This window comes from Embiotoca jacksoni, unplaced genomic scaffold (genome assembly GCF_022577435.1).
Source record: "Embiotoca jacksoni isolate LCO1_2020_lvr unplaced genomic scaffold, fEmbJac1.0.p SCAF_15, whole genome shotgun sequence".
NCBI classification, from domain to species: domain Eukaryota; kingdom Metazoa; phylum Chordata; class Actinopteri; family Embiotocidae; genus Embiotoca; species Embiotoca jacksoni.
This window is the reverse complement of record NW_027185285.1, coordinates 9574407-9716614: the sequence shown is the minus strand read 5'-3', so window position 1 is coordinate 9716614 and position 142208 is coordinate 9574407. Positions and strand designations below refer to the sequence as shown.

The 142208-nt window shown below is 42.0% G+C and overlaps 7 protein-coding genes and 1 non-coding gene across 21 annotated transcripts; 1 reads left to right on the top strand and 7 right to left on the bottom strand.

Annotated features, from left to right (window-relative positions):
• The first annotated feature begins 34410 nt into the window (after positions 1-34410).
• Positions 34411-37850, top strand: s1pr5a (sphingosine-1-phosphate receptor 5a). Its single transcript, XM_069149425.1, has 2 exons — positions 34411-34542; positions 35156-37850. Exon 2 carries the CDS (start codon positions 35427-35429, stop codon positions 36627-36629), a length of 1203 nt encoding a protein of 400 aa, XP_069005526.1. The 5' UTR covers positions 34411-34542; positions 35156-35426; the 3' UTR covers positions 36630-37850.
• Positions 37851-38256: 406 nt separating this feature from the next.
• Positions 38257-43600, bottom strand: spc24 (SPC24 component of NDC80 kinetochore complex). Its single transcript, XM_069148533.1, has 6 exons — positions 43575-43600; positions 42783-42965; positions 42407-42551; positions 42208-42312; positions 41825-41901; positions 38257-40645 (listed from the first exon to the last, which is right to left on the bottom strand). The coding sequence occupies exons 2-6, from the start codon at positions 42946-42948 to the stop codon at positions 40539-40541; spliced, it is 600 nt and encodes a 199-aa protein (XP_069004634.1). The 5' UTR covers positions 42949-42965; positions 43575-43600; the 3' UTR covers positions 38257-40538.
• Positions 43601-44735: 1135 nt separating this feature from the next.
• Positions 44736-51480, bottom strand: kri1 (KRI1 homolog). Its single transcript, XM_069149424.1, has 18 exons — positions 51296-51480; positions 51090-51166; positions 50901-51003; positions 50698-50797; positions 50202-50256; positions 50067-50116; positions 49900-49990; positions 49740-49817; positions 49516-49625; positions 49195-49423; positions 48907-49077; positions 48104-48182; positions 46951-47060; positions 46670-46832; positions 46435-46565; positions 45772-45836; positions 45603-45698; positions 44736-45502 (listed from the first exon to the last, which is right to left on the bottom strand). Exons 1-18 carry the CDS (start codon positions 51378-51380, stop codon positions 45022-45024), a joined length of 2274 nt encoding a protein of 757 aa, XP_069005525.1. The 5' UTR covers positions 51381-51480; the 3' UTR covers positions 44736-45021.
• On the bottom strand, positions 45934-46032 carry LOC138198433 (Z30 small nucleolar RNA). Its single transcript, XR_011178267.1, has one exon. It is a non-coding gene; the product is annotated as a Z30 small nucleolar RNA (small nucleolar RNA).
• Positions 51481-55589: 4109 nt separating the features above from the next.
• ldlra (low density lipoprotein receptor a) lies at positions 55590-66822 on the bottom strand. The gene is made up of 18 exons (XM_069149423.1): positions 66594-66822; positions 63154-63279; positions 62934-63056; positions 62004-62384; positions 61784-61906; positions 61563-61685; positions 61320-61439; positions 60969-61094; positions 60308-60479; positions 59999-60226; positions 59758-59876; positions 59490-59629; positions 59254-59395; positions 58647-58790; positions 58204-58500; positions 57970-58050; positions 57701-57864; positions 55590-57565 (listed from the first exon to the last, which is right to left on the bottom strand). Exons 1-18 carry the CDS (start codon positions 66649-66651, stop codon positions 57509-57511), a joined length of 2724 nt encoding a protein of 907 aa, XP_069005524.1. The 5' UTR covers positions 66652-66822; the 3' UTR covers positions 55590-57508.
• A 4062-nt stretch (positions 66823-70884) lies between these two features.
• Positions 70885-86289, bottom strand: smarca4a (SWI/SNF related BAF chromatin remodeling complex subunit ATPase 4a). Of its 6 annotated transcripts, none has more exons than XM_069149417.1 (34): positions 86069-86289; positions 84002-84265; positions 83577-83709; positions 82546-83004; positions 82273-82371; positions 81919-82174; positions 81410-81536; positions 81129-81302; positions 80768-80941; positions 80453-80620; positions 80309-80356; positions 80037-80167; positions 79483-79543; positions 79276-79388; positions 78945-79092; positions 78666-78829; positions 78476-78542; positions 78232-78342; positions 77850-78092; positions 77612-77725; positions 76925-77032; positions 76676-76762; positions 76537-76583; positions 76257-76423; positions 75840-76003; positions 75147-75413; positions 74482-74559; positions 74178-74396; positions 73814-74076; positions 73559-73664; positions 73342-73443; positions 73071-73203; positions 72839-72978; positions 70885-72019 (listed from the first exon to the last, which is right to left on the bottom strand). In XM_069149417.1, the coding sequence occupies exons 2-34, from the start codon at positions 84221-84223 to the stop codon at positions 71987-71989; spliced, it is 4926 nt and encodes a 1641-aa protein (XP_069005518.1). In that variant the 5' UTR covers positions 84224-84265; positions 86069-86289; the 3' UTR covers positions 70885-71986. The 6 variants fall into 6 exon arrangements, with proteins under 6 accessions (XP_069005518.1, XP_069005519.1, XP_069005520.1 ...); XM_069149418.1 differs by lacking the exon at positions 86069-86289 and adding an exon at positions 85763-85996; XM_069149419.1 differs by lacking the exon at positions 86069-86289 and adding an exon at positions 85822-85996.
• Positions 86290-87429: 1140 nt separating this feature from the next.
• On the bottom strand, positions 87430-94825 carry LOC138198170 (cysteine protease atg4da-like). 3 transcript variants are annotated; one of them, XM_069149414.1, is made up of 11 exons: positions 94662-94825; positions 93333-93566; positions 93148-93231; positions 92835-93008; positions 91885-92182; positions 91737-91801; positions 91186-91313; positions 90809-90887; positions 90639-90715; positions 88607-88726; positions 87430-88367 (listed from the first exon to the last, which is right to left on the bottom strand). In XM_069149414.1, exons 2-11 carry the CDS (start codon positions 93523-93525, stop codon positions 88191-88193), a joined length of 1395 nt encoding a protein of 464 aa, XP_069005515.1. In that variant the 5' UTR covers positions 93526-93566; positions 94662-94825; the 3' UTR covers positions 87430-88190. The 3 variants fall into 3 exon arrangements, with proteins under 3 accessions (XP_069005515.1, XP_069005514.1, XP_069005513.1); XM_069149413.1 differs by having other exon boundaries at positions 93333-93562; XM_069149412.1 differs by having other exon boundaries at positions 93333-94825.
• A 188-nt stretch (positions 94826-95013) lies between these two features.
• Positions 95014-140137, bottom strand: LOC138198168 (microtubule-associated serine/threonine-protein kinase 1-like). Of its 7 annotated transcripts, none has more exons than XM_069149404.1 (27): positions 138955-140137; positions 130126-130157; positions 119602-119696; positions 117961-118036; positions 116099-116171; positions 113037-113197; positions 111760-111835; positions 110781-110990; positions 109276-109377; positions 107845-107977; positions 107685-107752; positions 107103-107179; positions 106725-106933; positions 105817-105955; positions 104964-105096; positions 104048-104213; positions 103777-103878; positions 102495-102617; positions 102045-102154; positions 101747-101907; positions 101383-101642; positions 101060-101290; positions 100738-100967; positions 99867-99989; positions 99633-99766; positions 99341-99528; positions 95014-98623 (listed from the first exon to the last, which is right to left on the bottom strand). In XM_069149404.1, exons 1-27 carry the CDS (start codon positions 138991-138993, stop codon positions 97008-97010), a joined length of 5067 nt encoding a protein of 1688 aa, XP_069005505.1. In that variant the 5' UTR covers positions 138994-140137; the 3' UTR covers positions 95014-97007. The 7 variants fall into 7 exon arrangements, with proteins under 7 accessions (XP_069005505.1, XP_069005509.1, XP_069005507.1 ...); XM_069149408.1 differs by having other exon boundaries at positions 101060-101248; XM_069149406.1 differs by having other exon boundaries at positions 101066-101290; positions 138955-140136.
• Positions 140138-142208: the final 2071 nt, after the last annotated feature.

The window sequence follows — 142208 nt, the reverse complement described above, 5'->3', positions numbered from 1 at the left end:
TGAAACACACCGTTCAGGGGAGGGTACGTGTGTAAATTTCACGAGCTGAACTGGTCATTAACACACTATTTATGGGCTGACAAACGGCAACATAACGCGCAACATAATGCAACCTGTTCTCCGCATCTCCTCATCTCACGGTGCCTATGTTTCTTACTACTTCACTCAGTCATTATTATGTTGCCTGTGTCTATTTATGAGGAATGAAGTTCTATCAATCACAGGACAGGGGCACGCTGACGTGGCGCCACCTTGTGGTGTAAAAAGGAAACGCGTCTGTTATATTTCAACACATTAAGGAATTATAGAAAGAACTGTTTGCAAGTTAACTTTGTGTAAATATGCAAGTTTTTCGAATAAAACTTTTCAGACCACTTTAGAACTTATGAACATGAGTAGTTTTGACCTGAATTAATGACATTCTGGGATTCAATCAATTAAATTTTAAAGAGAAATAAATTGTATATTAATAGATGTTATTGTTGTATCATTGTTTGAGAGGTGACCAAACTCAAGACAAGAGGAGTCGTTTTTTTGTCGTTTAAAGAAAATATCCATGAGGGGCATTTGCTGCATGTCAAACATAACATGCATGTTAAATGATGTCGTGGTTACTTATCTTCATTAACAATGAAAAGATTAGTATTGATATCAATCTTTATCCATGTACATTAATAATTTAAAGCTATGTAAAAGTCTGAGACTGACTTTTACATTTAAATGAACAGCTATTACATTCAAGCCCAGCCAGGTAAATCTCTTTGTATTTTACAGTATACAGAGTTTTTAAATCAGGTGTCTGGTGAGACATTTCTTCTCTGGCCAGATGAAGATAAACTGAATGAGACTAAGCTGTCTAACTTCTGGTCAAGCTTGATGCTAACTTAAATGGGGATCAAATAATTCAATAGTGCGGCTCTTCTAGACTTTCCAAAAGTCATCGGACCTAATGGAACAAATTCTGATAGTGAGGTCACTTCTGTCGCTCAAAATAATTCATCCACAGCTGCTCTAAAGGACTGAGTGAGCTTCAGCGGAGCCCCAAAGGTGTTTGTAATTAATCTCACTGACAGAAGGGGGAGACAAATGTTAAACACTGCTGGTGTAATATACTGGGACCGGCCTCACATTACATTATTACATTACATTTCATTTAGCTGACGCTTTTATCCAAAGCGACTTACAATAAGTGCATTTCAACCATGAGGGTACAAAACCCAGAACAACAGGAATCAAGAAAATACAATTTCTTCAAGAAAGCCAAACATTGAAGACTTAAAATGAGTAAAAATGCAATTTACAACATATATGTGATTATAATATACTTTTCTCCTTGTAGTATTTTGTCTAGGGACTATGGGTAAAAAAAATAGCCTTTTACAGCTTGTTTTTTTTTTAGACGCACAGATTATATTTGAAAAAACTTTAAACCAAAGTGGACTTTAAGGATGACTATGAGAGTTTATTGTAGCATTAATAACTGAATAGTGGTGATTAGTTGACTGACTGCTTATGAATGTAATCAATAACCTATACACAGTCTTTTATTGTTGAGGTGGGTCCATTCCATTTAGATGCGCAAATTTCATTGTCCAGGTATTGAGCACATGGGCTCACAGTCATGGCTGTGCCAAAATGACTGCTGTTATAAGTAAACCTGATGAAGACACACCAGGATCCAGGTTTGCCTCTAACCAACAAACATATTCTATATTTTGTTGTCTGTAACTTCACAGTTAGGATCTGTAAAGCAGAAGTACACGGTCCTGCAGCACTTTGTGATATTTGCAACACATCAGGAAAACACGGGGCAAGATCAAATCATATTATATGATACATGAGTCCAGTTCAACACGTAAACATCTTGATATGCTGAATAATGAGCTGATAAATCTGGCTAAAAGAAGTGACATTAAATTGTTGGAGATTTTATAAAGAAAGAGAAACGTATTTCCTATGTAAAGCTACAAAATAATGACAGTAGGATGATGATTACACAATTATGTTTGGCCAGTTGAGGATGCAAGTGGAACATGATGAATAATTATGATGATGATTGTCTGATAAGAGCTAAACTAAACACTGTCCGGCCTCTGGGGAATGTTGGGTATCAGTGACAGTTCCAGTAGGGGGCGCTCTTGCACCAGTAATGCTTCTCAGGTTTCCAAAGAAACTTTCAATATATATTTCAAAGCTTTTGAAACTGGGTTGACACACACACACACACACACACACACACACACACACACACACACACACACACTTCTTTACCTGGTGTGTGATCTCTCCCAGACATCACAGTGCTGTCAAATGAAGTGGATGCCATGTAAGACATGCTGCACTTTGGTTAAAGTGTCGGAATGCATCAGCGCTCTGCTGACTTAACTGAACATTTTTCTGTTCGCCTTCACTCAGAAAACTCTTCGTGAGGCCAAATGCCTGTGGAACGCAGGGCTGAAATTTCCAGCATTCTTTTTTTTATTGGGAGTGACAGCAGCGGTTTGTCTGCAGTGTCGTGTTCGCCCGGAGCTGCTGTGAGAAGAGAGCTGAGGATGGAAGGAATGCAGATGTTGCGTTTGGAGCTCAGCATGCACCATGTTGACTGATCGTCAGGGGTCAGAGCGCCGGCTGGAGTAACTAGCAAGCTATTAGGTTGTAATGAGAATTCGCAGGGGGGCGTTCGCTGGGTGTCTCCTGCCTGCCTGGCTGCCCTCACGGCCCCTAGTGGCTGATGGAGAGAGATAAACTGGCACAGTTTTACACCGACGACAGATGTATGTACGACACATTAGGGCTCTGGTCCAACTTTTTCTCTTCCTGGTTTCTGCCTCTTGCAGCCTCACAGGGGATACTAATCTTCCACTGTCATCATGCTGACTGGCATTGCTTTGACAGCATGTTACAGCTTGTGTGAAAGGGACAGAGTAGCATTTCACAGAAAAATGCATGTGGTATGAGGAGAGTTTGTTTGGACAAAAACCTCCCGAGAAAGGGAACAAAAAAGATGAGATCAGAGCTGCAGGGGTCGCTGACGTAAGAGGACAGATGGTGGTGAGTTTGGGCAACGAAACGCCAGAATGGAGTGTATAAAAACACCAAACAGTGCTGCAGCCACACACTTTCTTTCATGAGGCTTTCAAAAGTTATGATGTATGAAATGTAAGAGGTCAGTGGGAACGGACCACCTGGTTTTGGTAATCCATGGAAAAACATAAGCATGAGATGGTTTGCTTGGAGTCCAACAAACTTCTCCATTTACTCACTGGGCACAACTTTCCAAACAGCTGCGAGAAAGAAAAGAAAATAGAAACCTACGAATGCTTTCATCGGTGCTCTGAATTCTGTCTCGTCATAGGGAAGTACAACATTTGTCAGAGCTGTTGCTGTGACATTAAAGCAAGTGGTTCAGTCACATGCACCGACCCCGCTGCTCTGTCGTGAGGGGAGAGGGCCTGCACGGCAACTGGTCCCTGGGCACCCCGGGGTCACGACCTCTGGGGGCCCGGGTGTGTATTTACAGGTCAGGCTGCTACATTGAGGGCCTCGTGTGCCTCCCAACAGAGGCCACTTCACAGTCCAATAATAGCAACAAGCTGTTTTATATCAACCAAAAGGAGACATTGTAATCATAATCATGTCTCTAACTACTTAGTGTACATGTACACCGACTAATGTGTGGGCAGCAGGTTTATGTTGCAGGATAAACCGTGCAGGCACACTATCAGACAAAAACCAAAGAGGCCGACTGATCCCTACACCCTCAGCTGTGACGCCAACACATTCCAGGGGTGATTCCCAGAGGACAAGTACAACGCTGATGGATACATTCCTCCTCTGGCATCCCATCAGCAAACCCTCCTCGTCTCTGTCAGCTTCCACATGTTTAGCTGGCCCGTGACCTTTCTGACATCTTTGGATGGCAGCCGTACAGCCACGAAAACACAGGTGCCAAGTGGATGGATGGACACACAGGATAGTTTACATTTGTTTCATCTGTGGTTCAAGTTGTGTCCACTCTACTGGTTTTTCACAGCTAATGTCTTGAGCATGTATTTTTGTTGGAATGAGACTTGTTTGCTCTGGAAATGCGTCAGAGGCACATAGTGATGGATTACAGTTTTTCACCCCACTCTCTGGTAAATTCATGCAAATCTACAAGTACAGTTGTGCACCGAAGCATCTTCCATGGCAGGAGCTGCGCATTACATGCACGATGTAAAATGTACGTCATGCAGACTGGCCCACATTGCTCGGGGTCTGCTGTTGAGCCTAATGGCAGCTTGCTGAAAGACTAATGTAAGTATAACTGTAGTGAGTTCTCACAGAGGGGAAACAGCTCCTTCGGAAGATTTCCTCACTGTGATTCAAAAGCAGAGGCTTCAGATTACTGTAAAGTCACATTGGTTTAAACATAAAACACATAATAGCAGCGTCGCAAAGCTCTGCTGTAATTAATGTATAATTTGTATGTATGTGTAATTTGTCACTAAGCTGCTACTTTGCCTGTCAAACTTAATATTCTTACACAGCACATGTGTATTCATGTTAACGGGCAGATTTTGGTTCTTTAGTAAATATATTTTAGCAGCTTGTGCTTTGGTTTTAGTTGTGAATGTTCAAAGTTTGTGTCTCCTATTGGTTGTGTTGTCTGTAGATGCCATGTCAAAGTAATTTCCTGTAAGGATCATTAAAACAAGTAAGTAATAAAGAAAGTAATCTAAGTAAATTAGTAAATAAGTAAATGAATAAGCAAATAAGTTAGTAAAAAGGTAAATAAAGTATTTATCTCTGTCTGGATTAACCATAAAAAAAAACTGAGCAATGGGTCCTCGTGTTCAGCGAGTAAGTTAGTCCTATTATTAGTATGATAGGCAAAAATGTATGATCAGACTGTCGACCCTGTGTTGCTGTTAAGCTCACAGCCTACTTACGTAAGTGACACAGAGTAATGCTGAGGAAGGCTGTACTACAGTACTGTTCTCTTTCATAAATACATGTAGATACTAACTTACAAAAATATCAATAATTGGGATGTAAATCTATTTAGCTGGACATGCTAACGTTTGCAGGTCATTTTAGTGTTTTAGATAAACACTTTAATACATTCCTTACTCTTTGGCTCTTGTATTTTAGGGATTTGGAGAATCTGACTTATTATCTACTTATTTTGTTTTTCCAGCCCCACTAACACCAAAGCATGCAGTGCTCTTTAAATAGCGTGTGAACTTTTACCACAGGTGTCCCGAGCAGTGTTTGCCAACAAATCATTTAATGGGAGCCTACAGGGTGTCACAGTGCAGATGATCAGTGATGGTGGGTATGTGTGCTGACGGATCCACAGGATGAGTGTGCAGTGATGGGAAATCCAGGTCACCTGCCCACTCATCCCCCTACACACACCCGATGTGTTCACCCATTGCAACACACACATGCATTTTGCACAGATTGCTGCCATGGGAATTGTAGGATCTCTCAACTTGATCCAAAAAAAAAAGCTACAAAATAAATCTTTTCCTTGATGTCTATTCAGCAAATATGACTGAAGCCAGTGGGTGTGTCCACCCGTCATTCTGACTGTTCTCAAGAAGTAACCGTAACAAAGGACAAACCGGTTGTGACAAGCCCTGCATGTTATATCATTTACAGGATACTGCAAAAACATTTCCAACTGTCTTCAGCTGGAGAGAAAACTATTTTTGATCAGCCGTGACAGCTTATTGACTGAAGGCTTTAGAGTTGGAATGCCTTTCATTTTGTGTGTGTGTGGGAAAAATGGTGAACTTGGTTATAAAAAAAAAACAACAACAAAAAAAAAACATATGACAATTATGAAGAATGCATTTCCAAAGGCTCAGATGTCCAAACTTTTTGTTACATGTCCAAGAAGATGATGAGCCAAGAAAAACAGAAATGAAACACAGGAATATTTATCTTTCGTGTCTCTGCCTTCAGAGCTGTGGAACAGTCAAACCGATTTCTGCTTTTTTAAGGATAAAATCCTTATTGCTGTTGGCTTTACTGGACAGCTTCACTCTAGAGTAGGGACGAATTCTCATTTTGGGGACATGTAAAGACAGACAAAGTCAAACCTATGCTATCAATGGACATATTGGTTTGGTGAAAAGGTAATGTTTATAATAATTGATTTGTTCAGTTTAAAAAAAAAATCCTGCTAGTCATCAGGTTATTTATGGCGTTATTAATGCCAGCTAAATTACAAAGTTGACATGAACCTGAAAATATAGAAACATTTATATATGAAGAGTTTCCAGCCACGCGAGCAGCACAGCAGTGCTTTGTGCTAGACGTTAACATCCAGATGCTAACATGCTTACAATGACAATGCTAACACAGGTAAGAGTTGTTGTTTTTTTGTTTTTGTTTTTTTACCATATTAATCATCTTATTTCTAAGGAGGGCAAAGAAGATCAATCTGTCAGGCCGCCACTTTGATCCAGATGGAAAAATATAAACAAATATTAGATTGATCACTATGAAATTCTGTACACGTTCATGATCACGAAAGGATAAATGCTACGGGCTGTTGACCCCTTGACTTCTCTTGTGCTACTAGCTGTTCAAAGTTTTCACAGTGAAATATCTCAACGTCCATCATCGTGGATGGATTAGCAAAAAAATGTGATCAAAAATATTCCTGACTACCCGATAAATCATTCTTCTGCCAGTTGTGACTCTTAATGGCTGATCTGGTTCTTATTGTGAGAACATCATTTGAATCTTTCCCTGACTTTGATTTACAACTAAATACCTGCAGCCAGTTTCCCCAGCCAGTATTTATTTATTTATTGCAGCGCTGTGCTGTTTGTTTTAGATCGCATTACATGTACTCGGCTGCCATCATGTTCACCTGTGTATCAGATTCTATTTTTATGATGATGAAAGTGTAGTTGCAATGACACAAAAACTATTTGGTCCTTGAAAACAGATTTTAAATCACGTAATCCTATTTTAACACTTCTGTGGAGATTAGGTCCTCAATAAAGAGACTGAATTTTGAATGTATATTTTGTAAAAGAAAACCAAAACTATCTCTCAATAGCTGCTGAAATCTTCGAAGCTTGATGCTGCATACTAACCTGGAAGGAGATGGAAGCTTTTAATTCAGATGAGTGAAGGTATTTTATCGTCCTTTCTGGTTTTACTTACGTGTGCATGTGTCTGGTTTGCCCCTTTAATCCCTTTAGTGAGGGGATTGAGTGTCGGCCCGAACACCTCCTTCACCCAGTACCACAGCACGTGTTCACAGCACAATGAAGACATTGAGCAGAGGGATCATCCCCCTGAACCCCTGGTACCCATAAATGCTCCCTGTGGTTCACCGGAGAATTCCTGCCAACAGTCTGGCCTTCACTCCGGTCTGATCTGATCATTTTTTAAATACTGTCACACTCATGTACACACAGCCGCTCACCAACACTGGACTCATTTTACCGCTGACTTCATGAAATGAACATGTTAACAGTCAAACCAAATGTTGACAATAAAGATGTCAGACAGGACCCGAGCTGAAATAAATCATCTTAAAGGAGATGATGAATCGCACAATGTGTGAAGCTGTTCAAGAGGTCATGAACTCAAGTGGATTTCACCAAGCAGCTATCAGCTGTGACTGCAGAGAGTCGCACATCAATCCAAGCTATGCTGTTCAAACAGAACCAGCACAGTTTTTTTCTGTTCTCGGGATACACACCGTCTTAAAACCACACACCAACACATGTGGCCGCACACTCATTCACCACTCAAGTAAATTTGAGCTTTTAGCTTCTTGCCCTTTTTGTGCTTGGCAGCAAAGCCTCAATCACACGATACCAAAATCCCTCACACGTCGCATCAGCTATATGGGATCTACATCTTTTCTACCGAATTCTTTCTTTTGTGCAACTCGAGCTTTGTGAAAAGCCGGGTCTTTTTTTCCATCTTTTTAAGCTCCTGACTTTATGAAAAGAGTCATGTGAAATGGAAGTAAAACAGACTACAAGTTCAAATAAAACAAATCTGTTTGATGTCTAAGTGGCTATAAATCACTCCTGTCAATGCAAAATATTTTTTTAACCACAGTTCAGTGACATGGAAGAGATGTTTTCAAACTCAGTGGTCTATTTAAAGGTCCGTGCTCTGTCTTTCCTCACGTTCAAGGATGTGTTGTTAAAACGGTATAAATTCAGCCACTGAGGTTTTCAAGAATGTTTGTGTCTGTGCGTCTATGAAGGGCGATCAAAACCTTCTGAGACTGCTCCCGTCGTGCAGCACAATGACATGTATGGAACCCAGCAAACACGCAACATCAGGGAGACGTTCAGATCAAGTCTGTATAACGTCGGTCGGTCCAGACCCACTTTTGTACATCGGAGGGTACAAGACAAGACGGGTTTAGTATCTGAACGTCTGAGTAGGACCATGTTTGGACGTCCACCAGATGTCCAAGATGGGTTCACTATAAAGGCTGTATATAAAAGTGGACGTAGCTTCGGGGTCTGAACAATGAGGCCAATGCGGAAATGCCTTAAACTGCAATACAACCGAGTGCCACTAGAGGTTGCCTCCAAAACAAAAACCTCATAGACTCCCATTCAACTTGTCTCATTATATACATAGTCAATCTTTTTTTTTTTTTTTCACCAGTCATTTTGGTGTCGCTAGCGAAAGTCACTTCTTAGTTTTCTGGCAGTCCACTGCTCGCTCCTCCGTCGGCTCAATTGCAGCCATAAAGTTAACGTAAGCGCAACGTTACCTCTGCTGACCTCGAGTTTGTGTGTTACTGTATATGTTGTAAAAGTATGTTGAATGCCAAATGTATTGTTTGAAATTGTGAAAGTGTTTTAAAGTTTTTAAAGTTTTGTGTAAATCTAATGCGATGGAAGGGAAAAAAAAAAAAAAAAGAGGAAACTCAGACTGTATAATGTCTGTTCTGCACACTTGCGTGTGCAGGCTGGTTTGTTTTTAGAGATTCATCCAGTGACAACGAGCTGGTTCGTCTGCTATCTCGTCTGGATCGTCACCGCTGCTCGGAGAAACAACCGTGTCAAGGGGTGGTAGGAACAAAATCGGAGAAACTGAAAGGATAACATTTTATTGACATTTTGTTTTTCTGAGATCTGAGTTTTTTTGGATTCAAACAAACAAACAAACAAACAAACAAAAATCCGTTGGAAGAGACTAATGGTGAACTGTTGAAATTTAAGGAACTTCCGAAGATATAAATACGAAACCTACTTTGACTGACTAAAGGACTAAACAGACTATTACGGACTAACCACTGAATTATTTTGGGTTTAACAGAGTTCAGAGGTTTATCCCTGATTTGATAGTGACTTTGTCACGATATGCGATTCCATGGTTTTATATCCAATTTAGTTACAATCCAATTTTGTTACATGGTAATTTGAGTTAAGTGGAATTACTTTTTTTTTGTTAAGAGCTGAAGTTTGAGTTAATGCGAGATTTAAAGGTGCTGTTCGAGTGAGATGATTTAAATAATTTTGTAAATATATTCCTTCATTAACACTTCTTAAATCATTGGTTGTGTGTGCTTTGTGGGCTGGAGGTGTCATTGCTCTTATATAGAGTTGCTACCACCAATCTCCTTACCGAACCTAGTAATTGAAATTAAGTGAACTGTAACCAAACTAACCTGCAAAATCATGGCCTAACTGTTGAAGAACCTCAGATACTGATATTACCCAGATAGCTAGATAGCTTGGGTTAGTAAAAGGTAACGTGCTACAACAGTAAGGGTTACAACTACATCAGCACCTGAGTTACACAGACACAAGTGGTGTCAAAGTCGGAAATCGGCCTTAAGAAAATCAATGAGCCTGGAAAGGTCTTTTGAGTGACATTTGTGTTTCAAAAGAGGCAGAACGTCACTGTCCAAGACCGAAAAAGGCGCTTTCAGGTGAGGAGCGCAACCATCTTTTACAGTCATGGGGATGTGCACTGTATATTCATTCCAGAGGCTCAAAACCAAATTCTACTTTGACAATGATGGAAACATTCAGTGCAAACGACATGAGCTATGACTTTGGTTCTCCAACATGACAACACACCCGCTCATAGCCTGTTGAAAATGTTTTGATTACCCTTTGCATACATGCACGCATCAAACATTAAGCTACCTCACACAGACAGAAGCACAGCAGAATTCATATTTGGCAAATGATGTATTTGGTAACAAAGTGGGGGTTATTTGGTGAACTGCTGTAACTGCTGAGCTGAACACTAACATGCGAGCCAGCCATTTGCACTTTGTAACAATAACTTTCTGAGCTTCTTTCTAGTTTTGTTCACTTCGTTTGTTAGCTCGGTGCTCGGCTTCCTGCATTTTGGCAACTGGCCTTCTGTCCTCTTTGAGGTCAGCACTGACAAGACACCTGGCTATTGGTCAATGTGTGCCAAAGTTCATCAAAGTCAAACTGTAGTTGAACCGCTGGTGTTTTAACACTACTCTATGAGTGTGTTTGTGTACGTGTAGATCTTTAACGTGTCTTTACTACAAGAATGTGTCCTGGACAGCCTGCGTAATGGATCCTTTTTTTTTTCTACCATATGTGAGTGAGGCGGCTGTGATTAGAGGGTGGCACTGCACTGTTACCCTCGGGCCAGCTCACCCTGTTATTTTCCCCTCGTCAGCTCGTGCTCTCTACAGGGAGGGTGGGTCCGTGACCTCCCTCCCACGCACAACCACGCAACCCCCTCTTAAGTCACTGGAGTGAAGTGGCTGATTTCACAGGCCCCCTCAGGCCTCCACATCCCCTGGCAGAACTCCATATTTCTCACAAAGCAGAGCTTATCGAGAACCCCGGGTCCCCATCCTGAATCCTCCACTCTCTCCTCCGCACTGTGACACAGACAGCTCACATCACTGTCTTCCATCTGGACTCATGGAAGTCATCAAACACGATGAATCGGTGACACTGTCGCAAGGTCAAGACAAACTTTTAAGGACCTGGGCCCATTTCCTTTTAACTTTCCGAACTGCAGCAGATAAATTAAAAAGACAATGAGAGGCCAAGTGGTGACACAAGCAATATGTCTTGCGAGCTTTCTTTGGCATCCTGCTACTTTTTTTTTTTTTTTAACTCCTTTTTGTCTCGTCTTCTTGTTGCTCTTTTTCCCCGCTGTCTCCACCTCCGTGTTTCCCACCCACAGCATTCAGAAAAGAAAGACTCCTCCGTGAAGTAAACAGCCCGGGGCTTTGCTTAGTCGGGGCACACTGTGAAGGCAGGGAACCAATGGAAGGAGAGAGAAGAGACAATACAATGGTAAAATCACCATTGGGATGCAGTGGACTCTGTTGGGCTGAGAGCAGCACAATGACTGGCAAACTACTCGGCCCTGCTGTCTGCAGTTGGAGGTCTGATGTTTTTTGCCAAACAAACGACTCAGACGACCGAAGTTTCAGAGTCTTACTGATTCGAAGATTGTCTTTTGGTAGGCAGGAACTGGAAACCGCATAGTCAGGACTGCCAGTACACCAAATGACTTACAAACAGAACAAAATGACGCATGTAGTAGAGCTGACAATGCCAATCACAACTGCCAATGCTTTACACTATGAATCCCCCTCATGATAAACAAACTGCAGGAGTAGTTGCTAGTTAATTGTGGTAGTTTTAGGTTATTTGTTACATTCATAGATTAAAGGGGGGAGCGACATCAAAGCACACAAGTATCTATTACGGTGCATGATAAAACATATACTTTAATAGATATAAAGTTGGCTCAGGGACGCACCATTTCTCTCCATGGGAACTAACCTACACTTCAAACATCAGATCGGGGTGACTGATTCACCGCCTGCAGTCAGAGTAAATTACCATAGTAAATGCAGGGTTTTTACCTTCAGGCATGATGGCATCACCACAGGTCACCAAGTCTGTACTCTTATCTGATGCTTTTAGGCAGATAAATATCACAATGAAAGGAGTATTCTAGGCTGCATGAATTAATCCTTTACTTTAACAATGGATGACATGGTTATGAATAATGAGAGAAGAGTTACTTATCATATTTATCCCCCAGCTTTGCATTCGCCTTGGCACTACGGAGTGTTTTTGCATCTTTCAGTTTATTGTTTTGCTTCTACTGACTGCAACATTTGTCGTTTCAAGTTATTGACAATTTTTATTAGTTAAAAAAAAAAAAGGATAAACTGACTGTATGCCACCTGCCCAACAACAAACTGCAGACAGACAAAGTGAACACGGTGGAGCATTTAGCTGCTAAAAAAAGGCTTGTATTTAACTCTGGAGATGGTGGAGAACAAAGCAGGGCTAAAAGAAGGGTGAATATCGGGCTTACATTCGTGAGGTGGTCAGAAATATGAATCAAAATGACTGCAAATGTTGCTCTCTATCTGATTGATATGTAAACAGACAACTGTTTGGTAATAGGTTAGCCACAAAAAGAAACGACTGTATTAGAAAATGTCCCAGAGACAGAAAAAGGATTTTTGGAAGATGCTGAGTTAATTAGCTACCTAAACTAATCTTTTAATAGATTTGCAATGTCATCATAAATTACTGTTGATTAATAATAGTTATATGCAGAACATTTGAAACACATCTGCTTTTGAAATTTTCTTCAAAATTATTGTGACCTTTACTATCATATTGATCTTGTCTTTGGCCATCTGGTCTGTTAAGAAAATAGAGTTGCATTGTTAAACACTTGAGTGGATTTGGTATGTTTTCCCACTTTTATTTCTAAAAGTTTAAATATTATTTTAAGAAAAAACCATTTGCCATTTCCCTCACTTTTGAAACGGGATGAAAACCAAGTCATCGCTGGTAAACACAGCCTGGGTCAGTCCAAACATTGCTGTCGCAGCAGTTCCCAGACTGCTGCCAAACTGTAAAACATCATAGGAAACACTAAAATACTCTCCAGAAACACCACTAAAAAGACTCTGAAAACACTCCTCCCACTTCACTGTCTGATGGAGATGTTAAACAAGCAGATGAAGGAAATGGGGACAACACATAACAGTGTGAGAATATTTTGTCCTTTCAGAGAGATATTCTAATGAGTTCTGCACTTAAGCATTTCTGGTAGATCTCAAGCACACACAAGAGCTGTCCTGGACAAACTGGGTTTGTTAATTCAGCCTTTTGTTCAGTCATACAAACACATAAAAGCAAAATGTTGGGAAGGTGACTTTTATAATGTATTATGTTATGTTGATTTAAGGTTCTTTAAACTATTATTACAAATTAGTTACCCCGTTAAACATGTAATCAGTAATGTAACTATTTTTAATGACTTCATCAAAGTAATGTAATTTTATGTTCGATTACTTTTTGATTAGTTTTCTAACAATATTTTAAACTGGGTAAAAAAACTGAAAATTCTCATTCAGGTTGACTCCATGCTGAGGGATGACACAGTTATCAACAGGGTTGTTCGTTTTCACGCTGGCTCCTCACTGATTCTTTTGAAATATCTCTTCATCTTATCCAACGACATGGCCAACAACGTTGGTGTGGTTGCTTAGAGCGATGCACATTCCCTTGATTGACAGACGCAAACGCAGACGGCGCAAATTCAAATAAGAGAACCAAACAAAAACGAGCCTCAAAATTTAAAGGCATACTGACAAATGAATGGAGCCTGACTGGAAGTGGACAGAAGATAGTCCTGCACAGTAAAATATTATATATTAGCTTTTTATTGAAAAGAATGTATTCAGATGTAACTCCTTTGTAGTCGCCAAAAGTTTGAAGAGTAACTGCAATTTATATTTTTGTTCTCACTAACTGTAGCTAATTACAATTGCGTTGTAATTTCATTAAGTGACTCTCTTACATGCAACTAGTTCCTCCCCAACACTGCAAACACACACATAGCAGTCACACAGCAGGAGATGCCAGTGCACACAAGGACAACAAGAAGACCAAAGCAAAACAGAAAACGATTTACCACAGATTTACTGAGAGAAAAACAAGAGTAGGCATTGACTTGCCCCTTCAGATGAAAACCACAGCGCAACGCAAACTGGCATGCTGTCTGTCTGCTGATGATGTGAACTGTGGCTGAAAGTTGATATATGACTGAAGCTGAAACATAAATCTGGGTCAAACCCCACCTCGTGCTGCTCGTGCCCCCACAGTGTCTGCAAACCTGCTCAGCATACAATACAGATGTTTTCACTCTCACATTTATGAAGCAGATTGTGAGCTGAGTAGTTCTTACAGGAATTCTTCCATGTTTCTGAAATCCTGCCTTAGCCAGTTCTGGATGTCTAAAGTCATTAAACTGTAATTTCTGCACACAGGGCTTCCCACAATATGTTGTAATAACATCTCCTAATGTAGTTTGTTAGAAGGAATTGGAGGTATTTATGGGAAGTTTTACGGAGGAAACATGGGCCCCGTTAACATAGCAGAGATGATGGGAATCCAAATACAGTGAGGCAAGGTGTTACATCATCTCAAGAAAAATAACAACAGAGAGCCAGTGAGAGCACAGACTTCATGTTTTGACTCTATTCAGACCAACCGATATCTCATTGTTTCCCTGTGGACAGAGGCCCCAGTAATCTCTCAGGTTTTGACTGAGCATTAATCAAGGAGAGTTTATTTAAGAACGTAATCCCCATATTTAGCAAACCGAGGGTCCTGTCATGTTATATGAGCTGTGGGTAACTGACATAAGACAGGAGAAGTGATAGTGAGGAGGCAGAGGCCCTGTCCTTGAGCAGAAACATGACTTGTTTGCAGGCATCTGACTTATCTTATCAGGAATCACATGTCCTGTGTAGTATCTGCAGCAAGAAATGCAGAGAACAGGTTTAGAGTCGATCGGGGGACTCTTCAGTCTCTCGTGCTCACAACTGTCAGCTGTAACTGTAATGTGATTGTAATGTCCTAACACTGATTACCTGTTGTTATACATATATTTGTATGTATAATGTATGCATGTTCAACTGAACTTTTGTGTACACTTAAAAAAAATAAAAATAATAAAAATAAAATACTATAGCTTTAGTGTGGTCCTCACAGTATGCTGCATTCGTATTTCTCCTGACATTTCACAACACATTTTTAATTAACTACTAAGAATTAGACACCACCTGTTGTGACTCAGTGGAAACTAAGTGGACAGAGAAGTCCGAACAGTATAATAGCTAAAAGTAATCAACTGATAAAGTTAAACTGTTGAAATAGCCAGAAATGAAGAAAGTAATTTGAAACATCTTTTGTCACTCCTGGTAGTAGTGGTAAAACTAGACCGAACCAACAGTAGTAATGACAATCCAGAAAATTATGTCCATTCTTTTATAGTTATAGAGTTGAATATCATTCAAATTAAAGCCACATTCAAATCAGTTACAATGAACGCGGGACAATTTGCAATCAGTGGGGATACATCTAAAGGAAAAAAAATATGGGAACCATTGTCTGAACAGCCTGTTTGTTCAATAGAATTTTTTTCAACATCTATTAACCACAAACTAAATTTTGTAGGTTTCATTAAAGGGACTGTGGTTGTCAGGTTGGGAGATTATTGTCTGTAAGCAATAAAAAGTCAAATTTAGTCAAAATATAAGCCTCTTCTAAGTTCATTTTTTAGCTGTACAGCTTCAACATTTGTATGCGCATCATGATATGACATAAAATATCTCGGGACTCAGGGGAGCCTTGTCTTTGGCTGACATCATATTACAAAATCAGCAAATCGTGGAGTTAATGAGAGTTTTCATATGATAACAGAAGTATGAGATACGTGCTGTTAGCAAGAAATGACCTCATTATGTCCCTCAGTTTCCAGCAGAAGAGGTTTGTGTGATACCCACAGCTTACCCTCAGCAGAGGGCGTGGTGTGTGTATCTGTGCTCCATATATCATTAAACAGGACGACTAAATGTCCTCACAAGGATAGACAGGTAAACACAGAGTGTGTGCAGTGGAAATTTTCTTCCCAGAGTCATCCACTAAAGGGTTGGGGAATCATATCAGTAATACAACACAGCCCCTCCAAACACACTAACACGCACACACACTTCCTTTAAGACTCAACCATCAGGAATGTGAGTGGCTACAGGCACCTCAGCCACAGCAATAAAAAGGTACCCTTAAGTAACACATGCTGCAGTGATGTTATGTTACTGAATTTAAGGTAATTAAATGTGACTTTTGAAATCTTACCTCTTCACACAAAGTTTATATCAAAGAAAAAAAAAAAAAGACAGTGAGCATGAGTGAACGCTAACGAGCGTCAAGAAGAGCAGTGACGATGGATTACTGAGGGATCACTTAGAGAAAAATCACTAACGCCAGACGGAGCAAGACACTCTTAGAGAAAGAGAAGACAGAGATGAGTGTCACGTTCCATCTCCATGGTGCTGAGGAGTGTTTTCTCCAGATCTGGCCTTGTGCCTATCCAAACACCCCCCCCCCCCCCCCCCCCCCCCGCCCTCCCCTCCGTCGGTGCCTTCTCCTGACCTCACAACCCTTCCGCTGACCTCGAAGACGTCACACAAGACTCCAGCTGCATCCCTAAGTCTATAGGAAAATAGTGCGCTGGAAGTGGGGAATGCAATCCCCACTTTTAGATACTTGGAAAGTCCACTTGTTACGGGCCAAAAAAAAAAAAAAATTTTGGCTCCGGGAGCAGTGTTTGTGCCCTGTCACCCCACGGCCCTTCTTTATTAGAGGGAGGAGGGGGAGCATGAGGGTTTGGTAGTCTATATCTACAGCTGGGAGGTCAGCTTTCCTCTGGGACAATGTGAGGATATGAGTGTTTGATGACAAGTTACGATAAGGGACTTACTGTGTGTGTGTGTGTGTGTGTGTGGGAGTAGCAGCGTAATGGCTACAAGGTCAGCCAATCTAGTCTTTCTTTCACTCCCCTTTTCGAAGGAGTTTTGCCACCGGCCTTTTTGTTTTATTTAAGTTGCAAAAGTGTGGAGGAGCTCACTTTCTTCTGCTAACCAGTCCATCCATATCTATTTAAGGATCATCTGATAGAGTGATGATATAAATCAGTGCCTCCTGGATAAGGAAGATTAGGCTGCTATCTTTATTTTTCTCTGGACTTTAACTCTTTTGTCATGCAACTAATATTTGTTCTTGTTTAACCCTGAAAATAACAACCTCTTTCTCTTTGTGATGACAATGATTAAGCTTTTCTGATTTTGTCAAAGTTCACTTGTCAGAGCAGAGCAGCGTCATACGAATGAGCAATCAAATTCAGTCTCCCAGTCGCATTGTCGTTTGTTGTTTGGACATAAGATAAACTAGTATACTGCCTGTTGATGAGCTTTTTGTGGACTCTCGTTGGTCCTGGTTGACCGCAGGCCTCAGATTTACAAACTGTTTACACTAACCGGCTACGCTGGCATCTGCATGTAGAACCAAACCCTGTGAGATAAAAGCACCGAAAGCTCCTCTGAATTCTGAATCTGCGGGTCTTACAGTATGTACCTGCCCCTGTTTCCTGTTCAATCAGTAGGATATGAAGAGGATTCATCAGTGGTCAGAGAAGCAATGTGCTTCCTGAGCTGCTTTCAATAATGAGCAAACACATCCTTCTGCAGGCATTTTATCTGCTCCCAGAGCCCACATCAAGGCCTCTGACAGTCCTCCAAACAATGGGCTCAGGAATCCTACTCTCTTCTCCACCATAAATCAGGCAGTAATTTAGATAGCTGTATCTCTCTGTCTAGACACATGAGGCATGTCAGTGGTATCACCTGTTGAAACAATTGCAGTGTTAATTGCAGTTCGAGTGACTCTGGGCAACAAACACTGCACAGGGACGAGGAATTTTAACATTGTTCAAAGGGATTTGGCTGGTGTTTGCGCTCTATTATGTCCGAGGTCTGAAACCAGTCGTCTCTGCCGAATGTGTTAAAAAGAACAGAACACACTACACAGAGAGATAAAGAGAGAAACAGAAAGAACCGCTCCATTGTGGAAGCCAGCTTCCATCATGAGGGGATTTTTGGGATCAAATGTATCAGCACTAAAATCTCGTGGGTCAAGAGACACCCACGCCATTCCAGCGCCTCACAGACAGAACCAAACTAGTAAATAATGACTTCCTGTGAAAATGCATTGCAAGATGTGTTAACTTCCTTTCATTTCCCTTCTCATCTTTCATCTGGACTTGTAAAAATCCCTGTAGACATCAGCCAAGATCCCAAGGCGAGCAGCGTTTTTGGTCATAATTAGTTGGACACTTTGGACCAGTCCCAGACAGCAAAGTTAAAGGAGAGGAGGAGGACGAAGCGTGGGGGGGGGGGGGGGGGGGTTAAAACTGGGCAGTCTGACTGGTTATTTTTGAGTCATGTTGAGCAGGGTGGATATTTTAAGGTGCCTCTACCTCACTGTAATCTTCTGCGAAGTGAGAATGCTTGTGTGGTTAACATTAATGTCTGCTGCTGCTGCTGTTCCTGTGGCTCGTCCAACCTTCAGTAAATGACCGTGGTGGTAGAGAAATGCGAAGATATTCACAGAAAAGCAAATCGATGAGGTCAATGTGTTCATGTACAAAAATAGACCGGTGTAAACCAAATCAGCTGGGCTGATGCACATTTGCACACAAAAAAAGGAAGTTGCTTCAAGCACACAGTAACAGCCTCATAAATTCAGCAACATGCCTGTACAGTACAAACCTATTCTTCATTTAGTTGCATGGCTGCATAGTGAATCTTTTACAAATTAACAATACAGTGAACCCTCGTTTTTCGCGGGGGTTACGTTCCAAATAGAAACCGTGATAGGCGAAATCCGTGAAGTAGTAACCTTTATGTTTTTTACAATTATTATACAATGAAATACTCCATAATACATTGAAACCAAAGAACAAAACCTTTTTACAGGCCCAAGCATTTGTTTAACAAATAAAAGTACTGTATAAATGTTTCTTTATGGAACGAACGGAAGATTCATTAATTCCGTAATGGCGACCTACAGCCGCATAGCTTCTACCTTCATTTAACATGTCCAGAAGTTTAACTTTTTCTGCGATAGTTAGCATCTTCCTCTGCCTTTTGGGCCCGACCGCAAGTGCCTTTGTCGGTGCAGAACGTTTTGTCGACATTATGGGTTTTAGAGAAACTTGAAATTGCAAGAGAATTTGCAAACTTAAATTTGGCAAGCTGTTTTACGTACATGTACATATTAAACCGCAACGTTATTGACAAACAGGTAGAGAAGAAGCGGAGAGACTGTTTAGCCAATCAGAATGCAGAACACAATGCACGATGCAAATCCGTGAAGCAGCGAGACCGTGAAAGGTGAACCGCGTTATAGCGAGGGTTCACTGTACATGCTATGTATAGACTTGGAGTATGGCCAGATTTCCTACTTTGATGTAACTTGTTGTCCACATGTGGACAGACCTTCAAAACAGTACAATGATAAAACAACCGTGGCGTCATGGGAAAATTAAACAGACACACCCACCTCAGAGTGGAGAGCAGCGATGGCACAAGTGACGCTATTGACGTCTCCAGTTCTTCCTGAGGAAGGCCAGCGGAGCCAGGAGAAGCTCAGTCGGGGACTCAACGCTGGAATTGTCCCAGACGATGAAAACAGTCGTGGAGGATCCCAGCTGTGAAAATAACAGAGAACGTGAGAAGAAGCAAAGTGTTTGGAGGTTTTTAAATTTATATCGTAATTACAGTGTTTAGAGAGAGGTGTCATGTGAAAACAACAACAACAAACATGTGGCTGTAGAAAATGTCCTGTTGTTTCACTGGAAAAAGTAAAAGTTGATCACTTCTTTTCAGTCACACTGTGAGTGAAAGTGAGAGTAAAGTCAAAAGTGAAAGGCTGTGACCTATATCAGTCAAAGAAAGAAAGAAATATACAAACAAACAAACTGCTGCTTTTTTTAATGAAATACTCACACCCAATTCAAAATCTACAGTTGTGTGTAGAAATGAGAGTTGTTAAAACATCTCTGAACAGATATTGATGTGCTTAGCAACATTATGCAAGCCTGTCAACCTTTGGATTTCTTTGTGTATATATATATATATATAAGACATATAAAGAGCATTATCTCTTTTTTTGCTTTTCCAAAATAAAAAAAACAAATAAGCAAAATTGAGGAAGTGGAATAATTATAAAATCTGCAAACATTAGCATGCTCAGCTCACTTAAATGAGTTTTTCTTCCAAGGCCAAGATGTCAAATATTAATTTATTTTCTAAACAAGATACTTGTTTTAAAACGAGTCAACAATAAGTCAACTGGGGACAGCATGAGATAATGTTAACTTTACTAGCTGGTTAGCTGCAGTTGTTATTCCAGAAATTAGTTTTTGTGTATCTTTTTATGACAACAAAGACCCATTGTTTTAAACAATTACAAACCGTTTTGAGAGATAAATCTGCCAGGTTATCGTTATAAACAGGAGAGACACAGATTTTAGGGAATGTTTGACTTTCACAACTTCAGATAATGTAAGTGCACTTGCATGTAAAACCATATTAAGGACTGAGTCCCTGCTTTGAGACAAAACAGCTCGAATAAGAATGTGCGGCACATTTACTATTGCCTTCAGGAAATGGGTTTTCATGGGAAATAGCCCAAACATGATGGGCACAGAGGAAATACATGGAGAGGGAGAAAAAACAGGAAACTGACTCGATAACATGTTTGTTGACCCCGATACATTACGATTCCCAGGTCAGGAAAGACGTGTCCTTATCTTCTGGTCATATTACATGCTGATACGAGTTATCTGAAAATATTCTCACAGTTCTATGTTCACATAAATTTGTCTGTGCTCAGAGTTCATTATTTTAGGGGGGGAAAGTACCTCAGAATGTAAACTGCACGATCTGGAAACAGGTCTGGTGTTTCGTTCTTTAATCTATTATATGGCTGCAGGCCCAATGCATCACACGTATATGTATAATCACACACGAGAGCACAAGTGTGATAACGAAGTGTGAAGTTTCATATTGTGAAAAACTAAACACCTGCTCCACCCAAAACACCTCAGGAGGAATCAGTCGAGTTCGCTATTGCACCATTGGCCTCTTCAACTTGCAAAAGCATTTATACCCATAAGTTCTGAAATACGGTGCACTCCGTTATACCCTGCTTTGTTTAAATGTTGATGGGAACGATAGATAACACAATCCACCGCAAATGACTCCGTTGCTGTTTCAAGCCACGCTGTTTGCTTAAAGTTGAGAGGATATGCAAGAAACAAAGCATCCGATGTGCATGAATGTATTGCTGTAGATGTTGGCTTAAAAACACCTCCTGATCTGTTCAATCGGCCTGACTCATTCACTCAGGACTCGTCCAAACTAAGTCCCTGCATCAGTGATACTGTTGACTTTCATTGTCTCTCTAGTTCCGCATGGCAAAAGTGAAAGCATTAGTGCTTCATTGGCTCCGTGTCCTACATCACAGGGAGGATGCCGGATGATAGAAATGTGCGGCTGGGGAGGCAATCAGAGCATGAAGGGTTGTCTGTGGCCAGGGTCCGGTCTGCACGGCCCGGCTGCTGCAGAGTGTAAATATTTCACTCTTCATTGAAATGCTAGAAGTCTGAAAACACAAATCCTCCCATTGTTTTCTGTCAGTGGCCTGGTTCACATTACTCCCTGCCTTTTCATTTCACAGGTGCGCCTGTCATTACACATTTCAGTCCACTATTTGTCGCTGTGCTATTGTCTGTGCTCACTGTGACACCAGTTTGTAACTCAGCGGCAATTAATGGCGTCTGTCTGGTAGTAAAAAGTATGTGCATGAATGCAAGAGTGCACTTTTGTTGTGTGTGTGTGTGTGTGTGTGTGTGTGTGTGTGTGTGTGTGTGTGTGTGTGTGTGTGAGTGTGTGTGTGTGTGTGTGTGTGTGTGTGTGTGTGTGTGTGTGTGTGTGTGTGTGTGTGTGTGTCCCTTCTCTATGAGACCCCCTTTCCCATTTATAGAGCAGACCGATTGTGTCTAATGGTGAAGAAAGAGAAGAGGCAGGACATAAGAAGCTCATTTCACTTAGCAGCTGTCTGAAACAGGATATATTGAATAACGGGATGTGTCTGTGTGACAGAGCGAAAAATGCTTGTCTGCATTCTTTCAAAGGTAAAATTTAGAAGACATTTCATAAGAGGATTTAAAATGTGTGAAAATAACATAAAATGTATTCCAAAAAGGAGAGTCTCCTCCCTGAAAACCTTCTACTAACCTGTGTTTTCTGCATTTCCTACCCTTTACAAAATCACCGAAGTGTGTATGGTGTAAAACCACAAATAACTACAGCGGGCCACCCTCGGACTCTCTCTGCCTCAGTTTCCTGAGGAAATACCAAGGCCACAGCCAGCTAACCTCCCAAAATGTTTGGCAGACCAGAGGGTTCACTGCTTCCTCGCAGCATTTCTCACCAGCAGGGTTTATGGCTTTCTATAGCTGAAGAGGAAGGTAGGCGGGTGTTTTTCTTCAGCAACCGCATCACTTCTATACCCACAAATGTTTTTGGCCTACACTGGGGGATCTACAGTCCAAATGACTCAGCAGACCTCGAATTACACACTTTCTTTATCTGCACTTGCTGAAAAAGAGAAAAGCTGAAAAGTAATTTCATGTGATGTGCAAAAAAAAAAAATGCATTGACTTTGTATTTTTTGAAAGCAGTCCAATAGGAGTATTTGGAGCCAGAAGCTTTTTGGAGCCAGCCTCTAGTGGTCGTCAGTGGTATTGCATATTAAGACAAACCACTTTGGCCTCACTTTTCAGACCTAGAATCTCTGTCCATTTTTATTCACCTACTATGCACTAATTTGCTTGCTAATGATTAGACGAGGAGGGCAATATTACTCTCATATCTGTAACAATAATTATGAAGCAACAGCCAACAGTTTTATCCTAACATAAAGACAAGAAACAGGTATCTGATGGTTCTATGGGCTATTGTGTGATTTTGCTCTGTAACTTCCAGTTTTTGCTCGTGCCAGTGATTACACAGTGACAACAGACTCCAGAAAGTAGTCCTACACAAGCTGGTGCGAAACCATAACTAATTAAAAAAACAAGATATGTTGTGTTATTTAGTAAAACTATGTTTGAGATTACAACAAGTCCATAACCCAAGAATTCAAATACAAACTTATCCTGTAAACAGGCTGACCTTGCTGTTAGCACAAAGCTAGCCCTCTTCAAATACTGAAGGATGTCAGCTAATATAAATACATTGACCTGATATCCAGATATGTAGCAGTGAAATATAACTTAAAACCACCTCTTACCTACAGTATCTTCTCTCACTCAGTCGCACTGATTTATTGATGTAGCGACTCCTATGACAAGCCACAGTGTACAACATTAATTATGAAGCTGCTCATCTCTGACCACAGACACCAAGTAATGTGACAGGGATATATAGTCATAGGACCATGAAAAGTAAGTGGGTCAAATATTTATATCTCACTGGGGTAGCAAGTTTGTGTGTGGGATAGAGGCTAAGGAGAATCATGACTGATGACCTGCGTACTTTCATTTCCTATCACGCCTCAGTTTGTACTGCTTGGTTCTCTCCAGGAAAAGCTACATGTGCCGACCAGACGCTGCTGCTTTTTATGTTGTTCGACCAGAATACTTAATTCCCAACAACACACACATGGCGGCAGAGGCTCTGACTGAGTGAGCTGGCTGGAGGCAGGATCATCCCATTAAAACCGCTGGTATCCAAACAGAACTAAAACCCAGCTCCCCATCCTTCCTGCTCTGCTCAATCATCTTCCGCATGAGCTCTCCAATGAAACCTTGTATTTAAACAAACCCATCCCATCTGATCTTCAAACCTCCTTCAGCTTGAACACCGCAATGATCTGTTTATAGTGATTAAGGACCGCATCTGCATGAAACTGTAGATAGAATCATGCATAAACATGTGACTCACAGCGAGGACAGTGGGAAAGGGATTGGGGGGGATAATTGACTTGAATTGATACAAGACGAGGACACTGGAGCCGCTTCCAAAGAGCAGACGAAAGAACACTAAATCTCGAAGGCTAATCGTGATAATAGTAACAGCAACCATGTGTTCAAATAAATTACCTTCTTCGGCAATGACACAGCTCTGCGTTCAAATTGGACAGCTCATAATAAACAGTAAAGTCGTATGAGACTACTCAGGAACTTCCAAGGAATATCAACAAAAAATGTAAAACAATATGGCTGCTTGGACCTGGGACTATTATCCGTGAACGTGTCCAGATGAGGTACGTTTTTGGAGAATTTTGCCCCTCTGGGAAACAAGACAGGAGGCTGAGGTGTGTATAGCTGCCAACTTCTCATGTGAGGCTCCTCAGCCCCAAAGGTCACAAATCAGGCCGGGAAGAATATACTCCTTGTCTCCTGGTTTGGTTTTACAGTGGAATACCTCACATAACTTCACAGCTCACAGTAACACAGCCACTACTCAAGCCAGCGGGGTGTTGGGGTCCTCTGGTCGCCATGTGCCGGGCCCTGTCACCGTTATACTGTCCAGAGTCACAGAACATGCATCACTGACAGCAACTGCGCTGCCACAACTGTTTCATGTCTCTGTTTCACACATCACCAGAGACTGAAAGGCCAGCAGGCTGACAAGGTGCACTGCCAATTAGTTCCAAAAGTACATTTAATATAACATCTTACTTAAGGTAATTTTATTCATTTAAAAAATTCAACTAGACGGGCAGTTGGCGAGTGCAGATCTCCACCATGGCCAATAGTCCGATCTGCAACCTCAACCACTCTATATGTCAATATACACCTATGCCTCGCCAAAACCTCGCATTTCAGCTGTTGTACAGGCTCCAGTTCTCCCCTATGAAACCTCGGTCCCTGATTGCTCCATAATGACTGCTTACTATACCAACAGCAAGTACATCCCAGAGGGTTACTGGTACCCGTAAATGTGAATCATAATCTGGAGTCATCGTATTTCTCAAAATGTTTTTGTCACCATTGAACCTCACCACCATTGAATGGATCTGCCCCGTGATTCAGATCCATTCCAAAATTTAAAGCGTTTTCTTTGGCCCATGCTACGACTTGCCACCCAGTTTACGAGCGTGATCAGACAGTTTGCGAGCCAAGTTTTTCAGTTAAATTAATGTTCACCCAGCAGTGCGTGTTCTGCTAGAGGTGGTGGAGCTAATGCAACAGGCTTCAACTGTCAACTGACTGACGTCACACATGCAACACTGTTTGGAAGTCTAAAAGTACAGCTGCAACTACTGCTTATTGCCATAGAGAAGAAAGAGAAGGAAGTCAAAATTTTGAGATTGTAACTTTAAGTAAAAAGGAGACGCACTGGAAGAACATGCAATGGAGAGTATACTGCTGAGAAAGAGAACAAACATGTTTGTTGTGTTAGTGGTTAGCTCACTACCAAACTACAGCAGTCAGGGAAAATTGTCAGTCACTTTATCACTGCATGTGCAACACGGGACATCCTGCACAACACTGTTAACAAGCCAAGCTACAATAGTGGCTGCAATTGTTTGTATACACTGGACTACTTGATTAATGGCAACCTGCAAAGCCACGGCGTGCTCAATCGAGGAGGACTCTGGTTGCCGAGAGAAGGATTCAGCAAGTGCCGCATTGAAGATGACATCATGGCAGTTGCTATGGTAACAACGCTGAATTGAGGAGTGAAAACCGAAATCCCAAAAACTAACTAGTAACAAAAGTGAGTAGAGCGAGAGACAGTAAGCTTAATTAATATAAAAATTCATTGTTGGTTCTTTGTTTAAGAGAAGAAGAACTGTGTGCCCTACCATAGAGGTTCCAATAAGATTACATGAAACGATTTTGGTTTTGGTGCAATGTTTAGTGGAGTGTTTTGAGTTTTACTTATAGCTCGGTTCAATTTACGCAGCCTTTTCCCTTTTGCACAAATTAGTAGCCACTGGCCGTGGCATCAGTCTATTTGTGTGTGTGTGTGTGAGGATGTGAGATTGTGAGTGTGTGGGTATGTGATTTGAGTTGAGAAGTGAAGTTTAAACTGCAGCAGCGAACGTTTTGCTATGACTGGTGTACAAATCAATAACTCAACTTTCACATTGTGACACATGGTGTGTTTCAGTACCTCTATACAGTATGTGTGATCGTGCGAGCATGCACACTTTATGATTAGGTGTGTGTGTGTGTGTGCGTGTGTGTGTATGTGAGCTAGGCTGAGCTGGTTTTAATAGGTTCCAGAGGTTGCATGTGTCAGCCAATAAAAACACAAGAACCTACAAAACGTTGAGCAATTCAGTTCCTGTATTAATGAGTTTATCAAGTGTGCCAGTGCCAAAGTTGGACGACCTGTTCTTCTGGTTGTGTGTGTATGTACAAGGTTTCTTGTGTAAGCCACAAGAAATATCATGCTAAAAATGACCTCTGACCCAAAATCCTACAACCAGAGTAAAAGAAGCCTGGTTTCAACCCAGTAATTTGCAAAAAATCATCCCTTTTTTTGTCCTTACTACAGTTATTAGACTGATGAAACACAACTCGAATGCTTCAAAGAAAAACTGAAGCACAAAGAAATTCTAAATCCATCCAAAGTGCCTCCCGATGGCCCAGCGTTCCTTTTCTTTTCCTGCTTTTTATGACAGACACATGAAACCAGAGAGGGAATAACAATACTTTTGGTTTCTGTTAACTACAGGATCAGTGAAATATACCCGGCCGCTGGTCTGGCTGAGCCAAGCAGCCCGATGGTTTCCCCTGCACGGACCCACACCACACTCGCAGAGCTCGCTCGTAATGAAGGGTTTCTGCATGGCTTTTTTTGGAACTACTACGGAACAATATACAGATTATATTGACAAGAAAATCTGTCTCAGATATAAACAGAGAGATACAGACGAAGGGGGGAAGTCAGACTTTATGGTTTAGGGATATCTTCTTCTTTATTATGTTCAGCGAGTCATCTATTTTACAAAGAACTGTCGTGTAGTAATAAAAAAAATTGTATCTGCCTGCGCTGTTACAGCATGTGAAGAGGCCCGTAATAATCCTGTCATAAAAACAGCAATAAATAATAATTTGACGAGATTTCACTGCAGCGTTAGTCAACAGGAGCCAAGTGAACAGATAACCAAGAAATATTAAAGTATCTGTATCTGTATTCATTTACATGGCATACCGCTCTGAGGACTCTGAAACTACATTATAAATGGCCAAGGGAACATATTTCGCAACAGTATAAAGTAAAAAGAACCTGACTTTAATACAAACTAATGCAAGAAACTCCACAAACAATTCAATTCAATTCAACTTTATTTATATAGCGCCAAGTCACAACATAGGTTATTTCATGGCACTTAACACATTAAAGTCCTTACAGCAAGACGTCACAACAATTCAACAATTCCCACATAAGCTAGGAGGGAAAAAAACAAAACTCCTCTTTAAGGGAGAAAACCTCCAACAGAGGGAAGGAAAAACTCCCTCTTAACAGGAAGAAACCTCCGACAGAACCAGGCTCAGGGGTGCCTGTCCCCTCAAACAAGCCAGTAGTCTGGCAGAAGACCAGCCTGTACATAAACTCTCACTGCAAGATTACAAAGCCACCCTAGTCAAACTACAGCTTCCCATTCTTGCATGGCACAAATCTAGTCTATTGTGATAATGGTGGCAGATTTACCACTTGAAACAATGAATCCTTAATTTCAGACATGAATGGGTAGAATCTACCCAATTGGCCACACCTCTCACCTTATCAGCTTCCCTATGTTTTGTTGCTTTTTTCATAGAAAAGACTTCCTCATAGGAAGTTGGCTTTTTGAGAAATCCACTGCCTTATTTTCATTGGAGGTGCACTACTTATTCAATAGTTGGGTTAAGAGAAATGCGTGTGTGGTTATTGGCCGGTAGCCTATGCTGAAAGGTAGGAACTATTGAATGTAGACAATGGAGTGTTGTAATGGGGTATTTTTAACTATCGCGCCAAGTACCCTAAAATCACCTTTACATCATTTGCTATGACAGTGATAGTCTCCATTTATGCACTCCGTCTGGCTCATATCTGTGACATTTCCTGAGTATATATTACATTGGCTATTGTATTACTAATCTGCCCATACCTGTTTGCTGCCTGGCTTCCTTTATAAACAGCTATGCAGGCTTTCATTCACTGTCTAACACCCCGGTGGAAGTAATTCATTGCTTTGTGCTGGGAAAAGCCGGAAATAAAACCCAAGACATGTGGTTTTGGTGTTCACAGGAAAACTCAAACGTAAAGAATGTCTACAGCAGAGTAAATCTTTTCTAACTCGTATCAGTAGCTACTTGTAACCCAGACAGAGAGTGATGATCGCATCCCACGAAAGAAGCAGAATTTTCCCAAACATCGTCATGATACAAAAGAAGCTGTTCATGACTTTCTCCCTCGTGTAGCATGCCCACGCTCCCCATGTGTGGAAGTAAAGGGAGCGCTTTCCAGAATCTGACCCCTGACAGAGAGAGCTGGTGGGCTGCTGGCACATCTGCAATTGAAGAAGTTTGAATAAATCTCAGAGAGCTATTACTAATTCTCATGACTCACACCCCCCCCCCCCCCTCACCACCACCACCACCACCGTGAAGCCCGTCACATACACCGCCCACGCCCCCACCCACCCCCCTCCACCCCCGATGTGGGAATGCTCTTTTGCTCTTTCTTCCATTCTGTCCTCCAAGATGAACTCATCCCGAACCGCTGCAGTATGAACAAAACTAGCTTTCATAAAACTGCCCCTCCAAATCTCTGCCCCCTAACAGCTAATGTGGAAAAAAAATACATCTGTGTTAAAGCATGTGCGAGCCAGTCAGTGACCATTGTAGGAGAGCCAGTGACTTATAAATGACACTTTGTGGAGGACATTGTCAATATGGAAACTTTTCAGGAAATAGGAAACGTTTTCCGACTGACCTTCATACATGTCATCCTTCGATGCGGGTTCAAAAATAAAAACGATCAAAACTAGAGTGAGAAGGCCTCGACTCTCACAGAGGAACCCTATATAGAAAGACTGCCTCCCTATCGAAGACGACCCGGTGACTTTTTGAGGCTTATCAGGGCAGCGAATGGGTAAAGGCTGGAAGGTTAAATGTTCAAATGTGGGAATGTGAAGATCGAGACATGGTAAAGTCTGAAAAACGCAACAAGAGGCGAAACAAAGCTTTCAGGGTTTGTGGGAGAAAAGCCGACCATAGCTATCATCGGTGATAAAGTCAGTTGTTTGTTTGAGAATATGCAGTGCAAAACACAGAAAAACATGAAAATAGCTGACTTTAAACCAATAGTTCCACAATATGACAAAACTTTTTTTGCTTTCTGCTGGAGAGTTAGATTATGAGACTATTACAGGGTAATCTGTTCAAAGCTACAACTGGAACAAGAAAGCATATAGCTTAACACAAAAATAAGAAACAGGGAAAAACAGACCCATTTAAGAACAACACTGGTTTTATGGGCAGTTATGTGACATTATTTCTTGATCAGGGTTAATATCTTCCTGGAGTCTGTTACCTCACTGAGACTGCAGGAAATAGTCTGACAAATGATACTTTGTGATTTTACACCTCAATATCTGTAGGTCTCAAACAAATAAAAATACTTGTTATTTCATTGGTTTTAGAGGTGTTGGACAGTCAATTTGTTCGCTTTAAACAGACCCTGTTTCTAATCTTTGTGCCAAGCTAAGATATCTAGCGGCAGGCTGTAGCCTTACACTAGGATATAGTATATACGTTTTGTCTAACTCTGACCAAGAGTGCGGCTAAATTTTCCAGCATATTAAACAATTTTTTGAAAAAGACAAATAGGAGGGTGGTTTTGACCTTCTCGTGTTGTCCAGACTAATTCATCAAAACAGAAATGCTCAAAAAGGCCTGAAAGACACAACAAATGGAACAAAAGACTGGTCCTCAAGCCATTCATTGAATGTGACTCCAGCTGATGAAATTCAAATGGGAGAGAGCAGAGGCTTTTTGAGTAATGAGGTAGAGCACTTCATTTTAACAATGCTGCCTGAGCCTGTCCTCCTTTAATAATAAATACAAAGCTGATTCTCAATGAAAGCCAAGAAAGCTTAGTCATCAGCCTGAGACCCAGCTCTGCATAGCTCGTGGGAATCAGTATCACTAATGCCATTGTGGATTTTAAGCTGAGACAAAGTCAAAAATAAGCAGAAAGTGACTATACAATATTTTTTTTGCAGTGTGAGGACGGAGAGCTCAAACGGAGAAAAGTGCCAGCTTAAAGGGTGAGAACTGGCAAAGGTTTACATAGGAAATGAGGATGTTTGTGTTTGCATATAGGCACAACTGACATCCACATATGCCCCATTTATGTCTAATTAAAATGGTCCCAAATCGCAGCCTCTTCCTGTGTTTATTATTACCAGAAAATCCCCACTGACTGCAGCAGCTTCAACCAACAAAGTCTTTTCCACCTCCTGACTCCGAGGACAAATATCTACTTGGGAATAAAAAAAATTATTTAAAAAAAAAAAGCAACTTTGTCCAAATCAAGGAAATAAATGATGTGAATATATGACAGTGTGTCCTGTGCAGAGGCTCTTCATAAGGACAGTCTGGCCTTCACGCGAAAGAAAAACTTTCAAGTGTAAAAACATGGGGCCTGGATCAGAAACATAAGATGGTCAGCACTGGTGAAAGAATTTATACATTCCACAAAGCACACTGTATGTAAATGTCACTTTTTACAACAACTGGAGGCCGGTTTTAAATAACTGCATCTATTTGCATGACAGAAAACACAATTAAATAAAATTACAAGCAGAAGAAAGGGCCAAGCATGCAGCGCTCTGCCAAGTCTGCTCTGAATACTTTGACTTCGAGGCATGAGGAAGAAGGAGCCGAAGAGCGAGCAGACGGAGCAGCTGATGACTGCAAACGGTGAGGTAGCTGGCCTGACACAAATACACCGGACGGCATGCAACCAGTGGAAAAGAAACATGTCCAACATTTACATATGCTCTTCCCATTTCCCCTTATTAGGAGCTCAGTGAGGTCGCTGCCCAGAACAGCTGCACATGAAACAGAGAGGCAGTAAAGATGGACTTTGACAAAGGCAGGCTATTCCTAGGATTCCCATAAATCTCTGGCAGAAACAACAGTACTAGACACTAGATTTGAGTTTATGTAGTTCCTGTGTTTTTCTCTTCTTTTTTTTTCCTGGGCTCACCCTCTCACTACCACACAAACAGACAAGAGGACACGCCCGCAATTCAACCTTTACTGCCGAGACATCTATTGTCTCCAAGTGTTCTGTGACAAACTTTGACCATCTTCTTCCTATTCGAGAACGAGACGAGAACTAGCAAACAAAGCAGCTAGCATAGAGTCTGACTTAAAGCAGACCCCGACTCTCCATACAACCCAAAAAATCAAAACTGATTGTGTTCTGTCGAAAAGGTGTGAATTCTTTCTGTTGTGTTTGCAGCTGCGTGGGTTTTAGCATGTGACAATTGAATTTTTAAGTGTGATCTTGTACCTTATGGGCCACTAGTGAAAGCAGAGAAATGCAAAAGTGCATTATATAGACTTTTAAAAGACGTGTTTTAGAAAGGTGTTGACTGAACCCAAGCTGGGTCTTATGCATTTTAATAAAGCAGCCAAATAATAATAATAATAAGTACTATGCGTGGACTGTCACTCCTATCCCAGAGATAAAAACAGTCAGCCAGACTCTTATTAAAGATTATTTACCCACACATTTCACAAGTGACTAACAAATAGCAGCCCGCAAACAGCAGTAAATCTAAAGCGGGCTATCATAACAAAAGCAGGACTGACTGACTTCCTTTCTGCAAGAGCATTCACGTCACAGGAAAAAAAAAATCACCCAGAGCCCGACGTGCTGGACAGAGCACACTGAATACAAAGCTGCCCGAGGCAGTGAGATGACTGGATGGGTCCAGACTGGTCACTGTGTGCTAACAGCTTGCTTGTGACCTGAGGGAATGAAGCAGTGACGGAGCAGCACCCTACTGTGGGAAAGAAAAAGAAGACAGAGCAGAGAGTCCTGCTGTCATGTCTTTGTGTGTTAACTAATCAGAGGCAGCACACTGAGAGGTTGTCATAGTGTCACTGCGGGGGGGTTAACTGCCACTTGGCTGACAAGGCTCGGGCAGAGGAGAGCCTGGGTCCAGCTTGGTTATCACTTGGGTGGGCTTTAGGAAGCAGGGGAAAACAAATTCAGAGTTGGGGGGGGGCACCCGTCCTCTACAGTTGGACAGACACCAACTGGAAATCACTTTAAGTGGTCAAATCTGTGACCCAAGACAAGCAGGTGTGGTGAGATGAGCTGCAGAGGCTAAAATAAGAACAATTCTGTTTAAAAAAAAAACAACTATTTATAGAAACTAAAATCGGGACCGGCAGGCCATAAAGTTAGGACCACGAGGCCGGAAGACAGTATGTGGATAAAATGGCATTTATAAACATGTAAAATCTCTCGGTAATACTGGCTGTGGAAATGAGTAAGTTGCCAATTATGTGCGCTGAGTGTTGTTTGCACGTCACTCTAGTAATAGCCTGGCCACTCTGTGTCAGTTCCGACCAGTGACTTCATCTGTGTTTTTCTCAAGGATATCCCACTCCTTTCGAGGCACAATGAGGCAGCTTCCTGTTTAGAGAAGTCCCAGTCCTGTCCTTCGCTCTCCCGCCCTGACCTTACGCAATTTCCCCGTCTTTCCGCTGCTGCTCCTGCATTTTCGTTTTAAAGAAAACGATCAGTTTATTGAAATAGCTTGGAAAATTCCATACTATAGTAAACAGTGGATTAATAAAACAGAATAAGGGTGATGGAGTCATTTATCTATTGAAATATTCAGTAAATACTGATTACTCTACTGAAAGTAGCCACACACTCTGGTGACTGTTCAAATTGAAAATTAAGAACTTTCAGGAGTCCTTGACAACAAGACAATGGTTAAAGTTATCAGAATAATTTCCCCTGTTTAACTGTTTATTCTACAAAATGTCAAAACTAGTAAAAAAAAAAAATCAAAAAAAATCCTCATCTTGTTTGGTCCGACTAACAACCACATTAGAATTATTTGAAACATGTGAATTTTCATTTCATTTTTTTTAAGCAAATATTCAATTCGCTTCAAAAAAGGAAAAAAATAAAATAAATCCTCAGTGGAAAGAAAAACACAAATTAATTTGCTTTTTCTCCCCCTTATCAGTTTTCTAGAAATGTATTTAAAATTTTCACTAAATTTGAAAGGAAACATGAGAAAAGCTTGAATAAGAGCATGTTTATTGTTTTCTTGCTTAAGAAAAAAATCCCTTATTTATCAAAAACAGTTTCTGTCAACTGTAATTGACAAATCATTTAAGGAAATGTCCACAAAAATAAGTTATATTTAATAAAGGCAGAATGTTTTTCTCTGGGATCAAATCTCTCCTGCTGCGTTTGCTATAGTGAATTTAATGAGATACAGACGGTGAAAACAGTCAATTCATGTCAGTCTGGAAACACATCAGCATCTTTCATTTCTTTGGTACGTCTCACAACATTAATAAGAAGCAAATAAGAGGGAGTATAGAGCTTTAAAGTTATTGTTATTGATGTTTATGATGTATATTTGACAGTAAAAGGCCTGTACACTGAAAACGTACTTTTCAGTAAAGGACTTGTGTCCAGTGCAATTTGTTAAATGAAAAATATTTGTTTTACTTTCAGTGATTGTGGCTTTTCAATGACACTAAAAGGAAAATATGTAATTTTAAGGACTTTAACTTTTTTTTTTTTTTTTTAAAAACATATCAGAGAGAAATTATTATCCAAAGCAGAAACATGTTTGCATCTCAAAACATGCCTGGAAGGGATCTTTAAAAAGCCCTACAAATGGCATGTTTGCCACAAAAAAAGTGAGTTTTGATGTGTGAGCTCAAAGATAATTACAGATGAAGCCTATCTGAGTGAGTTATTTTCTGAAATCTGGGGTTTTTGGACTGCGAAACAGAACCAGCTGCAGCACTCTCACAAATGACGGTATTTCCACTGACAAATTAACTTGCGGGTTTTGAGTTTTGAGAGTACTCCTCAGTTTGATGTTTCTCTTTTATCAACTGTGGGAAAGACGCAGAGATATTTCAACAAACCTGAAGAGCAGCATAGAGCTATAATTACACCTCAATAGCGTGTTTAATACAAACGGACTAGAAGGAAAAATGCACTTCGTAGAGCAGCTTCGCCCCCAAGGGCAAACTGATTAGGTGAAAATATCACTTTCTTCCGCTTGTGTTGCAATAACAAATAGATACCCATAATCTGTCATCAAGCTCCAATTTATCCTGAGGGCAAATCAGTGGGAGAAAAAAGAAAAAAGCTGAAGGGGTCAGAGTGAAGGAGGGAGAAAAATCGTTGAAGGGCAAAAACCCTGTAGACCCAGCCCACTGCATGTTGAGTCCTGCCCTCCTCTATTCCCACATCACAATCGCGTGTGGCTGTGGTGCGCGGTGATCGACAGACAGAGCCTGCGTTCTCTCCTCCGGCCGGCCGTGGGGATCACTTCTGTCGCGACCAAAATTTGAGTGGATATTTACAAGTTTTCTCAGGTGCGTTGTAACTTTTTTTTGTATTTTGTTTTTACCACGCTGGTTCGTAAAACGCGTCTGTACACGGTCACATGTTTCTGTTTGGTAATTGTAACTCGTGTTGTTTCTGTACAATATGAATATTATTGACTCTATATTGAACGACAGATCCTACTGCATGCATGACAATTAAATCTGGATATCTTTGTAAAGAATGAATCATGGAAATATCGATCAGACAATCAGTAGGAAATACCCGTTTGGATAATTGATGCGTATTTACGCATATAAGCGCCTGTTAACGTACAACTGGTGCATAAATGAATGAGCTGCGAGTCAGTTAACAGTTTTTTCTGTAACGTAATATAGTAGTGTAATAAAACGCTGGTTTAAATCATAATGGCTGAGTTTTCCTGCAAGTTAAGGCCAACAGCTTAATGGAAAAGTTTAATTAAAACTTTGATTTAGACTTTGTTTGCCTGTTGATTGGATCGCTATAAATAATTTATTTATTCATTTTTAATATTGGAAAAGTTTTTATATTTTATTTAATTTTCTCTGCTTTGCTCTGTTGTTAATTGTCTTATATTTCTGGTTATCAGTACTAACTTTCTCCCTCCCTTCTTTTATGCAGGCTGGCTCTCATCGCCTCCTAGTGCATATCTGCGGCATTGAAAACAATTTGTTTGGGAGAAACATTCTTAAACCGCAGGAGATCCTTATTTGAAAACATCAGAAGAAAAACGTTCCTCTCCTGCATACGCAAGTTTCCACAGACAAAAGATGAAAGCACAACCAGAGGACTATATGACAACTTGGCTGTGGATCTAATTTTAAAATCAGAAAAGGTGAAGGAAAAAAAAAAAAAAAAAAAAAAAAAAATCTACCTTTGGGAAATACCAACAATGACCACTGAGTCTTTCCATGCTGCCTATGCTGCTGTATCTCCATCTGCCATCCCCATGTCTCCCTCTACAGGAATGCTTCGGATGTTTCGAGAGTACCAGAGCAACGCAGTCATCATCGCACACTACAACTACACTGGCAAACTGAAGGAGAACAAGTACAAGGAAGGACTCAAACCGGAGACCATCGTGTTCCTGCTGGTCTGCCTGCTTATTGTTGTGGAAAATGCGGTGGTGCTTCTGGCCATCTGGAAGAACAAGAAATTCCATATGCCCATGTACTATTTACTGGGCAACTTGACTCTCTCTGACCTGCTCGCTGGTTTCACCTACATGGTAAACCTCATGACGTCCGGTGCCAACACATTAAACATGACCCCGGTGCTGTATTTCCTGAGGGAGGGGGGTGTGTTCATCATGCTGGCTGCTTCTGTCATCAGTCTGCTGGCCATCGCCATAGAGCGCCATGTCACCATGGTGAGGATGAAGCCGTACCAAGGGGACAAACAGGGGCGGATGTTTGCTCTGATTGGAGCGAGCTGGGTGCTGTCTGTGTTCCTGGGCGTCCTGCCTGTCTTGGGTTGGAACTGTATGGGTCGGTTGGAGCACTGCTCCACGGTCCTGCCGCTCTATGCCAAGAGTTACATCCTCTTCTGCGTCACCATCTTCAGCGCCATCCTCCTGTCCATCGTGGTGCTGTACGTTCGCATCTTCCGCATCGTCAAGTCCAACACCCAGCACCTCGCCTCATCCCCGCAGCGAAAAGGTCTTTACCGCAAGTCCCAGAAGTACATGGCCCTGCTGAAGACCGTCACCATAGTCCTGGGAGTCTTCATCGCATGTTGGTTGCCCCTCTTCATCTTCCTCCTGCTGGACTTCTTCTGTCCGGCCAAAAGCTGCGAGGTGCTCTTCAAGGCAGACTATTTCCTGGGCATCGCCATGTTCAACTCTCTTCTTAACCCCATCATCTACACCCTGACCAGCAAGGACATGAGGCGGGCCATCCTCAGGCTGCTGTGCCGACACTGCCTCCTGACAAAAGACGGACAGGTGAAGAAGATCGGGATGCCCTTCCTGGAGTGCAGCACCAGCAAGATGGATGCCGCCTCTCACAGACTGGAGGGCCTGGAGACGACGGTTTCCTCCGGCAACTTCACACCCTCGACCATTAAAGCCATTTACCCCAGGATGTCTAAGACATGACACGGCAGCTCACTCGGACTTGGCACTGAGAGCAAGCCTTCAGACTTAAGAGCTGGACCCCTGGTATGGCCCAGCCGCTTCGCTCTACACTGAGACGCATAATCAAACGAACACGCTACGGGAGCTGAAGTTCTATGTTGCACTCTGAGATGGTTTCAGTCTTGATGAACAGAAAAAGCTCAATGTTTGTGACAGATGTCCAAAATGGGAGAAAAACTTTGTTTGGTTAAGCATTCACTTGTCTCTTTTTTTTTTTTTTTTACTTTGTGTATATTTTCTATAACTGTGTGATAATTAGAAACAGAAATATGCATGCCTTCATAGTAGCGGAAAGTTTCTGGTGAAAGACGAGCATTACGATAGTCTTTTAGCCTCTTAAACAAGGCCAGTATTTATCAGGGGGCGTTCCCTCTGGGGAAAAAATAGACATTTCATCTTGTCAGTGTTTGCACATAAAGAGGAACCAAAGACTGTGTGCATCAGATTTGACATCTATCTGTGTATATACATCAGATAGAGAGAGACTAAAGCCCAAACATGAGATTTATCCTTATCTCCTCTGCTGTGAAGCATTTAATGATATGTTGTTAGAAACACGGAGCATCCACACCCAAACTCTGCTGCCAAGACCATGTAATTTCTGCCATGTGAGTTTTGGTCAGCAGCGATGCCGAGTAAAGGTCCCCGCCACCGACATCACAGGCTCCGTGGGCCCCGGAGACGCACCTAAGACGTCATACGGAGGGCTGAGCTGTGTGGTTTGCAGCTTTGGAGGTCGCCTCAACATATGTAGCAACACATGATGAATGTCTAAATGCAATAAAAGCTGACAAGGGAGGCTTGTTGACGCCTTCTTAGTTTAACAGACTAGAATGAGGCAGTGAAATATTATACAACAATGACAGCCTTCAGAGATTTCTCTTAGGAGAGAGCTCATCTTGATCCAGTGACATTAATCTATCTTTTTCTTTTGTGAACAGATATAAAACCTTGTCCAACATGACAACAGTCAGTGTGAGCTGGGGGGACTTTTATGGTTAGTAGTGAGAGAACCACGGTCCTAATTGTAATATTGTACAGAAATGTAAAAGAGAAAAAAATATATGAACTAATTTTTAGTACACTTTGTAAATATCTATAACCTTTACGAGCTGCATTTTGTTTTAAGTTATGATGCCAGTTTTATACGTGCACTGAATAAAGATATGTGAATGATTTTTACATGGAGGTTTTGTGTATTATTTTTTACTCGCATGACGCACTTTCCGATGGTTAATGTCTCTCACTGATTGACATCCTTCCTGTTTTCCAATATAAAAATGTTGTATAGAGCGCTTGCCATGTGCAGTTAATTATACATACAAAACACAGCATGATGAGCTGTTACATAAAAAAAAATAAAACTATATTAAAATGTACTAAAAACCTTTATACTTGAATTTGGACCTGAATTAAAATATGTTTTTGAAGCTTAAAATTGTTTCTTTTCTTCCAACACAAGGGGAATGTAGTGAATTAAATACAAATCCATCGCTTACTAGTTTAAGTTAACATTTTATGAGTGAAGTGCTATAAAAAAAAAAAATACATAAATTGTTATCAAGCAAAGCAATAAGACAAAGTCAAATCCAAGCGCTAGCGAAGCGACACTTTAATAATATTGTAGAGTATGAACACAAACAGAAAGCCTCAAATGGCAACTCAAACATAAAAGAGCGATTAAAGGAACTGGCTCAAAGTAAACCGAGAACCCCCACCTCCATGAAAACCACTTGCTAAAAACCATGTGGTGGGATGAGTGCCTGCGGCCGAAGTAGCGATGAAGCTACAAAAACTAGGCGGTGGGGAGAAGGCTGTTTACCGTAAGGAAACCGCACATTGGTACGTGTGAACGCGAGCCTCGCTATCGCTGCGTGTCATCCAGCCCCCTCACCATGATGCTGCGCTACACAAACAAGGGCTCCGCTCGCTCCAAGCAGGCCTGTGGGCAAACGACATCAAACACAGAAAGCTACGTGGGCACCGTCAGTGGTGAGCTGCTCTCCATACCGAAAGCATTCTGCTGCTTTTTGCCAATTCGACACCATCACGTCTGAATTCTGACAAAAGTACAGAGATGACTTAAATTGTTTGATATTTCATGTTACACTTTTAGGAAACTCAGGAAGTTATGAGCTGCAATACAAATTTACTTTTCTATACATTGTCAACAGACAAAAAAATAATAATAATAAAAAATAAAATAAAACAAAGTAGATCAAATGAAACAGAAGTAAATTATTTATAAGTGTCATTACAATGTCCTCATGTGGGCTCCTAAAAGCAATCACTGAGATGAACTTGTACAGTTTGGATTTTTTTTTTTTTTTTTTTTGTAACAGATTCCAGTCATGAGCAGCAGACTGGAAAAAAAAATTTAAATTTAAAAGTTGGATTTAGCAGCCTTTACTCTGATGTAGATAGAAGTACATGTGTACATGTGTACTTGACACGTGCACTTCTATCTACATCAGAGTAAAGCCACAATTGCCTGACCACAGGTAGTGGCTGCAACAAGTACAGAGATAAGTATACATACATGTGGGTGTTGAGAATACAGGAGGCAGTGGTGTGTTTTGCAGGGGGGCCTTCGTAGCAAATAAAATAAGTGATCACTGTGTCAGGCTTTTGAAGGGTTCCTTTGTAAGCTGATTAAATTGTATCCCGATAAACAAACAAGGCAGGTAGGGTCAATCCAGCAATCATGTTTTGTTAAAGAGGAACAAGTTTTAAGTTGAAACGCATGTTTTCCCTTCACATCTGACTGCAACATGGTGACACAGTGAGAGAAGGATAGAGTGCCATCTTTCCAGATTCCTGGGTATTTATTAAGCACAACCAGGGGACACAAAGGGGACACAGTGCCCATCTGACTGAAGCCCGATCGATGTTTCAAGCAGCCAGCTTTATGGGATGATTTCAGCCTATCACAAATATATCAGCGTATATGTCGGCCGATACGAAACCTTTAATTAAGACTTTATAGCAGAAAAAGATGTTTGAGGTAAATAAGAAATAGTTCTACTTTTGCTTTTTTTTTTTAAAAACACATTTATTTTTATTTTCTATTAAATTCTCAATGAAGTTTACTGTTTTACTGCACTGATGTCAGCATGGACAATAAATTGTAAAATATCCTGCTTCTATTACATATCTTTGTCTCAACTGTCAAAAGTGTTTGTTGAGCACATTTGAGGGATCACTGCAAAAATTGTTTGTCTATATATTGCATATACAAAATCTATTGGCTAACAAATAGATATCAGAATTTTTACACTCCCTAATATCAGTATTGGCCCCAAAAATCCTGAATAAAAGCGTGCTGCATTTGGAGAAAACTATGCTGAAGTGATTTTAGCACCAGTGGCACACAAGATTAAACACTGAAAGTACAACTGTATTTAAAACGGTAGATACAGATACCTACATTTGTATATGTAGAAGTGTTAAACACTTTGTTTGCAATCAGCTAATTAGAGCCAGTTTGCAACATGACTGGTGGTCTTGATGAAAGCTCAATTGATAGGGCAGACAAAAAAATACCCAGGAACCACCGACGTAAATTTCAGACAACTAATTTCGCCTACGAGCCTCTTTTATGTCTTTCAGCAGAATCTGACTTTCATCTTCTGCAGAAACTATAAGAAAACTGCATGCAGCTTCCTCTCACCTCGGTTTGTGCGGCTCCGATGACACCATGTTTGTGAATACTTGAAACAGATCTCCAGCGACATCTGGTGGCCGACACACCACTCAGTCTCGTCTGACACCAGAGTCCTTAATTTTGGAAGTGGTACAAATGTCTAACGCAAGGAAAAACCAACACATCCCCAGGGGGACAACCTCCGTGACTCCACGTCCGTCCTTCATCTACCATTCGGTTCTGACGAAGCCCCACAGCTGGTCACTTATGTCCCTTCGCGATCGCGTGGACTTGTCAATGTTGATGAGAGTTGCCAGTTCTGCACCGTAGTGCACTGCAAGGGAAGAAAACAAACGGAGAGTCTCAAGCTATGTTCACGCACACATAGCTTGAAAACAAATGGAATTCCTCAATTTTTGAAACCAAATTTGATATTTAAAAAAAAAAATCAATCAAATAAATGTATTTCAACAGAAAGTCCTTTTTATTTTATTTTTTTCCTAGAATTACTGGCCAACAGTTGTTTGCTTTCACCAACCAGTAAATTTAAAGCTGACTCATAACATATGTAGTGAAGTCTTTAAAACAATTTATAAAAGGTAATAAAAGTAAAATTATTAAAGTAACTTTTAAGGGATGTAAGAATAAAATTGACCTTAGGCTTTGTTGATCTTGTACTGTTGCATATCTACTGTATTAGTGTGTAAACTAATTGAGAGAAATTTTGGATATGAAACGTCCTCACGTCCTCATTTTATCCTATTAAGCATTTGTGTGAAATTTTGAGTGAATGAATTCTTGAGTTATGGAGGTTTTGTAAGGTCATGGTGCCCTTTCACCTTTGCCCCTCCAAATCCCGAGATATCACATTCACAAGAAGCGGACAGCCGGACAACCCGACCACATAACGCCCGAGGCAACGAGGCAAAATAAGTGCTGCCCACACAATAATACACGCATGCACAACGTTCATATTTCCACAGACTGAACGGTGATGAGTGTAACCTGCTGATGTTATGAGCCGTTTCTACATTCTCTAAACGAGGTAACGTTCGTCTTTGAGAATGTTGTGCGGAGCCTAATTTTGACGACATGAAGCGAATAACCGAGATGGTTTCACGTTGAATTCTGTGAACAAATCAGGGTTTCTGTCATTGAGCTGCTGAGATAAATTTGAGGATTCTCCTCCCTTTGTTCAAAATGCTCTCTGACACGGCTCGCTGGCTTTCGGTTGTCTTTCTAATCTGTCCCTGAACATCCTAAAACATTTCCATACACGACTCTTGATGCTTTCAATGACGTCACAGCAGACCTGTTGCTGAAACTCCACTTTTAAAGGAGTATCTCCAGTGTCACCGATGGTGCTCTCTTGTACCACAAAAAAAAAAAAAAAAAAAAAAAAAAAAACAGTACTGTCACGCTTTCAGCATATTGGCAACAACTAGGTGCCCAAGCGTCGTTTGTTGTTACATCTCTACAAGATACACAAACAAAACCGAAAACAGAACTGTACCTCCTTTTAGGATGTTGGGCTGTGTGTCGTACTCCCACTTGATCTTGGTTATTAGGTGGTACACCTGAGCCACATACCTGTCGAGGGAAGATTTTCATTAATAAAAAAAACAAAAAATAAAACATTATGTCAGGAAACACTACTTATTACTTCAAAGTGTCAGTGCTGTCACCTGAAAACAGGAAAATGGAGTGAAATCAATTCACAGTAATTTGCTTTTTCAGACTGAAGGGTGCTTATCAATTTGTTGACCCGAGTCACCTTCTATCAGCGGATAGCCGTCAGAAGCCTTCAGACCATTAATCCATTACAGCACAATGTTGAAGTCATACACACGGCATTATTAAGTGCTGCCGTTTTATCAGTGATCATCTGACACTCACACTGCTGAAGGGATGACCTCGGTGGTGTCTTCATCCACCTCATTCTGAAGAGACTCAAGACTGTGCTCGGCGTTTATCAGACTCTCCAACTCTCGCTGCAGAAACCTGAAGGAGGGTTAAGGATGCGAACAAAAGAAGAGGGTAAATGCAGCCCCGCTGGAATCATTTCATTGCCTTTACACAGACCTATAAAAGATACTGTAGTTCTGAGTCGGTAATCTGGCTCTTGGCAGCGCACTGCCTCAGATGTTCCTCCGCGCTCCCCTTCTCCGTCTCCCTCTGCTTCATCTCCTCCTCCATGTCCAACAGCCTCTGACCTGTACTCTCCTCACTCTGAGCGACAGCTGAGGATGAAGAACAGCGACAGACCAGAAAGGGTGAAGATTAGAGTGACCGGACAACACGGCAATCTTGAAAATTAAAATGGACGTAATCCAACCGAATGACAGATTAAAGGATTCACACCAAATTTACATACAGGATACACTACATACTGTCCACTGCCTCTTTATGTGGCAGTGATAATGCACCGTGTCAGAAAGCACGGTCAGCTACGGAGAAACAAGATGGCTTGCCTTTTAAAATCTGAGTCACAACCTCCCTCATTTCTGCGTGGTGATCAAAAAGGGTCTGAAGTTCAGCCTTCACTTGTCTCAGTTTCTCGGGCTGACTGCTGTTGATGAAGTCCACCAAAGCCTCCCCAGTCTCCTCCAAGTCGTGAAATTTATGACCTTGAGCCATCGTGGTGACACTGGCAGCTAGAAAACACACAAGAGACGTGATAAAAAGAAATAAACAATAATAAACTATGGTTTGAATGAGGGCATCAAGGCCCCTTCAGCTTCAACAATAAACGACTAAAACAGTACGAGCCTCCTTCTCAAGCGGTGAAACATGCAAATGAGTAACTTTAAACGGTACTACAGTGACGAAATACTCCGTAACAAGTCAAATTGATGTGATCTATTTAAATGTATGCGTCGTAATATTTTAGTGTCGTAACATCAAGTGGAAAAAGTAGTTTATTTAGCTCTCGAAGGAACACGTGTAGGAAAAACTACCTAAAACTTGTGGCGCTTATTTTAGAAAACACACATTACTTGTCGACACTGACAACTGTTGTGGAGTTTTAAATTTAACAAACAATAAGACAGACTTTGTCTTAAACACAGGGAACCTCGCGGTTTTGTTTACGAGTCACAGCTGCGAGGAAACGTTACGTAGCCGGCTAATTATGATAAAAACGATACTGACACGCGAGTCAATATTTAAGCAAGATTTTCGAGTCTATATTTGTCTTATAAGAACCAAGTTAACAAAAGAAAGGTGTTTTTTTTTGGGTCAAATTCAAGCAAGATACAACATACCAGACGTTTCTCTTCCGTAATTCAAATCCAAATCCTGAGCGCGCGCTGCTTCTTTTCTTCTTCTGTGGTAACGTTGCTTCTCCCGCGCATACCGCCACCTGCTGTTGCGGATGCCGTTTAACATCCTGTTCTGTTGCCCTCATGTTCACACGAGTGCACAACCTGTCCACATCAGTTTATAATTACTGAACCACCGCTACCATATGTTCTCACCACTGTATGCACATGGACAACATTTTTTTATTGTTTAGGAAAACATGAATGACCTAATAAACTAAAAGATATTATGAGCTACACAGACCAATTTAAACTGATTAAGATGATTGATTTATTACTTCTTTTTTTTTTATTAGTTTCTGTTAGTCATGGGACCTCAGACAAACTTTTTTCCCTTTAAATAAACACCAACATCTTTTCTGCTGGTGTAAACACAGCCTGTAAAGAAACAAAACAAGAAACATTGGGTGACAGACAAAAACGTCAACCTTAATGGAGGCATGAGATGTAACATCAGGGGATCAACATCTAGGAGGCATAAATACTTTTAAGGTACATGTAAATCTGAACATTTGTTCAGGAGTCATAGTGAGGAGATCGAAGTCTTTAAGATTCATCCTAAAGGCAACACAAATGTTTGTAGGGTAGTACAGATGTCGCTGTTGCACCCGTCAGGACTGGTCTCACCTTTTTTCCGTTTTCGAAAGTACGAGTTCGACTGCCTCCTAAATTTTCCAGCTCCAAACAACGTGCACCTGATCAGTGTTTGGGGCAGTAAAAATACAAAAAACCTCATGTGAAATCAGTCTGGTTTCATTCAGTGTCCCTATTAACAGTAGCGGTGATAAGACCTGCTGCAGTGAAGCAATGAGCGGAGGGAGGTGCTTTGAGTGACATTTGCATTTCAAGAAGGGCAAAACAGCCCTATCCAAGACCTGAAGGCCCGTCAGGTCAGGACCAACCAGGTGGGTTTTAAAAATATTTGATTGGCAGTAAGAGCTCCTCTCCCATTGGTAAAACAAAAATAGTCATATTCCACAGAGGACTTTATCTGAAGAGTAAAAAAATTAGTTTTACAAATACTTCAGAGCTCCATATCATTACACAAACATGATCCCTCATGGCCCCGATATAAAAAAAAGATGAGCATCTTTGAGACAAAAGAAATATTTAACATTTTAATACATTTTTTAACAGCAGCTTAACAGCTCAAATCAATCGTAGGAGGAAAAATAACATCCAACTTGCACACAGCTGTGTTTCATATGAAGGATATATTTGAGAGAAGAAAATATTCATCAAGTATGTTTTTACAAAAACTTAACTGTTAGAAATGGGACTAGGTCTAAAAATCGGATTAATGACTCCAACCTTATTGATCCCACAGTTAAACATCTGAGGATTGCACTGTTTATGGTCATCGGAGACGGTGGTTCAGAGGAAGCCAATTTCAAGCTTTGTTTTTCTGCTTCTCTTTCTTCTCCTGTGCTTTCCGTTTCTGTCTGCCGAGCTGTCTGAAGTAAAGTCTCTTGGGGTTCAGACCATAAGCCTTCAGTCTCTGTCTACTGAACTCCCGGCCGCCTATTCTCACCCCGATGGTTCCTGATCGGATGCGACCACCTGAATGTTTGTGGTTCTTTTTGGACCACTTTGGTCTCTCAGTCCTGTTTTGCACGACGGATTCATCTGCCGTCTCCTTGGAAGTAATCTGGGGCTCCTCTTCAAGCCTCATTTTCTTGGGAATCAGGACCTCCTCTTCCTCCTCCTCCTCCACTCCTTCGCTGTCCCCTGCCTTCGTTTCTTCTGTCGAGTCCATGACGGAGACTTCATTACCATCCTCTGCTCCTTTGCCTTGCGCCTCAGCATTCTTCAGACGATCTCTTCGCTTCTTCCCGACCTTGGTTTGAGCCTCTGTCACGTCTTTATCAGCTCTGTAGAGTAAATGCAGATAAACATTCACATATTGAATGCGCCGTGATCGAACAATTATCAGGGTACAGATAATAAGCAAGTGCAGTGTGTTATACTCACTCAGAATACATGGAGCTCAGGATTTCTTTCTTCTTCCTCTCGTTCTGGGCCTTGATTTTATAGTTCTTCAGATCACTCATCTCCTCCTTGTCAGACCTGAGTAACACAGTAAATGATGAGTGGAGTGTGGTAAACCGAGATAACACTTTAGCCACTTCAGAGTCAGTACCTGAACATGCACGTCTTCTTCAGGGAGCACCAGCGGTTCAGTTCCAGGTCGTTAGCATTTAAAATCTGAGGAAAGAGGCAGTCCTCCGTTAGTTCAAATCATTTTTTTGAGATCTGTTTGACATGCATTACATTCACCGCTGCTTCATGTAAACACTGTGATCTGCTCAGAGAGAAGATTAAAGTGAGATCATTCCCTGGTCAGAGCTCTCCCCGGGGGGAAGCAATACCAGATCAGTCACCTCAAGGCTCATCACTGCAGCGTTATTAACCAACATCGAGTGGGATGCATTACCTCAGTTGTTTGGTTTAGGTGTACTACAATTTACAGTTTGAGAAAACTTTCCCGGCACATCGACTGTCAAATTAACTCGACGCAGCAGGTCTGCCAAGCTTTCAATGTCTCAACATTGTAAAGTGACGTGTGGACTGTGGTACGAGAAATACTCTGCATTTAAAGAGTTTGAAAGCTGCATCAGCTGCTTTCATTACAGCTTCTATTAAAAAAGGGCTACTTGTGACACACGAGTCGGTGATGTAGTATTTCTCCACTGTGGGACACCAACATCTGCAGCTCTGGCTTTTGGGAGAAAATGTTATGAACAAAGCAGCAAATAAATGCTGAAATGTAGTTATTTAGAGCTCCACGTGACGCTGTTCTCACCTCATCTGCGGTCAGACCGAAGTCGTTGGCCAGAACCGGCCTGTAGCGAAACCTGCACGGAAGGTCGTCGATGATGTCCTCGTAGTCCAGCTTGTAGTACTCATCAAAGTACTGCTCAAAGCTCTTCTCCTCTGAAACACCAACAGCCCTCAGTTAGACAGTAACTACAGCACACATACCCGGATGAAGACCCGGGACACACATGTCCCACTCACAGGATTTTACCCACACTTACGAGGATCAAATACAGGCTTGTTTTTGGTGATGACCTCCGCAAAGTGAGACTTCTTTCTCTTTTTGCCCATTTGTGGCAAATCGTCTTTCATCATCTTCTTCCTCTCCTTTTTCTTCTTCTTCTTGGACAGAGTCTGCTGGCTGGGGTCGAAGTCTGCATCCATCTACAGAAACGGGAGTTATTAAAACGGCGCTTTCCAAAAGACGTGCGGCTGATCTCTGAGCCGTACGGGGAACCAGCCGACTGGAGGAAATCATGCTGTTAAAAATGACTTGGCTCACAATGAAACCTTCGTCCTCGCAGTGGGGTCCAGAGGCATCGTACTCTTCTTCCTCTTCAGCGTGGTCAGCCTCTCGCTCCTCTCCTGTCCAAGTGTCCCAGTTCCAGTGCTCTGTTGCAAAGACAAGTCATGAGTCGCACGTTCAGCCATTCATACAAAAAAAAAAAAAAAACTGAACTTCCCAATCACACTAGCCCACCTGTACAATTAGTGAAATCAAAGTCCCATGAATTTTATCTGCACTATTCCATACAAACTCCATGAAAAATCTTAAAATGTTGAAAGACATGTTGGCTGTAATTTGAGTTGTAAACCTACGCCATCTGCTTGCAACGTGCCAATAACTATAACGAGCCTGAAGGCCTTTACACACTGGGGGGGAGGTTTTTTTCTCCAGTATAATTAAATCGCATGTTTTTCAAACTGTTGTTTTGGTTCGGAGTATTTTCACACACAGCGTGCATATTGCAGTGTTTTGTTTGTTTGGAAGGAGGTTGATTTTTTTTTTTCCCTGAGTGTTCGCAGCACCAATAAAAGGCATCAAACAATCAGATTATGGATTTCAGGTGACATCCCGAGTTTTCGCTGAGGAGAGTTTCCGTTCAGATGCTGCACTTGAAGCGCACATGCAGAGGGATGTGCAGGCCACCCTCACAACAGAGCACATAGCCGAATGGTTAGCCCTCCAGCACCATGACCTCTGACCCCCCCCCCCCCCCCATCTTCCCAAACCAAACTCCCTCTTTCTCAGGTCGGCTACCCGTCTGTTTGTCTCGCCTTCTGTATTGTGACTGACTGATGTGCACTACGATACATCACGTTAAACCATCTCTGTGTCAGTTGATAAGAAAAGGTAGAATATGTTCGACGGCATTCAAGTTTTCCTCCTACCCCGATATGCCTGGCACCGCCCGTGCAAATATCAAAAGATATTTTTGCTATTTTGACGGCATTATTTTTATTTGAATTTTGGAAAAACGAATTTGCATTGCTGCCGGTACGAATGGTTTTGACGCAAAATATTACGCCGGAGTATTTAGCATTTTTGTGCCGTGTGTATACGTCACACGCTTGGAGTGGAAAGACCGTAAGACTCGTGAATTTCTGCTGTATTCAAACAAAACACGCACAGTTCTGAAGCTGCTTCAATTTACCTTCTAGTTCATCATCGTCATCCTCAAACTGAGGCTTCTCCCCGTCCTCTTCTCCGTAGTATTCATCTCCAAAGAATTTCTGCAGGCAGAGGGGGGAAAAAAAACAAACAAACGTGACTGCTGGTGAATTGAAACGTAACAAGAATTTGCTTTCAGCCCTTTAAATGCCGGACTTCTCAACGGGGAGGCAGCTGCACACGAAGCAATTAGCCAAAGGCAGCACAGCTGGGTGAGCTGGACAAGGCCAGCCCTTTAACATTATAACACACAGCTTGTCAGCTCCGCCCCGCCCTTAGTTACTGTTGCTATGCCTGTCCAGCTCTTGCAGTTTACAGCTGGGATGGTGGCAGATTTCTCCCTGAAAGTCTTAATAACTCGTAAAACAAAACAAAAAAATCTCAACAAACACTCATTCTCCTCCAATCTCATTTCTAGTTGTTTTTCTTGGGGCCAGATGGATGTTATGAGAAACAAAGACTTGCACGTTTTGGAAGAGTTTAAGCAGAATCACAGAACAGTGTGTAGTTGTAGGTCTAGCTGCAATAATTAATTAATTCATTAAGTAATGGATTAGTTCATCAGCAAAATGAATCATCTGTGACTGTTATTTGATTAAACGTTTTGAGTCTTTTTCTAAGAAAAACATGCTACAATTCTCTGATTCCAGCTTCATAAATGTGAGTGTTTTCTGGTTCCTTTCGTCTTCCATGATAATAAACTGAGAACTTTTGGTCGGCACGTAAGACATTTTAGGCAGCAGAGTTTGTGTGTTTGTGTGTGTGTGTGTGTGTGTACACACTGACCTGCATTAGCTGGTCGTGTTGGCTTGGATTGAAGTCTCCGTCGAGGTCAGCCTGACTGAAAGCGAGCTGCTCGTTGCCGGTCAGCTCCTGGAGCTTCTTCAGTTTCTCCATAATCTCATTTCGCTTCAGGTTCTTTAACTGCTTCAGCTGCTCCCGCTTCTGCTCTTTCTCCTGAAATAGTTGTCGGGAAAGAGGTCTACATTAGCTCACGAATGCAGGAATGTTATGATTTAAAAGCGAAGGGTTCAAATTTAGGGATCCAGAACTCGCTTTGAGAGTTTTTCACACCTTTTCCTTCCTTTCCTTCACTTCCTCTCTTTTGAGTTTTCTGCGGTCGTCCTTGGAGCGAACAGAGGTGGCGATGTTGCGGGGGTAGGTCTTGATTTGCTGAGCATCGGGCTCTTCGAAGCGGAAGTTGTAGCTTCTCTCAAAGTTCTCCTGGCGCACCAGGAAAGTCTCCCCCTCTTCCTCAGAGTCCTCGACTTCATCCTGGACCACCTCCTCGTAGGTTGGGATCCTGAAAGCGTCCAGAGACTTTATTGTAAAGGCATGTTGCATTTGATTCCTTCCCCTCAGAAAGGAGAGAAATAAATCTCATCAGCAACATACCGTTCATCGTCCTCCACCTCATCGAGGTAGCCTTTGTTTAGCACATAATCTCTCAAGAAGCGCTCCTTCTCGTCCAGCTCTGGGTCGTTCCAGTAGTCTCGTAAGTATTTCTGTCTCAGCACAAATCAATCTCATTACAAGGCCAGTTGAACACGAGCTTCTTTTTCTGTCAAATTTAATTTCCTTCAATACCCCCCCCCAAAATCAAATTTACACCCACTCACCATGTCCTTCACCTCCTCCGGACCCTCGAGCTCTGTCTGGCCCTTCAGCCAGTTCACGTAGTCTGCCTCTTCTTTATCCTGCAAACAGATACAAACAAGTTGATCCCGAACTGCGCAGCTTTTGTTTCACTCTGAGAAGCAGCAGGAAGCAGCTTCTCACCTTCTCCTCCTGTGTTTTCATCCTTCTGGTCAGCAGCTTTGATGTTCCTTCTCCCTCATCATCGTCACTGTCCTGGACAAACTTCCGGAAGCTGCAGAGAGATTTTGATTACCATAAATTGTTTTGCGAGTATTACGCCGGGACACATGCAGATTGTCCTGCCTTACCTTTCCTTCAGTTCCTGCTGCTCCTGCATGTAGCTGGGAGAGGCTGCTCTCTTTAAAAGAAAACGAAGGTGATTAATAAAGCATCTGTTATTGGTAATTCCTGAGGGGAACAAATTGTTTTGATTCTTTACCTACCTCTCTTCTCTTGGCGGCTTCCTCATCATCGCTGTCATCATCATCTTCATATTTGCTGCAAAATAAAATATTTCCTTTAATTCTCACCTCTCAACTACTCCACCTGTTATCTGATGTGCTCCTACAGGAGTGGGGGGAGTTTTATAGTGAAATAAAAATGTATAATATCAACGCATGTCTAAAATCCAGCGCAGACATCTGCAATTTTAAATCAATGACTGAATGATTAAACAAATACACCTGATATTTGCTTAAAAACAGTACGTTTTCATCATTCAACAGGATGGTGCTTTCTTTAGCATCTCACACAAGAATAGACAAGTAAGTTATCAAGAAGATTGCTCATCGAAACGAGAATCATTGCATCTCTGCCTGAAGTGGAATCACTTCCTCACATTGTCCAACAAGGACACTTCTGGAACTGTCTGGAAACAGATCAGTACAGATAGAGGTGATTTCCTAAGTTAAAGAAAGGAGCTAAAAGGTGCTCACTTACCCTTCCTTTTCCAGGATGACTTTACGCTCATAGTCCTTGAGATACATGGGCTTCACTTCTTTCTTTGAGGTTGAAGGCTTCGCATCACTGGTGGATGCATCTGAAAGCGAGAGAGAAAGAAAGAAAAAAAGAAATCACTTGATTATAAAACATTAAATATCTTTAAGAGAGCATAACTAATCATTATATTTCACAAAAATCACCCTCCGAGTAGAACCTGGCGTCCGTCTCGTAGATCTTCGGGTCTTTCTTCTTCAGCAGTGACAGTGTCCTGTAAAAATCCCTCTCGACTTCGGGGTCCAGTTCCTGAGGGGATCCACAGAAACAACCTGTTAATCCCAACACGGTGATCCTGAAGGTATTAGTGAGTAAACAAGAGGAGCCACGCTGACCACTTCGCTGTCATCGGAGCTGGACTCGGACCACTCGGAGTCACTCTCATCGGCTCGGTCTCCGTATCGGTCCTTCACTGCATAAACACACAGATATTAAACTCACGAATAACAACGCGCCGGTAGGAAATCACAACTTTGAAGCTGGCTACACTTTTCCACGTTTCGCTGTTAGCATGAGAGCTAGCGAGCGGCGGCACACTTACGCCTCTGCAGCTCTTCTTTTTGACGGTATTTTTCATATCTCTGCGCGAACTGCGAGTTGATTTTCAGCTCTGACTTTCCGGACATAATTTTTTTTATTATTATTATTATTTTTTATTGAAAGGAGTCCCTATAGGTTATAAATTTTCCAAACACACACTAGTGAAGAGAGGACATCCCAGCCGCTAGCTTGAGACGCGTGTGAAAAGGGGAATCACGTGGTTTCCGGTGAACGGGTCATGAATTACGTCACTTGTCCTGCAGGTGGCGCACGAGCGTCAGTTGTTTTTCTCCAAATAAATTATGAGCTGTTGTAAATTCTCTTCTTTTTTTTGACTCACTATGTTGGTCAGGACATGAACCTTCCTAATCCTCTGACTTTATTATTTAAAAAAAAAAATACTCTTCCTTTATTATTAAAACGAGTGCAAAAATACAATTTTAATAAAAAATGACAGACTTTTGCACACTTCTGATTTTTTGCTCTTTCAAACTGGAAAAAAAACAACTGTTTTTTGATATAAAGCATAAGACAAATCTTCCCTGAGAACAAATGACCTTCGATCTCTTGTTATCAGCATTGTTTTTATTTATTTTGAACTTATTGAAAAATGTTTGTCTTCATTTAATTATTTAAGGGTAATGTTTTTATCGAACAAATACTTATACATCGTATTATCATCTATAATGAGCACTTCTGTATGGCTGTACCTTGTGTTGTGTATTCATTTAAACTCCCCATGTAGACTTTCACATTTCTGCAATTTTGGATAGTTTCCTATTTCAAACAGGGTTTTTAATCCAACTATATGTTGGTTGTGTTATTAAATGTTGAGACACCTTCCTGTTTTATTTGTGACCTTTTAAAAATCTCACACAGTAGGAACAGTAGGTGTGTAGCCTAAATAACATATTGTGTCCCGTAAAAGGTAAATAACAGATGATGAGCGTGTGAGCAAAGTGTGTCTGCATCACTAATCAGTGAGGTTACTGTAGTGAATGTTTACTCGATGTTGGAGGGCCGGAGGGGGCGAGACTGAGTGACGTATGACACCGTATGACGTCATGCCTCTTCTTTGGAGGGCATGATGTACAACATCTGTTGAAGCAGCTTTTACATTTTGTTTTTGTTTTTTTGTTTTCACTTTCCAAGCAGATCTCTGAAGGAAGCACTTATGGGTTATGGAGGTGTTCAGTTTTCAGAAAACACACCGTGTTTTTAAATCTGGACCACCTCCGAAAGCATAATGAGCAAGCTACATGCTGTTTCAAAAGTTACAGAGAAGAGTGAGTAATTGGCCATTGATCTTAACTTTCCAAATTTATGTTTTTAACCAATGCAGTCTGTTTTTTTAGAGAAAACCGGGTTGCAACAACTGTAGCTCAAATGCAAATATAATCAAAGCTTGCTAAGTAGAAGTTGGCGCTGTATTTTTTTTTTTTGTACTATTATATATGTAAATCATTAAATGAAGTCTATTAAACTCAATTTTTCAACCAAAGCCGTCTGCAAAAAGCTTTAGTTTTTTGTTAAAGCTAACGATGCACTTTTTAGCGACAGCAGCTGTACAATGGTTGTACTTGTACCTCAAGCATAGATGTTGGGTCCCCTAACATTTGTTCTTTATATTAATAATCACAACAGTGTCACAGGATAGAAAAGCAAATGTATGATGGCACTGTTATAAAAACACAGGCAAAAGCAACGTAACTAGCAGCTGTAAAGCAAATAGATGTAAAGCTAAGAACAATGTCTTGAATATTGTTTGGTCAAAATCAGTATACAGCTCCATAATGATGGTATATTTATCAAACTTTAAAACACAATTACCAAAATTATATATTTTGATTAAAAAAATGGGATCCAGGTTCTGTGTAAGAGAAAAACAGCATTAGATACATTAAAAACAAGAAAGTTGTGGTCACATTTGTTACTATGGGTGCAGCCATATGATATGGTCTTTCCTAATGTGTCATATGCTGGGACAGTAGGCTGGAGAGACAGCCCAAAAACCTGAACATATAATAATAATAATCTTCTGACCCTTGAGAATATTTGAATGAAGTTTACATTTTTTGTATGTCAATCCCCATTTGCCTGGTGACGCGGGGAAAAAAGGCCCCCAAATCATGGAGAAATACAAATAAACAACAGATTGCAAGAGGACATAACATCACAATAATAAAGTGTGAATTCTTAGACTTAAAATTAAAGTCCATGCACTTCTTATTCTCTGTGAACAACTTTGAACAAATATTGTTAGCCGCACGATTGATCAAGCTGTTTCTGGTAAGCAGAGCGTGCCGTTCAAATAAGGCTGATCTTTCTCCAACAAAACATCGTCTGATCAAAGGTCGGTGATGGTCCACAGTCTGGTCGTCCAGCTGACTGGTGATGTTTATTCAGGATCAGGTAATGTCACATCTTCGCGTGTCGGGAGATTACATGCCTTCAACATCAGGTGACATTTACTGGAACCTGCTCAGAAATTTCATCAGAATGTGTAATGTACTGGATATGTCCATAACTAATGAGGCTGTGTAACGGTAACCGGGATATCCTGTTTTACCAAGTCTATTCATGCCAAATTTAAAATGTGATCACACAGAAGAAACAGCAAATTGGATGTTATTAAGAGGCTGTTTATAAAACGTGCTGAGTCAAACACCAAGAAGGCACCTGAACTTGAAACTGGATATGTGGGCATTCTTCCAAACAGAAAGACACGTGTAGTAGCCAGAACCCACCGCCTCCCACCCGTTGTCCCAGTCGGATATACATGACCTAAGTTAATAATTAATGATGTCAAAGGATTCCGATAAAAACTTTTGAAAAACATACAATTTCTGCTGTCTGTGCAAACAAGAACACATTTTACCTCTGGGCCGGAAGTGTCTGGCAACGTGCGTCCAGTCAAATCCGGATAGTTTCACATAGGATTGGTAATGCCGTGCATTAATATATGCACACACAGTGTTTGGCTTTTCCTCTGAGAGATCTGAAAGTCCGCTTGTTTTCTTATCTGTGGATTTACCTACATATTTATAGATTATCAGATCAACACTTCTGCTCTTCCTCAGCCTTGAACTTTGCACATGACATGTCTATATGTTGGTTTGACCACACATTGGCAGCGTCACAGAGCCTGTGTTTGATAGCTGCTGTTGTCATGACTTACTCTTAATGCTTCCACAAAGCTTGGATTCGAAGGACTGAAAAATAAGTGATAACGGCTGTGTGATTGTAGATGGGTTGTAATTTGAGCTGATCTTCAGAGATGGCAATGTGCAACTTTGCTTTTGTGGGAATTTGTGATTTAAAGGTGAAAATGAAGAAGCACAAACTGCTAAACAGCTTGTGAGTATATCCACCAAGGAGTCATGGGAATCTTTTATTAAAAGCATCACATTTTTGTGTATTACTCGGTTGGACAATGCAATGTACAATCATATATTTATGAACGTGTAAGCAAAAAAAAATAAGATAATAGATCAAATAAGAGGTATTTATTAATGTGTTTACCTTTCTATAAGTCTTTCCAGCTCTCATGCATGGTCTATTATCCTATAGTGTCATGTGTTGATAAACAAACATTTAGTACAAATCAACTGCAGACTCATTGTTTGGATCATTTTCCTGTTTGTGATCTCACTGTTGGAGAATTTCTAAGAAAAGAAAGCAGTTTTGCTTTTCACCGGGGACGTCTGAACTTTCCAGGAAAAAGGTTGTGTTTTCAATGGAAGACCTAAAGCAGCCCCCTCCTCCTCCCCCTCCCCCTCCCCCTCCCCCCAACAAAAACCTGCTTCAGGTTACCAGCCAAATGCAAAAACATTAGGTAGGTAGGTAGGTATATACTTTATTAATCCCCGAGGGGAAATTTTTTAATTACCATTATGGTCATGACAGCAACTCACGCTTTGCACCATTGGGGGAAAAAACATGCAGTTTCTGAGAAATTGACGAGCAAAACAAAGTACCGTTTTACTTTTCTTGAGCTCAGCTACATTTCAGTGGAAAAAGTGAGTCAAAACAATAATTCACAAGTGACCCATGAACCCTAGTACATTAAAAAGAGAAATCGCGGAGGTCTCATAGTGGACAACCAGTTGAAATTGTTTGCAAGAGATAATGAAACGTCTGCGTCTTCAAGTATATAATCAAAAGTAACAAAATTTACCGATAAACTGACAGATCAATAATATGAAAACATACTGTAACAATGTCTGTCATTGTGTTAAAAATGTATGCTATGAAACATGTTAAAGCTTTCAAAAAAGTGAATGCAGAGTCATTGATTCTATAATAAATAGAAGTATTTATTTATGCACAAAAGTTGAAAGTTTACAACAACGGTTAAAACATCGTTACCAAAAACAGTTAAGAACAAATATGTACATTTATGAACATCATATTTACATGCTTAATCTGCACTGTTAGTCTGTGAATGTAGAATGACTTCATGTACCTCACATCCTTCTTTGTAAACAGGCAGACACATTGATTTTTTTTTTTTTACAAATTCACTGAGTTGAATAGCACCAACATGAACATGTGAACAAAATATGTCAGAAAAAAGGCACACAATTGTCAGCAATACAAATACATGATCTCAAACAGCCACTGAAGTCTGTGCTTTAAAATCCCTGACACATTTGTGCATATGGCATCCTTTTTTCGCGAATGCTATAAGGTAAGCAGCTCCTAAGGGAGCACATAAACATTCACCTGCCACGGTACATAAATTTAGGAATGGCCCTACTGCTCGCACAATGGCTGCATCAAAGCTTTTCAGGCTTCGAGGAATGTACTGCTCCTCCTGAGGGGGGGCACAGGGAAGGGAAATTTAAAGATGGCTGTCCAGTGCACAAGCAGCCAATCACAAATCAGGCTGATCACAAATTAGGAGACTGCAGCTGAAAAGCTTCTGGAGAGGCTCTGAAATACAGTCGCTGAAGGACCTTATGACCATATAATATGTGACATCTGAAGACCGTCAATAAGGATCGTTGAATCAAGGCACGAACACATTGGGTGCTCTGGTTTCTTGGACGTTAACTACAGCAGTGACTTTAGGTCCCTTTGGATGATGTACAACTACGGAGGCAATCACCGGTGTAAAACTCTAAATTGTACACACATTATGGTGTATAGAGGTCACACTGGTTAAACTGGCCCCTCTCTACGCTTAATTTGCATATTGTCTGCTTAACTGTAATGGAAAGGTTTGACATTTTGGAAAATACACTAATTTATTGAATTTAATTTGTTTATTATGTACAAAAATGAAAAGGCTACTGGTTACTTTCTTAAGTAACTGTTAAGGCACTGTTTGCCCAGCAACTAGTGCGGTACAAGAAATAGTTCTTATCCCCCGTAAAATGCAGATTAGTGGTTTTATTCTGCAGTTTTTATGAATTAAACAAAGTAATGAGTTAGCCGAAGAGGTTCTCGGCACATTTTCTTCACTTTGGACCGGGCTCGGTGAGCTGTTTCCCCCGATTCCAATCTTTGTGCTAAGCTAAGTTAGCAGGCTAGCAGGTGGTAGCTTAGCATAAGGCATCTCTACCTCTCTGTGGTAAGGCAGCAACTTAGCGAGAGACTTTCCCATAAGTGTTGGGTTCATCTAACTATAGTGTAAAAAAGTAAATATGCATATGTCCCAAAATGCCAAACTATTATTTTAAATTATAAATAGTGCAAGATATAATAATGTTTCAACAGCTTTGTCACTTTCTACTAAACTGTGATACTTACAGTCTCTATTTATGAAGTTTATCAGACTTGAGTTACAAGAATTGACCATTTAGCAGTTGCAGTTAATGTATCATGTTAAAATGATACATGAAAATCTAAACTTTATGTGGCTTTAACAATGACACAGTTCTCTAGTTATCCTCATCACAGTTGTCTCAAGTAAAAAAAAAAAAAAAATAGATTGAGCAATCAAACATCTGATGATTTGGTTTGTTTTAGTGAGGAATTAAATGTTGACTGATCACTTTACGGAAATAAAATGTGAACCCCGAATAAAAAAGTGTTTCACCCTGGTGTTTCCGCTGTAGAGCGCTTGTTCATCTCTGAGGATATAGTGGTTTAGGCTTGTCAGATACAGGCTTTGACTTCCATATCTTTGTGCTGTGTGAGGTAATGATGCTAAAGGACTTGAGGGGTAGCTTATCATCGTGGCTCCGGTCTCCACTCTGACCAACACTTTTCAGTTTTCTGTGAAGACTAGATTGTCTTCCTCTTCATCCAAGCTCACAACTTGTCTCTAATGGGACAGCAAATAAAAAGGATCTTAGTACCGTAAGCCTGTATGTGCTTCAACAAAATGTTTTCTATTTTTAAAACTATTTCACATTTAGAGTTGTATTGATATTGTAGAAGTAACTCCTCTTAGACTTACTTTTGGGTAGGAATAACCATCAGGGCTGTGGCTCCTCCAAATGTGCACTTGGTCCTCGGTGGTTTTCTGATAGACGGGGTTATCAAAGTGGATGGTGTTGGTGTTCTTCAGCCTGTAGTTCCTCCACAGTAGGACACCAACAACGGACACCAGACAAATGATCGCTATTTGACAGAGAGATCCAGAGAGATACGACACGTGATGACTGGCTGCTATCATTTCAAAAAGTTCCTATTTTCTGAGAAGCATCAGCCGCCAAGTCAACTCACCCAGAGGTAAGACTATGTAAACGGCTATCGGGGTGGTGGATGCAGACTTGGATACAGCTGGAGCAAATTCACGTCGGACATCTGAGGGAAAAGGTAAACACGACGATTTAAGTTAATATACACTGAGCTGACCTGCACTCGGGCAGCCGGTCACGGCTGAGAGCAATGCGCTCAGCAAAACAGAAAATATCTAAAACGTGTAAAACCGCCACCGTGGCCCTTTTGGCAACTTGCCTGTAGACGTGACTGGAACTTCTGTGGTGGTCTGGGAGAGCGTAGGATTCACCAGCTGGGACAAGGGTGTGCTTGGTACAGGTGTGGTGGTCCTGACTGGAGGCTTGGTGGTGTGTCGCACTGGCTTGGCGACGGTGCCGGTGATTATGACGGGCACTGTGGTGGTGGTGTGGACCTGAGGGTTCAGTGCGGTCCTGGGTGTGGTTCTAGGTGTGGTCCTAAAGGGCGGTGATGGCAGACGAGGGGGGCGGGTGGATGGGTCTTGAGGCCGCACTGAAGCTGCAGGAGTTGGCACAGCTGGTGAAGTACAGAAACAGAGGGCGACGGGTGAGAGCCAGCAAAAGGACTGCTTGAGCTAATGAAATTAATCCATTTAAAAGACAGCAATTATTTTGTGATTTTGTAAGTTTTACACAACATTTTCTCTTTGATCATTTACACACCAGGAACACATGTCCTCATATCCCTGGCTAGCATCATGTTATCGGGACAGACGCAGGTATATTTGGGGGGGTGTCTGCCCACTTGAGGAGCTGCCAGGCACAAGAATTCACAGCTGCCATTGGACAACTGACACCAGTCTCTGCCTGCAATGGAAAAAAAATACAGTTGTAGTTGCACTGCTTTACATTTTTTGAATCAAAATGGTCATATTTAAGCTGTCGTTAGTATTTTGGTGAATGCACTTATTTCATGCTGTGTTGCATGAAAAGATAGATATCACGCTAAGCTAAAAAACTAGATGTTAATTAGCCAGTTAGCTTAGATTGACACAAAGACTGGAGGTAAGGGGGAACAGCTAGCCTGACTCAGTTCCCAAAGAAAAAAATAATCATCTACCTATACCTATAAAGCTCAGTGAAAAGACCCCCCCCCTGGCCTGTTCAATGGCCACATCTGACATGAGTATTTAAAACACAAGAACATTAGATTTAGCTTCTTTTTTTAAAATTCTTATTCAGCTCTTATTTCAAGGTCTGTTCCATGGACTAAGCTTCAAACACCACGGGAATGTCCAGCATTGTTGCCTTATTGGTGTAACTGTCTTACCAGCAGGTTGCTTGAGGTTATGGAAGAGAATGATGTCTTCTGGTGATGACAGGTGCTCTGCCACTAGTGTGATGCCATCGCCAGTGAGCCTGTTTGCACTGAGGATGGCATTGTTGCTGACATCTGTCCAGAACACTTTTTCCTAGAAGCACAGAAACAGCCAAGTTTGAACACTGGAGAAGTGGTGAGATGTCGCACTTGACAGGCTCGGGGTCCATCGGGTGGGAAATATCTACCTCGAATACAGCGAGTCCCAGTGGGTGAGCCAACTTGTGTTCGTCAATGATGAGGGTGCGTCGACTGCCGCCCTGCACGTCAATACTGGAGAGGGTGTGAAGCTTAGAGTCCACCCAGTAGAGCCGCTGGTTCAACAAGTCTGGGGAAGGAGCAAGTGGGTGTGGTTGAACGGTGGATGGCGGTTTTAACAAGTCCAACCAGAGTGCCCACTGATGTCTACAGATAGGTGGAAACTTAAAACCAGAACGACATGAATGCTGAGTTTACCGAGTGTGATGCCATTCGGCCACACGATGTTGTCGGTGACCAGAGCTGTGCGATCTCCTCCGTTGAGGCCTCCTTTCTCAATCTTTGCTGCATTCCCCCAGTCAGTCCAGTAAATGAAGCTGGGAGGTGAAAATATCATAAACGGAGCTCTCAAATGCACTGATTCCTGCGAAGTGTCCACACGTAAAGAAAACAGAGTCTAGGAAAGGTTACTGCGCTTTCACTCGCGCTATTGGCTTACTTGCTGTGGGGGTCGACGACAATAGCGCGTGGTTTCGATAAGTTTTGGTGGAACAGAGTCTTGCGGCGGCTACCGTCAGCAGTGACCACGGAGATAGTGCTGCGAATGCTGTCAGTCCAGTAGAGGTTGCGGTGAATCCAGTCGAAAGCAATTCCTTCAGGAGCGTCGATGCCACTACCGATCACTATGTGGTGATGAGTGGAGTCGTCAGCCGAGTCCATTGGAGTTCTGGATTGAAAGTAAAAACATTCGTCAAACAGGAGCAAAGAAAAGCAAAATAATCTTCATTCTGATTTCATTCTTGTTCACCTGTAGATCTTCTTCTGGGACATGTCGGACCAGTAGATCTCTCGGGAGGCCATGTTAACGTCGATAGCCACGACATTCTTTAGACGGGGGATTACTCTTGTGTATTCACTTTTGTCCAAAGTCATCTTTCTGACTTCATGACGGTTGGTGAAGAAAAGGTAGGCTATTGTACCTACAAAATAAGAGTGGACAGGTACTATTTTACTATTTAGTTACTTGGTTGTTTTAAATCAAACCAAAATCAAACTTTTCAAAAGAAATTAAGAGTATCCTCGCAGCGGCTTGGATGACAGAGTGCTGAGGTTAGAGAACTATTCGTTGTAGTCGCGGCAACTGGATCCACGAAAGAGAGACAGCTGAGTGCTATTTTGTATAACGTGGGACAAACACAGCACATAGTATCAGAGTTGCTGCTGACCTCATAAGGTGTTGAAACTAAAAGTAACACCTGGTGAGAATCAATTCTAACAATGGCAAACTCAACAAAGTAGCTTCCACTTGGCAAGCTGAATGAACATACCAGAAAATGTCATTTATTATCTTTACAGATGTAGCAGGACAAATAACATTTGTAAAGTCTATTCAGCATCATTCGACATCGAGCCGTTAAATAATAATGAAAGATAATAGTGTGGGCAGAAGGTAGGACGATCATATTTACCGATGACCTTGCAGGCCTTGGTGGCTGGGTCAACCTGGTAACCCTCCTCACACTCGCATTTGTAGCTGCCTATCTGGTTGATGCAGATTTGACTGCAGGTGTCTGGGTTGGCACACTCATCAATATCTGAGTCAAAGAAAAAAAGAAATAAATGATTAAATGAAACAGGAGCAATGCTGGGTCACTGTGTCCACCAGAACGACGAGATCTCTCTTTATCTGAGGGGGTTTGCATCAGAATAAACACATTGTTGGCATCATTTGTTAATCTGAGGGAAGTTCACGTTAGAAAAAAATGGGAGCGAGAGAATGAAACAGCACAAGGATGTTTCACAGTTTCGTAACTGCTTACCGTGGCAGCGTTTTGTGTCAACTAGGCTGAATCCAGAAGGACACAAGCACTCATAGCCGATCTTCAGGTCTTTACAAATGTGAGAGCAGCCGCCTTTGTTGTACAGGCACTCGTTGGAGCCTGCAGTGGGAGGAAGAAGAGGTCATATTTTTAAAGGATATAACTAGTATTATAGCTAGTAAGCTGCAGACACCCTCGTTAAATGCATAAAAGTAGTAATGAATGAGGGGCCTCTATACTCACCACATTCCCTTAGAGGCTCATCTGACCAGTCCCTGCAATCACGGTGCTTGTCGCACACCTTGTCCATGCTAATACACTCCCCGCTGCGGCATTTAAACCTGGTCGGGCCCTCACAATGGGTCGCTACGTATGAGTCATGGAAATAAAACGTGGGATTAGATAACAGAAAAATGCTGGAGATTCTGCAGGTCATTTGGAGGGCTGAGGGGAAGAGATTGTACCATTGACGCAGCCAATTTCATCGCTCATGTCCATGCAGTCATACTGATGGTTGCACTGGCGGCTGCCATGGATGCAAGTGCCATCACCGCATTCAAACTCATCGGGACGGCAGGTGGTACGAACTAAAGGGACGCAGAGTGAATTAGTACGAGAGATAATGACTCGAAACTAATTTCAGCACGTCATGAGCAGGTCAAATTCGGAATTTGAATTACTCACCACAGTTTGCTTCATCCGATTGATCGGGGCAGTCGCCTTCTCCGTCACACCTCCAGCTGCCGTGGATGCACTCTCCGCCGCCACAGCGGAACTCCAGGCCGGAGCACTGGTGAGCGGGAGGAGAGGTGGGAGTCTTTGCACCGCAGCTCTGGGGCCACTCGTCCGAGCCGTCGGGGCAGTCGGCGTCGCCGTCGCAGGCCCACAGGCGAGGAACGCAAACAGAGTTGTTGCACTGGAAGGAAGCAGCACTGCAGGTGAAGGGTGGGCAGGCGGCCTCGTCGCTGCCGTCGTCACAGTCCGCCTCCTCGTCGCACACGAACGAGGAAGACACGCACTGACCGTTCCTGCAGCGGTACTCCGAGCCCGTGCACTGCTTGGCAACTGAGAGAGCGCAGACATGACAGCTCGGTCAGAGCAACGACGGACTAGGCAAACCAGAGCGTGAAAGGCCGATGAAAATGAGGAAAGTGAGCTGCAAATTCTGACAGTAACGTAACAAAACAAATTTGCATATGATTGACAGAAAGGTAAGACGGATGCATTTTTCAATCTGGACGTTATTTATTTTTTTTTTTTGTCGTTGTGGGTGAGAAGAGCGTACTATTATCTGAAAGGTGAAAAAACTGCGGTTTGTGTTTACACAGTTTCAAATTGTGCCAACAAAGCGTCACGCCACATATCGTGCAGCTTTCACAGACGAGCTTTGTCGCTTAGGGAGTCTGCGGCTAGCTTTGCCATTGTTGGATGCAAACGCTCGCATCCACACCCTGCACCTTGCAGACCATCGGGTCTGCAGGGATTATTTTCACGAGACAAAGACAAGGTCAAAAATTAGTTTGTAAGCGTTAGTCACTTAGACTAAGAACGATAAGAAAAAAGAATCCGGGTTGAAAAAGTAAAAAAAAAAATGTCCCCCCAACTCCAACTCACCACAGTCCTGCTCATCAGCTCCATTCCCACAGTCAGCTTTTCCATCGCAGCGCCAGCTGTTCGGCACACACTGGTTCAGGCGGTCTGCACAGCTGAACTCTGTCGGTTTACATGTTTTAGCAGCTGGAAGTGAAAATACAGAGAAAATTATGATTAGGTCTGTACATTCGTCAGACTTAACGACTGTGAGATCTACACGGTCACGTCACACTGTACTCACAGCAGGTACCAGGAAGTTCATCTGTGCCGTCTCCACAGTCGTCTGTGCCGTCACACATCCATCTCCACGTGATGCATTTCCCATTCCCACACGGGAACTGGCTGGTTCCACATGTCGTAAATGCATCTGCGGTAGACAAGAAATAAAATTGCAGAACAGGAAAAAAATGTTTTTAGTTCTCATCTATCATGGGCCAATACATAAACACTGGCTGAAAGTGAGTCAATAGAAAGTCACAAATCTATTACACAAGTCTCAGAGCCTACAGTCAAGCGAACAGCTCTGAGGCTGCACTTGCACAGCAGTGGTTTCAGACAAATGCTGATGCTCGCTGGCAGCATGCCGGTGACATGCTAATATTTAACAGTTGTACTGTTTATCACGTCTCCCACTAAAGTTTAGCTTGTTAGCATGGTAGCGTTTACTAATTAGCACCAAACACATATCACATCTGAAGATGAGGTCCTTTAGCCTGATGTTTGCAGACCCAAACTCATTGCAGGACAGGATTGGTCTGCCCTTCAAAGTTGCTGAGCAAACCTTAATGCAAACGGGGTTTCCGGACTATAATCACAGTGAAGAAAACATGTGCTGGGAGCAATAGCCTGGTAACACCAGGTTAGAAGTCATTAGGCATTTGGTTATAAAGCAAAATATGAATTAAATTGAATTTCCCAGAAGGGAAAGTTAAACGATTGTAAATGTTATCACAACTCGTTCGTACCAAAATTCATAGAAATCCATGAAATCGTTGTCGAGACATTTCACTCAAAAACACAAATATCATTCTTATGGTGACGCTACAGGGATCAACAACGTCTTCTGGGTTCATCCCCATGGCGATTAAGAATATCTGTACGAAATTTGTTGTCATTCCACCCGGAAGAGGCAAAGATATTTTTCTTGTTGGCACCAGAGGGATAATCAGGGAAACAATAAAGCCCGTACGCTTTATGAAGAGGAGTGTGCGGGTGGGAGGTGTAAACTCAGGCATGACACACACATGAAGACACATGGACAGACACACACGTGCATGTTCCTACTTGTCTGAGTAGCGGAGACAAACGGTTCAACTACAAGTCAAACAGAGATAGGCACCAGTGAAAGCGGTCCAGCCTGCTGGAGCCTTATCAGCCTCTATCAGTGAGTCACAGATATGGCAAGCTCACAATCACAGCAAGAATCCTGTTTTCCAGCAATTCACGGCAAGCAAAAGTACTGAAGACACAGTCTCCCCTCACAGCCTCCATCTTTAATGGACCCAACGAAGCCACTGAACTGGAAGAGCCAATTAGACTCTACATCAAAGAAGAGCACTTCATTAAAGGTACCGGAGGCCATTGTGGCCCTGGGGGCTCAAAACCCCCAGATGGCCACCTGTTTCTGACGGGGACCAGAGGGAGGTATTTAACAGTAACACCAGCCGCAGCTTGGCATGTAGCATCTTTATTTAGCAAGTGAAAATTGTGACTTTTTACAATGTATTTCAAATTAAATATTTATGGGTTTAAGGATTAACGTTTTCAGAGTGTGCCCCATAAGAATGGATGGGTGACAGACAAATCATAAATTATGCATCCTTTCAAGTCTCATAGCATCCTAAATCATAATGGCTTTCCAGTGAAGACAAACATGTGATGCCATCCGTCATGGTTAATGTTTTAGCTTTGGTTAAATAAGGAGCGGCTTTATTTCTTTGAGCTTCTGAAGGTTAAGGGAAATCGTTTTGCCACCGTTGTAGTATTTTCTGACTGCAGTCACAATGGGGAACGTTTAATTGTTCGTTTCTTTATGACCCCACATAAAAGGCTGTGCATTATTGCCCTTGCTGTAAAGATAATGATCAGTTTCATATTGACGGCGTCACTGTTAACATAAGCATTTCCTTCTGGATCACAGGAAAGAAAAAAAAATAGGAAAACACTGAGGTGGTTTAACTTTAAAGTTAATTTTCCACTGTCCTTGTCCCTGAATGTGATGAACATGAGGTGGAATTTTCTTATTACTCTCATTCCCTGTAACCGATGACACGTTACCCAAACTCAAAATCATGCTGGTTATTTACTTAATGGGCTCAAAGTTCAGACCTTGAAAGACAAACTGGACCGAATGGCAGCGTTATCGATTTAATGCAAATCAGTGCAGATAACAAAATGAGCCCATGCTCGTGTTTGTTGCCAATTTTTTGACATTGGATGTGTTCGACTGCTGGATCTCACATGTAAAATCTCCACTCAGGTGCCTCTTGCCAGTCGATAGGTCACAGGTAAGAGATAGATGAACACACCATTAAAAACGTTCTCTCTCTGTCGAGGTGACACAAAGAAAGATTGTCTATCCAAATCTGAGTGAGGGACAACCATTTCACATGGTGGGAAGAGACATTTGAAAACAAAGTACATCTTTGTGCCTGGTGTGGAAATGTGGAGGGCTGACAACCAGTTCCAACATGTTTCACCACCACACACTATTTCCCAGAACCAACATACTGGGAACAGGTCTGACGGTCCGACTCAGTGTTCGACCAAAACTGAAGGAATGCTGCTCAAAGACAATGTCTGTATTTGTATTGTTGGACCAGTCGGATGGCTTCAACTCTTTCTCCACAACACTGAGCGTCACAGCCTCCTGCAAACACGCCGGGTGTTGCATCACAAAGGAGGAACGTGTGCACCTGTGATAGCGACAGAAGTTGCCGTGTTTGATTTTCCGCAGTGATTTTAATGCTAAACGGGCGTCCCTTCCCGCATCATGAATGGCAACAGCTCCCCCCCCCCCCCAAAAAAAAGCCGGCTTTTCAGAAACCCCGCTTGACATCTTTTACACACAGACAGCACTCGCACTGCTCAAACCCCATTGGCTGCCGGGACCTGCTGCAAGCTGAGCGCCAGTAAATAAAAGGCACACACACAAAAAAAAAAAATGCAGCTTCAACCGAGGGCCGGCAACAAAAAGAAAAAAAAAGAAAGTAAAGTTACAAGTAAAAGCTGCAACCATAAAAAAAAAAAAAAAAAAAAAAAAAAGTTTTTTTTTTTTAAATGAATGAATGAGACGCAATAATTAATAGAACTAATCAATAAAGGGGTTTGGCTGTTAATCTATGGCAAAATATGGGTCGCTGAGGCCAATTTTCTTTCTGGATATTTCACAGAAAGAAAGGGCGATTAGGAGAGAGGACAGATTTGACCTACATTGTGGGAAGAATTGCGCTTTCCCCCCCCCATCACCTTGCATCAGAGTATAGTGGGCAATTTAAGCCCACCTACCTCAATAAAAGTATATTATTCAGAAACATAGGCTATTTCTATGAAGCTTTGTCAAGCTGAAGCACGGCACTATTTTTGCACGTGTTTAACGCAGATGGCAAGTCAAAATAAGGTCAATTCATATTGAAATGACTAATAAAAAAAAAAGTTATAAAAGCAGGAGTTTGAACTTACTGGTCTGAACAAGGGAGCAGATGAGAAACAGCAGTGAGGTGCAACACGGCAGTCCCATGTTTTTCAGCTGCACTTGGAGGATGCGTCTACAGCGCAGCCTGTGAGGTTCTCTGATTTAGTTAATCGGACACTGTCAGCAATGAGGCTGCTCACTGACTCTTTCCCTGCACCGGCAGTACCCGTCGCTGCCTCCTTGCGCTCTGGTTGTAGTAAAGATGCTCCTGCTGGAAGATCTGAGGAGAGAGCTCCCGCAACACTGTAGTGTTTGACAACAACGTCAGACCCATTTCAATGTGGTCCAGGGGTGGGGCGGGGCCAAGAGGGGCCCGGGAGGGGGGGGAAGGCGGGATCCGGAGTGGTGTGATTTCTGAGGCACTCGGCTACAACAATTGTGAGGCGGGGCACTGCACTGCGGGGATGCGTTTTACTATGAGTTTAACCCTTTCAGAGAGACGCCCACACCCGCGCTGCAGTATGTGGAAACGGGAGTTTAGTTTCATTTCTCGGAACCCTTTTAGCAGGAGAGGAGCCAGGAGTTTGGGCGACATGAATGCATGTGTGTCAGGGTCACTGTTGGACTGTAATGATTCATAAGATTAATTTTAACACGTATAAACTGGTAAGAGCAGTGTGTCAGATTTTACCTGCGTGGATGACACATGTCAGTTCTAGTCAAGTGTCCCTGCAACAGGTTTTTTTTTTTTTTTTTTTTTTTTTTTTTTTTTTTTTAAGTAAAAATCAAAGTATGACATGCATTTCTAAATGTATCCTTTTTCTCATATACTCTGAGATTAGTCTTTTAATATACCAACTTTTTTGCAAAATATCAAAAGCTTTTCAATCAAAATCTTTGTAGCCTACATTTTTTCCCAAGATTTTCTCAAAATATCAAAATACTTTCTCACATTATGCTGTTTCTTTTCTCGAAATGTATTTTTCCCTTTGTTTCTTAAAATATTGAAATACTTTTGTCAATATATTACTTTTTTTCCCCTCAAAGTATACTCAAATATTCCATCTTCCTGTTGCAATTTTGTCCTTAAAATTGACAACTCGCATTTCAAAAAAAGCAAGATGTTTTGAGAACTTTTTCTCTCAAAACATTACAACTCATCTGTAGAGTATTACCCCTTTATTTAAAAAAAAAAAAAAAAAAAACGTATTTGCTCAACTCGACTCTTCTTTTAAAATACATTGACATTTTTTCAACAAAAATTTCATCACATACCCAAAAAATAGGCTGGAAAGTAATTATCTTGGCTTTTATCTTCATCCCTTAACTTCCTGAAATGAGGCTCATCACCTCATGAAAACGCTTGTTGTCGTTATGGGTTCAAAGTCTCAAACTCTTGTGGATCTATAAATTGGTCAAAATTAGATTTAGATCAGAGATAAACTGTAAAAAACAACAACCTTGAACTAAGCAGAGTCAACCATTGGGACTAAACCTCAGAGACCTTTTGCAATTGAAAACAGTTGAATAATCCAGATGTTTCTTTGAATTTACTCAACAAAAGACGCACTCGGACGTTGACGTAGGTTTGAAAAACAAGAGGCTAAAGCACTTGAGGGGAAATATAATTGGCTATAGAGATAAGTAAATACACTGACCCTGTTCCTATCACAGGAACGGTTATACGTTCAGATAACATGGACTGCCCGGTTAGTCTCTATTGACCGAGTCCATTTTATCATATGTGACCATCAGTGTCGCTGCAACTCTGACAAATCTGCACAAACAATTACTATTTCAAAGAAACATATGAGACACCGGAGTTTGAGTAGCTGCAGTTGAACTGATTACATAAGAGATTCTCATGGTGAAAAACAAAACATTGGGTCTGGTAGTCATCCAGTCAATAAATACTGGACCTCTTCCTGGGTTTCAAAGCTGAAGATCGGCCTCACAAGAACTACAAATTAAACTGGAGGAGCACGTTTGAGCCCTGAGGCAGAAAATCGCCCAAAATCATGATGCTCCCTTTCACCTTCCCCTTCGGGATGATGTTTTCATGTAGGTATAAGGCCCTTTTGACAGCCTGCATAGCGCTACATGTTATTCCCACAAACTTCAACCCGAGTGTCGTCAGTCCATGTAACATTTTTCCAGAAGCGTTTTGAGGTGTCAAGGTTTTTTGTTGTTGCTTTTTCCAGAGCTGTGTCCATTAAAATGTAAAATTTTTGCAAACGGTAGACTGATGAAGAGGGATTTTTACCCAGCTGCAAGGATCGCACGTCCAATCTCGTTTCACTGACTGGTCTCCAGGTTTTCACAGATTCGGAGTCGAGTTTGCTTATGTTGATACCATTGAGCTAACAGTTCACATACCTTTTCCAAACTATCCTGTGAACATGTGTCATCAGTGAAATAGATTGAATTAGTTCATATATATTCATGAATCTTTCCCACAGTAGATGGATCCAGGTATTCAATAGTAGAAGGGGAATTACGATGCAAACATCCAATCCTTAAAAAAAAAAATACTACACATAAAAATACTTGATCATTTATTCAGCACCAGTCCTGTACAACACATTTTCTCTCCAGTGATTGAGAATGAAGCCATCCACCTCTGAGCCCATTAGGCTGCATTTAACAAGAACTGACAAGGAATTTTCAGGCCTCTGCTAAAACTGGGTCCTCTCGGTGAGCGGCTGCGAACGATCAAAGTTTTCTAAACTGTGTCACAGTTAACGTCCAGCTTCCTGACGAGATGCTCGCTGATTATCTCGTGTCCCCTGTTCCAAACACAGCACTGCCCCCATCCTCCCTCTCTCTCCGTCACCGTTTATGAAACGCTGATTAAACAGATGGGTCACTGTGGACACAGAGAAATCTCTGATGGACCCGTTGACTGAAACAAGGGTGCAGGTAGGTTCCTCTCACTGTATTCACCCGAGACTAAAATATACCCCTCCACTACAACTGAACAGCTTTCTATCAACCTCCTCGTGTCACCCTCTGTAAAAGGTTTCTGGTTCTTCCAGTATGTGTTTCCCAACAGTTCTTTTCTCAATCACCACTTTCCTAACAAAACAAACAATATTGTTGGCTGCAACAGTTTTTTTTTTTTGTCCTCCCCTGGAAGTTAAATCAGGTTGTCCCAGATGCAGTTTGACATGTTTTTGGCTTCTGCTCTCAAAACACAGCAAAACCAGGCAGTGGAAGTTTGGTTTCCACAGTAGAATTAGAAGACAAAGACGGAAAGATTTCTGGCGTGATGTGTACATTTGATATTTCAGGACATACTTTTGTTTTTGTGTTTGTTCAGCCATTTATCTTCCTTTGAAAATGTCACCTGCCAGAGCAGGGACACATTTCTGGATTTTTCTGGCTGTCAATGTGGCTGGGGAGTGGAAAGAGAGTGTACCTGAAATAAATATATATATATATATATATATATATATATATATATATATCTTTGGAGAAATTACATTTGGCCATTTCACCTTGGCTCTGGTAGAAAAGTAAGTGACCGTGTTGTAAGGGATATTGCACTTTGATTAGAAAATATAAACCCACGTAGTGAGTCAGCTGCAACTCCCTCGCACTTGGAAAATCTGCTGAGTATACATGAAAAACGTTAGCAGGCAGGCAGAGAAGTCTCAACATTTTGCCGAGAAGCTCATATAGTGAATACATGGTTGAAGTAGTTTACTAAAAGTAATAAACCATTTAAATATTTCAATGAAATGGACAAAATTTTGAAATAGTCTTAAATTGAGAAAACGCTGGTTGAAACAATTAGCAAAATTGAATAGTTTAAATAACCGAGTTGCCAATGGTTAAAAATGGTCACCATTTGCTAAAAATAATGCCTGCATGGTTGAAATAGTTTAAATGCTCCAAAAAGTAATAATTAAATGGTTAAAATAAGCAATCCAAGTTTTAGACTGGATGATTGAGAAACTTCACAGATATGGTTAAAGTAGTTTATGTTAGCTGAAAAAAAACTAAACCTGAATGCTTGAAACATATTGTTGAAATATTTAACATTAGCTCAACAAATTATGGCTCAATGGTTAATATAGTAAACATTAGGCTAAAAACATAGTTGCTAAAGGGAAAGCTAACTGCCCCTACCAATAAGATAACACTATAATGACTTAATTGGTTTGATAAAAGTTAAATTTACATGTTAACATTTTACTAAGCTGAACAAACACATTGAAATAAATAAAACCATTAAAATGGACATATTGAAACAGATTCAAGTGAGACAGCGGGACCTGATAAGTGGTTGACATGACTAGTTTCTAAGAAATGCAAATGAAAACATGACCCCACCGATATAATTAATAGTTTAATTGCATGAAAGTGATATTCTAACAGTGTCAACTTCAGAATCACGTAGTTAAATATCAAAGTTAAAAATAATATCAATTGAACAAATCTGAAACATTAAGTATGGTGTTGCCGTCTGGATACGTGATGTCTGACAGGGTTATGGGGGTGAGACTGAGGAAAAAGAGTGCACTCTTTAGCTTTTTAAAAAAAAAAAAAAAGCAAAAAAAAAAAGCACCTGAGACCGAGAATATGGGTGAAAAAAAATGAGTTAACTGGTTAACATCACCGGTGAGAAAAGGATGGTAGAAGATATAAACAAGCTTTGAAGCATGCAATGACCTGTTCTCAGTAGGCCATCTAGTGGACATATGCGGAGAATAAAAATAGCGAGTGTCGTTAACCTCGTCTATAAGATGCATTTTGGACTAAAAACATTGAAGCCAACCGATTAATTGAGATGCCTTTATTGTACTTTTTGGAATCCAGTGACACCGACACGAGAAAAGGGTCCGATCCCTCCCTCCCCCGTTACATACACAACCTGAGAGGGAGGGGCTGCAGGGTGGGATGTACCGTGATCCCGCTTGTAGTCTTAAATTAAACAGAGATAATAGCGAAGACACACCCAGGTGCATTTCCACAGACACGCACGACATGCATTCAAAAAGGGACTTCAAGGAACGCGGTGACTCCTGATTCACATGTACACTTTGTGTCAACGTAAAAGACAACAAAATTAATACCACTTAAAAAAACAGTTAGCTGTTTTTATGGCCCACGATCAGTCTATAATAATTCAGGCTCTGTCAATTTTCCACTTACAGGAGAAAACAAAAAGGCAAAGAGACACACTACTATTCATACTGGGAAAATGGTTTAAATATGGAAGTGGATGGTTCATAGCTTTCATATTTCATTTTTTTTTTTTATCGTTTTTTTAATTAATGGTATACTTTAATGAGAATACAATTGTCTCACTAAAAATCAGCTCGTCTAGGTAAAACTAGGCCTTTCCACTGGCTGTCTCCCTGCTGTATCTAAGTAAAATATATAAAGTCCAGCCGAGGGCTCAGTGGGCTGTTGGTCCAGTCAGAAGTGGTTCACTTCAGTCCTCATCGCTGCCACTGGCCGAACGCTCCTGACGCAAACACAAAGGAAGCAAAGATTTTGAAATACATGGAGGCTGCAGCGGGAATGTCACCAGGAGTGACCGAGTGCGACCGCATTGTTGTGGCTCAAGTTAAAGTGACCCAGGCACGAGATCTAAATGTGTTCATTTGCAAACATTCATTTGTGTAGAGAAGGTGCATTTTGCTGATGCTGCAATGAATTTGCGTTTTACTTCTACCAGAAGTAAATGCACATACAATACTTATTGAATATTTATCTGCAGCTCAGGTCCAGAGGACGCAAAAACAAAACCAGATTCAATTTAGAAAGACTGAACTGTGAAATATTCCTTTACGATAAAAAACTAGGGCTGTCGCTATTGACTGTTTTCAATATAAATCATTGACATATTCTTTTCATTAATTATTCAGTCAAAATATGAATAGTGAAAATACCATTCACATCTTAATTATTCTAAGGTGATGTCAAAGTCCCTTGTTTTGTCAGACACAAGTTCCATGTGCAAAGATATGAACTCTACAGTAATTTAAGACAAAAAAAAAAAAAAAAAAAAAAAAAAAAAAAAAAAAAAAAAAAAAAAAAAAGCAGTTCATCTGGAACCAGTGAACATTAAGCTATTCTACTATTTGTTTTAGCATTTAGAAAATGTTTAGAAAACTTTTAGAGAATCCTTTTAAAAGTGATGTAATGCTCCACTGTTGAAAGCACTCTTTTATTTGTATAAGAAATATCTTCACATTCAGAATGAGGTCAGGATGCGTTGAGCTTTAAGACATCTGCCTCTCAGTGGGATGTTGCTTTTGTGTGCGCACACTTCTTCTCTCACCTCTTCCTGCTCATCCTCGCTGTCGTCGTCGCTCACCACGGGTTTAGCCCGGGCGCCGCGGCCTCTTCGTCGTTGTCCTTTTCCTCCTCGCTCCCCTTTCTCTTTCCGGGTCAGTTTGATCTTCACCTTCACCGAACGCGCTGATGGGAATCCAAGAACACAAACAGCGTCATGTTTAGAGTACCTATCCCTGCTGATAGTGTAATGGCGTCAGTGCGTTTCTGATACTCACATTCAGATTCGGAGCCTTCGTCTATCTCCTCCTCCTCTTCCTCGCTTTCCTCCCCTTCACTTTCGTCGTCCTTCTCGATCTTCTGTCTGACACTGGTGAAGACGGACTGGAGCACAATGGAGTCCTCGTAGATCTGAGCGATTTTAAAAATAGAGACGCAAAGTTAGAGGGATGTGAAAAAGAACGGCTGACTTTTATTAAGGATTCATTTGAACTTATTCCAAATATATTCCAACGCGGATGAGCAGCGAGTGCTTGCGGCATCGCTCACCAGGGAGCCCTCCAGGTTGAAGATCTGGGCATTCTGACACAGCAGCATCACGTCCTTCTCCAGGTCGTTCAGGCTGCGGTACTTGTGGCTCCGGATCCTCTCCTGATGGAACGGGAGGATAAGCGAAGGCGGCGGTCAGACATGCAGGAGGTGACAAGAAAAACAGAAACAAACCCAGCGACTAGAAAACAATAATGATGTTAGTTTTGATCCTCACTTTGATCTTTCTGAAGTCCACTGGTTTGCGGATGAGCTCGTAATACTCCGGCAGCTCCTTGCGCGAGGGGAGCTGGATGAAGACTTCACTCAGCTGTCGACCATTACTAGCAGAGACAAGGATGTTCTTAGCATGCATCAATACTGAGGCTAAAAGTCCCAATGATCAAATCACACTCCCCCCCCCCCTTTTATATGTTTATTTTCTGCTCATTCAGCCGATGGTATGCTTGCAGAGATACTGTAGTTGTCTCACCCGTCCTTATATTTGATGACGGCGTCAACGATCTTCTTCATCTTCTTGGTGAGGGATTGAGGGTTGGGCGAGAGCTTCTCGGCAGGTGGACGACCGCGTTTCTTTGCTTTCTTCACTTCCTCATCTTTGTCTCGCCCACGGCCGCTGCTGGAGCTGGGTGTGGCCGGGCCGCCGTCATGGTCGCGGTCTCTCTTGCGCTTTCTGGTTGTTTTTTTGTGACGTACCTCCTCTTCAATGTCCTCCAGGTTACCCTCTTCTATGGCCTGTGGTAAAGAGAAATACAGTTCAAGGCTCATTTTATATTGCTTTGATATAAAAAGAAATCACACTTTGATAAAAGCCTAATAGTTGCAACTCCTCCCACCTTGAGCCACTGTTTCTCAGTGAGCGAGTCGCTGTAATCCACCTCCTTCCGCTGGCGTGATCCTCTGCCAAACATTTTCTCCTCTTCCTCTTCGCAGGTTAGCCTCTCGACTTCTGCGTCGTCTTTCAGAATCCAGCTTGGCATATCGTCCTCCTCCATCAGACGAGGTTTCCTCTTCGGGTTGCGGGCCTCTTCGCGGCGTCTGTCGAGGTCCATGCGCTGGAACAAAATCAAGTTGGATTAAAGTCAGATTATAAAACCATAAAGTCTCTAATAACCGATTACTGATTGCACTGGGACGAACCATAAACTGCTCAAACTCCTCTTCACTTCTGGCAATCATCTGATTGACAGTCTCGTCATCGGGCACTTCGTCTTCCTCCTGCGGACAAAGGAGACAGGGTGAATTAGAAGAGGCTGACAGCAGCTCTATGTGGCACCTCAGAGCCAAGTCTCTGAACTAATTACTCTCACTTCAACATAAAACAAATGTAAAAACGACACTCCAAACTTCTATGTGCCTTATGCAGGCTGTGTAAATGTTCCTTGAAAATATCGTCTGTGTTACGTGACTACAGCGTTGCAAATGAATCTGTGGACATTAAAGAAGGAAAAAAAAAGAAAGAAAAGCAAAGGGTCATTTTTGTCAGAAAAGAAAGTCAACAGCAGAAAGAGAAAAGAGGAGCAGGAATAAAGGAATGTAAAGGGGGGGGGGGCAGCATTTATGTTAGTGTGAAGGATAAAGTATCATATTAACCATCAAAGGTTTGTGTAGAAGCAGAAATATATAAAGGAGAAAGAGCAAGTCTGGATTGATGAAAGCTCACAAATCCTAAGAAAGGAGGGAAATAAGAAAAGGAGACAGAAGAAGGAGAAAAAAAAAAAGAAGGAGAGAATGAAGAGGTGCAGCAGCGCACACGTGGATGTGGGTGGGTGGGCGATGTGGGAACAGGTTCAGATCACACCCACCCACGCCCCTCTAGTGCGGCAGCCTCCTCGAACCCCGACCTCGTCCTGTTCCTCGTGCTCCAGAATGGCCTGTAAGAAGGCCCGACGTTCAAAGCCTGAGGACTTCTGGTCGAACATGCCAGCCTGGATGACCTTCTGGTCCACGTTCAGTTTGTACTTGGCCGCTGCCAGGATTTTCTCCTCCACACTGTTGACAGTGCACAGGCGGAGCACGCGCACTTCGTTTTGCTGACCAATGCGGTGAGCTCTGTCCTGGGCCTGCAAGTCCTGTAGGCGTGTGCGCAGATGATTAGTTTCGGTCGGCCCACATACATAAAATATTTGTCTTTCAATTTAGGTAAAACTTGCATTAGAATTTTATGTTACACAACCTAGCAGCTGATGGCGTGCGAGGCATTTAAGGGACATCTGCAAATTGTAGTTTTTACTGGCAGTCTACATGCGAGGTGTTAAGGGAACGTCTGTAAATAGTAGCTTCAGAAAATAACTCTCTCCCTCTTAATTGCATGAAAACTCAAAGATTTGTACCATAATGTGAGATGCAATTTTTTTTTTTTTTTTTTTTTAAGGTGGATGTTATAAAATTGGCAACAAATACAGTATTGTTCAGAAATCTGTATCAAAGCTGAGATATCGGTTCCGGTATTGAAAAATGTTCAAGTGCTAATCAGCCCTATTGTCCACATGAAGTACCTGATGAGGGTTCCAGTCGCTGTCAAAAATGATGACGGTATCAGCAGACTGCAGGTTCAGGCCCAGACCTCCAGCCCTGGTACTCAGCAGGAACACAAAGTACTCCGAGGCTGGGTCATTGAATGTCTTAAGCAGCATGCCGCGATCCTCTGCTTTTGTGGTTCCTGTGGGAATTTTTTTTTAATGTGATAATAGTGAATCCAAATTGTTCTATATGATCAGGTGGCAGTACAAGCTACTCAAATGTTTCTAAACATTGTTTTGAAATTGTGTCATAAGTTTCTGAGAGCTTTAAGAGAACAACCATTTGTTGGTTTTTACCCTTTATTCTATAAATCAGCTATGAACACATTTATATGAACGAGGTTTGGTTTAAGAGAAAAAGCCAAAAGTTAGCCTCGGTCAGAAGTGCCTCACCATCCAGACGGAGGTACTTGAAGCTGCGGTACGCAAAGTAGTCCTCCATGATGGTCATGAGAGTGGTCATTTGACAGAAGAGCAGCACTTTGTGGTTGGTGGCCCTCAGCTTGGGCAAGATGCGATCCAGCAGCTCGAACTTTCCAGAGGAGCGGAACAGGTCAGGGCTGGACAGGAAGAGGGGAGAATTTAGAGGAAAGACGATCCAGGGTGCAACATATATCAACACAATAACGCAAAACAAACATGTGCAACGGACACAACTTCAAGCTTTACGTACCCGGACACGATTCCACCAGAATAACCAAGATGCTCTGAGAAAGACTCCTGTAAAACAAACAAGTAAACATGAATACGTCACCGACATTTTTATACATTTGTCTGCAAAGAAAGATATCGGTGAAGGAAGTCTTTGGTACCTCAATGTGCTGGAACATGTAGGGGTGGTTGCAAATCTTCCTCAGTTGCATAATAGTGTTCATCAGGGTCTTCGTGCCACCTTTACCCTGGGAGGTTTAACAGAAAGGAGTAATAAAGTCAATTGTGTTTAGATATTGAAATAACATTTATTGTACCAAACTTAAAAACTTCCCCAAAATAAAGTTTCACTTTAAATTAAAAAATAATTGAATTTTTTTTTTTTTTTTTTATAAATATCTTTTTCTTACCTTCTTGTCTTTTTCTGACCCATCTGTGAGCAGGACTCCCTTAGCCTGCATGTGTCTGTACAAAACCCTCTGTAGGGCCGACATGTCGCACTTTATCACGTATTCCACCTGTAAAACAAAAATAAATAAAAGAGCTGAGGAGCGCCACCAAATTTTAATAATTATTTAATCTAAACATATATTCACCGATTTGTGTTAATGACTACCACGTGGCAATCTAGAGTGCTTTAAAAACAGAGAGCAGCAAAGTTCAAATAGCCAAGAGTGTGTACAATTGAAAAGGTAAAAAAAAAAACCTGTTGAATCTGTGAGCTAAAATATATTTAAAATAAAAAAAGTATGGAAAAACCGTTCAAATTATTAGCAAAAAAAGTACAGAATTTTTGTTTTTTAAATAGTTATCTTAAAGTAATTTAAAATAGTTGAAACGATTAGCTGGAAGTAATGAAAAACAGTTAAGATTGTTAGCTAAAAGTACGAATTCGGCGCAAATCTGACCTAAACAAAGAAATTGTGCGGAAATAATATTACACCAATGTTCACGTGTATATAATCAAGCGCTGGTTACATCAAACAAAAAAGGTTGAGAAACACTGATTGTTAAAATGTATGCAGGAACAATTAAATTCAATCTTTAAAAGTTAAATTGAATAACAAGCAAGTTAAATAATTTGACAGCAGCCTGACCTTCTCTGGCAGCTGGGCCTCCACTTCTTTCTTGAGTCGGCGCAGCAGGAAAGGTCGGAGCACCTTGTGTAAACGGCGAATGATCAGGATGGTCTCTTCTTCATTCAGGTCGACCTTAACGTAAAAGAAAAGGACGATTACCGGACGATAATACCTGGTATTTTTTTTTTTAGTTTTTAATGACCTCGCGTCTCTACAACCATCTACACTCCACCCAACCAGACTGCATTCTACTCACCTTCTCTCCGGTCATGGCGAAGGGAGCGTTGAACCACTGCTCGAAGGTGCTGCAGCTCTTAAAGATGGTGGGCAGCAGGAAGTTGAGCAGGGCCCAGAGCTCGGGCAGTTTGTTCTGCAGCGGGGTGCCTGTGAGCAGCACACGCCGTGGGGCCAAGTAGTGCGTGTTCAAGACCTGGGTCAGCTTACAGTGGTGGTTCTTCATACGATGTCCTTCGTCCACGATCATGTACTTCCAACGGAGCTTTGGGAAGAAGATAATGTTTTGTACAGAACAAGTTTATGACTGACTGTTTAACTAAAAACAACAGAATGGAGACACTGATGAATGGATCGATACGTTTCCGATGTACGTAGAAGGAAATCCGACCAGTTTTCCTTACCTTTGCTAACACTTGCTTATCTTTAATAATGTACTCGTATGTGGTGAGCAGCACGTTGAACTTGCCACTACGCAAGAGTGGAACGAATGCACGACGAGCAGCTGGAGATCCCTGAAAGTCAATACATTTGCTTTGCATTCATTTTCAATACCAATTCAACAAACCAATTGATGTTGAATGGACTTTGTCGACAGCATGGATTGGACTGAAGCCCTGACACGGTATCAAAGTAAGTGCCACTGACCTTGTAGGAGACCTTCACAACAGACGGGGCCCACTTATCAAACTCATACACCCAGTTTGATAAAGTTCTGAAAACAAAAGACACAAAGAGACGTTTTTACTCCACGACGTGCAGCTTTCTGCACATGCTTTCATTGTTGTGAAGTATTCACAGATCCACAAGGACCCGAGGACGACATGCTCGGACTTACGAGAGAGGTACAATGATGAGGAAGGGCCCGTTGAGGCGCTTTAACTCCATGAGGTAAGTGATGAGGGCGATGGTCTGGATTGTTTTTCCCAGACCCATCTCATCAGCCAGAATCCCATTCAAGTTGTTGTTGTAAAGTGAAACCAGCCACTCCAGACCTTTGACCTGAGCAGTAAACGGTTAAAGTTAGCTTCAGTATTCATTCATATTAAAAACATTTTTTTTTATTATCTAATAATCTTAATGCTCTTCTGATCTTCTCCATGTTGGGCCACGTTACCTGGTATTGCTTGAGCTGCCCATTGATCAGCAGTGACGACTGTTTATCCACTTTCTCAGTGACAGCGTGAGCGACAGCGTAGTAGGACTGCAGGCCTCGGTTGAAACTTGCACTGCTGTACTCATCGTCAACATCCTGCTTGGCGTGTCTGGTGGGAGCAGGAGGAAGCACAAGATGTAGTGAGATATTTGCAAGTGGAGCAAAAACAAAACAAGATACAAAAAAACAACAACAAAAGATACCAAATCAAAGGCACACGTGTGTGTTGTATGACTTAACTGTAACTGATTATAGATAAAGGATGGCGCTGAAAACAACACAAGCATCTTACTCAATGATGTGCTGGACATCCACTTCTGATACGTCTTCGGTGTCAGGGTCAGGAATCTTCTTCTTGTCCTCTGCTGCAGCTGCAGAGGTTTGAGGCTGATCATCGTCTTCCTCCTGACGTCACAAAACAAAACAAGGAGGTCAGACAAAGGTTTGCAATAACTTACAAGTCATCCTTATACTTAAGTTATGTTCAAAAATGATGTACCTCCTCCTCCTCTTCTTCTGAGCTACTTTCTTCACTGTCTGAACGTGGCGCTACTTCATATCTGCAGAGGAACAACACATTTTGATAAGTTTGGAAACATTTATAGAGATGCGATTGGTTTGTTTCTTCTGTTCTGCCGAAGGACAACCATTTATCTGTTAAATCGAGGCTTTGATCAGTCTGAGCGAACATCACAAAACAAGAGCTACGTTCAGATCCACAGTGCACATAAACAAGACGTTCTACTCCCTCTTCAGCGTGTCGATTAAAGCTGACATCGCGTCCTCTGTGCTTCACCCAGATAATGAAGTGCAACTTACCTTAGATTAAAACTAATGTTAACATTGTTAATTTATTCCCAACGCAGTCCCCTGTTTGTAAGCTTACTTAACATGTCTGAGTACCTCATGCAGTCCACTTTGCACTGAACTACTGTGTGATCTGAACGCAGCAAAGGTCTTTTTGCTGAGACCGAAGTGTCCCTTTCTACATCGAACATCTCCCTTGTCAAAGTTTGTCATTTTGTCGGCAGCCCGAGCAGCCGTGCCACTTACCCTGGATTCATTTCCAGCCAGGTCTCCAGCTGGCCAGCCTTCGGTGCTTCAACACCCGTCAGGATCTTTCCACTGTCCACATGAATGACTTTGACTGGCAGGTCACTCATCTGACTGGTCTCATCTAAAGGCTGGAAGAGGCAAGAAAAAAAACAATATGACTGTTAAAAAAAAACAACACACAGGAACACATTAGGATTATAACTCATGACGCCTTACCGCAGGTGATCCATTAATAATGATGAAATTGATATTCTTGTTTTTAAACTCACCTCTCCATCAGGTCCCAGAGCACCACCAGCATCTGTAGTCTCTGGCTTCTGGGGCAGAGGGCATACGAAATGTGTAAGTAAATGTAAAAAAAATACAGTTATAATTCAGAAAGAGGCACATTACAGATAAAAAAAAATATTTACCTTCTTTTTCTTCTTCTTCTTCTTCTCTTTGAGAGCTTGTGCGGCTTTGTGGGCGCGCACCAACTCGGTGAGGTTGGCCACGTATTCGTCCGTCTGCTGTAGCAGATAGGCCAGACGCTTGTCTTTCTTCTGGTCAATGAGTTTACGGTAACCTTCTTCATCTTCAGCCTGGAGGGAGATTCACAGAGGGGTGAGATCTTTGTTTTGGCCAATATTCATACAGGAAACCTTATAGTTTCTACCATATATTTCTGGAATTGTACCCCTATTAGCAGAATTTGACTGATGGGTTTTATATTTGTCAGAAAGTCGCACCATCAGCCTCCGCATTCTCTCCTTTTCAATGCGCTCGTTCTCTTTCTTCTGCTCGCGCTCAGTGTTGGCATGATAGGTGGCGACAGCTTTGGTGGCCTTCTGGATCTTCGCAGTGATGGAGCGGTGGTACTCCTTGAAGTCCTTGGCATGCTGCAGGATGCTGTTGAGGTATTCCTGTCGATAAGACGATACACAAAGTTGTTAATAAATAATTCTGCTGCAACTTAAACCACAACAAAATAAACGGAGCACCCAAACCGGACTCTAGCTTTGTTAAATACAGTCAAGAAAATGATAGAAAACAGACCCCCGCTCGAGACCCTTCACACTCGGCCCGCATCAGCCGTTTCCCACTACGTACCTGGTGCTTCTGGCGACGTTTCCGCTCTTGTTCGATCTTCTGCTGTTTCTCCAGCTTCTCGGTGATACGGGCCTCACGGAGAGACTGCCGTTTGCTGCGCTTGTAGGCCTTTGCATTAAGAGCGGTCTCCAAAGCGGTATCACGACGCATGCAAACCACCACCTCCTGACGCAGCTGTAAGCACACAAAACATGAACACTGTAAGTATCCCACTGGGGAAAATAATGCTGACCTGCCAGTAACGCTGGTTAAAGAACAGAAGGACAGAATTTGATGTCTACCTGTCTCTGGAAGTTAAGCAGCCTCAGGGCCTTGAGCTCGATGTTGGCCTTGGTGCGCAGATCACCAGCCAAGGAGCCCGGCAGGTTCTCCAGCTCCTGTATACGGTGAGCGATACGAGCCTGTAGCCTGAAAAATACATCAAGAAAAAATTATAATAAAGCTCAAATATGAAATTACGAATAAGAACATGCTTTTTAGTTATATTTCATAGCTTTTGATTGCACTGCTGTTTATGTTAAGCCTTGTTTTGTATGCCTCCCTGTTAAGCAGGGCGTTTGTGTAAAGATCACTAGCTTCACGTCTATAAATGCTGCAGTGTGTAGAACTGGTTGATGCTATGTAAAATATAGAATGAAACATGAAACATTTAATATATTAACCTAACAGGGATCCATCCTAATAATGGATGAGAGGGTGGGCTTGCCAAAGCGTGCTGACAAACCTTTTGGCGCACAATTCAAAACTGTGCCAGTGTGTTACTCCACATCCTCCCCAATGTTTTCCTCACCGGTACTCTCTCTCCTGGAGGATCTCCACTGGGTCCAGCCCGCGGGGTTTTTGGATGGGGGTTATTCGGTTCTGCTTCTGGTGCAGCATCATGGGAGGGGGCTGTGCAGGCTGCCCTGGGGACTGAGTCTGAGGAGGCATTACTGGGGAGGCAGCTGGAGGCACAGAGGGAGGAGCGGGAGAGGGTCTGCCGGTGGGCTGAGGTGGAATCAGCTTCTGAGGAGGGTTGGATGGAGCAGCAGCGTTCACCATTGGTCCTAGAAGAGAAGAATTTAGAAGAGATTGCTTTATTTTCCTGCATGTACACATACAAATATGCCAGGCTGATGAAGATAGTGCCAAGAACCAAGTTTACCTTCAGGCCATGGTTTGGGGGGTCCGTTGGTAGGCTGGCCTTGCATACCTGGGGGAACTCCTGCAGGTCCAGGAGGGACCATATTGGGACCTACCATACCTAAAACAAAAAGGTCATGTATTTACAAAAACAATATGTCATCAATAGTTGTTCAACAGCTAAAAACAAACAAAACCAAGATCAGTCACTCGTGATTTCTATTTAGTTGTCCGATATTCAGCATAAGAAATTAACACATTACAAAAACACCCTGAATGGGCTTCCTTAAATTACCGTGTGGTCTATTGTAATTTGCCTGAGCTGGTCCTGGCCCAGCACCTGGTCCACCTCCAGGCCCTGTAGTAGGGGGCATATTGGGCATTGGCTGTTGCTGCATTCCCGGCATGGGCCTCTTCCCCTGCACAGCCATCTGCAGATGCTCTGGTAGGGGCTGACTGCGTGCCAGCATCTTGTAGGCCATGATCTGAGCCCTGAGTTGGTGCAACTGGTTCTGGTTGAAAGGAGTGGGTCCACCTGCACCGCCTGGTCCACCTCCTGCAACAGGAGGTCCACCGGGACCCTGGGGACCCCCACGGTTTTGTTGACCCATAACATGATTAGGGTCCCCACTGCCCTCCATAGGGACCGCCCCCGGACCGGAGGGCCCTCCAGGCATCATGGGACCAGAGGGAGGGCCGTTGGCCGGGACAGGGCTTGGTGCGTGATCAGAGCCTCCTAATGGAGAGGGGTAACCTGTGGGCGGAACAGAGGCATGATGGGTATGGCAAAGATGATTAAGGCTCTGTGTTAAAGAAGTTGAATTACTGTAACAAAAAGGACATGCAGACCATGAGTAGCTCTAAACACAGACCAGAAGGTGAGAATTGTGCATCTCTTGTGTGCCTCCCTCTCACCATTTTATCTTTTTCTTTCTGACTGTGTGGTTTAGTAGATGCAGCTGTCTTTGTTATTGTCTGAAAGGGGAAGCCCCTTAACCTCGCACCCTCCCATTGCCCTGCCCACTGCTTTCTGCTCACACTGCCAAATGAACAGCAACACAAGTGGAGAAACCGGCTGGATGGGTTCAAGTACACACAGACACACATACACCAAGTGGGTCTATCTCCGCATGACTGAACATTCATTTTCTCCTGCATTGAGCATTTCAGCGACAAAAAGACAAGCTTTCATTCGAATCATTCTTCACCCCTGTATATTAACAATATGTCCACAACTCAGGTTATCTGGAGAATATATTTACATGAATGTATAACATGAAAGTACAACACAGTCTAGATAAACTGCAATACTATGTGACATGTTACCTTGGGAATGTTGGTCCATTGGGCTTGGAGGGGGTCCCATCCCACTGAGTCCCCCTGGTCTCATGCTCATACCCTTCATCTGGGCATAGCGAGGGTCATCAGGCATTCCCTTCTCATGCATGGCTTCCATTGGCTGTGAAACGACAGAGAATAACCATAAATGAAGTAAATACAGATGAAGGACAAACACGTCTTGGCGTGTGGGATATAACTGGAACAGATCTCAATATTTTGATTAGGGCTGTCAATAACAGATACCAATCCATGAACAGGAAATTGCAATGTAATAGTTACTGGAACTAGATTTGATGATTAACATAAACTTTTGCTGAATTTAAAGTATATACAAATTAATTACATTTATAAGACTGAATTAAATTCCATTTTAAACCTAAAAGGAATTCATAAATGTTTTGTTTTTTTACTTTGTGCATCTGGTGCATATTGTCCTGAGGATATCCTGAGGGTCCCTGTGGAGGGTGGGGATGTCCAGATCCCGGAGGTCCTGGGCTGGGGCCCATCATGCTGTGGGCCGAGCCTGGCGAGGGACCAGGACTCGGGCCCATCATACTTCCTGGAGATGGCCCTGGGCCTGGGGAGGGACCTGGCCGAGGTGTCCCTCCCATGGGGGGGTCAGGGGTGGACATCTCTCAGTGGGAAATGGGAATGTGTGGCAGCAGCAAGTAACCCTAGTGAGAGATGAGAAAAGTCGATGATCATAATCTGTTTGTGAGAACGTGTGTATATTTGTCTTTATTTAGAAATACATAAAGGTATGTATATAAAATAGGTATGTACATAAAATAGTTAAAAACATTCACTGCAATTTCCCACACACAAATACGATGCCTTCAAACGGCTCGTTTGGTACGACCAAAAGCCAAAACACCTGCAGGTAAATACATTTACAAAGACAAGACCGAGTCAAAAAGCAAACAATCACATTTAGGAATTAGAAATCAAACAATTTGTATGGTTTTTTTTTTGCATGGTAGTTGACACAAATGATCCGCCGGTTATCGGAAATGATCCAACAATTTTGTTACGGATCGTTGATCAGTAAATAGTTTGGGCTCTACTTTTGATAACACTCACACATAACCAGTTTTGCACAGTGAAATCAGAAAAGCAGCTCTTCCTGCAGCCAGGATTACTGTGAATCTTCATTATTTTCTAGGTAAGTGTAGTTGCATGTTGTGTGTTCAAATACGTCGTCTGGCGAGTTGCAAAAATTGTAAACCAACACACAGAAACATTGAACGAGAGCAAACATCTCTTAAAAAACCCACAACAGGAAACTGTTTCTGTTGTCGGGAGGATTTAAATGTCCAATCCTGAAGCCCCTTTAATTCAAATTGCGACGTATGATAAGTCGCCGGGTGTGAACACCATTGAACCCCTCCGTATCTGACTTGTAATCGGTCAAGGCAGACATTTAAAAGAGAGACGCAACTACATCCAACTACAAAACGTAAAATTTGCAGAAAATCACGAGTTTACCCAGAGGAGATTTTAACCGTTACTTCATAGACGAGAGGCCCTATTCAACAAAAACACAAAAATATATAAACCCCGCTGATGGGAGAAATGGGGAGTGTATGAGAAACGGGCGAAAGAACAGGTGCTTAAAGGAAAACCTTGTCAGCAAAAGTTTGTGACTTCGTGTTTTAGAGTTAAAAGCCGGGAACGGTGGGGTTAGCTATTATTAGCATTCCGAGCTAACGTTAGCCGGGCCTGGCCCGGGTTTTTTTTTTTTTTTTTAGTTTTTTAAACAGTTGACGTTATATTCATGTGAAATAAACCCCTCGGTTTCACTTCCCTCGTCCTCGTAACGCGACACCGGTTTGTTCGTCTTCACTGTGTAACTACTTCAGTCGTCCAAAAAACAAAAACAAACAAAAAAAAAGAGCCATTCAAACGCGATGGCGAAGCAACAAAGAAACACAAGCCCGAGTCTGCTAGCTTAAAAAACCGCCTCGACTTTAACACAACAACACAAGCTTTTGACGGGAAGCTAAACGTGCTAAAGCGAGCTAGCCTCGCCGGCCATGCTCTCTCTCTCTCTCTCTCTCTCTCTCTCAGGCCAATTAAGACACACACACACACACACACACACAAAAATGTGTTGTGTTTTTTTTTTTTTTTTTTTTTTTTTGCGAAGATCCTCGAGAAGATGCGGCGATTACGAGCCACGTTAGTGCATCCCTCGCCGCCCGGGCTGATTGATCCAACGCGCCTCCCGTACCCTTGGCTCGGCGCTCCGCTCGTAACACATTTCCCCCAAAAACAATTTTCATTCATTGCACACAGTCGCGCCACAAGCAGCGGTGCTGTAATGTCGATCTGGGTTTTTTTTTTTTCTTCTTCTTCTTCTCTCTTTTTTTTTTTTTTTTTACAAACAAGTACACTTCTCCTCTCGCGGCATTATAAAAAAAAAAACAAAAAAAACACACACCAACTAAATCTTCGCGACAAAATCGTAAAGGACTTACACGAGTGGCGAAAGTCGATGTTTGGGAGTCTCGCTCTCTTTTGGTTGCAGCGTTTCTCGGTTTTCCTCCTAACCCAGAAACAAAGAGCGACCTACCCAGTCGGGTTTTTTTTTTTTTTTTTTTTTTCCTTCACCCCCCTCTCGGTAGATTGTATCGCAGGGATCGGCCTGTACGGCTCCGCAGCGCCCCCCTCCACAGGCTCGCTCGTTCCCCGCATGCCCAGTGAGGACTGCGTTACGAGGGAGGAAAGAAAGACAAGAGAAGCCGGCGGTGGGGGGATGGGAGGCCTAATTACACACGCGATACTGTCGACTAGACCTGCAAGAAATACGGTTTTACAAGCGCGCATTATCAGTATGGAAATTCATTTTTTTTTTAAATACGCGCAAGAAGCCAAACTGAAACCGCGACACGGGAACTGTTGTATCACAATCGGTCGTAACCAGACCTAAACACGGAGCCTGCTTCAAACGCAATATTCAGCTCCATGGGGATTGTTTTTTTTAATTTATATTGTAGATTAATCTTGACAGATACTTTATTGACTAATCGATTTGTTATTCGGTCTATAAAATATAAAATCTTTTTTTTTTTTTTTTTAAGTTCATTACCATATGAAACAAAAACAAACAAACAAACAAAAAAGACATTTTAACATACAAAGGCTAGAACCAGCTTTTCCTTTAACCATTCAGGTAGTTGATGCAGATTATTTGTAAATCAATTAGCCTAATTGATAAATAAAATAGTCTAATAATAGCCTACACTCCTTCCAGAACAAAGATGCCCTTTTATGTTGCTTTTGATGGATTTAAAAGTGGGCAACAGTGTTATATTACATTTCCCCACATAAAGCAGACCATAAACTGCTCTTCATTTACTTTAATGATTGAGTGAAATGCTACTCCACAAGGTTTCGGACAATGTGTGCACATTATTTATGCCGAACACATACACACAGAAATTCAGAGATATAATGCCGCAAATTTGTAGATCTCCACTGTTTGTACTCATTCATTCATTCTGGAGAAAAAAAAACAACTGTCATCAGCACCAACAGAGTCGCCATCTGGATCTCTACAGGAGCATGTGGTGGCTGTAATGGGCCTGACCACTTAGCAGCTCTTTGTTTACAGCTGTGCAGGTGGCTCTGTCATGCCGCCTTGCTTTAAGCTGAACCGCACACACAATGATATCATGCTCACAATCACAATTATAATATAGTGATGCCAGGCTACTGTGATCTTTACCACATTCACCGTGAGCGCCCGAGCATGCTAACGTTGGATGACTGGCCATAACACAAGAACAGATGAGGCTGATGGGAATGCCATCAGGTTTCCAGGTATTCAGTCATAAACTGGTATTGGAATTAGTTTTATTTTTTTACCAATAATAGTGTTAGATGATGATTAAAGTAATACCAACATGATCATTACATGGTTCCCCAGTAATTTTATACAGTAACAAAAAACTTGTTTTAATGAGATTTAATATTAAGAGTATTTTCATCTTCATAAACCATTTGTTTCGATTTAAAAAAATAAAAAAAAACAGCAAAAAAATAATCCAGCTCATTAGAATTATGTCAGTAAAAGTTGTCATTTTCCAGTAAGAGTCTGTTCATTTCACACACATTTCTTTTCCAGAAAAAGTAACTTATGTCATGTGAGTCACATGTTCACTGGAACCCAGTTTTCTAATCCATTCAAAGTGCAGCACATCCTGTCACATGACATGAAACAGTGAGAGGCTGCACATCTCATAATAACACCTGCCTAATGATTGTCTCTGGGTAAAATGCACGATTGTTTTATTGTAAAATTACTGCATGGATTGTTTTATATCTGAACTCAACTTAGAGATGACAACAAAGTATTCTTCATCCTTCAATTCACTCACTTTAATGTAAGCATTCTCCTCTTAAAACAATAAATAACATTACGGATGTGCACAAAACAGCAATAAAAAAATATAGTAGTGTCATTCGTGATACCTGACCAGTTTAAGTCCCTTCAGCTTATTGTGTGTGCATGTCGAGTCATTCTTATTGTCAGTAGTTGCCACAGAGTGTAAATATCATCATTGAACGCCTCTCAGGGCCGATTTAATCTTACTTTGTTCATAAAAGAACAAACTCGTCCATGCTGTTGCAGGTGTCGACTCTTCTCAGTTCGTTCTTCCTCTGTATGTATATGGTGCTGTTTGTGGGCGTGTTGCTTCCCCCCTCCTCCTCTTCCTGACTTTCTGCTTCTGAGAATATAAACATGGGGTAGGTCCCTCCAGATGTGGAGAGAGCCTGCAGGACACAGAGACTGAACAATAACTCAAGCTGTCAAGGAACAGTAAAAAAAAAAAAAAAAAAAAAAAAAAAAATCCATTCTACAAATGATCTTTATGTCATTTTGTTAAATTACATCATGACAAATTCACACCAGGTCTGACACAAAACCTATTACACAGACCAAAAGCTGCACAACAGCATTTTATAAAGTCACAGGTCCCATAAATTAAGACCCAAATACCCTAAACACATACCTCATTAACGACCGCGCACAATGTTTCAAAGTCCCTCTCTCCTTTTGCATAAAATCCTATGGTGCAGCTGGGGTCCATGCGAGAGAAAGACATTTTCCTGGGATATTTACAGTGAAATGACTGCAAGAGGTGAGGAGAGAAAAAAAATGTCTCATTAGATTTAGAGAAAATACTCCAATGGATCCGATGTGGACGTTATTCATCAAACATTTATACTGGAGTTAGTTTACATCAGCGAATGCTAACCAGGGATATTTGTACTCCGGGCGCTACTACTGCAGTTGCCAGGGGGTACATGGAAACATTGTGTACTCATTTGAATAAACACAAATTACTATTTCATAATTTCAAAATCATAATCCTACATATCGAGTCTTCTGTAACACCTGAAAAGTACAGTATGTTTTGCAATTAAGTGCTGTGGACTAGAAGTTTTTTGCTTTAGTCGCTGGTGCAGTTACAAATACGTTTGGAGCAAAAACAAAACAAACAAAAAACAAAACATAACAGGGGGAGTCGGTTCTTGTGCTTCGCTGATCAGCCAATTTGATTTATCTGTGCACACATAACAGAGCATGAATGAGCGGTCTCGAGATCCAGTAGATATGAATAGATCATTCACATTTTTATACCGACATTGACTCCAAAATACATTAATCAACTATTGTCCTATTATTCACAAAGTCACAGTACCATTGTTCCTAAACCCTTTGAATTACTTTTACATCGATTACTATCATGCTGCTTTCATGCAAAACAGAATTCTCGGTGGCCATATTTCATGAGCACCCTGCCAGGCCACCTGGCCCTCCAGATTTGGCCTATCCTCTTTTTTTTTATTTAGTTTTATCATGATACCAGTGGTTACCATGTGCCTCATACCAAGTACATGTATTTTATATAACAATTAGCAGTTCTGAATATGATAGTGTGTATGGTGATTGATTGTATTATGACTGGATGTATACACAGAAATCCCCCACAGTGCATGGAAACAAGTTTAGCAAGCAAGTAAGCAGAGGTGGAAACAGTTGGCTAAAAGTAATAGATGACTAGTTGAAAAAGCTGGAATGGACGAACTGATAAAACGCTATTCCATTAAAATAGATAAAGACTTGACAATGTCAATGTCAAAAGTAACTGATATATGGTCGAGTTTCTGCCAAAGAGTTTAAATTGAAGATCAGCGAAAGTTCAACCAGGAAGCCAATCTTTATGTTTCATTCTTCCTCAGTTCACTCTCTCTCTCTCTCGCTTCTTCTATTCACCAGACTTCGGGCGTTTCGGGTAAACCACTAAAACTTTGCCACAATCTCAATCAACCAATTATTTTGATTGCTGCCAAACTTTAAATCTGTTCTCCTCTCTTCCGCATCAATCAGGTCTGGACCCCGCTGGGTCCTTCCTCCACCACGTTCACCTCCAGTCTTCATACCCAGTTTCCTGCCTCAACCCTTTTAAATCTGATGATATCACAATGGGGTCTAATTGCCAAAGAGTCTCACATCCCTCACACTTCTCTCGTGTGTCTCAAGCTTGACAATAAAACTTAGTATCTGTTCGCTGAAATCGAGTGTCTCCTGATTCATCTCTGGTTGGCATTACATTCCAAAACTTGGAAATCGAATCTGGGTGTCTAGTTTTCCTGTCGATATGTTGCCCCTTTACGTAACCTGAGCTAAAACCTCATCCCTTATGTTTTAGGATTTTAATTTAACCCCAACTTTATGATAAACCCTATGTTTCAATCTAATTCTTATCATTCAACTGCATGAAATTTTTTTTTTTTGGAATAACATCCACTTTTGTATAGTTAATACTTCAGTGTTCGATGACATCAGTTGTAAAATCAAGTCAAATGAACAAACCTGGAACTAGACTAGTGACACTAATAAAAGTGTACTATAGGAGTTCATGTTTTAAAGCTGTGTGAGTACGAGTGGAAACCACTGATTTACATGACTGAGAATAGCTGCTACAGGAGCAAACAAAACAGAAAGCAAAAAAGAAGAAGAGAAACGGTGCCTCTTACCTCTAAGGGAAAGTTCCCCTTTGTTACATCCACTGTGGGCTGAGAGTAGTGAGGGTCCAAGTACAGCAGATGGTCATCTTTTGCACAGCAGAGCCAGAGCAAAGGAAAAGAAGAAAATGAAAGGACTGACATGAAACAGCTGAGCACAACACTCTCGGTATCGAACGTACCCTGGAAGCCAACGAAATACAAAGAGTGCTTTGGTTTGCCGCCAATGATCCCAATGCAGCACTGCAACATCAAGAGTTCCTGTGGAGGAAAGCACAAGGTCATTTATCATTGTAGTTGCAAAAAAAAAAAAAAAAAATTCATGTTTGGCTTGTTCTCCGCTTCTGAGAAGGGGAATCTGTTCAAACCACAGAAACTCAAAGAGGAAGATATTGATTTTTACAGAAGTGTGCAACCACAGTGCAACAAGGAAGAGTGAGTCCTGCCATTAAAACACTGTAATGTGTTACTTTTGCACCGTGGAACCCCCACAAGGACCCCACTTTGAGACATTTCTTCATAAACTACTTGTTAACAGATGAACATTTTGTACGACTACTTTGACACAGGTGATGTAGGAGGGATTGAGGTCTTGTCCTCCGAGCCGAACAGGAACCAGGATGATAACGGACTTCCAGGTGTGAGGGATGGGCCGCTCACACAACCTCCTCACATCCCGCAAGTAGACTGAACACATAAACAGTGGAAACGATATTTACAGGCATGCACGCATGACTCAATGAATCCTCTCAGTTTCAGTTCAGGCAATTTCATTTTTAAACAGAGCAAGCATAAACAGACGGGGTCAATCTCCGGTCTACCGATCAATACAGTAGTTTTCCCTCTGCTGCTTTTACCGTGGAATCCAAGATTTAGCTATGCAGGTTAATACATTTACTGAGGGTGAATAACATCTTCTGCTAAACTTTCTAAATAAAAGAAAAAATAATAACCGGTAAATTGAATTGTCTCTTCTGCTCAGTAACACAGAGCAATGTCTAACTAAGCACTGATACACCTCTCTGCTTGCACAGCTGTGGGGGTTTTGACTGATTCTGAGCACAAGTCCTTAAAAACAGAGAAAATCCTCTGATGACAGAAAATACTCACTAGTGCAATCTTGTGCAACATACACAACTAGGTTGGGAAGGTCCACTGAAACTGCCACAGCTTTCCTGAAACAAAATGACGAATGGTTGAAGCCCAATGAACCAATTGGAGGGTAACTGGGGTGGTAAGTTATCACTTTAGGACTCACCGGATGATATGTGCTGCAATCGATGGGCCGTACCAGTCCCCGGCCTTCTTCCCTGAGCTTTTGCCCAACTCCACCAGCTGATGGATCCCGAAAGGGGCTGTGGGGCGGTCTGCAAACCAGGATACAACCCGTCTGTGCGTAGGCTCCATGGGTCTGTCCAGGAGGGAACCCAGGCTCAGTTTTCGACCCCTCTTAGTCACCCCTTCATTTAAATTCAGTCCACGCGCTGCACTGCCTGCAGGGCGAAGCAGTTCCATGTCATCTTTGACCACACGGTGGCTCGCAGACCAAGTCCAATCTGAAAAAGATACAAAGAAGGAAGTTATACGATTATTGTGAACCTTGTTAACATGGCCATGTGTTTTTTGTGTGCTAGAAAACATATGATGAGTGAAAGAAGCTGTCAACACCATGGCTGAGAATTTCTGGTGTCACAAACTTAATGAACCAATCTAGTTAAACAAGCAGTCTTTCCATATCATCGAGCTGCCGGTGAACGGCGAACGGGTGCATGGAGATTTAAATCTGAGCCACTTTAAGACATTAGGGTACTTTTTTCTTAAAAAAACATCTAAATATGTAATTAAGATAAAAAGAGATGAGGTTTAACGGGTTTAATCGATGCCAGGAGAAGGACTTTAAATGAATAGAGTCCAGACACCACACGTTTCAAAGACACCATGCTTCGTATGGACTTATCAGATCAACTGTGGATAGACTGTATTTCTTTAGTGATAAAAAAGCATTTTTCCCATTTTTCGAAACAGAGACAAAATCAGAATATGTTTCTGTCGTTACGGCTTTCCGCCTTACTTCCCCATTGGAATACATTGGTTATAAGTTAACAGGAATTTGGCCTCTCTAAGGTCAGACAGCTCCTGTGAAACATGTCTATTCACTCTGTCACTGGACTGTGCAGGTGGCACTGCGGTGCGCATGCGTGTCGTCACCTGGTGGCATGAGGTGGAGGAGGAGGCCTTGAGCCAGCAGCATCTGGCCCGTGCGCAGAACACAACCCCACCCGCTGTCGGTGGTCAGAGAGCAGCCAGCCAGCTGAGAGAAACCCCTTCTGTAGGTTAGCCACAGGAGGGACAAAAAGGAGCGACGGAAACGCTCTCTCTCCCCTGACACAGGTACAGAGCCTGAATTAAAATTGTATTCCTGGCTTTTACATTCACATGAAATAGATCATTTCAGCAAGTGTGAGGGCCAAATGCTCGACTGGCCCTCTTAGCTTTGCTGGACCAAGAGAGAACGCCTCACCATCATCCTTGAACTCGTAGGACTTTCCCAGCATGATCACAGGGGAGCTCTTGCTGAATTTGGATTTCTGCTTCAAGGACCAGCCTGATAGATAAAAAAAAAACAACAAAAAAAAACCGTTACATTTCTCAACACGCAGAGAACAAACATCTGCTCAGTCACAATAAAATACAGCTTCAACTAACCATATTTGACACTGTTCCACGCCGAGACCAACTTAGATTTGAGCTTTCCTCTGTCCTCTGCCTCCTGCTCATCCTTGCCTCCTTCTGGGCACTGAGGCCCGGCAGGTTCAGAGGAGAGGAAGATCCAGTCGTCCATGTGGTCATCAGCAGCAGACCGGCTGCCACAGCGAGCAGAGGAGGTGCTCGGATTCATAACAACGGAAGATGACCACGACTGAGCGGGAGGAGTTCTTCCTTATCGCCATAGCAACCAACATAGATACAGTAGTGCCATAAAACAACACAGACACATTACATACATGTGAATGTGACACAAGCGGCCACGTACAGTCCATTATATTATTTATTCTTGCAATAAACAAGCTCTGCCTCAGCATCTGATTGTTGGTAGACGTTAATTCTCCGTGACAGTAAGTAAAGGGAAAACATGTGACTGTACCCTGTGACTCAAGGAATTCCAGATATGTGAATTTAACTGCAGCAGGAGAGATTGTCGGTTTCCCCACCAACAATTAGCCTGCTCCCTCGAAAAGGCCACATTTTAGAAAACACTGCAGGCTGGTGGCAGCATGCAGCAGTCACGGTATTATCAGCACGAGGTACTTAAAGTATTAGAATTACTCGCACTGCAGAAAAATGCCCCCTGTGACATCATGTCAGCCTACTGCATAATTAGTGTGTGAAAATTGTTGCATCGACGTATAAGCGGCATTTTGACCATTGCAGCTGGTTGAGGTGGAGCCAGTGGCTCCCAAACTGGGGGTCAGGCTCCTCAAAAGGGCCACAAGAAGGTGTTGGACAGAAGAAAAAAAAAGTTCTGGGGGACAAATTTACATTTAATTTTCGTTTTTAAAGAAAATCTGGATAAAATAAGGTTAATGTTTTTAAATGTAAACATATAATCTGAAAACAAAAAACTGCGTCAGAAAAATGTGAAACTTGTCATACTTCTGTCTGAAATGTGGTGAAGTAAAAGTTGAAGTGCAGTCAAAGTAAACTTACTTACTTAAGTACTGCACTGGAGTACATTTATTTGGCTTACAGCAGATTTCCACCACCTACTGTAACAAAATGTCTGGCTAAAATATAATTTTCATTCCATGTCACAGCAAAACTTGTACCAAACACCTTTATTAAAAAATTATGAGAAAAATGTAATATATATATATATATATAGCATATATTTCAAATGCATCACATTAGATACTTGGTGAGTGATTTGAAATGATAGAAAATTAACTTTTCTTAATCTCCTGGCCATTACAAAAGGAGAACACGGTGGCCATTACAGTCTACACCTGCATTTACTGATAAATCAATCACTTTTACCTTCATTGCAGCGTCGTCATTTTGCCTCCTTTAATTAGAAAAACTTAGTAAACTGATAAAAGTCACTAAAGATGACCGTCGGATTTCGTTTTTTTGCGGTCAGCTGTGTTCGGTTACCCAACTCTCCAAACCGCAGCAAAACAGCGAATCGATACGCACTTCCTGTTTATACCGGTCACGTGTCGGCTCTGCTGTGATTGGTCAATAGACGACCAATGAAAGTGAGGCCAAGTCTTGGTGTGGCGGATACCTTTTTATATACAGAGATTAAATAGGAGATACCTATGATGATATTTTAGGCAAAAAAAAAAAAAAAAAAAAAAAAAAAAAAAAAAAAATCAGACAAAACAAGGAGTTTCTCTGCAATTTATTTCATTTCTGCTCTATAGGCTTTTTTGCATTGGATTTTCACAACAGTGGCAAGTAAATATGCAGCTATGTAATGGACAACAACAGTCAGAGATAGTTGTTGTAATAAAAAAAAAAAAGTCAACCACTTTGACAAAGATGGACGAGACAACAATATTACAAGTTCAGAGTTATGGAATGACAAGTCCAAACTGCACAAAATAGGCTAGCCACACAGATTTGGTACAGTCCTTGGCCTACATGGAAAATTAATAAATTTCCAAATGACCCTAACTAATGTCAGAAGTAAAGCAGATTTTTTTAATAAATAAAAAAAGTTGAATTAAACATAATAAATAGAAAAAAAAATGAAAATATAAGACAAAGCAAGTAAAAATATTTGACACAACATAAAGTGCAATTTTCTCACATCACACAAAAACACTGGTGTTCACTGTCCAAATATTGGGTTATTGTCTGTTTAAACCACTACGTTATGACAGATAAAATGAAGATTGTAAAACAGATCTAGAATTGATCTAATGGTTAATTATGCATCAGAATGATAATGTATGGGCCGGACAGATCCACAGGCAGAAGATATCAAGACTTCTCATAAAATGTACACTAATCTTTCTTTGTGTCTCAGGACTTCTGGTGTCACATGATGTCATCCACAAGGTGGCAATGTAAGACCGGTGCCCGGTGGCTCCGAAACTATCAACATAATGTTAATACACAACAACAAACAAGACCTCACCACTAAAGATGCTCTCGACAAATCTACTCCTGTATTCATGTATAGCCTACTACAGTTTCACTGACAAGGGTGCTCAGTTTTTATGGAACTGGGCACTGTTGGATTTGCATATCGTTAGACATTTAAGTACAAAAACAACAACAACAATAACAACAACAACAACAACAACAAAAATCCCTTTCACATTATCCCTAAATAAAAACACTGGCACCTTCCTTCACGCGTGACATGATACAATGAACTCCTGCATAAATAGAAAACAGTGAGTGAAAGAGTCTGCTCTCCTGTAAGTGCTACTTTCATGATGCATCTTTACCCACACTGTGAGCACACTTATATATTCACTTAATAGCCTAAAATATGTAATTGCACATTTCACTATGATCTGTGGAGACAACTGTTAAATAAAAATGTGTTTGATTGGCTTATTGCAACCCTTTCCCCTATTTTTCCTTCTTGCCTAGAGCACAATGTAAACTTAGTAATTTGGGGACACCAAAAAAAAAAAAAAAAAAAAAAGTGGCATCATCAGCACATTGCATAGCGTCCCTGTGCAAGTTCATCTTATCTACCTCTTTAAATCCTACTGAAATTCAGCCCTTTAACACCCTCCAGTTCCATCACTGCAAGTATTTTGGTATCTTGGTCCAGTTTCCGGTGTTTTAGTTGTATTCTGTAGTGCATGACGCAGGAAAAACCTCCCTGGGCTCGATCCCTTTTAGTAACCGAACACAAAGGTAAAAAGAGTGTGTTGTACTGAACTAAATGAGAGCACTGGAGCTGATCTGAAATGCAAGTAATGCCGATTTATAACAGAACCCTGCCTGTTTACACTCAGTAAAAAGTTTGCTCGTTGTTGTGTTCGGTTGAAAAGTTGTTCACAGTGATCTATACCTTAAGGTCTGCTGTATATTTTTCATCTTCTTTTTAAATACTCTTTCATTTTTCATGTACAGTGTCAGACATGCATTGAGACGTATGCGTCTGTTTTCACTATATACAACATATTTTGATGAACATACACAGGTCTACATTATGACACCATGTGCACACATTTTCACATCTTTGTTCACATATTATTCGTCTTCATGTCGCATGTCATCTATTTTTTTTAAAATTTTTTCAGGCATTTTCTGTCTCCCCTTCATTCAAAGTCATGTTGAGTCATGATATGTCAGTATGATGCTACAGTAAAAGGCATTACATGGGAGAGTCTCGCTGCTTCTCAAGCTTTCTTATCATGAATGATGTTTAGAGCTCCGACTGTTTCCTCTATCAGACTGCAGTGTGCCGACACTGGCGGAGGCTGCTGTCTGAGCCCCCCGGCGGACGCCACCAGTCGAACCCTCTGCTCTCCCCGCTGCATTTCCCCGCCTCTCCTCGCTTGACTTGAAGGTGTCTTTCACCTTGCCTCCCTCTTGTGATCCCCCTTTAATAGGCCCGAGCACCGTTTTGGCCACACTCGTGAGCTGGGTGACAAAGCTGGCTTTATCCCCCGGGGACACGGGCCGTGACTTGCTCGAGCAGGGCGAGGCTGCATTAGGCGACATGGGATTTTCCTCCACGACCTCCAGGTGTGCCCGCTCCTCTTTGGCCCCTCGGTAGATGTTTGCTAGCTTCTCCTCTTTGTACCTGGCTGCAGTGTGGGTTTGGAGCTGGGCTGGAGGTTGGGGAGCGAATCCTTTGACCTTGGTCGTGTCAGTTGCTTTGTCGCTGCTGCCTCCTTTCTCTACTGTCTCAGCGCCTCTACGCTGCTTCGACTGCTCTGTAGACGATGCTTTCTGGAAGTTCCCTCTGTCGACACCTGCGGTGCCTTTCATTTTCTCCTCAGTCTTCTCCTGAGCTTCATATGGAGGTCCAGTGTCTGTTTGTGTACTTTGCTGCTTACTGTCTTGTTGCTGCAGGCTCTTTGATGTGGCTTGAGCTGAGATCTTCTCACTGGGTTTACTCTTGGTTGCCTCAGAGCTCGAGGTGCTGGCATTTGGAGGTTTGCTCCCAGGACTGGGCTTGGTGTCTGTGGATGAGGCACTGGACTTCATCTCAACTGCAGCTGCACTTAAGTTACTCTTTGCAGCGTCAGCAGTAGATGTTTTACTCTTGTCAACAATGCTGGTCTTAGACTCCGCTTTAAAAGCTGAGCTCTGAGTTTGCGACCCACTGAGCTCTGACGCTGTGGTTTGGGTGTCTTTCTCTCTTGCTGTTAGAAGTGTGTCACGGCTGAGCGGTGACTCCTGCCTTCCCAGCCTCCTCACAGGCTTCAGGCCTCCAATCTCTCCTCCCAGAGGAGGAGAGGGGGAGGAAGATGATGAAGGAGATGGGGGAGCAGGTCCGTTCTCTCCTTCCATTTCTAGCAGACTTTGCAGACTGTGCTCACAGTGGAAGGAATCTCTCCTGTAGTCGCCATGAGTCACCTCCAGGCTATGCTTGCGTAACGACACCCCTCCTGTCAGGGGAGAAGGCGATGACGATGAGGAAGAAGAGGAAGGTAGGATCGGTGCTCCTAGCTTCTCTGCAGACTGCACCCGCTGCAGCAAGGGGGACCTGGGCGGCTCAGCGCTCTTGGGACGAGGGCGGGCAACGGGAGGTGAGGAGTGCAGCTTGGCGGGAAACATCTGTGTGGTGTTGGAGCTCCCGACCGTGTGGCCGGTGAGAGGCGGAGGAGAGGAGGTGGTCGGGGACGGGGTGTGAGCCAGGGGGGACAGAGGGATGTTGCCGGCAGACTTGCAGCGTGCAGAGCGGTACTGGCGGTGAAGTTTGGGAGAGAGGCCGTGGAGAGAGCTGGGCCTCATGTGGTGAGAGGCTGCTGGTGAGTTGGGGGTGCTGGATGCCGGGGAGCTGCTCTGGGATGAGGTGCCTGAGGTGAGACGAGGACATCAGAACTTTATTGATCACAATTTGTCAAAACTGTATTTCTGTGCTGTTGTAAATTCAATTTCTCACAATTTAATATTGGTATGTTTTTTAATCCAATCTTTGTTTCCTGCATTTTTAAATATTCATACTCTTCCAAAAGCCATGCGACTTCTACGTTTTCAGTAGTGATGTAGGAGTGTACTCCAGGGTGTGTCTGTACACTGTGACGTCACTGTTTGGCATGATTACAGGTGCAACAGAGCAGAACACACACAGCAGTGGCGTGGTCTAAAATGAAAAAGACTTATTGCTTCCAACCAGTGAGGGCAGTGTTACACTTGTTTAATCCGGTGGAGCTGTCTCTGTTTACATGCAGTGTTACTCACCAAAACACATCAAACATAGGGAATGATTTAACCTCCTCACAAAAAATTTTCAAAGCAGATTTTTAAGAACATCTAATCTCCTACATCCGTGTTTACTTGTTATCAGTCTCTTCTTCACTGCATTGTTTAGGCCACTGCAACATTTGTTAGCTCATCAACATGGTAGTGGTGAACTTTGCTCCGTAGCACTGCTACACCACAGGATACCTTTAACTTAATCTTAATTTACACATATATTAGCAGAGCCTTCTAAAATCGACTCTTTTTGTTTTTAGGTTCAATAAAAAGTCAAACTGGTTAACAACAGGCGCCTGTTTTCTTTCCATACTAACCCAGGTAAGGGGAGTCAAGAGTGGAGCGGTAAGTCTGAGTAGGCGAGCGGGCGGAGAGGTTGTGGGTGGGGGAGCCCGGGAGACTGTCGCCAGAAGACAGAGAGCGATTTAAAGAGGAGAGGCTCCGGCTGGTGTGGAGCAGGTTGGACTGCTTGGTGATTTTCCTGAACAGGGAGCTGCGCTTCTTACTGAAAGACAAAAAAAAGTATAAGGTAAGGAGAGTAAAGGCATGTTAAAAACTAAAGGACTATGTATTCTTGTTATGAAATCCATATATTTCGCAGGAACTCACTCTTGTCCCTCCTTGGCTCCCGTTCTCTTGCTGCGCCTTGCCATCTTGGATCTATAGCTGGACTTGCGAGCCGGACCCACTTTTATAGAGGTGTTCTCAAAGGGAGTAGTTGTAACTGTCACCTTGTTTCCACTCTGAAGATTATATACATTTACATGAATAATTTTATTAGCAAATTTTAGAAGTCGATTTTTTTTTTTTTCTTTTAATTTGAGATAGTTAGATCCCTCTCACCTTCAGGATGAGCTCCACCACCTCTGTATGGACCAGACCATGGACCGATTCCCCGTTTACATGAGTGATGAGGTCACCAGCACTGAGTCCAGCCTCTTGGGCAGGACCTCCGTCCTCCACGTGCTGTGATTGTATCAGATCATTTCATGTAACAGATGTTGCCACTCAGAAAGAAACCCATTGAAATACCCGTTACAGTGCATGTCATATGGCGTTCCTCAGGGTTCTGTACACGGTCCACTCAACTTTTAGTTTTCAGCCACATTTTGCAACAACATTGTCAAATTTCATAGCTATGCAGATGACACAAGTTCATTGCTAGTTCCCAATGACTCCAAAATATTTAACAGACTGTCTTAAAGGTTTAACAGTTTGAATAAGCGATAGTCATTTAAAAACAATAAGTGGCCCAATGCTGTTTCAGAAAAGGACGTATTTCTAAACTGACTTAAAACACGGTAAATCTGAGGCTAAATTCATATTTATCATCATAGAAAATGATTCAAACTTCAGTATGCATGTTGACTATGTCAGCCAAGATTTTTCAACTAAACTGATCCACACTAATGCTCTGATAAAAGAGAACAGCATGTCCATAAATATCTGACACGCACCTTTAAAAACATTTCAAAAAGGCTGTTAAGTGTTTTTTAGTCTTTTAAAAAAAAAAATATATATAATTTTAGGTTTAATTTTTTTTTTTCCCAACACGTTTGAATCGTCACCCTACGGGTTTTGTTTTTATACAATTTGATATAAAGAGCTACATTTTATATATAGAAGGAGTAAAATGGGAGTAGTAAAAATATTCATTTTAGTGGTGGTCTACGTGATCTAAGAACTCTGCACACTGTTGGCTCTGCTCTCTCACCCAGACCATGTGATGAACGCTGTAAACATCACTGTCTCCCATGTAGACTCTGATTGCTCGGAGAGTGAAGCCGTATCTCTTCCCCGAGCGGTGGATGGTGATTGGAGAATGCAGGATGTTGACCACGGGGGAGTAGTCACGGCTGGGGGAAGAGTCCCGGGAGGAGGGGTTGGACGAGAGGGAGCGAGGAGACATGGGGCTCGCCAGAGGGGAGGCGCCATGTGGCTCCACTGAGGAGACAGCGATGGAGTTACATTAGAGGATTTCTTTCTTAATAGGTTTTTATTAGCAAATTCCTTTGTTAATGATATATTACACGTGCCTTTACCTGCAGGAATGATGACAGACAGAGCAGTCGCAGAGGCAGATTTGATAACTTTGGTTCCTGGTCGCGAGTTATGTTTTTCTCCCTCGGCTGAGAGCTGCTGGTGTCGAACTCTTCGCAGCACCAGATCTGTGGTGGCCCCGCGGGGCCCCTGTGGATCTGGAAGTCCCGGAATGGTAGCTCCGCCTGTCAGAGGCAATGATGTATCAGCAGATCTCAGAAGTTTTTCTGTAACATGGCAGAGACATGAAAGCCAAAAGTATGTTTACGGTCACAAATTAAATGGGCCAGTGATGACGTGCTGCCTCGTCCCTTCTTACCTCCAGCTGTGAGGCCGTTACCGTCTTTCAGGAATGTTCTCAGATCGCCCTGAGAGGAGATGGCACCCATGGCTCCTTCCAAGGAAGTTCCCCTGGCCTTCACTGGGGGTTGCTTGCCCGGGACAGGCAGCTCAGAGTCTGACTCTAGAGGGGAGGCCAAGCGGTATGTATCCATGAGAGCAGAGAAGCGTCTTCGGGCCCCGGATGGCGGGCTGGAGTCGCTCTCAGTGAAGGAGGACTCAGAGCAGGACAAGCGCTTCCTGAAAAAGCAACGCAGTCGTATTTCAAAATAAAGCACACTTAAAATTATCTGGCATGCATAGACAGTTCGGTCCATTCACTCTGTTCTGCTCTATGAACTCACATCTCAGGCGAGCCGGTCCTCCAGCTCTTGTCTCTGAGGGTGACACTTCCCAGGCTCTCTCTCTTGGCCACTCGATCCTCTCTGGGAACCTTGTGCTCCCGTAGAGTCACAGCGTGAGGTTTATGCTCCAGCTGAGAGAGATGCTCCATGCTGCTGTACACCTTTAAGTCCACACAACATTACAGTTAACATTTTTGGGCAATGATTTCCTTGTTATCTGGGCTAAAGAACAACCATTACCACTACAATATTCACATTACACGTACAACTAATTTTTATACAAGTGTGAGCACCCGACCTTGCTGAAACGAGGGGAACAGGAGGAGAAGCGATGAATCTCCACAGGCTCATCGTCATTAGTGTCGTCTTCATCATATGACTGCATGTGATGGTAGCGCTCAGAGCGGGCTGTTGGCAAGAAAAAGAAAGACATGGAATCAACATGGGTGCAAAATCAGTGGCTTTATCTTTTAGTCTGTTTCTTTCTGCTGATCTCACTCCCCCATGGACTCCCCTCCTCATGCTGAATTGACGCATTTACGTCTAAAAATTACACTGACAAATGCTTTTCTGCATTTACAGCAGTTATCCTAATAACATGGGAGACTTAATGAGGGTGGTGTGGTGAAAATAGAGATGATTTACAGGATGCTGAGCTGTTTCGATGACTAAGATCTCCCTAAGCTGCGAGGGATCTGTGATCCTAGAACTAAACTATTTCAGAGCATCCTGCATCAGGAAGACTCACTGTCAAAATAACTGGTGTCTTCCTCTGACTCCAGGTTAGGGATGAACTCTGCCTTCTGTCTCAGCAGGCTGTTCCAGTCTACCTCTGTGAAGAATGAGTGCTGCTTCACTTCAAAAGCACCACCTAGAGGCGGAGGAAGGGATTCGAGAGGATGTGGTGTATACAGAATGTAGAGAAAGAGACACAGGAAAGACACAAAGTTCACGAGAGGCCTAAAGCAGGTTGGAACATTTTGATCCTGACAGAAGTTGACTTAAACTGAAGCTGTGAGCCAACATGCTGGACGACACTTCTTCTAGGTCAGTGATTCCCAGTCAGTTCTAAGGGGTACTTTCAGTGGTGGAGGAAGTAATAAGGCCCTTTACTGAAGTAAAATTATTTATACCACACTGCACAAATACTTCACTACAATTAAAAGTCCTGCATTAAAAATGCTGAGCGAGAAAGAAGGCAAATGTACTTAAAGTCTAAAAGTCAAAGCACCTGTGACTCATGTATTAAACTATATTATTAGATTGATCTTGCTGCTGCATGAATGTGACAAAATTGTATTGTTATAGTCGTTTTAAAAAAAAAATTTGTTTAGTGCTACGACTATTGGTTATATTCATAATACATCAATGTGTTGATTAATTTATCAATGAATTGACTGATTGTTTGATTTGTGAAAAATTCCACAACAGTAAAAAATGTCACTGCAGTTACCTAGAGCCAAAAGTGACGCCATCACAATGCTTGTTTTATTATCAACAGGCCAAACCTCAAAATAATGAACCAAACTGAGGAGTATATTTTGATTTTATTGTAATACAACTGGAGATAAGATGTTGCAATTAAGAGCTTAAAGTAGGAAATAAATGGTCTAGCCTCGAAATATTGGAATTGAAAATCTGTAATTTGAAATAACTTCCAGTTTAAATAAAAAAGTTAGTGGTAATTAAAAGAATAATAGAAATTATAAACTTGAATTCAATTCAGTTAAGTTCAGAGTTAATAATAGTGTAAAATCAACATTGAATATGGTCCCAGTACACTTAACAAATACAAAGATGTGACAATAAATTGTAGAAAATATAAAAAAGTGCAAACAAACACAAAGAACAACCTCATTAAAATACCAGTGTCAGAACAAAAACTTTACTTGTTTTAATTTAACTGAAGTGAATGCACATGAACGTAACTGGTGATGTTAATAAAGGAGCATGAGTTCTTAGGATGCTGTTGTGGAGTATGTCTGGAAAACAAAAACAGCTTTTCAGAATTTTTCTTCTGGGTTACTGACCTGTGCCCAGTCGAATCAGTGGATTGGTCTGCAGGAGGCAGGACATCAGGTGCTGGGCATCAACAGGAAGAGCATCATCTCCTTCTGGCCACACTATGTCATCTAGAGAGTGGGGAGAGGGAGAGAGGAGGGCATTAGCAAACACATTCTTGATGAAGAAGTGAGGAAGTTGTGTGGAAGAGGGTTGGTGTAAGATGTTTGGTTTATTTACAGTGCATGTTATAATGTGCATCTAAAATGCTCCTCCCACTCAGAGCCTCTGGCCCCTCACCTATAATGACCTGTCCAAACAGCTCCTCCGGGGTGTCTCCAAAGAAAGGCACACAACCCACCAGGAACTCATACAGGATGATGCCCATAGCCCACCAGTCCACCGGCTTCCCATAACCCTGACGAAGAATCACCTCTGGGGCGATATACTCTGGAGTCCCACACACCTAAAAGAAAAGCAACACTTAAAGTATTTAGTCTGTTTTAATCACCTCAAATTCTGTGAATTACTTGCAACCCTGTCTTCATTACAGGTCTGTGCTTTTTTGCTGCTAATAGTCGAATTCAATAGTAGTCCTTACTTAAAATGATACAGTTCATAAGTGAGACCCTGAGCGAGAGGCGCACACAGTGTGTATGAAGCATGTGTATTTATTCCTGGCCAAGTGGATCACTTCAGAGATGCCAAAACCAAATGAAAGCCCTGGTGAGTGTTTTCATGTGCAGATGGGCATGCGTTGAATGCTAACAGATTTCTGGCCGCCGTGATGTGTACACAAGAAATAATGAGGCTCAGATTCAAAAGCAGGAGCGCCGAATGAAAGGCCTGCGAAAATAAGCCGCAACTAAAAGGGAAATGATTTTGACTGAAGAAATACAGGCCTATTGTTCTACCAACTGTTAAAAGCCTCATTTAGTCACACTTCAGATATACCTGCCACACAATGACAGGGAATATTTTTGCATAGAAATGAAGACATCAAAGGACATTTCATACTGCCTTGGATCACACTGTATTTTAATGGTCTATACTGTCATAACGCCAAAAAGATACAAGCGACAGTTGTATATAGCATTACATTTTAGGACTACTTCCTTTAATTAACAGTGCAGGTATATTAAAAGAAGGCTTGTAGGAGCTTTTTCAGTTGATTTGAGGATAAAACTGTGTAATATCTATATCGTGTTTTTCATACCTGTTTATCCAAAAACTCCCGAGTATCCTTCTCTATGTGTCCTTCATACAAGTTGGTGGTCAGGCTCATCAGACCCATCTTAGAGAGGCCAAAGTCAGTAAGCTTGATGTGGCCCATAGAGGTAATCAGGAGGCTGAGAGTAGAAACAGGAAAGTTAAGTTCAAGGTGTGCAAGCTTTATTTATTCTTTTAAAATAGCAGAGCTTCTGGCAATGAAACAGCAGCCTTGTTCAGACTGCAGCTAAATAGGAGTTGTGTCTTGAATCAGATCGTCAGGGCAGACTGTCTGCACTTTTATTTGCAAGTGAGTGGTCGGATTTGGTGTCCCCAAAGACCACCAGCCTGTCTGCATGGGTTGCTGTGGTAACGATGTACAGGTAGCTACACTGCATGACAAATGTAGGTCCCTCATCTCGCCAGCAGACACGTTATTTGGGCATTTGTCCACCAACTGTTGATCCCATCGTCCTCCATAGTGCTAAAATCTCCACTCTCTGATAGCTCTGCTCGTGGTAGCATAGCTTGTGCTCCCTCTGTCTTTCTGGAAAATTACGTCATCAGTACATGTCGCATTGCGAGCGATGCAAGAAATTCGATCTGAGCCACCAGAGCGTCCGGACTGAGGCGCATCTGTAGAAATCCAATTGGAGTTGCATTTCAGGCCACCTCCAAATGTGGTGTTGATCCAATTTACAAAAATGGCATTTCATGTGTTTTTTTTGCCGTCCAGACTTTTCAAAAAACAAACATGGATACAATCTGGATGACAAAAATGGATTTGAGTTGGCAGTTTGAACAATGCTAGTGTTTGCATCATGTTTGCAACAGCTGGATGAAAGTTAAGTCCGTCTTACTTGTCAGGCTTGAGGTCACGGTGCACAATGCCGTAGTTGTGTAAGTACTCCAGTGCGAGGACTGTCTCTGCAAAGTACATGCGTGCCATTTCCACAGGCAGAGCCCCGATGTTCTTCAGCAGAGTGGCACAGTCCCCACCTGCCGGCACAATTCATTATTTGATTAGTCCTGCTGCTGACATTAGCAATTACCATGAATGTCTCATGATACCTCTTGTCCCAGACTATATTAATGTCCATTGAGGGCAATGAGCAACAGTCACAACAGAATGCAATCAGGCAATATTTCTGTGCACTATGACGGCTCTCCTTCGAGTCATCCTGCACAGAGTCGTATGATCAAAGATATCTGGCACGTATGTATTTCTCCCCCAATCTGACCAACTAGATTAAACTAAAATTAAAAAACACATGAACTTCCCATTTAAAGGCTCAAATCACTCAGTCACTGTGAAGTAGGCCAATAATCAGAAAGTAGTGTCAGTAGGTTTGTGTTGATGTAAGCATCATAACTCATGGATAGGCTGATGTGCCGGTTCACCACTACAGATAGAAATACACTGACTGTGATGATCCCTTCCTTTCTGATTCTTCCTATAGCACAATGATGAGGTTCACATTTGTGGTTTTGCGTGAAATGTCTCAACAACTATTGGATGCTTTGCCATGAAATTTGGACCAGATATATATTTTCTAAATCACATTTAGTATGCAAACTACCTGGTTTGAGTCTTTTTGTCATTCTTTCAGTGTTATGTACTCAAAACTGGCTTAGAGCTGGTGGTTAGGATGGATTTGGTTTTACTTCTGGGCTATTTATATGTCACAAAGTCAAATGTGGCCAAATTAAAATTTGCTGTGAATTGTAGTCATGGACAGAATATCTGCATGCACCTCCACATCCTCACCTTCTACGTACTCCATGACCATGCAGAGGTGCCGGCGGGTTTCGAAGGAACAGAACATGGAGACGACAAAGGGATTCTCGGCGAAGGTGAGGATGTCTCGTTCCACAAAGGCCTGCTGGATTTGGTTCCTCAGGATCAGGTTTTGCTTGTTTATCTTCTTCATGGCAAACCTCTGGCGCGTCTCCAAGTGACGCACCAAGTAAACAGCGCTGATTCACACACAGAGACACATATATGCAAACTATTATTCTCATTTTATTGCCTCTGTGTTGTTTGGAATGGGATATCTGTGATATACTGTAGATGTAAACCTAAATCACTTGAAGATGAACACATCCCATTAGAGTAATAAAGAGGTTCTTCTAATGCTCTACTCACCCGTACGCTCCATTACTGATCAGCTTGATGGTCTGGAAGTCTGCTTCTCCTGGTGGTTTCATTGCTCTCATCTTGCCCTGTGCATCAAAAATTAGTGCAGTGATATAAATGGGATCCAGAGTGAGGACAATGTCTTCAGCAAACCTGTGGGACTGCTGCTGAATAAAGTTGGTTATAGATTCTGACAGATCATTTTCACCACTTCTTAACTTCATCTTTGGTGGTATACATTCAAATCATCATACACAGATGACTATATAGCGGCTTCAGTTCTGGAATACAACCGCCTCCATATTCCATAATTGTCTTTTTTGGCTTAATTTTGATGTTTGGAGGCGAGCCTAATGCCACAGGGATGGCACTGAGATTCAAGGAGGAGGATATTGTGTTTCCAGAACCTCAGCATAAATTAGCTAAATTAGATGAATAAAAGCATGTATGCCAAGTCATTAGCAGATGAAGCAGACATTTCCACTGAGAGCAACAAAAACCTTGGCAGGTCGGACGTTACGCTGTCTGAAGAAAAAGACTGAAGAAAGCACTGATGAAAATGACCAGACTGAGGTTTGTTTTGGATTTTACCTCTGTGGAGTCATCCGTTTCAGGCGTCACTGGTCCCTCGCTGTCGTAGCTGTCAAGGTTTACCATGTCTGATGACAAACATATGTCTGGTTAAATAAGATAAGTCATTTCATTTTCTAATAAATCTGTCTGTTGTTCAAAGGTTGTGACTCTCCCTCACCTTCAATCGGGTCTCTGATCAATCCCAGCTGGCTGATGATGTAACGAGGAATGTCCGCCTTCATCAGATGACCCTCCTTGGCGTGGTCCTCCGCTGCCTCCAGTAGATGGTAGAACTCCTCAGGATTAAACTCCTGCAGACCAGAGCATGAAGGCTTGAAGTGAAGATGTGATCAGGTGTAAAGATTTGGAGCTCATCCAATAATATTATGTAGTCTAGTGGAAAATATGGCATTCGCACTGAAGCAAGTAAATGGCACTGTAGCCTTTTATGTGTCCCCAAGCTGGTTATTACAGAGATGACACAAGAGCAAAACAGAAAGTGGAGATCTTTCACTGGTGACTGATTCATTTTCTTGAGTGGCATTTGCTTGGTTGAAAAGGGGGTTGTTTGTTGTGGATATCCTGCTGGCACATGTGGACTTGAGTTAGCAAGAACAGGAACACGACAAGTGTTTACGCACCATTTTATGCACTTATTTGAACTACTATGCAGTTAGTACATAAGTTTGTGCATTGTCTATGTACTGCATTTAGTATGTACTGAGCTAATGCACCGAGATGTACTGTTTATATAGTGGGTTAGTGCACCAGTTTGTTTTACTGACTGAGTTATGCATCAGTTATGTTTTTAATAGAAATTATTATAACACAAATAATAATTCTGTTCAGTTTTGTTTGATTTGTGTTATTCACACTAATTACCATTGTACTGCTCGTGCATTTCCTAGCTGCTGATCAGCACCTTTTAGTAATGATGCCAGAAACATGCAAAGCATCTCACACAGTGTAATTCAAATGAAACAATATGCAGACTGGATTGAGATTGATGGATCAATTCTGCATGTCACTGTTTCAGCTGTCACTCATGATCAAAACCCACAATCAGCATGGCATGACTCACCGAGGGGCGTGCAACTGATACCCTATTATGAAACACGGTCACATTGGGCTTCACGGACAAACACACACACACACACACACACACACACACACACACACACACACACACACAGACTTCGTCCAACATTTAAATGACACCTCGGTCACGGTCTGTCTGAGTCAGACTGGAAGGCAGCCAAGCAGCGGGGGGGCGGCTGCTTGGTATTAGCTGTACTGTGGCAAGGTACATTTTAATCTAAATGCAAATGTCTCTGCCATCCAGACAGACTGGTCTGAGTCTTATACTTCTGTGTTGGCTTGTTTTGATTTTCTACCCCTGCTGTGTAATACATCAGACTGCTTAAATGCTCATAATGGGCGAACAAATGAGTAGCTGTGTTCTTGTTTATTTAAAGAAAATCAATTTGCAAGTCACAACAGTGGTGAAACGTCCCGTGATGAATGGCTGGGCTGGAGGAGGATTATCATCATTACAGCAGAACTGTGTTAATGGGTGGGTATATCCTGAGACGGATGAGCGTGATCTTACCAGACACTCCAAAAGCCTTGCAGGTCGGGAGATGATGAAGAGAAGCTTTTTCAACAGCTCGGTGACGAAGGCTACCTCAGAGCTCTCTGAACGCTCAAAGGCCTGGCGTACAGACAGACACAGAGGAAGATAAAAAAAGATGACCATTACCATCTATCGTATCAAAACCATCTGACAACACTAACATACAGACACAGAACAAAGACAATCTGTCAGAAAAAAGACAGACGGAGTGAAAAATGAAGAGCAAGTGTTCAGAAAGCTGCGAGATATGAGAAACTGTGATCATGAACAGCACTGCAGACACAAAACCAGGCAACCCAAAGTAATCACAGCAATCTCATCAAGCAGTCTACATGTGCTTTGTGATGATATTCCCTGATACCTGTTATCTATTACAGCAAATCACAATCACAATTAGTACCAGTGATTTCAATCTGACTCACCAAAGGCATTGTGTGCTTGAATAAAATGATAAAGACGTGAATCTATTCGTCAGTATCACATCATACCAACCAGCAGAATGTATCAGTTTCTGTGTCTGTTTTAGTTATAATGTTGCCTTTGAAATGCCTTTGATCATTTAAATTGGATGGAGTTCAGCTGTGTTGCCTCAGTATTATCCCTGCTTTTGATTTGATCATGCAAATTAGAGCTGGGTATCATTTAAAGTTTTTTTTTAATAATGTCAATATAAAAAAAATATATATTTTGTCAATATCTTGCATTGATAAATATAAAAATATTCAAAAGCAAAAATATTTGACCACAAGGGCTTTAAAGCAGTCGTACAAGAAATAATAAAAACATTTTTTTAATGTGTTTTTTTTCTTTTGTTTACAGTGGGTTTATCAAACATTTTTGCTGGAAACAGTTGCCTTCTAGGGCTGAAAATAAGGTTATGGGGAACTGAAAGATTGAACCTAAACAGTTAAGTTGCTGGCTTTGCAACAAATGGATGTATTAAGTGAGCTAGATAAAGAACCAGTCATCAGCCTTGCTGCCAAATTGTCCCAGTAGTCACTCACAAAATGTTTTGGCTCATGCGCCAGTCGAACAAATGTTCATTTAAGTAAAATACATCCATGGTACAATTAAAACAATGCACAAAAAAAATGGCAAAACGCTGCAGAGCTAAGGGCAGTTGCAGAGGTGGGTGACAAGGTTTTAATTACTACAAGCAACTCCGGCCACACTGCAAGTAATGTTTTTCCGTTGTTAGCCTAACAGTAGTTTCCATGTTAAAAAAATGCTGGAATGCTTATGCTAAGAAGATATAATGTTTTGGTGAATGTTATAAAGGGAACTGTTGAATTGTTGGTTTCCTCTCTATCTTGTCATAAGGTTCTGTTGTACGGACTTAAGTATGTTAAATAGGTTTTCAATACTTAACAGATGTTATCTTTCAGCAACACAATAATCCAAAGTTATTATTATTTGGGCCAATCAGAGGTCTTTATTGGTCTTTTGAACGAGATAGTTGACATTATATGACTTTAACTCACATCGTGAAACAGCTTGTCCAGATTCTCCTGAAGCTCAAAGAAGTACACAGAGGTGATGAGGCCCTCGCGGGCTTTGGCCAGGCAGTCTCGGGACAGCTCAGCTATCTGGTGGTGGATGAAGCTGAGTACTCCGTCTGCCAGTGGAAGAACGTTTTCAGGAGAGAAAGCCTGGATGAACTCGGCCAGCCTCCCTTCCATTTGTGTTGTGGCCTGGCGGGGGACAAAGTGTGGGGTGCCATTATAGGACAGGAGCAATAACCGGACAGAGAAAGCGAAAATTGGGAGAAAGGAGGGTGAAATGACAGAGATTAGGTTTACAATAAGATGCCATTTCTTTAGAATAGCCAGAGGTATGTGACTGAAAGTCCAGAAAGCTGATCATTTGTGATTCAGACAGTGTGGCTCTGCTGATTTACACTCACTCCAACATAATGTCTTTTTTTTTTTTTTTTCCCATTTTACTTGTGTAAGAACAAGCCCAAAAAGCTTTTACCTCAGATGAACTCCCTGCTATAAAACCCAATTTACTATGCCTTGATTTTTATCACTGCTGAAGCTTTCAGCCCATTTCCTTTTGATACCCGCAAAGAGAGTATAAGAAAGAAAAATGAGGCTGTATTTAACTGGTCATGGCTGTGGCAGAATTTATAAGTTCAGAGAGGAAAATGAATATTCTCTCCGACTGGGTGAACCGAGCTGCAGTATCACATAATCCTGTTTGCTATGGTTTAGCAGCCCCCACGGCTCTTTTTTTTTCCTACTGTGTTTGGATGCATGACATCAAACGCTCAAATCTCTGAACGTGCTCAATCATAAATTATATCTATTTTATGAGTTTCGACTTGATGGGATTAGATATAGTTATTGAGGATTGAAAATAGGTTTAAAGCTCTTAAATCTTAAAGTTGTGCGTGTTCTTTTATGGAATGTGATGTTTATCCTAAAGCAGCTTTTGTGTGTGTGTTTGTGCGTGTGTTACCTTTGGAAAGCGTTCTTTGTACACATGGTTCATCATGACTATCTCATTATCGTAGCAGGAGGAGGAGCGTCCGGGGCTGCAGGGAGAAACCAAGACAATAGAATAAAAAAAGATGCGTCTTTTTTTTTCAAATAAAACTTGCTTGTGTTCAGTGTAACGAGCAAAATATCCAGACTATGCTTGAGATTTGATTTCCATTTAAAATGAACCCCCCCCCCCCCCCCCCCCCCAAAAAAAAAAAAGTACTTTCTGAATGTCAGGATGAGCTTATCATTAAAGTACAAATATGCAACTTTTGCTGGTGTGACCGAAGCGGTAACCAATAGTGACGTTATGAAGCCTCTGGTTGGGATTTTGGTTGTTGTCATCTTGCTAGTTTGGACCAGTGTGGATCCAGAAGTGACCAGATTTGAAGAATCTGGGGAGCAGCGAGCGATGGATCTGATTTGATCTGATTGGGCACCTGAGGACGCTACGCCCGTCCAGCGATAATAGAAACCTGACTGCACCGCAAACCTGTCAGTCAAACAGACACGCGCCCAAATATATTGCTTTTTGAGGCCTAATGTCTCATTAATAATGGCATTAATTTCAGATGGACCAACAGAACACTAATAAGAAGGAGCAACTTTTGCTAACCACACCGCCATAACTTGTGGACATTTCTTTTGGACTGTGTTTCATGAGATAAGTTGAATGGGAGTCTATGGAGCCGGAAGCTTTTTGGAGCCAACCTCTAGCACCCCTCGGTTGCATTGTTGTTTAAGGCACTTCCATATTGGCCTAATTTTTCAGACTCAGAAGCAACATCCACTTTATACACAGTCTGTATTGTGACCATGAGCTAATGGTATAATATATATAATATCAGCTAATGATAGCAAATTTAAGGTAGACAAACTTTGTAAGTGACGATACTGAGTCAGTTAGTTGACTTTTGGAGTCTTAAGCTGGCTAAAGGTAAAGTAGAACTGTTTTTTATTACTATCTAAAGAAAGCCTATTTAACTTTATTAGCTAATGCTAAAATGCAGTAGCACAAAAATCAGCAAAATGTCTGTTATAGAGCATTATGCTATGTCTTTTTGTATTTAAAAAGGTATACAGTCCATCTTATAAACAGGGAAATTAAAGAAGAGGTTATATAAAAGCAATAATAAGCTTAGCCAGGGGCATCCCTGCAAATCTGCTTTGAAAGAGTCCTTTTAAAAAGAGGATAGTGCTTTTGGGCAGCAGAAGCGGATGTTTAATCTCATGGGTGGTGCTGCTGTTGCTGACCTGAGACTGCGGGAGCGTGGGCGCATGTGGGGCGAGCAGCGGCCCCCGTCATCATCTGTGATGCTCTCGGTGCTGCCAAAGTGCTTGGATAAGAAGTGGAGCTCATCCATGGTGGGCTGGAAGGGCAGCTGGTGCAGCCGCTCCTGAGAGGAGCTGGAGGACTGGAGCGAGAGAGGAGGGCGCGGACGAGGGGGGGAGGCAAGAGGAGAGGGTGGAGGAGGAAGAGGAAGCAGACGAGGATGAGCGGAAGAAAGTTAGGGTGATGAGGAAGAGGAGGGGGAGGAAGGGGAAGAGTTAGCAGATGAGGGAGGGAAACAAGAATACTTGAGTGAGTGGAGTAGAACTAAGAAAGATCTCAAATAAAAAGTGGGAGTATTAATGACAAACTCCAGCTAGTGACATCCAGCAGCTGAAACATAATAAATGAGACACATCCTGCTCTGAAAAGCTGAATTATTTAGTGTCTTGCGCGCTAGTTGACGTTCTTCTTGGACGCAGGGACCCCAATGACAAATCAAGAATTGAAATGGTAATGAAGTTGTCCAGTGAGCCTCAAGGTCGGATCTGTCCGTCACACAAACTTCCTCTGTCACTGACTCATTTGCCTTCATCAGAGCAATGAGACCTGGACCTCGTCCACTGCCTTTTCTAACAGAAAGATCAATCGCGGATCAATCACAGCTCACACACTAATTGAAAACAGTCAGACATAAAAGGTTGGAGACTCTATCTGTTTGCCTCTTTCATGTACGTTTGTGAAGCTTCTGCTGCTGATACTGAAGTTGCTGTCATTTTTTCTGTCCTGGTCAGGTTCTCATTGCTGCACTGGTTTTGCATTATATTTCTAATACAGAATCTCCACAGATGTCACATTTTCACTCGGATTTCTGTACAAGTTTAAGTTTCTCTTGGATTTTGTCTTTAGTAGCTTTTGTAACTAGCATAGATACTAGTCACGTGAATGTTATTTTTCTCGGGTCAAGATATTGAGGTACAAACATTTCTTGTGTAATCTTACAGTGTCACAAATGATCTGTTCAATATATATTGGATTTTATTGTATTACAATGTAATATGATTGTGTGTTACATTACATAACATTGTGTAACAACTTTTTTGATGAATTGGTTGAATGAATTAGTTGTATGAATTTAGTTGTGACATTACTACTTTAAATTGACTTCAAAAGCTAATAGTTGTTCAGCAAGGGAAAACGCACGAGTCACCAGCTCAGATTCATTCAGAGAGTTTACTTAAATATAATTTTGTTTCTAATGATAGTCTCTGTCTACTTCTATCTTGTGATTAAATTGGTGTGGAACAGCATGCGCTCGATCTCATGCCAACTTCTTCCCTCTGATGCCACGTTTCTCATGACCCTCTCATCCCACTAGCCTGGCACTCATCGCTTTCCCCTCCTTCCTCTCCATCCATCTAAACCCCCCCATCCACAGCCAGATGGAGAGGTGAACCAGGCCTCTGATGTCACTGTTACGCAACAAGTCACACACCAAAAGACAGGGAGGGAAAGAAATATAAGTGATGAGCCAGAGATGTGCTGTCTTTGAGTTTTAAGGCAAACGTCTTAACACCGACGATGAAGGTAGTTTTATACTTAAAACAAATAAAGGAGTGAAATGATGTCCTGGCAATTATTTTATACTTCGACGTAGGGCCGTCTCTATTAGGCAAGCAAAAAAAAAAAAAAAAAAAAAATCTGTTTTAATAGCAAATGTCTTGCACTGCAATGAAAAAAATCAAGTTTGTAAGTAAAAATATATAAACGGAGAAAAAAAAAATCATTGCATTGCAAACAAATGTACTCTTACAGTTTTAGTAGTTTTGGTTACAGAATGAAGTTGAGTTTCTTGCAGTGGGCGGGGCATACACTGGAGACGGAGTTTCTATTGGTGGACTGACTTCAGCCACATCTGTAAACACCCGACAGGAGAGGACATACGTGGAGGTATGTTTGTGTGATTATTAATATTTTTTTTATATAGAAACAATTTGACTTTGGTTATATGCCAATGCCATCAGCATGTTAATCCCTTCAGCGGGACACGTCGCGGTACGCTGCTCGTATTTCCACGTTTCCCGTCCCGCTGGATGAAGATGCAGCCTGTTAGGAAATGTTTGTGCCGGTGGAAAACGAGCAGCACATGTCACTGGAAGGATTAGCACCACTTGTGGAAAACAACAGTTGTAATCTTGTTAACTTTTAACTACGTCGGAGACGGTACGTGCCGGTGGAAATACGGACAGCTTACCTCTATATGCTGCTAACGGGACCGGACCGGCATTGACAACGTGAAATATAACCGAAGTGAAAGCCGTGCTGTCACGTTTTAAAGCATTTCACTGGAAAAGAGTGATATAACGTCAGCAGACCTGTAATGTAGCTCAACACACGGTCCTCTGTTGTCGGAGGCAGCGGGTTGTGCGTCTGCAGCCATGCTGTGTGGGTCTGAGTCAATCCACCAATAGAAACTCCGTATCCAGCGTACGCCCCGCCCACTACATCCAACTCAACTCGTAGGTTTTTGATTTGAGAGCAAAGGTTTTCAATTTGCGGCCAAAAAGTCTAGTTTCTTAACAAAATTCTTAATTCTGTGACCAAAACTGTAAGAGCAAATTTGTTTGCAATGCAAATAATTTAATTCTCAGTTTATATTTATAAACTTGATTTTTAATTGCATTGCGAGAAATTCGCTTTCAAAACTGTTTTTGTTTTTTTTGCTTGCATAATAAAGACACATAAATACCTTCATAGTTTTTCTCCCAAAAATCACATCAGGACATCACCTGCCATTTTATTAGGAATAGTAAAACCAATGCTATCCAATAGCAATAAAACAACACCAACTTATTGCAGGACTATTGTATAAGACTTCAGTTTAGCTGCCTAATAAACTGGCAACCAATTCCATTATTTAAATTGAGTTTTCTGCATATACCTAAGTGCATACTACCCTTCTGGATAGTGTAGAACCGCTGGTTAGAAAGTTCAAACTTACATTAAATTAAATATATTATGATAGAGAAGGAGTGATGTTATTTACCGTTGAGCTGGGAGTGTTGGTTCCATATCCAGAAGAGGGCAAAGACGCTAAAGACCAGCGTCGTCCATCCGCTCTGCAGAACACACAAATGTCGCATTATTTAAAGTCCACTTTAAACCCACCAAAAATATTTTGTTCAAGCTGACATTTTATGAAATAATAAATGTGACTGTGAGGCAAAACCCTGACAACTTAATTTTACATAGGACACAGACACATTTTAACTACAGCTCCACTAAAAAAAAAAAAAAACCTTCAGCAGCCCAATGACTTGTTACACATTTAGTTTGTCCCTGGAGCTTTCCTCAGTGAGGAGAGCACAGAGGGTTCATTCAGTTTGCTTGTGTATGCCTCAATCGCACAGTGACAGGCAGGCAGATGGATTTGATAAATGAGGACAGAGGATTTACAGGAGCTCCTAGAGCCTCCACTCCCAACACCATGTCTGCCTGACGAGAGACAGAAGTAAATAACGGGCTAATTGCCCTTCACATACATCTCTGCTTTTAAAATGCATGAGAGTGAAGCTTTAATACACACATACAGCCTCACCATTATTTAACACAACTACAGTCACTCAGGTTTCTCTTTAAACACTGTACGAGTGCTTCAGAACTGTCTAGTGACTTTTTCTACTTATTATTTTATCAACATAATTCAATATTTACTTTTTTATCTGAGAAAAATTGCCAAAACAAAAAATGCATTAAATCATTCAGGCTTAGGGAGCTACAAAATAATGCACAAGAGTTGTTCTGATGAATATTCACAAATGAATGCCCCAGCTGGCTCAGGCAGACAACTCATGTCGGCCTATAATATATATCCAATGCACCCTTTTAGCGGTGCTGCTGCAGCCCCAGTAGTATCCACCTGTAGTCTGTGTTCTGATTCTCACTCCCCACTTTTGTGCTGAATTTGGTGCTTTCTTGCAAGGAGTGACAAAGTCAGAGCTTAAATGGCAAATATCAACGGTCTACATGCTGTGAATTTACATCTAAATCTATTGGACGTGTGCTGAATGAGTGAACAACAAGTATTTCTAATGTTTATGGTAACAACAGCCTTATTACTTTAATCTAACTATAGATTCAATATATAATAATATTTTTATGGGCTGCTGACAGATTTCTGAACGTGGCAGCGTGACTTTGATCCCATTTAGGAACAAGAGCATTAGAGAGGTCGATAAGGCCAGGCTGACACTCGTTCCGGTTCATAACTGAGGTGTTGGAGGGGATTGAGGTCACGGCTCTGTAGACCCGGACCTGGGTTTGTGCAGGAGGTTGGTGCCGTGATGAAAATGAAAAGGGGTCTAATCTAAAGAGTAAAAGCACACTATCGTCTATAATACTATCGCACGCACGTTACGATTTCCACTCACTTTAAAACAGACTGTACTATTATATATGCATGAGTGCAGGCAGCAGACATCTTTGTAACATGCTAAGCAACATTAAGAGCTTCTAATGCACACATAAACATATAAACAGATGCACACCCGTGTACACAAACACAGTCCTCCTGCCTCGTCACTGAGGCAGCGTGAATAAACACAGAGGTGCTGGGACTGTAATGGCTTGGCCCCGTCATACGTGAGTCAGCCTGTTACGCTGCGAGAACCTGCGGGGCTCCCTGCTCCCCAGGATGTGCAAGACCTCTCACAACAACACATCCACACCTCCCCGTCCTCTCATGCTCACTTGTCCTCCCTCTCCTCCCTCCGCCCTTTGTCTCACGCTGACTTGACTCCTGCCTGTCCCTATTTCGCTCCCTGTCCCTCTCACAGCCCTGGCGCAAACACAACCGAGAGTAAACGCATGCAGTCACATTGGACATATGTAGTGCCGTAAAGCAGTGACCTTCTGGAGGAGGCGAACGAGAAGTGCGCCGGGTTGCTGGGGGAGAAGTTTCGTGGGCTGTCCAGAGGGCTGCTTCCTGGTGAGACAAGAAACATGCACAGAGGATGAGACACAAAAGAGGGACACGTGTGTAGGAGAAAGTTGTACTGGCATGACGTAGCAATAAAGGCCTTTTATCCTGTGACCAAATGACTCCAGGGAGAGCAGGACACCCTGTGAGGTGCAGCACTAAGGCTGACTCAGTGATCCCCTGGTTCTGGACTGTGGGACTATTCACTGTAAATGTGGGAGGCTTTGAAGGGTAAAATGGTGTGAAATTGATTAAGATTTTTCCAAACCATGAGGGCCTAAAGCCTAAGATTGATGATTTCACTGCCTCGTTCTGTAGAAAGTAATGTGAGATAAACAAACCGAGAGATTTGACTGGCGACTTTTTTACGGATGACTTAATCAAACCTGCAAATTTAAGGAGACAACGCAGTAGAAATGTTCACAATCCTTTCTTCTATTAGTTTCCACAGTTTGGGGTGTAAAACTAACTAATGAGCTCCTTAATCAAGTCCTGGTGATTCCAACTGAAATCAGAAAAATATGCCCAGTTAAGTCAGCTGAATTATTTAGACACTAAGACAGCTTCTTATGAAGATTTAGTTTCTGTGTGAGCTCTATTTCAGTATTCAGCTAACTAAACATATAATTGGATATGCTTTTTTGCTGTCTTTCCAGGACTATGATGAGAAGGTTAATACCATTTAGTTTTCAAGCAGTTTAGAGGGGGAGAGTGTATTCTAGGTTATTTTCAGTAGCTACTATTTACATATATCCCTTAAATGTCTTACATGCAGACAAGGTTGTGCACAGAGATGACTCCGGTCTCCAGTTACCATAGCACCTGCAGCTCAGATATGTGGCACAAATTAGTTTACAGAAATTGAAAGTGGGTGACGTTGAAATTTGGCATTTGCTTAGGTTTGGCAAATGTTGTATTGGCTCGCTGACGCTGATGAAATTTACTCCTGCGTAGCAAAAATACACCCCTTAAAACAAACATAACAGCATGGATGAGACGTAGGTATTGAAATTTGGTTCTAAATGTCAAGGTAAGCAAGTTATGCAGACTGTTTCTTATCTGGAGGCAGTATTTTCCTGTACTTTGTGCTGGTTGCCTGGAAACCCCATTGTAATGACCATGAACAATAGACCTCATAATTCTCTGTAAAACCACCAACATGTCATAGTCAATTTTATACATGTAGAAAACATGACACAGCAACTGAATTGGCGCGCTTCAGAGTTGCTGGTGGATTTTGTTACATATAAGAAAAAAAGTCAACTTCTTCTTTCAATGAATTGGATTTGAGTGTATTCTAATTCATCTGAGACTGGTTGCTTTTAAGAGAGCAAAAGGATTGACCAGAAAATTAAAACCACTTTTTGAAAGATGATTCACAGTCCAATAATTTCCAAAACCAAGGACCAGACTTTTATTTTTGAAATATGGACCACTGCAAGACACCAGAGAAGTGACTTGAGCTTAGTGCAAGAAGTCTTAACAATAAAAAGTCTTTGCCGAGTACAAATTTTTTATAAAATCGACCATGTGAAACTCATCGCTGAGGTGTGATGTCTAGCTGTGCGTACCGAGGTGTCCAGGGAGGGGCAGAGGGGAGTGCGGGCGAGGCAGCGTGGGAGACGTGGTCGTCAGGATCAGGCTTTTCCTGTTGCTGGTCCGACAACTGCAGAGAGAAAGAGAGAAAGAGAGCAAGATGAATGTAAACATGAGAGGATATTTCAACTGCCGTATCCAAGTTACAGCAGCAGAGTTGTGTTTGAGAAGTGTAATCTTCTCATATATATATATACACTAATGAGCTCCTTAATCAGTCCTGGTGATTCCAACTGAAATCAGAAAAACATGCCCAGTTAAGTCAACTGAATTATTTAGACACTAAGACAGCTTCTTATGAAGATTTAGTTTCTGTGGGAGCTACATAATATATATATATATATATATATATATATAGCTGCGTGTATAGGAGCAGGTGAGGCCGACACGTATGAATGTATGGCTCACTGCATGAGCACAGCAGCGATAAAGAGAATTCAATTTCCTCCGTCATCCATCGTTGTCTGCCTCCTCTCAGCCAAGATAAGAAACGGGGAGAGAAATGCTGGAACAAGTGAGAGAGGGGTAAAGTTGGAGGGAAGAGAGAGTGGCCACGAGCGAGGAAGAAGAGAAGGGATTTAGATGATCATCGTAAAAACATGGAATTAAAAAAAGATTGCAAAAACATCCATTTTTCCATGACCTCAGTTAATTACGTTTAAGGCATTTAATAGCAGCCAGTCAGCACCACACTGAGTCACTTTAATCTGCTTGTGGACTCCACACGCGTTCACGCTGCACATGATATTACTGTATCTAACTCACACACTATTACGTGGTAAACTCAGCATGCTTTCTGCATTTCTGCATAAGATCCACTTATTTTGACAGTCACACCGCAGTGGTGTAATTCAGTTCGAAGGCTATGTGCCTTGCAACGCGCTTTGATTTTCAAGGCTGGCGGTGTGAGAGGCATAAACAAATGCAAATAAAAACAACTGGGAACAAAGAGGAGAGAACAAACAAAATGCAAACAGCACCATCTCACCTTATGTTGTCACATGAAGAGGAATGCTGGTTCCCCGCCTCTTTCTTTCTTAACAGAAACGTCACATTTCCATCACTATTTCCACTTCTTTTTCACAGTTTGAGATTTGACTAGCTCTAATCTAATGACGTCATGTCACCCTAACCCCTCCCTCTCCTGCAATTTAATGGAACACGAGTGGAGAATTAGCATCATTAACTGTCTATCTCGAGGAGCTTAACTTCTAATGTTGGACCGACCACGTGGCGATGAGCAGCTATTGACATGAGCATCATGGATTAGTTGCAAAGTCAAACACCACAGCCAATAATTCATTCCTCTTATGCATGAGGTGGATATGTAGGCTACCGCATTATTGAGCTTTTACTGTAATGGTAGCATTAAATGAAGTGAAAAATAGATTTGCGATTATTTGTAAGACAATTAATTGTCAATTGAAATTAGTGATCGTCGATGCCCTGATCTGACCAGCAGAAAGCTGACGTTTTAGCCGCCTCCCTGCTCATCTGCTAATAACGCTCATCGTGACGCTGCCATTCATTATGATTTCAATTCCATAGGCCTCTATAAAGTAATACAGTAGGGTCACAAACCCAAGCAAGTGCTATCTGTTTTCATCACTTTATCTGCACACAGGATTCCCTGATCAATCAGATCTAGAACTAGGTGTATGGATATTGATCACACACGCCAATAGGTTGAATTTAAAGTGCAAGACAGATAACTGCTGTCGTGCCATTTTACCTTCGGAACCTCGATCGATTATATCCCGACAATCACTGTGAAGCTTTTTCTCTCCGCAGTAGCAATAATCTCACGTTAGCACACACCCGGGCCGAGAGCTGATCCCAGAGATACCAATCATCTCATTGAGTGTACGTCTCAGAGTGTAGGGTTCAACATAGATTCAGGCTTTTCATCATTTCTTCGTCAGAGTAAAAAGAACAGGAGAGAGACTAATACAAAGACAAACTCAGCAGCAGGACTATTCATGGTTAATGCATTTTTTCAGTGCTGCAGGAAATCAATGGAGGCCAGCTGTTAAAATAAAAAAAATAAAAAAACAGCGCTTGGCCTTGAATTTACCCCCGTAGAGCTCACAAATAAAATGCTGTCAGTGTTCAACGCCATGTGTAAACACGTAGACACCCACCGGTGTGTGTTTACTACACATCCTGAAAGATCTACAGTGCTGATGCTGATGCACGGTCCAAATTTCAGAGTGAAGCCCGGGGCCTGTTACTTCCTGGATGGTCAGTGAAGATCAAGAGTGGAGGGGTGGGAGGAGAGGGAGAGATGCACTCCACTGCACTCGGTAGATCTTTGCTGCACTGGCCGACGGCCGGAGAGAAGGATGGAGCAGCGAGGGGGAAGATGTACAGAGAGATAGGGGTGAGCTAGAGAAAGCATGACATTAAAGCAGAAGACGGTAAAGTCAAGCCCTCGGGAGGGGGGGGGGGGAAGGGGTAACTGCAAATTCAGGAGAAAAAAAAACGAGGAAAAACAAGCGTTAGATGAAGGAGGGTTTAAAGGGCTCCCAGTGGTGATCACCGCCCACGCACACACAAGGTAAACATGACCCAGTTTTCTCCCTCATTACATACACACACACATTCACACTTATATCCATATTCATGCATGACTATGTATAAACACGTGGGGGAGATATCGTGTGCACTGTGAGCACGAGCACATGACACAGACGCGAAACAAAGCCAGACAAACAGGAGACTTCATCCGCTGCATGTTCATCCTCCTCCCTCTATTTAACAGCAGGGGGACCATTAATATTGATCAAAACTGAACCGCCCATCCACATGACAGTCCACAAATGTAGCTGTGATATTACAAAGTCAAACAGAAGCAGATCTGAGGAATGGAGGAAGAGTTGTAGCAAACCACAGAGACAGAGAAGAAAGAGAAAGTGGTGGTTCAAAGAGAAGAAAAGAGAGAAGGCGGAGGGAAGCTGATGAGGAGTCGGAGGAGTCGGTTTATTTACTTCCACAGCATGAGGAGGGAAATCCAACTGACATGTCGGTGGAAAATACTGGTGACATTTCAGGGAAAGGCTAAAGGAGGAGGAAGCTATCGAATATTCAGTGTAATTTCCTTGTCCAAATAAAAATCTAGATTCTGATTTGCTTCACTGTTTTAAGTTTTATAACGACAATTTATTCCGGGAACAAAAGCCAGAGGAAATTTAGCTGGAGAGGAGGGAGTCGAGGTCACGTGATGGCTTGTTGCTACGCAGTGTGTGTGTGGCAGGGAGCTTCTCTGATAACGCCAACAGGGGACCACAGAGAAGGAGAGGAGAAGGGAAAGAAACACTGCTCATTACTGAAGTCACTTCAGTTCGAGGGGGGGGGGGGGACGACAACAAAGGATGAGGGCGGACACACAATAAATGATTTAATGGTGACATAATGTTAAGCAAATCACCTGTCGTTGGGAAAGTCATTTGGCCCCATGCAGAGTGACATTCAACCACCAAATTATAACAGGCTTTAACATGACAGCAATTAAAAATATGGAAAAGAAAAGACCAGCAATATATATATATATATATATATATATAAAAAGGATTAATAGATGCTTTTTAGAAGAAGAGAGTTAGTAGCAGAGGGCGGGGGTGAGGTGGGGGAAGTGAATCATGATCTCACCACAAAAAAAAAAAAGGGGAAAAAAAACAGCATGGCATGCAAACAAACCAGCGAACCAAATGGCAGGTTCTGACAAAAGAACATGATGTAAAAGGGCACTGAGAAGGAAAGAACAACATATGTGCGGTATGTGCACTGTAGGTGTATACACACATGAACGTGCTCAAATTGCAACATCTGGACGATGTTCTCGTGACAGGAAGAGAACGTTTTATTGTGAAACTGTGCAGTGACAGAATTCGGCCACTGATTCATTATGACGGAGTCTGCTGACTCATTTTAAAGCGGAACCTCTCGAATACGCACGTGACGGCTCCGTACGTGATGCTCTGCTCAGTGAGCACTTTCAGGATACATCCGTTAAATCCAGAGCTGACACTTTATACTCTTTACAGGTTTGGAAAAGTGAAGAAAAAAATAAATAAATAAATCATGGCCCGTACACAACGCTTCAGTGTTGAGAATGTCAAAGCTTGACAGACCTGCCGTGCCTCATTATGAATGATGAAATACGATCAGACAACCACTATTCGGGGGAGGAGATTATTGAGTGGCAAATTTACAATTATATGAAATAAGGAAAGCAAGAAAATTGCTACAGTATAAAATTAATCGATCATTTATACTGATTATTAGGCATTAGGTTAAATAATGTTGACTCTTGGACCATGCAGGGTATAATATCAGGCCTTAATATATTATATAAAGCGGGGATAGGACAGTCTATCGATCACTATTCCCGTGAATAAATCTGGCAGTATTGTCCACTGGGTCACATGATCAGCAGTAAAAGGCAGGGACAGGAGCTAAACTGGTCATGGTGAGGGGCTGAGGCAGAGCAGACCTCACTCAGCTCCATCTGATAACCCCTCCCTCGACTACACGGAGCATTACATCAGCTATCAAAATCATCGCCTGGAATGACAAACAAGAACCAGGAGAAAAGACTCTTTCATTCCCAGTTTCGTGAACTGTGTGGGTTCCCAAACATCCCTGACAAAATTTCAAAGCCCCTCAGCTGGGATGAAACTGTTTTCTTGAGGGGTTTTTTTTTCCCCCTGTAAAGGGCCCAAATCTTCTGCCTCACTCTGTGGAACTACACAGCAGCTGACAGTAGCAATATCTATCAAGCGCGAGTAAATGTAGTGCCATCCATTAGCCTCAAAAGTGTTTTCCTTGCGTAACAGAAGCCCTGAGAGGGAGACAGCGGAGGAGCGGAGGGATCAAAGAGAATACGACTTCCATTACTCTAACAGGGAAGGAAAGATGGTGCCTTTTACTGAAATCAGGACTTAATAGGAGCTGTAGCACCTATAAGCTTTTGGGTATTGAACCCTGGGCTCCTCTTGGGGAAAGCCGCAGCACTTAGCAGGATAGACTGCACCGTCTGCCTCAGGTGCCTCGGCCTCCGACTGACCTCCTTTGGTTTTCTCAAAATTGGTTAAGTGAGGTGTAAAGGCTGATTAAGTTGCAAAGGAGTTGTGTTTATGAGCAGAGGGCATGGATATGGCTGAGTGCATTCTGGTGATGCAAAAAGCTCGTTGTGATTATGTCTTTGTGTTCATGCTATCTGCCCTAAACCACAGCGCACCGGAGACACAAAACCAGAGGGAAACACAAACACAAACACATTATTTCTTCTCACCAATTATTTAATCTGTATCCGACTCCCCACTGACTTTTAGCATCTGACCCACTCACTAAGATCTGTTACTCTTAGCTATGGTCACTACATTTTGTCAGGACAACAAAAACAACAGTGGCAGATTCTTGATGTGAAGTAATTATCAAAGTCTAAAACAATGGATTCAGTCAATTGGACACAAACACAGGATTCTCATTTCTAGCCGGCAACTGCCGATTAGAATAAAATTTGGTTTCAGTATTGAAAAGGTTAAAAAAAAACAAAAAAACAAGACACAATCTTCTTCGCTCTTTGTAAGCTGTATTGCTCATTGCAGCTGCATGCATTCTGGCTTCAGCATGTGGAAAAAGTCAAATCTTCATAGACCTACTGTGACTAAGGTATGAATGGACAGCTGCTGTCGAAAGAGGTTTAGCAGACAGACAAAACATGCTCACACATATGTCATTGACTCCAACACTAAAGCTAACATAAAATCAGTTCTAACCTTAACAGAGACTGAACCTTCAAACAAAATATCAAACTCACTTTTCCAAAATGTCCTCCCTCCCCAAGGTCTGAAACTCAGACTGGTCCTCACAAAGATAGACAAACAAGTCCACGCACAATTTCATGATTAAATGCACAGTTCTGTCACTTGACGTGCAGAAAAAAAAACCATAAAGAAAGACGAAATGAAAGTGGGATGAAAAGAGAAATAAAGTACAGGAGAAACAAAAGATACGAAGAACAAGTGAGAGAGAGGAGAATCAAAGCTAGTGTGCGTGTATCGCATGCTCACGTAACCTTAGTGAGCTGGTCCCTAATGGAAGAGCAGACACAGATATCACCCCTGGGTCCCGCGTTCTTTCTCAGCCTCTCCTCCTTTCACCTCCTGCACAGCCTCTTTCTTTTTTCCACCTCTTTCGCTTTCATCATCTTAATCACTGTCTCTGGTCCTTCTCTGGCTGTGAATTTTCCTCCTCATGTTGTTGTCTTACAGAAATACATTTTTCAGCAACTGGAGGGAAAATATATTGAACTGATCTCTCACCACGCACTAAACCCACCCTGCATTTTATACACATAGGTTAGGTTAGGTTAGGTAGTTACTTTATTAATCCCCGAGGGGAAATTTTTTAAAGCATGATTCCTCTTGGGTTTGAGCAGCACTGTAAGAGTGTAGCAGGCGTTAAAAAGACTGAGACTCTTGGCATTTTTTTTTTCCATCTGCCTGCCTGCCTGTGTGTGTCTGGGCTCAGGTGGGCCGGAAGGAGAGTCTCTCCTGTAATAGAAGCCGGTTTAATCGCTGATCAGCAGGGGACAATGAAGTCACTCCAAGAGACTCAGCATGACAACTACTACCGCTGCTGCCGAAGAGTAAAACTCCTGGTGCTCAAATGTCAGCTCTTATTTTCAGGGTTTTAACATGAGAGTGATTAAAACTCGCAATTGTTAGCACAAAGGAAAATGAGGCTCATATTATTAATTTCAGAAATTGTTTCACTTCCGAGCCGTCATGCTTCACAGTATGATTGCTACAGCTGACAGGGATTCAATATCTTACACAGGAAAGCTACCTCTAAATAACGCACTCGATCGTCCAACTTCAGGAAACATCTCTCCGCAGCAGTGAATCACACTTCAGAAAAATCCATCTAAAACTCGTCGTTCTGTCTGACTCATCTTTGGCCCATGTAATTATTGACTGATCACTTCAGACGGTGAATCAGTCTACTAGCAGCTTGGCCAGAAATGTCACTTTGATGAGTCACTGATGCAACTGTTCAATAACTTTCTGTCAAGTTCACATCAGGTTAAACTCAACCAGAACCGGGGTCAAATACTTATACAGACATAAATCACTAGAAATGATCAGCTCAAGGTTTTTTACTAAGCTTCATTTTCAAACATCCACACATTGCTCATGTTATTGCGGTGAGTATATTTACAGATCCTTTTGGTCTAACTAAGAGTTTACTGCTTTTACATTACAGAGGTATTTTTAATATAATGGTGCTTTGAGCTAAATGAGGTCAGCAAACTAACATGCTGAAAATGACAATGCTAACATGTTGATATTAACCAGGTACCTTCTTCAACCTCGTGATTTAGCATGTTAGCATGTTAACATTTGCTTTATTAATATAAAGAACAGCTGTGGCGGTCCATTCACAGGTCAATAACAGGACCACTGCATACATGAAACACATGAATAAAGGCATTTAGTGGCTTAAATAATCTGATAACATGACTCGTGATGTCACTAGAGTCAGCATCAGTTGAGGCTGAACAGGAAACTTTAACTGTTGTGAAAACATTGACTTGCTGGTGGCGTTAGATGCAAAGCCAGGAGATGAGTCAGCAGGATTCATCCTCTGATGACAGTGAATGTCGGTGCAAAATTTCACGGCAATCCATTCAACCATACCGCCCCTGAGGCTAAAAAAAAGTGATCTCATGTGTACCGGCTGCATTGAAACACTTACGTACTATTGACAGCATCTTATGCAAATTTGAAAGATGTTGCATGTTTTTTTTTGCACGGCGTCTATTACGACTTTAAAAACGGACTTACACACAAGCTACCACAAAGTGACATGTTCACTCAGCAGAAAACAGCAGGCGTCTAAAATCACGTAAGACACACAGGCGTACACACGACCATCATCTTACACACCGGTAACTCTGACTCCTTGTAATGTTTACTGCAGACACTGCAGACTCACACAGAAAGAAGAGAGAGGACTGACCGGACAGAAAGTCAGTCCTACCACACCCCGCTTCACACAAACCAAATCATCACTACTCTGCGTGTACCTTTTAGTGCGTCGGAACATGTTGCTCGCTGAGTATCTAGACGTAGCTCTGAGCAACGGCAGCAGCAACGGCAGCAGCAGCAGTAGCTGAGCAGCGAGGGAGAGCAGTCAGAAAGCAGCACGTCTCTGGCAAAATGTCATCGCAACGCAATGCAAACTGTAGCTCCCACAGCCTATAGATGCACACTGGTGTCTGAGAGTCTGGGCAAGTGTGTCCGAGAACCAATGGAGAGGGAGAGAGAGAGAGAGAGAGAGAGAGGGAGGGAGGGATGGATGGAGAGAGAGAGAGAGAGAGAGAGAGAGAGAGGGAGGAAGGGTGGGTCTGTCTTTTAGAGAGGAACAACAAAGGGAGGCAGGGGATGGTGGGTCATTTTCTCAAGGCTAAGGTGCCGCGGTACACAGTGGTAGTTTTGTGAAATACTTGTCCTTCTATTTTGTGTTTGTCTGTGCGGTGAAAGAACCTGATGAAAGCTTTTACTGCGGGCTATTTACACCATAAATGAATAAGGAGGGAATAAAGGGATGACAATTTATCTCAGCGGAGAGTAGAGAAATGACTCGGGGACAAGGTTATGTGGACTGTTAAAAAGATTTTGAATGGAATCAAAGATAAAAGATCAAAAGCATGGCTGATGACAATTTATGCCAAACATGCACACAAACTCTGAATGGCTGTGTTTACCCATGAATGGAGGCAGTAGGCAGATTGAATGTGAAGCCAACTCCACTGAGCTCATCTATAATGGATGATGGGCTGATAGTGTCCTACAGAGGGAGACGGGATGTGATGCGAAGGAGACAGCGACATACTGCATCAAAATGGAAACTGTCTCCAGAGAGAGAAGGGCACGGTGGTAAAATTGGGAGGCGACGGTGGGAAGGGAAAGACAGCGGTGAGATGGATCGGAGAAGCCGGCCTGGACACAAACTGAGTTGGTCTGTGGCTTCGTTTCATGTTTGATTACCCATGATGACTTGGGATGAGGAGGCAGGGGAGAGGAGATGGACAGGACAGGGAGATGGGACGAGAGAGGAGGGGGCTGCGACGAGATTTACTCAGTGGAGCAAAGAGATGGTAATGAAACATCCTAAGAGGCTCATTATCACACTTATTATCACACTATAGATCGTATTTGATACTCTCCTCATGGGACTATAGAGACATCGTGCAGGGGCAGGCAACGTTTTTAGATGGTTTACCTGACACAATTTTGCCTTGTGTGTCAGTGGCTGGGGCTCAGATGGGAAAGTGGGTTGCTCTCTTATCATAAGGTTGTTGGTTGGATCCCCTGTTCCTCCTTTCCATTATGCTGAAGTGTCCTTGCCAAGACACCGAACCCCAAGTTGCTCCAGGTGGCAGATGAACACCTTGCATGGCAGCTCTGCCACCATTAGTGTGCAAGTGGATGAATGGGAAACAGCGTGAAGCGCTTTGAGACCACTGAGGTGATAAAACACGACATAAGTGCAGACCATTAACCATTTACCATCACTGTTAAGTAAATATGAAGCAGAAGCTCGTTAGTTTAGCACAATGACTGGAAACAGCTATCCTGGCTCTGTCCAAACAAAACCATCAATCAATCAGATTTTAGTTGTGTAGCATTTTCCATACAAATACCATGTAACACAAAGTGCTTTACAGTAAAAACAATATACCTCCCCCATACACACTGCCACCTTAAAAAAATATAGACACTTTCTGCATCATACAAAGACCTTTAAAGGTCACATGTCTTCCTTAAACCTGCAGTGACTGATTTGTGTGACCACCTGAAGGCAGCTGAAACAACCCGTGACTCACGACCTTATAAGGATCATATGGTGGACTTGGTGCTTATATTCTGCACATCCAGCAGTTCCAGAGTAACATTAGAATATATTTTTCTGCTCACCAAACAAATCTGAAACGGTGAGGGGTGGAAACAACAGTGGAACATAAATGGATTAATGACCAAGCAATGGGAAGAGAAGAAAGAAGATACAGAGTGAGAAGCTGAGCAAGTGGAAAAGGCAAAGAGGCTCTCAGCACCATGGACAGCATCCACAACTCCCGGCTGGCCTTAATCAGACTCCGACACACTCCAGCGTCACTCCAGGAGGCCTCCACCCTCCTTCAAACAAGAAGCGCACACTCCACACCACAAGCAGTACTGAAGCATCCTCAAAGCTTTCAAACAGAACGTGCAAATCATGCTGATGAACCAAGAAAGCTCTGCAGTCTGATGAAAGCTCAGGAGGAGAGACCTCGCTGATGACCGAGCAGCTGCACAGCAGCGTGGTGTGGTTATTTTTTTTCTTCATGGAGAGACCCAGCCTCTCCCTTGAGAGGAGAGTGATGACAGGGGCGGGAGGGAGGAGAGGGATGAAGAGGGATGAAGGGAGGAGTAAACAAAGGCGACACTCACCTGCTGTTTTTGCGAGGCAGGGGCAAGTCCTTCTGGTAGAAACACAAAGACGGAGAAAGAAAGAGAGATCAGGTACTGACAAATACTAATATACACTTTCACATGAGATAATCCTTTAAAGTCACTACTGCCATTTTGAGAGCATCTGCCTTCTTACATTTGACACAACTGGGTGTTGGGACGTGACAAAAGGAATTTATATTCCAAGACTGAGGTACACATGAACGGCAACTCCCAATGTGCATTTCAACAGGAAACATCCAATTAAAAATGATGTAGTATGTGCTGCTGACTCGAGCGGAAGATACATTTTATGGTTGAGAAAACTCAACAGGATGTGCAACTAAAATCAGCTCATTTAAAATTTGCGTTCTCTTGTGTGTAAATTCAGCATCTATCACCGTGGAAAAGGAAACGTGCTACCACTCCCATTCAATTTGTGCTTTGAACTGGCGTCTTCTCCAAAGGCAGCTGAAGCTCATGGGTATGCATAGACCGGTCTGCCATTGTACACAAGCACAGACAAACACAGCTTCTAAGAAATGTAGTTAAAATAATTAAAACTAACATAACATGAACTTGTAGGCATTCTTTTTGAGAGTCACGTGTGTCTGTGTTGAAGAACATTAATGATGTTTAAAAAAAAAAAAATGTAAATGGACACAGAATGAGCCCCTCTCACTTTGCAACTCTATTGATCATCTGGTAGGATCTGTTTTAATACAGCACTTCAACATGTTCTGACATACAAAGCTAAATAGGCCAGTTATGCCTTGTTGTGGCGACAGTCAGTATTTTGCTATTTTGGAGCCAGAAATGACCGTATTTGGACGAGCTGGGGAGGAACAAGCAGTGAATCTGACTCGATATGATTGGGAACCCAAGAACACAAAGCCCCACCCACCTGCCGCTAAACCTGACTGCACCACAGGACTGTCAATCAAACAGACACGCCCCCAAGCATACCTCTCTTTGAGGCCTAATATCTACTTATTGATATTAATATTTTCAGATGGACCACCAGTAAACCAATAAGAAAGAGGGTCTTTACTGATTGACACCATTATGACTTTTGTAAAAAATGTATTGACTTTGTATTTCATGAGAGAAGTTGAATAGGAGTCTATGAAGCCAGAGCCTTTTTGGAGCCAACCCCTCGTGGCCGTCTGTGGTATTGCAATTTATGGCACTTTTGCAGTAGCCTCACTTTTCACACCTGGAAACTATACGTCCACTTTTATGCCTTGAACTCGATGTCTCATTTTCAGCCACAGTGGTGCCACAATGTGGCAACAGGGCATTTGCGTGCACATTGTGTCTTTGCATCTATGTTTGTTTTCACACCTGTTTTTCTGTTAATTTCTGACATTGCTGTGAGCCCTACCCTCCACCCCTCGCGTCCTGAGTCCAGATGGACGTGGAATACTCGGCTGACACAGCATCAGACACTCAGTGCACCAAACAAACTCAGCACAAGCCGATCCAGATCTCATGCCAGCACAGCTTGGCTCTTTACAAACCCTTCGCTCTGGGATAGAGAAGGACAGGAAGGGGACAGAGGGTGTGAACAAGGGTGGAGTAGAGGGTGAGAGGTGGGTGGTCGTGGTGGTGGTGGTTGGAGGGGTGTGGGGGGGAGGGTGTGGGGGTGATTGGGCTTTCATGCCTGCGGCCGTCACCTTGAGCCCCGTGTATTCTGGCCTTCAGCTGTGTGTGCTTGCGTGTGTCTCTGCGTGCATCACGCAGTTAATGAGTTTCTCAGATGTGAGCCAGTATATAGTAACACAAGAAATGAATGCATTTGCCACCTCACACCTTCTCCTGTCACACGCAGGATAGTGCTGTTAAGGTAGCGTTAGCGTCGCATTGACCTCCTGCTAACCTAAGTCAATAGAATTATTAGGTTAACCTTCAGATAAAGATCGGGTGTGTGAATGAGCATGTGCGGACCTGCTGCCATTGATATCTACCGAAGCAAAGCCTATATTTATACTGTGGCTGCCTGAAAGCTCTGTAACACAAGGACAAACCTCTGACAAAGCAGAGTGTATTTATGTTGTCGGTCACCATCTACAAGGTTGACTCCGGATAACAACGACCACCAGAGGAGGAAGCTGAGTAGTGAGACAACTCGAGTAGAAAACCCTCATCCGATAAGAAAAACAGAAAATAAGAAGCTTGCCTTTAACTCACCTTCGGATCATAAGCAAGTCAAATGCTGTTCGACTGCATGTCCCGGGGGTTCACATGTTAGCAGAGACGAATAAATCCCTCTTTACAAGGACGACTGAATATTCAACCCATTGATCCCTTATCACTTTGTCCTTCATTGATCTGGCTAATTGACCCCGAGTTGTCAGAGCCGGGGATAAGATGACTTACAAGAGCAAGAGGCATCAAGAAAGGCTTCTCAGTGGCGAGGAGGGTTAACTGTACAAATAAAGCCAGAGTAGACATGACAGCCACTCAAACAAATCCACATCAGACCGTACATCTCAGTACATGGAGGCAGCAGCAGGGCTGTAGTCAGGATTTTTGAAATATTGAGGTCATAAGTTTAGGGTCCTCCAGTGTTCAATTTTTTTTGTCTGCAAATATTCACTCTCTTTATGGCTTAAGGAGTGTCTGCCTTTATGTCCACACTATGATAGCATGTTCAATTTTGAAATAACAATTAAGATGAATTTACATGACCTTGGTGATCCCTTGACTTTTTCTCTGGCACCACCATAAGGTTGATATTTGGTCTGGGTACCAAACTTTGACACTTATATTGTAACAACCGAACTGCTCCAATATTATCAAGTATAAAAAAAAAATACCGTGTCATTCGGTACCAAACTTGTATACAGAATTTACACCCATACTTCTACGTTTTAGTTTTAAAACGCATTATTTACCCATAATGTTTACACACGAATAAATCTCACCGACGTCAGTGATCTAGTGTTTCCCAGAGGTCTAACTAGGCTCTACTTAGGCGGCCCGCCCACGTATCACTTTCTTACATTTGAAATAAGGACTTATTATTTAAGATTTATCTTAAATAATAAGTCCTTAAACACATTTTTATCCACATACCTATTTGTGCAGCAGCAGTCCTGCTGTTAGCAAGTCTAGCCTTCGTGTGAGGTGTTTAGGGAACATCTGTAAATTATAGCATCTACGGATAGCGTGAGGGACGTTTAGGGGACATCTGTAAATAGTAGGCTTGCTTCAGAAACTAACCTTGGTTACAGTCTCCTCTTCTAAACTAAATGAAAACTAAAGATTCATTGCCTATACCGTGTAAGAATTTTCTTTTTGTTGAAATGAATTGCATTATTTGTGGCTTTAAAATTTGTTCCCCATTGTATTTATGTTTCTCTAAAGTTTTCATGTATCCATCATCAAGTCCAAATTTATATTTGCTTTATATAAATAACTACAAAACTATGACATCTGCCACAGATGAACTTTGTGTTTAGGGGTAATTAGCAAATGTTAGCATGCTAATTTGGTAAACTAAAAGCTTAATTAACAACGTAAGGATGCTTAACTCTAGCAGCCTAAAATCCCTAAAGTCTCTAAAACTTGACCAGACCACTACAGATTATTTTCGTCATAAATTGAGCTGACAATTTTAGTTAGCCTTTAAAGAACAAATAAAAAAGAAAAATCTTCAAATGTCAAATCAAAACCCGCCAAAACATTAGAATACAACGAGGGGTCGCTGTGATAACGAGTGAAAACATCAGCATCTTGCTGTGAAGAGATAAACAAATCCTCAAACTGGATAAGGTAGAACCAGCAAATGTTTCTTATTTTAAAGAAACATTTAAAACAAAGCTGCTGGTTAATAATTGATAAATCAACTCATCATTTCAACCTTACAAACAGACCTGACTTCAGAGGTCTTAAGTAGGGTACCATGTGGCTAAATGCAGGACAACAACAACTAATCACCAAAATGTCATAGTTTTAGTTTGAATTTATGTGCTCTCAGTAAGAGTTACTGTTTTATATATAGTCATATAAAAAAAAAACTGGTCGGTTTTGTGTCAATACTTTATTTACTACAAAATTAAATACAAATGCATTAAACCTATCAGAGGAGCAGAGCGGACTGTAATTCTTTTGTTCAGGCATGTCTAGACGATAAAAAGACCAGCTGGCACACTAAACAAAGTGCAGCCTTCTATTGATGTCTGGCAGAATAAAGAGGCACCATGAATGCTTCCAAACCTCTTCCCCATATTATTTTTTTCCCCCAGATTTAAGCTTCCACACAATAATAAATAATTATAACTGCAATGAATGCACAGGGGCTGTGCTATAGTGGCTCAATTATTAAATCCTCCAATGACATGGCCTTTATTAACCCAGTAGAAATCCCATTAAAGCAGTGCTCTGTCACCCTCACTTACATATTTATATTTCTCAGTAATCACTGTCACATAGTATCTGCCTGAATTTCCCTCATAATCCTCGATTCCCTTTCTTTTGTAAAAAGGTCAAAAAGTGACAACTCATTTCCTAACTTCATCGCTGGTCACTGTGCCAGGAGATGAGCGCATAAGTCTGCTTCTAAATCTGCCTTTGTGACTCACAGTATCACCATTTCCACAAAGTAAAGGATAAGCAGACAACATATCATTAAAGAAACATGATCCTCTCTCCATATCTGAATCCTACAACATATCCTGAAGCCGGGACTTAATTCTCCTGTGGTATAATTAGTTTGTCAGTATGCCGTGCTCGTTGCTCATTGCATGGCTGCATTCCCCACATCGCTGCATGTACAAAGACTGTTTTAAAAAGCCATCATGTGAGGCTGATGTTTAGCCGGGTTCCCACTAAATGCTCTGTGAGTCCCACTAATGAAGTCTGGTGGTGGTGAAAGGTGACTGACAACAGATGTCACAAACGTGACATGGCCACCGATCACAGATTAGAAAGCCACATAATTCCACGCTACATTTGCTCCCTTTTCCGATGGAGGCGACTGCTCTTTTTATCCAGGTTTAGCTGCGTCCTCTGGGGGAGAAAGCTGAGGATTGAGTTTATAAACGATTGTCTGATCCCCTTTAGTCTCGGGCTGTCACACTGACGGGTGAGCATGAGAGTGTGTGTCCCAGTATTTGTCATCATCCCACTGTCTTGTGTCTCAATGTCTGTGGTTTATGTACAAGCATTTTGCCTCCAGATTCCTTCAAGTGTTTACGACCATGGATTAATGCTGGGCTTTTTAATCTCTAACCTGCAGATAGCCTATTTCTGTCAAAGCATGTTCACTTTGACAACAGATAACCTTGTTTATGGTTCAAATGCTTCACTCATAATTTATCTGTGTGTGGGTGTGCACACTCTAGAGGCTTGTTTTTACAATTGCCTCGTTTTGAGTTGTTGTCGTCCTCGCTGCATTATTTGTTAATTCAGTCAGTAAAAATTTGCGGCGATGAAGAGCATGTTAAAATTTAAGTTGTTTTCCTGATTGTTTGGGATGCTGCTGTTTCACTGAGGTAAAGTCAGTAAGGGCAAAATGTTTTGTATGCAGGAAGGAAACCAAAAGAGACTTGAAAGGGCAGGAAATTCTGTCTCCTGGTAGACATTTCCCGGCCATGTGATCCATCAATAAAAGCTCCTTTGCTGTTGTGTCCTTCGAGTCATGTTGGCTGCATTAAAGAAATAAAAAATAAAAAAAACTGTAATGATGAAATGGCATTAGCGGAGCTCCATGCCTATAAAGCACATTGCTCCTTCGCTCTTCAGTCGTGATGCACCGGCCAGTCCAATAATTTTGTAGACACGGTGCAAAGAAAAATGGTGGGGGAGCTGGCCAGGAAACGAACAACGGGGATCAATCAAGGAGTGCCATCCTGCCAAGAGACAGTGCCCGGACCAGCCATCATCTACAGCAGTGACTGACTAATGGCCACTGGTCTGATGGATGGAAAAGGCAGAGGGGCTGATAAGAGGGGGGATGAGGTCAGAGTGCTACAGATAGATGGTCTGGTGCTCTTCATTTTTTGCAGCCATTTATTTTTTTATGGAAAGTTTATGCAATAATGAGTACTCAAAAAAAAAAACTAAAATGTATATAAAATAGAAGTCAACGTCTGAAAATAACTTTTTCATAAAAATCGAATGGTTTAATGGTTCACTTTGTAGGATTTAGTAGAATCTGTTTGCAGAAATGAACTATAATAATTCATATTATAGCCCTTCATATCTACATAAGGAGCTGGTCTTCTTTCACAGAGACATCATGTTGCACCACCATGTTTCTACAGAACCCCAGAAGGGACAAACCGAACACCGACGTGAAAAAGGGTCTTACGTGTTTTTCGTGCTTGGAAGGGGCGTGGAAGGGTTGTCAGGAGGGTATCTATCTACAACCTCACCACTAGATGCCACAAAATCCTACACACTACTCCTTTAACTAGATCTTCTGCGTAACATTACAGAAATATAACACCAACTCAGCAGTACGTCCTAACGACTCAGCAGGTGCTGAAATAAAACAAACAAAAAGTATTGGGGGGGCTCGGCGCTAATACTAGCATGCCGTGCTAACCAGTTTACAGTTTCTGAGTGGAGGCTAAGTAGCCCAGCATGCAGGCTTTTACTTTGGGAGTAAAAGCTATTTTCTCATGCTCCCAAGTTCCCCAGCTCAGCTTAAACCTAACTTGCAAATAGCCTGTGTCATAAGCGAATAAATCTTTTTCAGGGGCCCATTATGTGCTATTAAGAGCTGTAAAGTAGAGGAATGACTCAAACTTAACAGCATGATGGGTTCAACCACTGTACCAAAGAAACAAATGGCTTAAAACGTCTAACAGTTGATAGATAGCTCTATATTGGCTTCTTGTAAAAGTGGGAAAAACAGCTCTTTTATTACCATTAGTTGACTATAGAGGGATATGATGGACTCCATTCCAGTCAGATAGCTGTTAAACACTGCCAAAGGAAACAGAGGCCACAGTGTTAGAGGCTGTTTCCATGACAATGTCCAAAATTATTTCATCCTCATTTGAAAAATGACAAAACTTTCACTAGGATGGTGGTCTGATGATTATAGTTTCTAAGTCTTTATATAAAAAGTAGGGAACATTACATATTTGGTTAAACTAAACGACACTTTTCTTTTAAAAATATTTTACACCAATCAATCGAAATGATTATTATTTCTACATATTCTCTGTGTCTGCTGTGTTCCAGCGAGCCAAAAGGAGTCTGCAGACTTACAAAGAGGCACAAAGATCATGATCGTTTCATGTTCGTCATGTTGAAGCAATGCATCATGGGTGTGACCCCTGACCCCAACTGCAGGGAAGTGGGGTGTGTCACCATATGGTGCTGGGAGAATAATTGTGTGTGTGTGTGTGTGTGTGTGTGTGTGTGTGTGTGTGTGTGTGTGTGTGTGTGTGTGTGTGTAGATGTGTGTGTGTGTGTTTAAAAGAGAGCAGGTGACTGTTGGGATGATGAGAGCCAGGGGATCGACAAGGCAGCTGAAAATGCAGCCAATCACATGTCAACACACAATTTCATGGACACACATAGCCATAAAGATAATACATACAGAGAAACTAAATTGCTTAAACTATAAGTCTACACACACACACACACACACACACACACACACACACACACACACACACACACACACACACTCATAGCCACATTCCATCATCCAGCTGGACTGCCTATATCTATAAAATGCCAGAGACTTTGTGAGTCTGACTCGATGATGATTAATTCCCTTGCAGCTCCTGTCATACATCACAGCAGCAGAGCAGTGAGCTGAGCGGTGGGGATGATGAGACATGAAACCATCAGCACACCTCTACTACTAATCCTCCCTTGATTCCTTTATACCCCCTCTCTCTCTCTTCACTGTGATAGGGGTCAACTTGCCTCGTTGACAATTTTTCTTTTTGGTGAGTAAAACCGGCAAAATATGAACTGATTGAATGACAGAAAATCAAATGCACACACCGTATACACACACACACACACACACACACACACACACACACACACACACACACACTTGCATGCACTGAGGCCCGCAGGACACTGCAGGCTGCTCATCTCTTCTCAGTTCACTTGACTGAATCACACAAAGATGGAGGGGGCTGTATGACCCGTGGTTAAGCAGGCTGCTTCATAATGGATGAACACAGCCTTTTGAACACGTCAGATCGGTATGCATGAGTGGCCATTCATCTTGTTAAAGAGACCATAGTGTACGTACACTAAACCAAATAAGCATAATCCCAAAATTGTACATGTATTTATCTGAAATTACTGTAATAATAGGCTGTATTTAATATGTTGTTATGATGTCCCCCAGCGCTCCCAGTGTTTCCCAGTCTCATATCATAAATCTGATTGGGTTTTGGACTTTTGGTGGAACAAAGAAAAGCTGTTTGAAGACATCACCTTGGCCCTGGGAAATTTTGATGTTCATTTTTTTTTTTTATTTTCAATGATGTTTTAAAGGCCTGATATTCAAGGAAATACAGGTAATCAGCAGATGAATCCATAATGTAAATATATAATATGTGCTAGGATTGAGTAGACCAATAAACTGCATAAAAACTAAATATAATTTCTAGACCACAGGCTACTTTAGTTGGTCTTAAGTGACAGCAGATTTAATTAATAAAATGAATAGGTCACTATCAGGTAAAATCAAATCAACTTGAGTCTCTGTGGACTCCTGGTGTCATGAAATACTGTCTATGTGGCCGATGACAATGAAACAATGGGAAAGGTTTTTAGTTAAGAAAACGATGATGTTCAACAGGAAACAGAACTCGAGACCTCTGCACGACCGAACCAGCTCACCTGCAGCCTCCGGCGCCGTATTATCCCCGAGTCATCCATGGCCTAATGAAGTGCGGGGCTCCTGGCGGGGATTTCCCCTCACTAAAACAATGCCGTTACTCTTCGCTAATCTGTGTTTCGCCCCAGCAGGGTTGCGGCATCCGCCGGTGCTCCAGTTCACACCCGAACTGCACAGCTGCAGCAGCAGCAGCAGCAGCAGCAGCGGCGTCCTGGCGCACTCGGAGCCAAAGAGGCGCACACACTCACAGAGGGAGTCCGGTGTCACGTCAAAGAAGCCCACGAATACATACACATGTCAAGCGGTTCCATTCTCTCTGGGTTAGAAATGTCTCTCAAAAAACACTGACAGCGGTTCTCTCAGGTCCACTTGTGACCTGTGTCCTGTGTCTCTGCTCGCAGTCATGCTGCCGTCTCTGCGGTCCGCGTTCCTTCTCGGAGCATCCTTGACATTTTGCCAGAGGTGTGAGAGCTTTGATGCTGTCCAGCTGAGCGACCGAAGGCCTCAACAATCACTGCAAACGCAATGTCCATGTGGGATCAGCCGATCAAACACTGAAGCCAAGTTCCTCTGTTGTTTCACAAGAATCTCCCGCAGAAACGTGAGCCTTTCTCCACATTTAGTCACAAAGGACAGCGTGTCCAAAGCTCTGCGCAGGCGAAAACAACCAGGCGATTATCTTACACATTATTGCACCATGGTAGAGCTGGGCTGCTCTGAGACGCGCTTCATCTCCGAGCTCCTCGGTCGGGCTGACATTGCTGCTGATTTCCCGGCGAGGAGCCTGTCCGGTTCCGTAAACATCACAGCAGAGTGTGTCCCTCCCTGTCGTCTCTTCAAAAACACACAAAGTTCAAACTCTTATCCGTTTCATTCATCCAGCCACTGCACCTCCATCTTCAAAAAGTGGATACTAGACGGGGCAACAGCAGCAACGCGATATTTGTAACCCCTTCCTGGGATTCCCTCTCGCCCCTCCTCCTACGCGCGCGGCGGATTGTCTCTCCAGATGAATGGAGCAACACGCGACCCCCCCTCCAGAAGATACAAGTCCGCATATACGATATCCACTTGTCAGCTCAGACATCAGGGATGGTCAAGGTAATAGCTGTGGAGCTCTTATTTCCTGAAAAACGTATAGTTCGGACAGACAAAGTTCTTCAGCGGAGTACATCGATGTGTGAGTGTGTGTAACGAGGCCTGAGAGCCAAATTCAGCACCACAGACAGCGACACAGGATCAGCAGTGAAACAGTGTGCTTCAGGTTACTGTAAAATGTGATTAGATGCACTGTTGACCATTTCAGCACCAGACACCAGAGCACGATTTGATTAAAAAAAAAAAAAAAAATTAAAATGTATGAGAAGTTACAGCATTGGGAGAATTTAGCTCTAATTTATTCCAGTTTGACATAAATGATGAATAATAACGAGAGGAAACATAGATTTACATGCACACCTTATTAAGTGCACATCTGTTCATAACCAACCACAGCTCCATTGCCTTGACCCACTCCCAGGTTCACTGTATGTCTTTTAATCTTATAATCTTATTCTTCAATTCAACATTTTAAAAATGGTATATTTGCTTTTTTTTTTGCCAGCAGTTCAAGTGTTCAGATTGATCCCATTATCATGTCTGCAGAGTAAATATGAAGCTATACAGACAGGTGGTTAGCTTAGCTTAGCATAAAGACTACAAACAGGGGAGAAAGTGAGCTTTGTCTAAAAGGTATCTTCAAGAAATGTTGAAGCTCAGGGCACAAAGTCAGACTCAGGTAACAGAGTGAACATCTAATAGACGTTTAGGCAATTCCAGTTTTGGCCAAACTAATCTTTCATTTAAAACAGGATTATAGATAGATAGATAGATAGATAGATAGATAGATAGATAGATAGATAGATAGATAGATAGATAGATAGATAGATAGATAGATAGATAGATAGATAGATAGATAGATAGATAGATAGATAGATAGATAGATAGATAGATAGATAGATAGATAGATAGATAGATAGATAGATAGATTCAAAATCTGTATCAAAAACAGACTTTACAACACATTATATAACCTGAAGTCAGAAATGACTCACAAATAAAAACAGACAAAAGACTTAGCTGGGTTACGCTGGACAAAACAACATTTCCGACTGTTGCAATACTTCCGAGACGGGTGGCCCTTTAGTGAAGTCATTGCATAATGCCTTGCTGGGGGATTAGGACTTTCACACAGTTTTTATATAACATATGGTCCAAGCTGCCCACCCAGCCATGACCTCATCAGTGCCAGACCCAGCAGGAAATCTGCAACGGAGCATCCAAGCATCCAGACTCAGCCCACGTCGGCCCAGGCATAAGGAAACAGCCAGGAAGGCTGCAGGGATGCTGTTGGTCTACGTTCAAATGGCTGACTAATGTTTGTTCTTTTTAAACATGAAAATGCTTTCTGCAAAGACAACGTACAGTAGATAGATGGATAAACAAAGAAACCCTTTGGCTTTGTTATTATCAACAGGTGAAGTGGTCTTTCTATCCACACTAGCCTGTTGCCAATGGTGGTCAGTTGGTCCACCACTTAAGTTCAGACTCAATTATCTAAACAACCTTAAAATCATTGCAACTGCTACAGATATTCGAGATCACTAGAAGATGTATCCTTTGGTGATCCCCTAACCTCTGGCACCACCAGCAGCTTAAATCTATTCTATCTTTTGAAATATCAAAACAACTTTCAAACTGGTTGTCGTCAAATTTGGCACACATTCATCTCCCTTTTAGGATGAACTGCATAGACTTTGGTGCCTTTGCTTTTGATCTTACTCCATCAGATGAAGATGAAGATATCCACGTTAACTACCATGAACTGTTCCCCCTCAAACTCATCCACCACCCAAACTCAAATTTTTACAGCCTGTTTCTCACGTGTTTGTATAACATAAAGGTGGAAAGTATACAACCACCAGTCCCAGGATCAGGCGTCTGTGTTGGATGCACTGATGTAATGTAAATATGCATAAAGTAGTTTTGTATTGCATTGCTAGAATTGTTTTAGGTTCAGTTTGTGCAGCTGATTATTCTTTGCAAACATGACTAAAATTATTTATTTCAGTTACAATCCATGCAGTTGAGAAGTGACCTCTTTTATTCTTGGAATCTTGGTTTATGCAAGACAATCTAAATATCTTGGATGTTTGTTCGGCTATCACAAATGTCTGAACAGTGAAATCTAAAAAACTTTTCCCTACTGTGTCAGAAT

Coding starts and splice junctions, on each gene's coding strand:
- s1pr5a (XM_069149425.1), top strand. CDS start 35,427: ATGACCACTGAGTCTTTCCATGCTGCCTATGCTGCTGTATCTCCATCT.
- spc24 (XM_069148533.1), bottom strand. CDS start 42,948: ATGGCTCAAGGTCATAAATTTCACGACTTGGAGGAGACTGGGGAGGCT. Junction 42,552..42,782: donor TGTGACTCAGATTTTAAAAG/GCAAGCCATCTT, acceptor CTTCATCCTCAG/CTGTCGCTCAGAGTGAGGAG. Junction 40,646..41,824: donor GCCCAACATCCTAAAAGGAG/GTACAGTTCTGT, acceptor CTTCCCTTGCAG/TGCACTACGGTGCAGAACTG.
- kri1 (XM_069149424.1), bottom strand. CDS start 51,380: ATGTCCGGAAAGTCAGAGCTGAAAATCAACTCGCAGTTCGCGCAGAGA. Junction 49,626..49,739: donor CGGAGGAGGTGAAGGACATG/GTGAGTGGGTGT, acceptor GTGCTGAGACAG/AAATACTTACGAGACTACTG. Junction 49,078..49,194: donor TGAAGGAAAGGAAGGAAAAG/GTGTGAAAAACT, acceptor CAACTATTTCAG/GAGAAAGAGCAGAAGCGGGA.
- ldlra (XM_069149423.1), bottom strand. CDS start 66,651: ATGGGACTGCCGTGTTGCACCTCACTGCTGTTTCTCATCTGCTCCCTT. Junction 61,686..61,783: donor TGAAATTGGCTGCGTCAATG/GTACAATCTCTT, acceptor ACTCATACGTAG/CGACCCATTGTGAGGGCCCG. Junction 59,877..59,998: donor GTCGTCGACCCCCACAGCAA/GTAAGCCAATAG, acceptor TTCACCTCCCAG/CTTCATTTACTGGACTGACT.
- smarca4a (XM_069149417.1), bottom strand. CDS start 84,223: ATGTCCACCCCTGACCCCCCCATGGGAGGGACACCTCGGCCAGGTCCC. Junction 78,830..78,944: donor GGCAGCTCAAGCAATACCAG/GTAACGTGGCCC, acceptor TTTACTGCTCAG/GTCAAAGGTCTGGAGTGGCT. Junction 77,726..77,849: donor TCGCCATGACCGGAGAGAAG/GTGAGTAGAATG, acceptor TTTTACGTTAAG/GTCGACCTGAATGAAGAAGA.
- LOC138198170 (XM_069149412.1), bottom strand. CDS start 93,525: ATGAATCCGAGCACCTCCTCTGCTCGCTGTGGCAGCCGGTCTGCTGCT. Junction 93,009..93,147: donor CTACGAGTTCAAGGATGATG/GTGAGGCGTTCT, acceptor TACCTGTGTCAG/GGGAGAGAGAGCGTTTCCGT. Junction 91,314..91,736: donor TGTTGCACAAGATTGCACTA/GTGAGTATTTTC, acceptor TTATGTGTTCAG/TCTACTTGCGGGATGTGAGG.
- LOC138198168 (XM_069149404.1), bottom strand. CDS start 138,993: ATGGATGACTCGGGGATAATACGGCGCCGGAGGCTGCAG. Junction 118,037..119,601: donor GCCCCTCCCTGGACACCTCG/GTACGCACAGCT, acceptor TTGTCTCACCAG/GAAGCAGCCCTCTGGACAGC. Junction 104,214..104,963: donor GGGAGTTTTTGGATAAACAG/GTATGAAAAACA, acceptor CTTTTCTTTTAG/GTGTGTGGGACTCCAGAGTA.